Source organism: Oncorhynchus mykiss, chromosome 23 (assembly GCF_057628025.1).
Source record: "Oncorhynchus mykiss isolate SJ-2025 chromosome 23, ASM5762802v1, whole genome shotgun sequence".
NCBI lineage: Eukaryota > Metazoa > Chordata > Actinopteri > Salmoniformes > Salmonidae > Oncorhynchus > Oncorhynchus mykiss.
The window spans coordinates 47976912-48121090 of NC_143044.1; the positions used below are offsets into that span (position 1 = coordinate 47976912).

At 44.4% G+C, this 144179-nt stretch overlaps 2 protein-coding genes across 3 annotated transcripts in view; both read right to left on the reverse strand.

The window, feature by feature from the left end:
- LOC110503039 (integrin alpha-9) overlaps positions 1-4773 on the reverse strand; it is a 160169-nt gene extending 155396 nt beyond the window's left edge. The window contains exons 1-2 of the mRNA XM_036960871.2: positions 3675-4773; positions 1355-1482 (exon numbers count right to left, since the gene is read on the reverse strand). Coding sequence (XP_036816766.2) covers positions 1355-1482; positions 3675-3862 — 316 coding nt within the window. The 5' untranslated portion in view covers positions 3863-4773. The remainder of the gene's footprint in view (positions 1-1354; positions 1483-3674) is intronic.
- A 2681-nt stretch (positions 4774-7454) lies between these two features.
- Positions 7455-53449, reverse strand: LOC110503007 (golgin subfamily A member 4). 2 transcript variants are annotated; one of them, XM_036960868.2, is made up of 22 exons: positions 53090-53449; positions 49566-49625; positions 48839-49189; positions 47734-47781; positions 47539-47595; positions 44120-44218; positions 43454-43577; positions 42922-43100; positions 40821-40883; positions 39725-39872; positions 39452-39630; positions 37007-37105; positions 35369-35524; positions 31223-35211; positions 30895-31016; positions 26237-26367; positions 24520-24609; positions 22970-23059; positions 20449-20524; positions 15666-15763; positions 11401-11487; positions 7455-8268 (listed from the first exon to the last, which is right to left on the reverse strand). In XM_036960868.2, the coding sequence occupies exons 1-22, from the start codon at positions 53168-53170 to the stop codon at positions 8254-8256; spliced, it is 6342 nt and encodes a 2113-aa protein (XP_036816763.2). In that variant the 5' UTR covers positions 53171-53449; the 3' UTR covers positions 7455-8253. The 2 variants fall into 2 exon arrangements, with proteins under 2 accessions (XP_036816763.2, XP_036816764.2); XM_036960869.2 differs by having other exon boundaries at positions 42922-43097; positions 53090-53386.
- Between the last annotated feature and the right edge of the window lie 90730 nt (positions 53450-144179).

Below are 144179 nucleotides of genomic sequence, written 5' to 3' on the forward strand. Positions count from 1 at the left end.
TGAGTATAATGTGTGGTTGTTCAGTGGTTCTCCGTAAGGCTCTGGTCCTAGGGTGAGTATAATGTGTGGTTGTTCAGTGGTTCTCCGTAAGGCTCTGGTCCTAGGGTGAGTATAATGTGTGGTTGTTCAGTGGTTCTCCGTAAGGCTCTGGTCCTAGGGTGAGTATAATGTGTGGTTGTTCAGTGGTTCTCCGTAAGGCTCTGGTCCTAGGGTGAGTATAATGTGTGATTGTTCAGTGGTTCTCCGTAAGGCTCTGGTCCTAGGGTGAGTATTATGTGTGATTGTTCAGTGGTTCTCCGTAAGGCTCTGGTCCTAGGGTGAGTATAATGTGTGGTTGTTCAGTGGTTCTCCGTAAGGCTCTGGTCCTAGGGTGAGTATAATGTGTGGTTGTTCAGTGGTTCTCCGTAAGGCTCTGGTCCTAGGGTGAGTATAATGTGTGATTGTTCAGTGGTTCTCCGTAAGGCTCTGGTCCTAGGGTGAGTATAATGTGTGATTGTTCAGTGGTTCTCCGTAAGGCTCTGGTCCTAGGGTGAGTATTATGTGTCGTTGTTCAGTGGTTCTCCGTAAGGCTCTGGTCCTAGGGTGAGTATAATGTGTGGTTGTTCAGTGGTTCTCCGTAAGGCTCTGGTCCTAGGGTGAGTATAATGTGTGGTTGTTCAGTGGTTCTCCGTAAGGCTCTGGTCCTAGGGTGAGTATAATGTGTGATTGTTCAGTGGTTCTCCGTAAGGCTCTGGTCCTAGGGTGAGTATAATGTGTGGTTGTTCAGTGGTTCTCCGTAAGGCTCTGGTCCTAGGGTGAGTATAATGTGTGGTTGTTCAGTGGTTCTCCGTAAGGCTCTGGTCCTAGGGTGAGTATAATGTGTGGTTGTTCAGTGGTTCTCCGTAAGGCTCTGGTCCTAGGGTGAGTATAATGTGTGATTGTTCAGTGGTTCTCCGTAAGGCTCTGGTCCTAGGGTGAGTATAATGTGTGGTTGTTCAGTGGTTCTCCGTAAGGCTCTGGTCCTAGGGTGAGTATAATGTGTGGTTGTTCAGTGGTTCTCCGTAAGGCTCTGGTCTTAGGGTGAGTATAATGTGTGATTGTTCAGTGGTTCTCCGTAAGGCTCTGGTCCTAGGGTGAGTATAATGTGTGGTTGTTCAGTGGTTCTCCGTAAGGCTCTGGTCCTAGGGTGAGTATAATGTGTGGTTGTTCAGTGGTTCTCCGTAAGGCTCTGGTCTTAGGGTGAGTATTATGTGTCGTTGTTCAGTGGTTCTCCGTAAGGCTCTGGTCCTAGGGTGAGTATAATGTGTGGTTGTTCAGTGGTTCTCCGTAAGGCTCTGGTCCCTGGTGACTGTGTGTTTCATGGTTGAGTACGGACCTCGGCCCAGGTTCATCTCCGTGCAGCGTCTCTCTGGGTTGCTGTGGACACGGCACTTGAACACGGCTCCCGGGGTGTGAAGTGAGCTGCTGTAGGAAGAGTTGGCCTTGGGAGCCCCTACCAGAACCCTGTAGACAGAAAGAAACATAGTGTAAACTTTACACATCCGGTCACAGCAGTCAGTCACATAATTAAGAAGAAGAAGAGTTGGCCTTGGGCCCCTACCAACACCCCGTAGACAGAGACAACGGGCCCCTACCAACACCCCGTAGACAGAGACAACGGGCCCCTACCAACACCCCGTAGACAGAGACAACGGGCCCCTACCAACACCCCGTAGACAGAGACAACGGGCCCCTACCAACACCCCATAGACAGAGACAACGGGCCCCTACCAACACCCCGTAGACAGAGACAACGGGCCCCTACCAACACCCCGTAGACAGAGACAACGGGCCCCTACCAACACCCCGTAGACACAGACAACGGGCCCCTACCAGCACCCGTAGACAGAGACAACGGGCGCCCACCAGCACCCCGTAGATACAGACAACGGGCCCCTACCAGCACCCCGTAGACAGAGACAACGGGCCCCTACCAGCACCCCGTAGACAGAGACAATGGGCCCCTACCAGCACCTCGTAGACAGAGACAATGGGCCCCTACCAGCACCTCGTAGACAGAGACAAGGGCCCCTACCAGCACCCCGTAGACAGAGACAATGGGCCCCTACCAGCACCTCGTAGACAGAGACAATGGAAGGGACACAGTTATTATTAAAGAACACCACAGTGTCAAACAGTCATGATGTCACACAGTGAAGAAGGAAAAGCATTTCGCTACACCCGCAATAACATCTGCTAAATATGTGTATGTGACCAATAACATCTGCTAAATATGTGTATGTGACCAATAACATCTGCTAAATATGTGTATGTGACCAATAACATTTGCTTTGATGAGAAGAGCAAGTGAAAACCACCTTGAAGGATGGGAGTCACCCGGCATCAAGGATAAGTGTCAACAACACACATCCTGCCTCAATGAAGTGGCATAATGGCATCTCATAATCGTCTTCATCAGGCCCACTGTAGCACAGAGTAATTCCCACATGTTCAATACAAGTATGGTAGCCTATATTCAGGCTGGAACCGGGGTAGAACACAATTCACAATTCCACCCCTGGATGGACACTGAGTGTACAAAACATTAGGAACACCTCTTTCCATGACATAGACTGACCAGGTGAATCCAGGTGAAAACTATGATCCCTTATTGATATCACCTGTTAAATCCACTTCAACTCAATATTAGGAAGGTGTTCCTAATGTTTGGTACACTCAGTGCATAAGGCATCAGCAGACTGACTCATGACAATGAAGACAATGGTGGGTGTTGTGACATCTATGGGACATGATCACTTAACCTTAGGCTGCTACATGCTGGAATCTGGGACAGGTCAGCTAGGCTGCTACATGCTGGAACCTGGGACAGGTCAGCTAGGCTGCTACATGTTGGAATATGGGACAGGTCAACTAGGCTGCTGCATGCTGGAATCTGGGACAGGTCAACTAGGCTGCTACATGCTGGAATCTGGGACAAGTCAACTAGGCTGCTGCATGCTGGAATCTGGGACAGGTCAACTAGGCTGCTGCATGCTGGAATCTGGGACAGGTCAACTAGGCTGCTGCATGCTGGAATCTGGGACAGGTCAACTAGGCTGCTGCATGCTGGAATCTGGGACAGGTCAGCTAGGCTGCTACATGCTGGAATCTGAGACAGGTCAGCTAGGCTGCTACAGGCTGGAATCGGGGACAGGTCAGCTAGGCTGCTACATGCTGGAATATGGGACAGGTCAGCTAGGCTGCTACATGCTGGAATCTGGGACAGGTCAGCTAGGCTGCTACAGAACAACGGTCCAAAAGAAACCAAACAACACTGCACATCAATTGAACAGTTGACATATTTAAGACAATATTGTCGCCGTCATATAAATCAACTGTTTTTCTAAAGAAGAGAAAGGCGTTTACGCACAGTCAAATGAGACAGTCTATTGATTTCGAATATTTTACTTATTTACTTTGTGATTTTGTAGGCGATAGCTCACATCAGTTGGCTATTCTTCAACATTTGCAAGCAGGTTACACAGGGTGCCCAAAAGTGAATAGCCGAAATACACTCCATAAGAATTGCGCAACAACCAAACCCTGCCATTAATGGTCAAGCAAGGGAGGATACATAAGTGCATAAACAGTCGGGACTGTAATTGCTATAAGATAATTAATAGCCTTGATAGGCCTCTTGATAGCTTGAGACTCACCAGCGCGTATTGTCGTGATAGTGCTCCAGAACAGAGTATCCAAAGAAACTCGAGTCAGGTCCACGGAACACAACAGCATGTTTTAAGTCAATGTTGTAGGAGTGAACTACAGAAACAGACAAATACACGCAGAGAACATCCAAAAGGCTCCTCTTCTGATTCAGAACATGACCCATCCTTTGGCGCATCCTTGAGAGGAACAACACTATGGGAGAAGTATATAAAACAAAACAAAGCCCTTCAAGGTTTCAGTGCTACAGAAAAAGTTACAAAAACCAACAGTTCTGAGTACTTTCTGAAGTCTAGCACTATGAACACGGGAAAACGACAGGGGTAGTGGATCGAGAATAAAAAATAACGGTCCGTTGAAAAGTGACGATCTCGTCAGCTGCTCTGCAGACTGTGAATCTGAAGAACTGGTGTCTGTCTCCAGCACGGAGTTGCTTGCGGTAGTGATACGTGCGGTCATGGCAGAAGGCGAATTTATCAATGGGTTCGCGGCTCAAGCGTCACATTTCACAAAATAACCCGCCTCGCGCTTCCAACTTTTACGAACGACGATGCCCTCTGTCGTTTGGTATGGGGAGCGAGTCAAGGGCCAAAGACGAATGGCCTGTTGATGGCCAATCCAATTTGTTATTGGCTGTTGACGTTTGATATGTGTCTTCATTACTTGTTCAAATGTTTTGGAAACGCTTCCTTGTAAATTGAAATCTGCAATAAAATACTAATGCTTGGTTCAGTTTCCCTGGCCATTCCCTGCTAAAACGTTAGCATTTGGGAAACCATGGTTTGCTGTCACACCTTGTCCATAAAATGCTTATCGGGTAAGGAAACCAATATGTATTGTAACGACCCTGGGTTTATACGCGCGGATATCGACTCTGCCGCTCGAGCATGCTTTTGCGGCACAGTCGATAGCGCACTCGACTTCGGGCTAGAAGGTCGAGGGTTCGAGACCTGCTCCCTGCCTGTTTCATTACATTGGTGTCAGAAGTGATCGGACCTTGCATCCACGAAAGTGCGTGTGCTTGTCTGGTGAGCGCATTCCAATAAGACGCGGAGTCGCTAGCTAGCGCGAGGATGCGCTCTTTGAAAGGAGGGAGTAGTGTAACGACCCTGGCTTTATAAACGAGGATATCGACTCTGCTGCTGGAGCATGCTTTTGCTGCACAGTTGATAGCGCGCTGGAGTTCGGGCTAGAAGGTCGAGGGTTCGAGATCTGCTCCCTGCTGTTTCATTACAGTATTTTGTACTTTGGGTAAATCTATCCCTTTAACAATGACCTAATTCCTTGAGTTAAATTAAATGTAACATTCAACATAGATTACTGCTATTGTGGCTGCCAAAGTAATTACTGAGTAAAAAGGCTCTTATTAAATCTTACCCATTTCTAATACAGATGTTACTCATTTCCAAACCTGAAAATGTGTTATGAAACAGATTTCCCTCATTTCCTCTGTCAGTTTGCAAAACAGTTCTATTAATACTTATATGCTTCCTGAAGTGAAATGTCCTGTTTTGATTAGAGCTGGTGTTATTCTGTTCCCTCCATACAGTTAGAAAACAACCAGGTGATCACTTCATCATCCTCAGAAGCTTTCATCTTGTCATACAGATCAAAAAGGTGGAAACACCTCTTTCTGAAACACCCCAATAGGTGACCACCCAGGACAAATTTACAAAATGTCCTACCGAAATACAGCATCTCTTACTGAAATATATCTGGTCATACAAAATTATGAAAGTCATACTTGAATATAGCACATGTACATACTGTAAACAGCATACATACGGTATATTCACTGAGTGGAAAAAACATTAAGAACACCTTCCTAATCATATGGAGTCCACCCCCTTTTGCCCTCAGAAAAGCCTCAATTCGTCAGGGCATGGACTCAACAAGGTGTCGAAAGCGTTCCACATGCTAGTCCATGTTGACTCCAATGCTTCCCAGTTGTGTCAAGTTGGCTGGATGTCCTTTGGGAGGATCATTCTTGATACACATGGGAAAATGTTGAGCGTTAAAAACCCAGCAGCATTGCAGTTCTTGACACAAAGCGGTGAGCCTGGCTCCTACTACCATACCACGTTCAAAGGCAGTTAAGTATTTTATCTTGCCCATTCACCCTCTAAATGGGAACACATACACAATCCATGTCTCAATTGTCTCAAGGTGTAAAAAATATTTCTTAACCGGTCTCCTCCCCTTCCTCGTCTCTATGGCAGTCTCTATGGAGATCTGAGGGGGTGCCACAGGGTTCAATTCTTGAGCCGACTCTCTTCTCTGTAAACATCAATGATGTCGCTCTTGCTGCTGGTGAGTCTCTGATCCACATCTACACAGATTACACCATTCTGTATACTTCTGGCCCTTCTTTGGACACGGTGTTAACAACCCTCCAGACAAGTTTCAATGCCATACAACTCTCTTTCCGTGTCCTCCAACTGCTCTTAAATGCAAGTAAAAAATAAATGCATGTAACAGTCAACCGATCACTGCCTGCACCTGCCCGCCCGTCCAGCATCACTACTCTGGACGGTTCTGACTTATAATATGTGGACAACTACAAATACCTAGGTGTCTGGTAAAACTGTAAACTCTCCTTCCAGACTCACATCAAACATCTCCAATCCAAAGTTAAATCTAAAATTGGCTTCCTATTTCGCAACAAAGCATCCTTCACTCATACTGCCAAACATACCCTCGTAAAACTGACCATCCTACCGATCCTTGACTTTGGCGATGTCATCTACAAAATAGCCTCCAATACCCTACTCAATAAATTGGATGCAGTCTATCACAGTGCCAGCCGTTTTTGTCACCAAAGCCCCATATACCCACACTGCGACCTGTACGCTCTCGTTGGCTGGCCCTCGCTTCATACTTGTCGCCAAACCCACTGGCTCCAGGTCATCTACAAGCCCCTGCTAGGTAAAGCCCCCCCCTTATCTCAGCTCGCTGGTCACCATAGCAGCACCCACCTGTAGCACGCGCTCCAGCAGGTATATATCGCTGGTCACCCCCAATACCAATTCCTCCTTTGGCCGGGTCTCCTTCCAGTTCTCTGCTGCCAATGACTGGAACGAACTACAAAAAATCTCTGAAACTGGAAACACATCTCCCTCACTAGCTTTAAGCACCAGCTGTCAGAGCAGCTCACACATTACTGCACCTGTACATAGCCCACCTATAATTTAGCCCAAACAACTACCTCTTTCCCTACTGTATTTAATTTATTTATTTTGCTCCTTTGCACCCCATTATTTTTATTTCTACTTTGCACATTCTTCCACTGCAAATCTACCATTCCAGTGTTTTACTTGCTATATTGTATTTATTTCACCACCATGGCCTTTTTTTTGCCTTTACCTCCTTTATCCCACCTCATTTGCTCACATTGTATATATACTTATTTTTCTACTGTATTATTGACTGTACGTTTGTTTTACTCCATGTGTAACTCTGTGTTGTTGTTTGTGTCGAACTGCTTTGCTTTATCTTGGCCAGATCGCAATATTTTGTAAATGAAAACTTGTTCTCAACTTGCCTACCTGGTTAAATAAAGGGGCAATAAAACATGTCAAAAAATAAATATACGCTGATTGAAGTGGATTTAACAAGTGACATCAATAAGGGATCATAGCTTTCACCTGGACACACCTGGTCAGTCTGTCATGGAAAGATCAGGTGATCCTAATGTTATATACATTCAGTTTACACCATTTACAATATTCACATTTCAACAAAGTGAATAATGAGCAGAGGAAGACAGAACATCTGAGTAAATAAAATTGTATTAGCTCGTCTCAAAATGTATTAGCATTGTGCCCTATAGTACAGATTCACTTTGTGTATTTACACTTTACATTATGCTGAGTTTTTATTTTGTCTTCACAAAATATAAAGTAGAAAAGCTGTGGGAAACTAACAAGCCAGGGTGTCTAAGTGGTACAGTTCAGGGACAGGAAGAGACAGTTCAGGGACAGGAAGGTACAGTCAAAGGGTCATCTCATTCATATAAATAGAAAGTAGATTCATATTTAGAATCCCTAGAAATAGTCTACATATTCTATTTCTACGATTCCATCACACAGTCATAAGGAGGAAGTGACCCACAGTAGAAATACAACCAAAACTCTACTGATACAAACAACCTAAAACCATAGATCAACTGAAAAAAAACACAACCAAAGAATCAACTCGAAATCACAATCAACCCAATGATCAACAAAAACTTATTGCACAAGCCATCCGTAAAATAGATATTTAATTAACCCTGGAAAAAAAATAAATATTGTATAATTCATGATTTAAAATTCGTAATTTCATTGTGTGAAATTAGATTGGAAGAAATAGCAACTAGGATGATCCTTACATGGTCTATTTTCTACTTCCCTCGTACCATATCCACACGCACACACACACACACACACACACACACGAGAAGCAAAAGAAAGGACAGAAAAGTAGAAGGGCTAGATCTGGTCCACAGTGATGCAGCAGTCTGCAGTCCTTCAGCAGCAGTTAAGTCTATCTCCATCCTTAAAGTACCAGCATCATCCTGATACCTGACCCTCATCGTAGCCAGGGCTGAAACAACAGGGAGAAGAAAGATACATGATTACATTAACTGCACAAACAGTAATATAAACTCAGTAAAAAAAGAAAACGGTCCTCTTTCAGGACCCTGTCTTTTAAAGATATGTAAAAATCCAAATAACTTCACAGATCTTCATTGTAAAGGGTTTAAACACTGTTTCCCATGCTTGTTCAATAAACCATAAACAATTAATGAACATATACCTGTGGAACGGTCATTAAGACACTAACAGCTTACAGACGGTAGGCAATTAAGGTCACAGTTATGAAAACTTAGGACACTAAAGAGGCCTTTCTACTGACTCTGAAAAACACCAAAAGAAAGCTGCCCAGGGTCCCTGCTCATCTGCGTGAACGTGCCTTAGGCATGCTGCAAGGAGGCATGAGGACTGCAGATGTGGTTTTGTCTCACCAGGGGTGATGGTTGGATTTGCGTTTATCGTCGAAGGAATGAGCGTTACAGAGGCCTGTACTCTGGAGCGGGATCGATTTGGAGGTGGAGGGTCCATCATGGTCTGGGGCGGTGTGTCACAGCATCATCGGACTGAGCTTATTGTTATTGCAGGCAATCTCAACGCTGTGCGTTACAGGGAAGACATCTTCCTCCCGCATGTGTTACCCTTCCTGCAGGCTCATCCTGACATGACCCTCCAGCATGACAATGCCACCAGCAATACTGCTCATTCTGTGTGTGACTTCCTGCAAGACAGGAACGTCAGTATTCTGCCTTGGCCAGCGAAGAGCCTGGATCTCAATCCCATTGAGTACATCTGGGACCTGTTGGATTGGAGGGTGAGGGCTAGGGCCATTCTCCCCCATAAATGTCCAGGAACTTGCAGGTGCCTTGGTGGAAGAGTGGGGTAACATCTCACAGCAATAACTGGCAAATCTGGTGCAGTCCATGAGGAGGAGATGCACTGCAGTACTTAATGCAGCTAGTGGCCACATCAGATACTGACTGTTACTTTTGATTTTGAACCCCATTTCTTCAGGGACACATTATTCCATTTCTGTTAGTCACATGTCTGTGGAACTTCTTCAGTTTATGTATCTTATGTTCATAAACATATTTACACATTAAGGTTGCTGAAAATAAACTCAGTTGACAGTGAGAGGACGTTTCATTTTTTGATGAGTTTACTACTTTGACTGGTAAGTTGCTTAAAGAACAGAAGAACAAATATCAACCCCCATCTGACCTAAAACACCGTTTTGACTCCACTAAAGCCAGATCTAATATATTGTATGCTTGTACACAGTGCTTACCAATATACCTCAATACTGTAACAGACAAGAGATAAGACATGTCTTCCCCCTCCACGTTCCCATTGCTGTAACTGATACTGTAGTCAGAACAAAGTGCTCTACATGGTTATTGTTTTTTAAGATGCTGATGATCTGGAAGAGATGATCAATATACAGTGCATTCGGAAAGTATTCAGACCCCTTCCCTTTTCCACATTTTGTTACATTACAGCGTTATTCTAAAAGTGATGAAATCAATTTTTTTCCTCATCAATCTACAAACAATACCCCATAATGACAAAAGCAAAACCAAAAAAACAGATACCTTATGTAAGTATTCAGACCCTTTACTATGAGACTCAAAATTGAACTCAGGTGCATCCTGTTTCCATTGATCATCCTTGAGATGTTTCTACAACTTGATTGGAGTCTACCTGTGGTAAATTCAATTGATTGGACATGATCTGGAAAGACACACACCTGTCTATATAAGGTCCCACAGTTGACAGTGCATGTCAGGGCAAAAACCAAGCCATGAGGCCGAAGGAATTGTCCGTAGAGCTCAACGACAGGACTGTGTCGAGTAACAGATCTGGGGAAAGGTACCAAAACATTTCTGCAGCATTGAAGGTCCTCAAGAACACAGCAGCATTCATCCTTCTTAAATGGAAGAAGTTAGTAACCAACAAGTCTCTTCCTAGAGCTGGATGCCTGACCAAACTGAGCAATCGGGGGAGAAGGGCCTTGGTCAGGGAGGTGACCAAGAACCCAATGGACACTCTGACAGAGCTCCAAAGTTCCTCTGTGGAGATGGGAGAACATTCCAGAAGGACAACCATCTCTGCAGCACTCCACCAATCAGGACATTCTAGTAGTGGCCAGACAGAAGCCACTCCTCAGTGAAAGGCACATGACAGCCTGTTGGAGTTTGCCAAAAAGCACCTAAAGACTCTCAGACCATAAGAAAAGATTCTCTGGTCTGATGAAAGCAAGATTGAACTCTATGGCCTGAATGACAAGCGTCTGGAGGAAACCTGGCACCATCCCTATGGTGAAGCATGGTGATGGCAGCATCATGCTGTGGGGATAATTTTCAGTGGCAGGGACTGGGAGACTAGTTAGGATCGAGGGAAAGATGAACGGAGCATTGTACAGAGAGATCCTTCATGAAAACCTGCTCCAGAGTGCTCAGGACTAAATTCAAAGAGTTCAATCTTGCTTTTCAATGTAAATACATTTAAACTGGGTCAAAGGTTCACCTACTAACAGGACAACAACCTTAAGCACACAGCCAAGACAAGGAGTGGTTTTGGGACAAGTCTCTGAGTGTCCCAGCTAGAGCCCAGACTTGAACCCAATCTAACATTTCTGGAGAGACCTGAAAATAGTTGTGCAGGTACACTCCCCATCCAACCTGACAGAGCTTGAGAGGATCTGCAGAGAAAAATTTAAGAAAATCCTCACATACAGGTGTGCCAAGCTTGTAGCGTCATACCCAAGAAGACTCCACGCTGTAATCGCTGACAAAGGTGCTTCAACAAAGTTCTGAGTACAGGGTCTGAAAACTTATGTAAATTTGATATCAGTTTATTTTTATAAAATGTAAAAAATTCTACAAACTGTTTTTGCTTTGTCATTATGGGGTATTGTGTGTAAATTGATGAGGAATGAAAACAATTTAAATACATTTTATAATAAGGCTGAAACATAACAAAATGTGGAAAAAGTTAAGGGGTCTGAATACTTTCCGAATGCACTATAGGCCAAGGTAATGTCTGTAAGCAATTGCTGACAAAGCACGGACTGTGTGTGAGACTGTGTGTGGTTACATATGGCTCATCGTTAGTAGCTTTACAACAAGGAAGAACAGTTGCTTACAATTGCTTTTGTATCCTCTTTCTCCAGAACCTGCTGAGCTTGGTCTGGTGGGAACTTGAGCATGGAGGTTATGACTTTAGCCATCGTCTGTGGGAAGGAAGAGAAAACACAGAAATTACTTAGCCATATGACAAAGAAAAGTAGGATACATTCAAATAGGCTGTTTTTTTAAAACCTTTTTTTCATTTGAAAAAACCTTAAACTTCAACTTTAAGGTGGGGCTGTGGATGTTAATGATATATGTTGGGAAACTGATGACAGTTTCACAACTTCATTTTTGGAGGCAGTGCTCTCAATGGCATGGTGCTACGTTCACCAGTTTGTGTTGTTGTGTGGGTTTGTACGCATATTTCAAGAAGTGGCTTCCTGGATTCCTAAAGCACCCGATTGTTCGGCCCCATCACTGATTGGAGCTATGACCCCTCCCTCTCGTCAGGGGATACAGCTGTCTCTTCAATTACAAACTCCTTCTCCAGCTTGATAAAAGCCAGTGTTCCTTTGTCAGAAGAGAGCTTCTTTTTATGTCCTGTGTTGGTCAGTGAAAGTTTTGTTGATATTATTATTTTGTAGCCGCTCCTTCAGAGGTATGTGTATGACAATAGGACGTTAATTTTTCACTTATTCTGTTTCATTGGTTCCCATGGTGGAAGGGGAACACACCTTGGGAATGTTTAAGCAAGAGGTCTGCAGGCATACATAACCCGTAGTATTTAATCTGTCTATGCACACTAGGTAAGACCTGGGGGGACCAACCCCTGTATTTTGGTTAGCGCGCCAGGCGGTGCAAAAGGTATAGGTAATTAGTGGGAAGGCAGGTAAGGTAGGAGAGGGGATTCCTTAACTAACTTTCTTTGATTTGGTTCTGTCCAGCGCCTTTTCCCCACAATACCGTGTTAAGGAATAATACATTCCCTGTAAACTGTATTTGTGGTCCATCCCCGCACCTACGATCACACAACTTTTTCACTCCACGGGGAGTTGGGGGGTTGCGTTCCCTCCTCCGAGAGGCGTATGTAACACATGGGTATCCCGCCACATGGTTCCAATGTTTTTCAGTGTCAATTCTTGGCATCCGGGTTTGGATCATGGCAGTGAACCTAGTACTAAATATCCTGGTTTGTCCAGCCATTCTCCCAGCCCAGATCCAACATTGATGCTCAGTGAACCACTGTCTAGCCATTCACGAACGTCAGATCCCCGACTGCAACCCACAACAATCCAACATTGACACTCAGTTAACCCTTAACCAGCCATTCACCCAGCACAGATTGTCCACAACACCCCATACTGAACCAACTTGGGAGTCTAACTCTGTGACCCTCATCACGATCATATCCAAAATGGAAGTTCAGTGAACCCAAGTCCAGCCATTCACCACCTCAGATCCCTCACTGCAGCGCATAAGACTCTGGGAACCCCTGCCCTCAACACCACCATCAGCTACCCAATCAAATAAGCCTGCTCACAGAGCAATTAACCCATTATCTTCATTCTAATCAACTCCAGGTCTATATGCCAGAGTTAGCAGCATGCGTTAGCTATCCCATAAATACTGGGTCTAATCATAAACAGTGCTGTTGTTTGAGGAAAGCAGGGCAACAACCACCGAAAGATCTCTTTGTGTGCTAGAGGAGCTAAACAAGGCCAGCAAGTCTTTAAAATGGCAGCGTGCATCACGTGAATAGTATATGTCTCGGGCCAGGCCTCCTTCAGGACATCCTTCCATTCACAGGGAGGCCATAATGATATGGCTATGACATACAGCTTACTGAGGACCTAGAGGGTAACCCTACTAGCTTTATGTGAGTGTCTGATACCCCGCTGACTTTAGGACCGGGTCAACTAGCACTGTTAATTCCCATGCAGAATCATTCATTAGGCCCTGTGCTAAACGAAAACAGAAACACATAATTACTTTTGTATAGGTCTAACTGGGTGATTGCTCTATGTGGGAACGGTGACATTTATTGGCCTCTCTCCATCCAGCCTCCTTTCCCTCCATTTTCTATCGCCTCCTTCTCATCCCTCCTTTCTCTCCATTTTGTATCGCCTCCTTCTCATCCCACCTTTCCCTCCATTTTCTACCGCCTCCTTATCCTCTCACCTTTTCACTGAGGGTAAGAAACTAGATACATGGCAACGTATCCTGAGCTGAAAAAAAGGGAAGTGTGATACCGGTTGTTATATTTCAAGAAACTGGGATTATGACCCATTTCAGGAAACTAGGCATGTGTTGCTGATCACTACTTCACACAAGAGCTATTTGAATGTAATCTTTTTTCGAATTATCAAAATGCATTTGGGAACATGCAAACTTTCATGTGCCTTAATAACAAACTTGTATGCCAACTAAATATTAATAAAATTGTTAAAATTACGAGCCTAGTTGGTTTAGCCACAGAAAAAGACAACAACCTTCCCGCTAGCCATGATTGGCTGAGATAATGAGTGGGCTGGACATGCCGAGAGAGGAGTTGGTTTTGGTCTGCCATGTAGCACGCTTCTGGCTATTTAAGCTGGTCAGTAGGTAATCCTGTCTTTATTTTTATATATGTTGCTTAGTAGAACTGCATAACTGTTGCTCTCCACTTTCTGGAGGACCAAGTTTTGAATTCAGTGGAATTAGAGTACGATAGCTAAGGAGGTGGAGAAAACACCTGTCTCCGGGTTACATCTTCAAACTAAGATCAACCATGTCATCCGTGACAGGGAGAAACATCCAACAATGATGTATATGGGTAAGACAGCTAGCTACATTTTCAGATATTACACGTTTCTAAATTTGACAGTCGTTTTCATTTCAAGTTAAAGTGTAATGTTAGCTAGCTAATGTTAGCTGGGTGGCTCACTAGCTTATAGGTTACATGTATGATCTTATTTGTATCTCAGAGCCATTTGCTTGGATAGTTAGCTAGCTAACATTGAACCTTGCAGAATCATGCACGGTAGTAACATCATGAGTTGGGATTATGGTTAATTATTTACCTAGCTAGCTAGCTACATGTTTCAACAAAAGACTCCATTAAGCAAATAACCATTTTGGGTGCATTCGTAAATTAAACTCGATTTCAGAGCGCAGAATAACTGATGAATTTATGAATGCTCAACACCTGTTGAATATGGCCGGTGTCAATAAACATCTGCAAAAAAACGTAATCAAATTGCTGTCAACAGCACAGTTAGTCACCAATGCTCTGGATAACACGAAAACAGCCTAACCAGCTCTGCTAGGCTGAGTAAAATGAGTGGGGTGTGTAACAAGCTAGCCAATTACTTCCCTGTTGTTCATCAACTGTAGTGTATGATATCATTTTGTAGCTCGGTCTCTGCTTTTATCCAATGTAAAGAACATAATAAAAATGTTGCTACATAAGACTGAATCAAGGCGGTGGGTCACATACGTGCACTGTCAATGTTCCCTTATCAGAAAAGGTTACTTTAATCCCCTAAAGTTGATTGACACGCCGGTGCATGAAATCTAATTGGCATAATAATAAAACATCTGTCAGTTTCAACAAGAGATGTTTTTTTTGCATTTGGATGCATCTCAATCCACCCCATTCTGCATCTGTGGTGAAAGGTGACGGAGCGGTGTTTGTCAGACCATGAGACATCCCAAAATCAATATTCTCAAACGACTGTAGCGCCCGAACAGTTTGACCTACTAACTATTATGACCACTTTATGGAAAGGGGAGACTCCATCCTGGATGGTGCAACAGTCAAAAGCACTGCACCACAGTGCTGAGGCGCCACTACAATGTGACCGTCTGTTTGTAGCGTCCGAACCATTTGGGCTACAAATGTGACCCCACTGTGGAAAGGGGAGACTAAGACGCCCACCAATGTCACAGGACTCATCTGAAAGAAACCAGGACCAGTTTTAAAAAATGAATGGAAGTAATTTTGTGCATATCCAAAAAAGGGTTTAATATGTGTAAAAAAAAATATTTACTGAGCTTTCTTATATCGCATAGATATAGGACAAACACTTCAAAACCTTGTTTCTTAGCAGTTATTTTTTGACCGTCTTTTTTCACATTTAGGAATGTGTTTCTCTGAGCTAATGTGTTTCTCTAATCTATATTTTAACAAATCATTGTTATAAATGTTTTTGGAACCCTAAGGGGTTCTAAAACTCTAAATGAAATTGCTAAATGATCTTAAAACAATTCAATATGTCAGCTTAGGACCCCCCCCCCCCCCCCACCCTAATGGCTTAGACTTTTAAGAATGAATGCTAAAGGTGCATATTGATTAAATGACCTTGGTTTCCCGCCCCATCATGTACTCAAACAGGACCTTCCTCAGGTACTCAAACTCTGTGAGTTCTGAGAAGGACTCAGCACTGTAATGGCCAGGATCTGGAACACACAAAACAAAGGTCAGGTTAATGTAGGATAACATAACACATCAACTAATAGACACTGACATTTGACAATGTGACTAATTCACATCTATGATGGAGAAGTATTGAATGCTCATTTCTCAACTTCAAGAGCTCATTAATAACCTTTTCTATTCATACACACACACCATTCCATTACACACACACCATTATAAATATATACACACACACAATCTAATGTGTGTATATATAAATAAATAAATAAATAAATAAATAGCGTGTGTGTCTATATAATGGTGTGTGTGTCTATATAATGGTGTGTGTGTGTTTCATGGTGTGTCTGTTGAAGTTGAAGTCGGAAGTTTACATACACCAAATACATTTAAACTCAGTTTTTCACAATTCCTGACATTTAATCAGAGTAAAAATCTTAGGTCAGTTAGGATCACCACTTTATTTTATGAATGTAAAAATGTAGAATAATAGTAGAGAATTATTTTTTTCAGATTGTGTTTCTTTCATCACATTCCCAGTGGGTCAGAAGCTTACATACACTCAATTAGTATTTGGTAGCGTTGCCTTTAAATTGGGTCAAACGTAGCCTTCCACAAGCTGCCCACAATAAGTTGGTTGAATTTTGGCCCATTCCTCCTGACAGAGCTGGTGTAACTAGCTCAGGTTTGTAAGGCCTCCTTGCTCGCACACGCTTTTTCAGTTCTGCCCACCAATTTTCTATGGGATTGAGGTCAGGGCTTTCAAATCAAATAAAATCAAATGTATTTATATAGCCCTTCTTACATCAGCTGATATCTCAAAGTTCTGTACAGAAACCCAGCCTAAAACCCCAAACAGCAAACAATGCAGGTGTAGAAGCACGGTGGCTAGGAAAAACTCCCTAGAAAGGCCAAACCCTAGGAAGAAACCTAGAGAGGAACCAGGCTATGAGGGGTGGCCAGTCCTCTTCTGGCTGTGCCGGGTGGAGATTATAATGTGATGGCCACTCCAATACCTTGACTTTGTTGTCCTTAAGCTATTTTGCCACAACTTTGGAAGTATGCTTGGGGTCACTGTCCATTTGAAAGACCCATTTGCGACCAAGCATTAACTGATGTCTTGAGATGTTGCTTTCATATATCCACATAATTTTCCTTCCTCATGAGGCCATCTATTTTGTGAAGTGCACCCGTCCCTCCTGCAGCAAAGCACCTCCACAACATGATGCTGCCACCTCAGTGCTTCCCAGTTGGGATGGTCTTCTTCTGCTTGCAAGCCTCCCCCTTTTCCTCCAAACATAATAATGGTCATTAAGGCCAAACAGTTCTATTTTTGTTTCATCAGACCAGAGGATATTTCTCCAAAAAGTACGATCTTTGTCCCCATGTGCAGTTGCAAACCGTATTCTGGATCTTTTATGGCAGTTTTGGAGCAGTGGCTTCTTCCTTGCTGAGCGGCCTTTCAGGTTATGTCCATATAGGACTTGATTTACTGTGGACTTTTGTACCGGTTTCCTCCAGCATCTTCACAAGGTCCTTTATTGTTGTTCTGGGATTGATTTGTACTTTTCGCACAAAAGTATGTTCAACTCTAGGAGACAGAACGCATCTCCTTCCTGAGCGGTATGATGGCTGCGTGGTCCCATGGTGTTTATACTTGTGTACTATTGTTTGTACAGATGAACGTGGTACGTTCAGGAGTTTGTAAATTGCTCCCAAGGATGAACCAGACTTGTGGTCTACAATTTCTTTTCCCAAGGTCTTGGCTGATTTCTTTTGATTTTCCCATGATGTCAAGCAAAGAGGCACTGAGTTTGAAGGTAGGTCTTGAAATACATCCCCATGTACACCTCCAATTGACTCAAATGATGTCATTTAGCCTATCAGAAGCTTTTAAAGTCATGACATCATTTTCTGCAACAACGTCGCTGGACCAGACAGGACTGGCAAATCCCATTGAGCACGTCTGGGACCTGTTGGACCGGAGGGTGAGGGCGAGAGCCATTCCACCCAGAAATTTCCAGGAACTTGCAGGTGCCTTGGTGGAAGAGTGGGGTAACATCTCACAGCAAGAACTGGCAAATCTGGTGCAGTCCATTAGGAGGAGATGCACTGCAGTGCTTAATGCAGCTGGTGGCCACACCAGATACTGACTGTTGCTTTTGATTATTATTCAATTTCTGTGAGTCACATGTCTGTGGAACTTGTTCAGTTTATGTCAGTTGTTGAATCTTGTTACATTCATGTAAATATTTACACATGTTAAGTTTGCTGAAAATAAACGCAGTTGACAGTGAGAGGATGTTTCTTTTTTTTGCGTAGTTTACTTTGTATCCCTCATTTACTCAAGTGTTTCCTTTATGTTGGCAGTTACGTGTAGTTCTCAGTTCTAAACGTGTATTCCATTATTCATCGGCTCTATGTAAACGCCACTTCTAAATTTGGCACGGAGTCATCTAATGTTCCACCCTGATTCTGTCGGCCATACTGTTTAGCTGACATGACATTATGATTCAATTAGCAACAGTTCTGAACATAGAAACCCTGACAGCAGTGAACAAGGGTAGGTTCAAACCACCAAAACTAGAAAGAATGGCACATGGCCCTACATGAGCACTTGTACACTACAATTCCAACCAGGCCTGTTCAGATGCATTGCTCCATCATCCCTGTACCTAGGGAGACAGAGTTATGTCTCAATTACCACGGTGTGAAATCCCAACCGGTCACACTTCAAAATAGCAATCATGTTAGTTCTTCTCCATCCTCTTCAAGGGAAACACTGTCAGGTGTGACGTGGGTGAAGGATTAACTCCACATAGTCTATAACTTATTGCTTTTCTATTTCATTTAGGTCTGCTATTTTCTGACTTGTGAGTTTAATTCTTAGTAGTTTGTTTCTTGTTGTGATTCTATGCGACTTGTTCTTATTTTGTATGTAACTTGGAGCTGTGGAAAGAAGTTCCTCTGATTTGTTTTGATGATTACATTTCTTGTACTTCCAAAGTCCATTCCATGGAGATGTTTAGGCCAGTGAAGGGGTTGCAACTTAAAAACACCCTCCCATTTCTCTGGAATAGCCATTTACATTTTAGTCATTTAACAGATGCTCTTATCCAGGGCGACTGACATTAGTGCATTCATCAGATACACGATGACACTGTAGGCCCCTGGCTGTGCCAGCAGAGAAGAGCAGCTTGATGTTGAAAGGAAAAGGGTTAGGAAAGCTGGGAAGATGAAGGGGTGATGAAGAGAAAGAGAAGAGGTAGAGGCCAAACTAGTCTTTGATCATCAGGCGTGGAGAAATGGCCTGGCTAATAAATGCTTTCAGCTTTATGTCCTCCTGACCTCCAGGCCCCGTACCCCAGGAAGAGTAGCCCAGATGAACCCACAGTAGAGTAACACTCACACTGGGGCATGAGGACCCACACTACACAACACAGCAGAAAGCACCTCTACCTGGAACCACTACTCATTGGCCTCTTGACCAGGAGCCATTACAGTGGTTTAAACACCATCTGTGCTGGCTTGGAAATGTTTTCACATTGTCCTTTCCAACCACTATGTTGGAGCACAGCTCAGCTCAGCAGTGTTATTAGAGGTCCACAGTGGTCAAGACAGCAGAAGCCACATTGAGATGGTGTTAATATATACTGAGGCTGTCAACAGTGGTGTGAGTCAGATCACTGGGCCAGCAGGCTTCTCTTCAGCTGGAGTAGACAAGCTATGGAGTACAGCTGGGTGATATGGACCAAAGTCCATGTCACAATCAATTAACAGAATTATCACCATAACGATCAATTGAACGATACGTTGATAACAATGTGCACCAGTTACTTTTTATTGTGCTGCTGCTGCTAATGTTGTAGCTATCAATTGTCCCGTTAGCAATAGTCCATATTAGCAGACTTAAATTTTAAACTTCACATTCCTCTAGTAAAGGCAATTTATTGTTATTATCAGTAAAATGTCCTCGATATATGGTCAGTTTGGTCGGTATCGATCATGTTCAGTTTATCGTTCCAGCTCTAATATGAAGTAATGGGGTATGCATAAGGGGGAAAGGTTAGGATGTGACCTGGCTGAGAGGGTTGTTCAGACACCCAGAGGGTTGTTCAGACACCTAGGCAAAAAACAGCAGACTACTAAAGTCTTGGGTTGGAGAGAGTGTTAGAAATTGAGTGGTGTAACTTCAGGCCAGGGGGGCAGTGAGCTGTGCTGCATTAGAGGTTTTCACAAGGGAAACAAGACTGCAGCCTGCAAAAGTCATTATGTCCTGGGATGAATTTTCACCCCTACCTCCTCACCCCCCTTTCCCATCCGACAGACGATTCTCTTTATTACGCCAGCAGGGAAAGTCCATAAGAGGTTAGAATTTAGTTTGACAGTCCTCCCCCTCTACCCTGTCCTCCATGCAGAGAAGATATAATTTATAATAGGGTTGAGGTTGATATGATTGAGACACTACTGTGGGGGCTTCATCTTAGTGATGTTGAACTAACAGCAGCAATGTCCTATCACACTAAATGGCTGACTGAATATCCTTACTCATTTTCCATGAGGTCCTTTTGAGCTAAGAAGATGATTGAAAAGTTTATATTTTTCAGAAAACATCTTACAGGGGAAGTTAACATTACTTTTTGAATGTATGTTTATATTTAAAGTAGTATAGATGTTTAATATAGATGAATATAGAGGTTTACATTACCTTTGAACGTGGTACCCAGATGAGTCACCACTGAGTTTTTGTGGAATAATTTCATCTTGTCCTCCAGTGAGTGGATCTAAGAGAGAGAGAGAGTGCAGTAGAAAAACATATGACTCCCAATGAATGGATCAAGGAGCGAGAGAGAGAACACCACTACTACTGAACCAACCTGATAACACCACTACTACTGAACCAAGCTGTACTAGACTAACCTGATAACACCACCACTACTACTGAACCAACCTGATAACACCACCACTACTGAACCGAGCTGTACTGCACTAACCTGATAACACCACCACTACTGAACCAACCTGATAACACCACCACTACTGAAATGAGCTGTACTGCACTAACCTGATAACACCACCACTACTGAACCAACCTGATAACACCACCACTACTACTGAACCAACCTGATAACACCACCACTACTACTGAACCAACCTGATAACACTCCCACTACTGAACCAAGCTGTACTGGACTTACCTGATAACACCCCCACTACTGAAACAAGCTGTACTGGACTTACCTGATAACACCCCAACTACTGAACCAAGCTGTACTGGACTTACCTGATAACACCCCCATTACTGAACCAAGCTGTACTGGACTAACCTGATAACACCAACACCACTGAACCAAGCTGTACTGGACTTACCTGATAACACCCCCACTACTGAACCAAGCTGTACTGGACTTACCTGATAACACTACCACTACTGAACCAAGCTGTACTGGACTAACCTAATAACACCACCACTATTGAACCAAGCCGTACTGGACTAACCTGATAACACCACCACTACTGAACCAACCTGATAACACCACCACTACTGAACCAAGCTGTACTGGACTAACCTGATAACAACAGCACCACTACTGAACCAAGCTGTACTGGACTAACCTGATAACAACACCACCACTATTGAACCAAGCTGTACTGGACTAACCTGATAACACCACCACCACTATTGAACCAACCTGATAACAACACCACCACTACTGAACCAAGCTGTACTGGACTAACCTGATAACAACACCACCATTACTGAACCAAGCCGTACTGGACTAACCTGATAACACCACCACTACTGAACCAACCTGATAACAACACCACCACTACTGAACCAAGCTGTACTGGACTAACCTGATAACAACACCACTACTGAACCAAGCTGTACTGGACTAACCTGATAACAACACCACCACTATTGAACCAAGCTGTACTGGACTAACCTGATAACACCACCATTACTGAACCAAGCTGTACTGGACTAACCTGATAACACCACCACTACTGAACCAACCTGATAACAACACCACCACTACTGAACCAAGCTGTACTGGACTAACCTGATAACAACAACACCACTACTGAACCAAGCTGTACTGGACTAACCTGATAACAACACCACCACTATTGAACCAAGCTGTACTGGACTAACCTGATAACACCACCATTACTGAACCAAGCTGTACTGGACTAACCTGATAACACCACCACTACTGAACCAACCTGTACTGCACTAACCTGATAACACCACCACTACTGAACCAACCTGATAACACCACCACTACTACTGAACCAAGCTGATAACACCACCACTACTGAACCAAGCTGCACTGGACTAACCTGATAAGTAGGTTAGACTACTGCAATGCTCTACTTTCCGGCTACTCGGATAAAGCACTAAATAAACTTCAGTTAGTGCTAAATACGGCTGCTAGAATCCTGACTAGAACCAAAAAATTTGATCATATTACTCCAGTGCTAGCCTCTCTACACTGGCTTCCTGTCAAAGCAAGGGCTGATTTCAAGGTTTTACTGCTAACCTACAAAGCATTACATGGGCTTGCTCCTACCTATCTCTCTGATTTGGTCCTGCCGTACATACCTACACGTACGCTACGGTCACAAGACGCAGGCCTCCTAATTGTCCCTAGAATTTCTAACCAAACAGCTGGAGGCAGGGCTTTCTCCTATAGAGCTCCATTTTTATGGAACGGTCTGCCTACCCATGTCAGAGACGCAAACTCGGTCTCAACCTTCAAGTCTCTACTGAAGACTCATCTCTTCAGTGGGTCATATGATTGAGTGTAGTCTGGCCCAGGAGTGGGAAGGTGAACGGAAAGGCTCTGGAGCAACGAACCGCCCTTGCTGTCTCTGCCTGGCCGGTTCCCCTCTTTCCACTGGGATTCTCTGCCTCTAACCCTATTACAGGGGCTGAGTCACTGGCTTACTGGGGCTCTCTCATGCCGTCCCTGGAGGGGGTGCGTCACCTGAGTGGATTGATTCACTGATGTGGTCATCCTGTCTGGGTTGGCGCCCCTGGGTTGGCGATTTTGATTTGATTTGATAACACCACCACTACTGAACCAAGCTGTACTGGACTAACCTGATAACACCACCACAATTGCTGGAACCACAATGGAAAGGTCAATGTGAAAAGAACACGTCCAAGCCAGCAGAGTATGGTTCGGCTTGGTACCGTACTGTGATCACCGCTTAACACTCACCCTGTCGACAAAGTGCTGTTCCTTCAGCCTGGCTTCACTCAGCAGGGTGGTCTTCTCAGCTAGCTGGGCCTGCAGCTCCTCCACATCCATCTGAAACAACACAATCATCAATAACAGACATGAGTAACAAATCATTGCAGACATTTAGGTCTGGTTTTAGACCTTCCTCCTAAACGAATGGGGAAATGTTTTTTAATCGTTTCAGAGCTCCCTTGAAAATATATTCCAATCTCAAATGGGTTTCACCCGGACAATGTATCAATAAAGTACATGTGACTTGACTAGGAGAATTGTGTGAGTAAATCATGGATATATAGTGCAATACTTATTGGAAACAGACGCACGCACACACAGACGCACGCGCACACACAGGCGCACACACAAACAGACGCACGCACGCACACACACACACAGACGGGCGTCCACACACACACACAGACGGGCGCACACACACACAGACGGGCGCACACACACATACGGGCGCACACACACACAGACGGGCGCACACACACACACAGACAGGCGCACACACACACACAGACGGGCGCACTTCACAGACAGGCGCACACGCACACACAGACAGGCGCACACGCACACACAGACAGGCGCACATGCACACACAGACAGGCGCACACACAGACACTGACACAGGCGCAAAGACAGACGCACACCCACAGACAGCCACACACAGACACCCCCACACAGAGACAGACAGAGACACACACAGTAGAAGATTGGTGAAACAAACTGTTCATCTCTGTTAGAACTGGAACTTATAAAGGACCTGAGAGTAGGCCTATGTCGACTGGCTTAACTTTCCACACTGAATCGGTAATCTTTCCTCCGTCAGACACATGGGTGTTTCAAATAAAGGTCCACAGAGAGGTTGGGTCAACACAGTTGCAGTTGGTGTGGAGGTGTGTCTGTCTGTCAGTGTGTGCGTCCTTTGTGAGGGGGGCGAGCAGGAAACTGTATTACTGTATTGCTTCAACAGAAACCCATTGTAAATGTCAGCTATCCAATCCAAGCCGACTAAAAAACACTGTATTGAAACACAGGGTCCAGTCTATATAGAGAAAATGGTGCCATGTGGGACTCGTACCATTAGTTTCTAGCATCTGCGCAGTCGGTGTGCGTGTCCCAAATACCATCCTATTCCCTTTATAGTGCACTACTTTTGGCCAGAGATCTATGGGTTCTGGTCCAAAGTAGTGCACTAAATAGGGAATAGGGAGTCATTTGGGACACACAGTCGGTGGGAAAATACCACAGATATGGCATCCTCTTGACATCCTGTCTGCGGGGGTAAATTAAATACAGTCTGTGTAAACCGGTATAACCTGTAGTGATGGGGGTGGCGATATCCTCAAAGTTAAAATAGGCAGGCCAATAACCAGAGGGTTGCCGGTTTGAATCTGGCAGGAGTGAGCCAAGCAACCAGTGGGCGGTGGTAGTTAACCCTCAAACTGCTCTGCGGCTAATGCTACTGTATTTTGCTAGCTGTGCTGCTAGCTTCACCCTGTAAACATGGATGAACTGAGATACTGTACCTCTCCACTGGCGCTGTGGGTCCTTGCCTGCAGGTCCCCCAGCCTTTTCTGTACCTGACACACTCTGTTCCCCATCTCCTCCTCTCGACTCTTGACGGGAAGAAAAAGGAAAATCACAGCTAGTCATTTCCTACAGTGTTTCATCTCTTACAAAATACTCAAAACGGCATTAGTTTCCAAAAACGTCCCCTTTCTCTTCTTTTTGTCAATATTTTTTTATAAAGTTCTTTGTCTGCACATTTTATTTGTTGTTTATTTTGTCACAAATAATTCAGCTAAAAGCCTGTCAGTGTGGATCAGTATAGTCTGATATCACAGTATTGTCAGTCCGTGTTACTCTACTTCAGGCCTCCCTACTTTAATTATGTCTGGTGATGAGTGGGAGAAGGCAGCTTTTACTTTAGTTTACTTAGCTGAGCAAAGCCAATGCTCAACAACCTATTTTTCCTGATGAAATCTATGTGGAAAAAAACTACTATTACAAATTACTTTTAGTTGACGGAAATGTGAGGAGCTGAGAATTCCACGTGACTAATGGACATTTGATTTGCCATGGAGCTCCTTTTCATCTGTTTTGTCCAATCAGAAGCATGCAGAATATTTCAAGCAATCCTCTCACTGGCAGAATGGACATCTTTCAGTGGTGCGGTCTGACTGAGCTGCCCGGCTCTCCCACACAGCTCCCAGGCGGTCTCTTCAGTCACTCGTCAATCTTTTGAACTGATGTGAAGCCAGGACATTGGACTTGTAGCTAACCTCAACTAGAAACAATGTTTCTGCTCTCTTCATTTCATTTAGGGTATTTTTGCCTTGATTACATCAGAAGCTCTACTTCCCCATGTGTGCAGTTATTCATTCATCTGTGTTGCCACTACCATGCCGTGGTCTGCAAATGAAAGACAAATGCTATTTGTTGAACATTAGGACTACAGTAAAATATTTTTGTAAAGCTCAAACTCTCTGCTTTTTAAGGAAACCACTTATTTACCCACCTTGACAGTTAAGATGGGGAGAAAATCAGAGCTGTAAATTGTTTAACCTGTAGCCAAGTCTTTATAACCTTTATGGTTAATTATGGCTGGCATTGGTAACAATATCAATGTTGCCAGCTTTACGAGGGCATAGCTGGACAAGGCCATGTGAATGACTTAAAACTAGGCTAAAATTATCCAGTTTTAGTCGACTGATAATAACTAAAACTAACAAAGGATGACATTATTGATGACAGATGACAGTATTTAAGGCTAAATCTAAAATAGCTGCCAAAATGAAGACTGCTAGAGACTGACAGGAGGGAGGTGGTTCCATGTCAGTAATAGTTTCATGAGGATGGGTGGAGTACATGTACTTTTCCTTTAAAGTTCAAAGCTGAAAAATATGTCAGGAACTGATAGGAGTTTCCATATGATAGTGCGGACTAGTGTTTTCACGATACTTGTATCACAATACTCTGAGAATCATGGCATGGAAACAAAACAGGAAGCGAACAAATTATTCTGAGGAAAACCGTCCTAATGTTGGGCCAGTAACTCCTACTTGTAATCTACTTCCTAAAAGCAAACCAGTTAGTCTGTGTATAATGATTAATGTCAATAGTCTAATCTAACCATATACGTTAAATTGCAACGGTCTACGTAGCTACACAGTAATAGCTGTAGTAATAAAGTTACATAGGAACTACAATATAATTACATTGTGTTATTGATTTGTACTGTACCTGGAGGACCTGCTCATATCGTTGGACCGTTCTGTTTAAGTCATCATCTTTCTGGGCGATCACCTTCTGGAGCTGATTGGTCTCCTCCCGATGGCTGTCCATAAGCTCCACCTCCACACTCTGGGCCTTCCCTGGTTGGTGGAGAAGAGAGGAGGAGTGAGGAAAGAGGAGGAGTATGAGGAGGAGTGCTGATATAGGATCAGTTTGGCCTTTTAGATTAGATGAAATTGTATTAGTTACATGTGCCGAATACAACAGGTTTGATCATTTGATCTAACCTTACAGTGAAACGCTTACTTACAAGCCCCTAAAAGTCAGTGCAGTTAAAAAAAAATACAGATAAGAATAAGCGATAAAAGTAACAAGTAATTATAGAGAAGCAGTAAAAAAAAAAAAACAATATATATACAGTTGGGAGAACAAGTATTTGATAACCTGCAAAATCGTCAGTGTTTCCTACTTACAAAGCATGTAGATATGGAGATCTGTAACTGTTATCATACGTACACTTCAACTGTGAGAGAGAATCTAAAACAAAAATCCAGAAAATCACATTGTATGATTTTTAAGTAATTAATTAGCATTTTATTGCATGACATAAGTATTTGATCACCTACCAACCAGTAAGAATTCCGACTCTCACAGACCTGTTAGTTTTTCTTTAAGAAGCCCTCCTGCTCTCCACTGTATTAACTGCACCTGTTTGAACTCGTTACCTGTATAAAAAGACACCTGTCCACACACTCAATCAAGACTCCAACCTCTCCACAATGGCCAAGAACAGAGAGCTGTGTAAGGACATCACGGATAAAATTGTAGACCTGCACAAGGCTGGGATGGGCTACAGGACAATAGGCAAGCAGCTTGGTGAGAAGGCAACAACTGTTAGCGCAATTATTAGAAAAAGGAAGAAGTTCAAGATGACGGTCAATCACCCTCAGTCTGGGGCTCCATGCAAGATCTCACCTCATGGGGCATCAAGGTGAGGGATCAGCCCAAAACTACACGGCAGGACCTGGTCAATGACCTGAAGAGAGCTGGGACCACAGTCTCAAAGAAAACCATTAGTAACACACTACGCCGTCATGGATTAAAATCCTGCAGTGCACGCAAGGTCCCCCTGCTCATGCCAGCGCATGTCCAGGCCCTTCTAAAGTTTGCCAATGGCCATCTGGATGATCCAGAGGAGGAATGGGAGAAGGTCATGTGGTCTGATGAGACAAAAATAGAGCTTTTTGGTCTAAACTCCACTCGCCGTGTTTGGAGGAAGAAGAAGGATGAGTACAACCCCAAGAACACCATCCCAACCGTGAAGCATGGAGGTGGAAACATAGTTCTTTGGGGATGCTTTTCTGCAAAGGGGACAGGACATCTGCACCGTATTGAGGGGAGGATGGATGGGGCCATGTATCGCAAGATCTTGGCCAACAACCTCCTTCCCTCAGTAAGAGCATTGAAGATGGGTCGTGGCTGGGTCTTCCAGCATGACAACGACCCGAAACACACAGCCAGGGTAACTAAGGAGTGGCTCCGTAAGAAGCATCTCAAGGTCCTGGAGTGGCCTAGCCAGTCTCCAGACCTGAACCCAATAGAAAATCTTTGGATGGAGCTGAAAGTCCGTTTTGCCCAGCGACAGCCCCGAAACCTGAAGGATCTGAAGAAGGTCTGTATGGAGGAGTGGGCCAAAATCCCTGCTGCAGTGTGTGCAAACCTGGTCAAGATCTACAGGAAACGTATGATCTCTGTAATTGCAAACAAAGGTTTCTGTACCAAATATTAAGTTCTGCTTTACTGATGTATCAAATACTTATGTCATGCAATAAAATGCAAATTAATTACTTAAAAATCATAATGTGATTTTCTGGATTTTTGTTTTAGATTCTGTCTCTCATAGTTGAAGTGTACCTCTACATGCTTTATAAGTAGGGAAACTTGCAAAATCGGCAGTGTATCAAATACTTGTTCTCCCCACTGTATATATACACAGGGGGGTGCCGGTACAGAGTCAATGTGCGGGGGAACCGGTTAGTTAAGGTTGTATGTACATGTAGGGAGAGTTAATTAAAGTGACTATGCATAGATGACAACAGAGAGTGGCAGTGGGCAATGCAAAGTCTGGGTAGCCATTTGATTAGATGTTCAGGAGTCTTATGGCTTGGGGGATAGAATAAGCTGTTTAGAAGCCTCTTGGACCGAGACTTGGCGTTCCAGTACCGCTTGCCGTGTGGTAGCAGGGAGAACAGTCGATGACTAGGGTGGCTGGAGTGTGACAATCTTTAGGGCCTTCCTCTGACACCGCCTGGTATAGAAGTCCTGGATGACAGGAAGCTTGGCCCCAGTGAAGTACTGGGCCGTTCGCACTACCCTCTGTAGTACCTTGCGGTCGGAGGCCGAGCAGTTGCCAGACCAGGCAGTGATGCAACAAGTCAGGATGCTCTCGATGGTGCAGCTGTAAAACCTTTTGAGGATCTGAGGACCCATGCCAAATCCTTTCAGTCTCCTGAGGGGGAATAGGTTTTGTCGTGCCCTCTTCACGACTGTCTTGGTGTGCTTGGACCAAGACAGTCGTGTAGACCATGTTAGTTTGTTGGACACCAAGGAACTTGAAGCTCTCAACCTGCTCCACTGCAGCCCCGTCAATGAGAAGGTGCTCAATCCTCTCGGTCCTCTTTTTCCTGTAATCCACAATCATCTCCTTTGTCTTGATCACGTTGAGGGAGAGGTTGTTGTCCTGGAACCACACGGCCAGGTCTCTGACCTCATCCCGGTCTCATTGTTGTCGATGATCAGGCCTACCGCTGTTGTGTCAACAGCAAATTTAATGATGGTGTGGTAGTCGTGCCTGGCCGTGCAGTCGTGGGTGAACAGGGAGTACAGGAGGGGGCTGAGCATGCACCCCTGAGTGGCTCCTGTGTTGAGGATCAGCGTGGCGGATGTGTTGTTACCTACCCATACCACCTGGGGGCAGCCCGTCAGGAGGTCCAGTTGCAGACGGAGGTGTTTAGTCCCAGGATCCTTAGCTTATTGATGAGCTTTGAGGGCACTATGATGTTGAATGCTGAGCTGTAGTAAATGAGTAGCATTCTCACGTAGGTGTTCCTTTTGTCCAGGTGGGAAAGAGCAGTGTGGAGTGCAATAGAGACTGCATCATCTGTGGATCTGTTGGGGCGGAATGCAAATTGGCATGGGTTTCGGTTTTCTAGGAGTCATTTAGGCAGGTTACCTTAGTGTTCTTGGGCACAGGCACTATGGTGGTCTGCTTAAAGCATGTTGGTATTACAGACACGGACAGGGAGAAGTTGAAAATGTCAGTGAAGACACTTGCTAGTTGGTTAGCGCATACTCGCAGTACACGTCCTGGTAATCCTTCTGGCCCTGCGGCCTTGTGAATTACTCACATCGGCTGTGGAGAGCGTGATCACGCAGTCTTCCGGTACAGCTGGTGTTCTCATGCCCGCTTAAGTGTTATTTGCCTCGAAGTGAGCACAGAAGTAGTTTAGCTCGTCCGGTAGGCTCATGTCACTGGGTAGCTCTCGGCTGTGCTTCCCTTTGTCGTCTAATGGTTTGCAGGCCATGCCATATCCGATGACCGTCAGAGCCGGTGTTGTACTATTCGATCTTAGTCCTGTATTGATGCTTGCCTGTTTGATGGTTTGTCGGAGGGCATAGCAGATTTCTTATAAGCTTCCGGGTTAGAGTCCTGCTCCTTGAAAGCGGCAGCTCTAGCCTTTAGCTTAGTGTGGATACTGCCTGTTATCCATGGCTCCTGGTTGGGGTATGTACGTACTGTCTGAGTGGGGATGACGTCATCGGTGCAGTTTTTGATGAAGCCAATGACAGATGAGGTGTACTCCTTAATGCCACTGGAGGAATCCCGGAACATATTCCAGCCTGTGCCTGCAAAATAGTCCTGTAGCTTAGCATCTGCTTCATCTGACCACATTTTTTGATCATACTGAAAAGGATGAAATGGACAAGAGGGACCTGATGCGCAATCAGATTTAACACTCCTGCTCTGATGCGGTTTTTGAATATGGGCCCAGAATCTAAGCACGAAGTAGACCTTGAAATTCACATATTCCTAACCAGTCACTCACTTCCGCTATTGGAATGCAGTGTGAATGACTGGACTACAGTGAAAACATATGGTGATTCATTCAGAAAGAGAATGTTTCTTAACCTCTATTTCCCCCCTACCGTTCTGTCTGAAAAGTCACTCATCTTTCTAATTAATTTAATCTAGAAAAAAAATATTCAAATGAATCCTACAAGGACACCAACACCAATTACACTTTCATGTATGTGGATTTGACTAAATTCCACACATTCATGACAAATGATAAAACAATTAAGAATTTGTATTGGTGAAGTTTGAGAGTACTGTTAGACTATAAACTAACAACTTAAAGCCATTTGTTACACAAAACAAATGTACTTTTGAAACAATGATTGAATATTGTATATTCATTTCTAAGTGTTTTGGGCAGTGACAGTCAATGGTAATATTAACATAAGTAGCTAGAAGCATAAACCCCCCAAAACTTGCTGAGGCGCTGACTAATAGAAAGTGAACTGTAGAAAAAGAAAGCTATGACTTTATTAATCTGAAGTTTCAATGGGAATTCAGTGTCTCATCATTCAACGGCATTCCCTCTCACCAATGGTCTCCTTCACTGCAGCAGTCAGCTCCTGTTCTTTCAAAGCCATCTGTGTGTTGAACTCCCTCATCAGCTGCTTCAGGGACGAGTTGTGCTTCATCTCCAGATCTTCAACCTCAAGCCTGTTCAATGGGGAGAATAACATAAAATACAGTATGGATGGAGAGAAAACACAGAGGAAGTATCACAAAGACCGAATTTGAAAGTAAAAACAGGAATAATGGAAAGGGAAATAAACATAATTATTTTCTGAACTCAACTGACAAAGGGCTTTCTCAACAATTGTATTTGTTTGTTTGACTAAGGCAGAACATTAGGTCAAACTTACATGAGTTTCTTCTCGTTCTCTTGGGTCAACTCTTTCTTCACATACTCCAGGTCTTGCTGGTGTTCCTTCTTCAGGGTTCGCAGGTATTTCTGTAGATTCTGCTTCTCCTGCACCGCCTCCGTAAGCTTATTCTGCATGGACAACAGAGATTCAGCATCCCCATCTTCCTGCGTCAGAGAGTGGTTCTCCCTCTCTTTGTCTGCTGTAAGACTCTTGGTTTGCTCTGCAGTGCAATGCGCCACAACCTCCACTGCATTCTGACCCTGTGTTTCTAAGCGGACTAATTCTGTATTTTGCTGTTCAATCAGTGCAGTCTTCTCAAGCAGATCTTCCTTGAGGCGGCTGATTTCAGCCAGAAGGTTGACCTTCTCCTCCTCCACTTCCTTGAGCTTCATCTCAAACTCAAGCCTTGAGACGGTCTCGTCTGCTTTGGTCTCCTCCTGGTTCAAAACATCTCTCCGATACGACAATAACTTTTCCTCGTACATGTTCTTTGAGCTCTCTTTCGCAAGTCTCTTGTCATTCCGAAGCTGCTCAAGGTGCTTTTCTTGTTCTTCCTTACACTTGGCTAGGGCTTTCTCCTGGTTTAAAATGTCTCTCTGGAGCAACAATAGCTTTTCCTCATACATGTCCTTCAAACTCTGTAAAGAGCTCTCTTTTTCCAATCTCTCATCATTATGAATTTGCTCAATGTGTTTCTCCTGTTCTTCCTTCATCTTGGCCATGGCTTCCTCAAGGGATTTTCCTTTCTCCTCCAGGGTTTCCACCCCCTGCTTTTTTGTTGCTTTGTCTACCTTGGCCTCCTCCAACTGTGTCCGAAGGGCTTTGACAGTCTTTTCCTTCTCCTCGAGTTGTGAGGTCAACCGTTTCTGAATCTGGCTTATTTTCTGCTCAGCTTTCTTCTTCAGCTCAGCCACTTTCCCAGCAATGTCTTTTGACAACTTCTCTTCAGCCACCTTCAGACTCTCATCTTTGGTCTCGAGAATCTCAGCCTTCGTCTTGTCAAAGACTTCCCTCTGCCGTTCCAGCTCTTTTTTCAAAGTTTGGTTCTCTCTCTCTATGGACTGCAATTTCTCCTCTGTTGCCTGGACTAGATTTCCATTCGGGATTCTGAACTGCGCCTGAGTCTGTTGTAGATGCTCTGTGAGCTCTCGTTTCTCATGCTCCCTGATACTGTGCTGCTGCTTCAGGTCAGCAGTTAGCTGCTCGCTCTCCTTTGTCTTGAGGACCAACTGCTCCTCCAGCTCACTGAGCCGGCTGTTACAGCTCTCCACTTCCAAAGAAAGGGCACTGACTTTCTGCTCCTTTTCACTCAAGACTTGGTCCATCTCTGACTTGCTAATGGACTGATTGTCAATGCTGGCTATCAGCCTCTGTAAGGCCTCGTCCTTCTCAGAGATCTGTTTCTCCATATCATCAAGTCTGGCCTGCAGAGACTTGACAGTATTGTGGTTCTGAGAGAACTTGGACACTGCTTTCCTCTTGAACTCTGTGAGGTTGTTCTTGAAGGCGTTGGCTTGCTCCACTGCAAATTTCTTCTCTTTCTCTAGTCTGTCAATGGTCTCCGCCATTTGGCAAACAAGCCTCTCTCTCTCCTCCTTGTGCTGCTGATCAAGCAGTGATATCGCTTCATCCTTCCCCGTAAGGCTACCTGCGAACTGGGTCTTCAAGTCATTTATGATACTCTCCAAGTTGCTGATATACACCAAATGTGTTTTGACATTCTCTGAGATTGTTTGGTTTTCCTCACTGAGCTGTTCGATGCAAATGACTTTTTCTGAGAGAGCTTCAGAGTGATTTTCAGCCTCCCTCTGTAGAGACTCCCTCTCAGCAGTTAAGGCTTTGATATCATCTTTGTGTAGATTTATTTGAACAGTCATCTGCTCTAGTGAACTGCATAGGTTCTTCTTCCCCTCTGTACTCTGCTGGAGTTGTTTCTCCAAAGTGCGTATCCTGTCAACCTTTGTAAGGATAACGTTTTTAAGATGTGCTATCTTCTTCTGATTACCCAGAACTCGGTCTTTCAGCTCGCTCACTCTGCTCTCGACCCGTTCAGAGAGCTCCTTTGTACCATCTTCGATGCTGGCCTCAATGTCACGGCAGTAACGCATTAATTCCTTGCTGATCCCAGCGAACTGCTTCTGCATTTCGTTTTCCTTGACTTCTAGTTGAAGAGAATGTTGTTCAAGTCTCCTCTGAACTGCCTCCCCTTCCTTACCCTTAGATGCCTCAAGAGCTTGAAGCTGCTTCTCAGTGTCTACAAACCTCTCAGACAGAGACTTGAGCTTCTCTCTTGCCTTATTCTCAGTCTTGTTCAGCTGATCATGGAAGGCGTTCCTCTCATTAAGAGCAGTGTTCAGATTCCTCTCGACCGCCTCCATTTGCTTTTTGAACATTGCCTCAGCTTGAGATAAACTCTCCAGCTTGACTGCGGCTTCCTTCAGTTCGGCCTGCAGTTTCTGCACAGTGGTCTGTCTCATCACCAACTCTTCCTTCAAGTCCTTCACAACTTGCTCTTTTTCTTCCATGGTGGTTCCAAGCTGCTGGTTGACCTCCTCCACTTCCTGTATCTTCTCCTGTAGTATTTGTTTGTGTTTCTCCTGCATTTCTTCTTCCTGTTGTCCCATCTTTTCCTGCCAATGATTCTCAAGCTTTTCCTTCTCTTGCTTATGGACTTCACACATCTTCTCTAGTTCTTCCTTGTGATTGGACTCAAGCTGGTACATAGCACTGCTCAGGCCTTCTGAACTTGTCTGAGACTCTAGGATGTTTTCTTTAAGTTTTTGTTCTTTCTGCTGTAGCTCTGATTCCTTCTTTGACAGTTGCTTTTTCAAAGATTCATCTTGCTCCTGAAGCTTCTTCTTAAATTTATCCTGCATCTCTTTGGTCTTAGTTTTACAATTCTCCATCTTTGTCTCCTGTGATTTCCACTTGGCCGCCATGTCTTTCTTAATGTTGTCCACCTTCTTCTCATGAGCAGCCTTCTGGTCTTCCAGGTGTTTCTTTAATCGTTTTTCTTCCTCTTGCTTAGAGTTCAGTTCGTCAGTGTAAGATTTATCCTGTTCAGAGAGCACCTTCTTAGCCTGCTGCAACTGCTTCTCTAGCACTTCAAGCTCCTGTACCTTTTGTTGAAGAGCGTCCTCTTTCTGCTGGCAGTCACTTTGAGTTGTTTCCAGTTTATGCACAAAATCTTTTAATTGACTCCTGCACTCTGAGAGCTCATCTCTAATCTTACTGAGTTGGGCATTAGATTTCTCAAGGCCATTCTTTTCTGATTGGGCCTGCTTTAAACTCTTTCTAAGCTCCTCCAATTCCTTAACCTTCGCATTCCTGTCTTGAAGAACCATCTTGGACTCTTCTTTCAGGCTTTTCTCACAGACAAGTTGAGCCTCAAGCTCTTTCTCTTTCTCCTTCAGCACTATCGTCAACTTGTTGAGTTCGTCTTTTAGCATCTTCTCCATTCCTCCCAGGGACTGTTCATGCTGCAGCTTGATCTCCTCAATATCTGTACTGTGCTTGGTCAGCACCTCCTGTAGCCTCTGCTCCAACTCCTGCCTGGCTGACCCATCAGCGTTTTCAACTGCATCCAGTCTCTCCTCGAGAACCTGTTTGATCCTCAACAACTCCTGGAGCTCAAAGGAAAGGGCTTCCAGCTGAGTCTGTTTCACATCCAGCTTCTCCACTGTCTTCTGGTTCCTGTCCTCGTCATGGGCTTGTAACTGGACCGCTTTCTCCTTCAAGATGGTCTCCACTTCAGCTCTGTGTTTTGCCCTGAGCTCCTCCATAGCAGCATTGTGTTGGGCTAAGGCCTCCTGATGCAGCTCTAGCTTGTGCTTCTCCATCTCCTCGCAGTGCTTCTCCTCTAGTGCAGTCACCTCGTCCTTGTGTTTCATCCTTAGCTCCTCCATCAGAGTAGAGAGATCATCTGTTGATGGAACTGATCCAGGTTGGGAGTACTTTTCCAGAGAGCTCTCGAGTTCTAGTATTCTCTGTAATGAGATGTGCAGTATTTATTGTATGTTTGCCATAGAATCAACCAACAATGTAAAGCTTGTAGATACAGTAGAGTATATAATTAGCTGTAGAATCAACAATGTGTAGCATTTTTGGAGATAGAGTAGCTAAACGTTCAAGAGGAGAACTCACAGTTCTGGCAGTCTCCAGCTCCAGCCCTATCTCATTAGCCTTGGTCTCCGACTCGGTCTCTATGGCAGCCTTCTGCAGCTCTGGGTCTTCCAGGGCCAGAGCTGACTGCTGCTCCTTATCCTTGGCAGCCTGGGTCAATTCCTCTTTGCACTGCTCCTACACAAAACACACACAATTGAAGTTTAAAGTTTAATTTGCCATATGTAATAAATACATTGGAAATCTTACTCAGAACTCTCACAATAAAACAGAACTAGAAACAACAAGTAGAAATATGCACAAAATATAGAATAACTGTTTCAACTGGTGCTACTAACTTTTTCAGTTGATGGCACCAGCACATGATTTGGTCAGACCAATTTTTCGCGGTTGCGCACCGATAGTGACAATCAGTTTGAATGAGCTTTTTACCAATCTAACTACATAACAACACAATGGTACTAATTTATTTGAATGGTAAATCTCTATTAATAAACTGGGTAAATCAAGATGTAGCCTAGGCCTATTCACAATACAGGTGAAAAACAATACATTTCCCTTCCAATTGGGACATATTTTATTGTACTGATCAACAACATTTGCATAAAAGAAGAAGTCTCTTGTTTCATAAAAGTGCATGCTGTCTCTAAGACCTACTGACTTCATTCACACACAGTGAGAAAGACAGAAGAGACGTGAGACCAGGGAGACGAAGTGAATGAATCAAGTTGTCTTTTGGAATAACTATGGTTTTTGGTTGCAATCAGCATATTTTGCATTATGGGTAGTGCATTGCTGTAAGCTAGCAAGGAAAGTTACCCTACAAAGCTGGAAGCTACCGGTATTTTCTTGCAGTGTTCTAGCCTGTAATGGACATCGTTTTGCAAACAGTAAAAACAAGACCAGGACAATACCAGTATCGCAATGCTTTTTCCAAGGCAGAAATGAAAACACAAAGCAGATCAAACTCTTTGGTGCTTTAAAAACCTGCATTATGTCAAATAGTGTGTGATATAGCTTGGAAAATAAATACATGTGACTCTGGATGACAGCATAATGATATTTGTTTCCAACATTAGGGCTGCATTCCTAAACAAGTTAAAAATCCGCTTTGTGTTTTGTTCGCTTTCAACTATACTAATGAATAATGAGAACTTGTTCTCAACTAGCCTACCTGGTTAAATAAAGGTGAAATAAAAAATATTGCGATACTGGTATTGTTCCTACCCTAGTAATTAACAGTTGCAACATTTCTACCTGTCGTGTTGCATTATTCAAGTGTGTTAACTTATACGCAGCATGAGTGGGGCTCTAACATGATGCAGCCTAGACGCCCAGTGAGTGCAGTGGTTCCTCAAGACAGGCTATAGCCAGCAGTGAGTGAGTGGAGCAGGCACGGAACTCTCGTGCTATAAGGATTGCGGTTGCGCTGATAGACATTATCCTCTCTCAATGACAGAAGTACCGAAAGTACCTCAAATTTGAGTACAATTGGTGTGGCTCGGTCATGTCAAAGGGTCACAAATAAGGATGTTCTGGACGCAGACTCGAACTCTGATTTAAACGTACAGCTCAAACACTTTGTGCAATAGTAGAACTGAGTTTGTTTTGCTGTATATATGTTACAACTTGAAAGTGGAGAGGGCGATATGAACTTACCACAGCCTGGTTGATTTGAGCGCTGAGCTCCTGTTCTTTACTTGCCAGTGCTTCACTATGTGCCTTGTCCATCTCTGCTATCTTCTCCTCTGAGGATTTCTACAACACACAATGTAGCACAACAGTAGTCCTTCATATGACTGCAATGTAAGAGTCATAGAGGTAGGTAGTCGGTAAGAGCATCGCTCTAGCAACATCATGGGTCCCCAAAAACACTCCCAAAGGGATCCTCTGAATATCATGCTGATATGTAGTAGTAAATCAGATCAGTATTTATCATTTGTTTGAAAAAATGTTGCTAAAGTGTTTGTGCTGAAGAGATTATATGCCTTCATGCCTTAGGAACCCCTTCGTTGACACGGCATTATACTGATCTGCTTTGGGTGCTACTTGGCCCATGCTAACTCTACAGGGAAACACTAGTCTTTGTTTGAGTAGGGGCTAGGGAATCCCATGGCATGAGCAGAAACAGTTCTTTGTGTGCAGAAAATGTAACTTTACCTGGAGAATATCCAGAATGCATGAGAACGTTAATGTCCTTGTCAAATGTGTGTTCGGTCATTTTTGATTTATGGTTACCGCAATGTGTATGAATCATATTGTTATCCACAGAGGTGAATCTATTCAATCTAAATGTGTATGAATCATATTGTTATCCACAGAGGTGAATCTATTCAATCTAAATGTGTATGAATCATATTGTTATCCACAGAGGTGAATCTATTCAATCTAAATGTGTATGAATCATATTGTTATCCACAGAGGTGAATCTATTCAATCTAAATGTGTATGAATCATATTGTTATCCACAGAGGTGAATCTATTCAATCTAAATGTGTATGAATCATATTGTTATCCACAGAGGTGAATCTATTCAATCTAAATGTGTATGAATCATATTGTTATCCACAGAGGTGAATCTATTCAATCTAAATGTGTATGAATCATATTGTTATCCACAGAGGTGAATCTATTCAATCTAAATGTGTATGAATCATATTGTTATCCACAGAGGTGAATCTATTCAATCTAAATGTGTATGAATCATATTGTTATCCACAGAGGTGAATCTATTCAATCTAAATGTGTATGAATCATATTGTTATCCACAGAGGTGAATCTATTCAATCTAAATGTGTATGAATCATATTGTTATCCACAGAGGTGAATCTATTCAATCTAAATGTGTATGAATCATATTGTTATCCACAGAGGTGAATCTATTCAATCTAAATGTGTATGAATCATATTGTTATCCACAGAGGTGAATCTATTCAATCTAAATGTGTATGAATCATATTGTTATCCACAGAGGTGAATCTATTCAATCTAAATGTGTATGAATCATATTGTTATCCACAGAGGTGAATCTATTCAATCTAAATGTGTATGAATCATATTGTTATCCACAGAGGTGAATCTATTCAATCTAAATGTGTATGAATCATATTGTTATCCACAGAGGTGAATCTATTCAATCTAAATGTGTATGAATCATATTGTTATCCACAGAGGTGAATCTATTCAATCTAAATGTGTATGAATCATATTGTTATCCACAGAGGTGAATCTATTCAATCTAAATGTGTATGAATCATATTGTTATCCACAGAGGTGAATCTATTCAATCTAAATGTGCGGTGATGCATGATGATACATACAGTGGGACAACCAAGAACATGGCAATCTGTATCCTGATACCTGACAAAAAGCCAGAGGAATGAGAAAATCTGGGGAAATAATTGTTCTTCCACATTGAAGTTTAGGAGCAGAGTTGATTCAGGAAAAGTTGTTGTCAGAGAGGGAGTTACAAAAACCGGTCAAAATGGAAACTAAAACGCTTTGTGCACACTATGGTAATTAAAATGATTTAAGTCCAAATACCCAAGTAAAAAAGAAGCTGTATGTGGTTTCTGTACTTTAAGTCTTGAAGGTGAAATGGAGTGTAACAGGACAAGTGTAACAGGACAAGTGTAACAGGACAAATGTAACAGGACAAGTGTAACAGGACAAGTGTAACAGGACAACATAACAAACCAGAGCAGTAAATGGTTATAAAAGAGGCAAACCTGAAATAAATCATCAACATTTAAATAAACTAGCTAACAGGCAATATGAAACAAACTGGCGCGATACAATTTATGCAGAGGTGGTTTTTATTGTTTGATTACAATATAACTCATTGAATAATGGTTTTCCTCTGTTCTAAAGAGCTCTTGGTCAGGGTTGTGGTCAATTCCATTTAGTTCAGGAAGTACACTGAAATTCCAAATCTATTCTATGCTTTTAATAAGGACATTGGGAATTAGTTAACTTTGTGAATTGACTACTGAAATGGAATTGACACAACCCTGCTCTTGGTACTGGGTGAGTAGTGATCGTTTACTCCATAAGTTCTGAAGGAGTATTCCATTAGTATTTAGATGTACAGTAGATGTACCTCACCTTCAAAATGGTGACCACCTCCTGCTTGACCCTGGTGAGCTCCTGCTGTAGACCCCTCCTCTCCTCCTCCCCAGCCCTCTCCACCTCCTTCACCCGCTCCTGTAGCTGGAGCTGCAGCAGCCTCCGCGCCTCCTCAGCCCTCCGGCCCACGGCCAGAGCCTTCTCCAGCTCCTCAAACGCTGGGGGAAGGAGGTGCAAACACACATCCTCAGTTAGATACTGGACATGCACACTGTTATAGAGGAAGAGGAGACGAGGAGGAGATCCACTGACCAGCTTTCTCAGACTTCTCCTTCTGCTCCTGCAGTTCTGCTGTCTGGGTGGCGGCCATCTTGCTTCTGGAGCGGAGCTGGGCGATCTCCTCCTCCTTCATCTCCAGAGTCTCATGCATCTGACGCTTCGTCTCTGCAATCACCATACCCTGAAGGTAGAGCCAGGATTAGATTGAATTTCGGTGTTATAATAATAGGTGCTGTATATCAACCAGATGTGATCTCAGAGGATAGCATATTCATGAAAACACTTATTTCCAAAGTGGAAGCATTCATTCAGTTTTGATCTGTTATGATTGTGTGCTTCCAATCAGACAGGTATAATTTGTAACCAAGACAAGGAAGCAGACAGGACACAAAGGACTTTTTGGGATGTGCGTCAAACACTCTCCTTACATTGTTGGCATGAATGTATCTAAATAACTTAAGATGTCTGCCAGTAATCCACTGATTGCTGTTGTCTCCTACGTACTGTGTCTTAATCAAACCCCAGGCCCCTAAATTGTTCTGACTGTTACGCTGTGCCTCTAACTCTAACCCACATTCCTCAGTGACCTCACGAACAACTGTCTCTACTCCAGCAGAGGTGGGGGTCAAACACACACACATCTCTCCTGCAGAGTTAGAGGTTAAGGGTCATGCGCAATAAACGTGAATGGAGTGTCCCTGACGTCTCTGCGCTCAGTGGCAGAGCACAAGCATGTCTACATTTCACAGATTCACACTAAGCATCACTGCAGGAGTGAGAAGGACATTTCAGGGGCAGACAAAGTTAGGAGCAGAGCAGTCGAGGCTGGTAGAGGGAGGATGGGGTGATTGTAATGGTTTCCATGTGTTATAACATTCCACTACAATGTGTCTGTCCTCCAATTTAAAGTGCCACTAGCTTCCAACTGACTCAGACGCTTAAAAAAAAAAAAACTTCAATCAAGATATATGACCAACTGTATAAAATGAACAGTTCACTTTTATTCAAATATTTTTTTAAAGTTTGATAGCTGGCTTAGCTTTATCCAGAATCTCTTGACTAGCATTTTCAACACCCTGGGACAAGGTAGGTCGATCGATCCCTTTAAGAACTTCTCTTCTTCCCTCACCTTGTCCTGCTCCAGCTGTTCTAGAAGGTTCTCAGCACCACGCAGCCGAGTGGTGTGCAGCTCCTGTAGGGTAGACAAACAAAAAGAGATCCATCAAAAATAGTTTCATGTGCAAGGTATCAAAGCAACCATAAGGACTGAGACGGAAGGAGAGAGCTGTTAATAAATGTTAACGGGAGAGAACGATGGGAAGCAGCATAGATTGTAGGTGCTCTTTGGGTAAGGATTAATGGACATATTTGACAGTTAAAGAACAGGAGAACCACTGTAGTTAAAGAACAGGAGAACCACTGTAGTTAAGGAACAGGAGAACCACTGTAGCTAAGGAACAGGAGAACCACTGTAGTTAAGGAACAGGATCACCACTGTAGTTAAGGAACAGGAGAACCACTGTAGTTAAGGAACAGGAGAACCACTGTAGTTAAGGAACAGGAGAACCACTGTAGTTAAGGAACAGGAGAACCACTGTAGTTAAGGAACAGGAGAACCACTGTAGTTAAGGAACAGGAGAACCACTGTAGTTAAGGTCAGGGCACTGTACTGAATAACACTGCCCTGAATTTAGACAACCAACTACCCCTCATAACCATTAAGCAGGGGTACAAGCATCAGATATCAGACAAATGGATGAACCCTTCGTACAACATTTTGTTTAAAGCATCAGGACCGTGTGCAGGTTTTGCACAGGTTACCCTTGCAAGAGGTTATGAACCCCAAGGCTCTTTCCTGGTAGCCTGGTCCAATATGACTGTGTTGTATAGCCAACTCTTATGGTCATTGGCCCTACTGCATGAACAGCTCTGGGACCAGGCTACTTTCCTGGTTAGATAAAGGTTAAATAAAATCAAGGAAGGACCAAGATAGGTTCCAAAGTGTTTGCGCATGGCAGGCAGGCAGGCAGAGAGCTCATCAGACACCAATGCAGCACCACGCCGCTCCCTAGTCTCCCTTCACCACCCATGAGGCCCGGCCACCACAGCCACAAGGCGGTCGCTAACAGGGGCTGCATACGAGGCCAACTACCACACAGACCTAAATTACAGACAAGGTTAGGTTGGTTTAGCAGCAGTGGCGTGTAGCTCTCTGACATTACCGTGTGAGAACATACAATAAGACAAATAGGAAACAGACATCAGCACCATAGTAATACCAGATCCCGAAGGTCAAAGAGAGATATGTAGTGATCCCACAGACCAGGCACATCATCACTAAACCATGAAGACTCCTATGGATGATGTGGAACAGTGCACATGGTGTTACAACAGTGTTGGATTCTGGGTATCAGACACTCAGTAGACCATCTCATCTTCAGACCCATGTATTAAAGTACCTTCATAACTACAGCGCACTAAAGTACAGACGGGTAAATTCTGTGGTGGCTATATGTGGAATGGTCTTCTAAAATTGGGGGAAGCATAGACTATCTTTCCAGAAAAAGTTGATCAGAAGATGGATGTGATGGTTAAACCTAGTGGCTCACTGTAATGGCTGGAACGCAGGTTAAACCTAGTGGCTCACTGTAATGGCTGGAACGCAGGTTAAACCTAGTGGCTCACTGTAATGGCTGGAACGCAGGTTAAACCTAGTGGCTCACTGTAATGGCTGGAACGCAGGTTAAACCTAGTGGCTCACTGTAATGGCTGGAACGCAGGTTAAACCTAGTGGCTCACTGTAATGGCTGGAACGCAGGTTAAACCTAGTGGCTCACTGTAATGGCTGGAACGCAGGTTAAACCTAGTGGCTCACTGTAATGGCTGGAACGCAGGTTAAACCTAGTGGCTCACTGTAATGGCTGGAACGCAGGTTAAACCTAGTGGCTCACTGTAATGGCTGGAACGCAGGTTAAACCTAGTGGCTCACTGTAATGGCTGGAACGCAGGTTAAACCTAGTGGCTCACTGTAATGGCTGGAACGCAGGTTAAACCTAGTGGCTCACTGTAATGGCTGGAACGCAGGTTAAACCTAGTGGCTCACTGTAATGGCTGGAACGCAATAATGCTAATTTATGATCGCACAACTTTCATTTTCATGTTTCATTTCATGAAGTACTATCATAGTACATCCTCTCCATTTCTCCCTCCACTGACATTGGTTAACACACCTTGTTTTTCTCCAGCTCCTGTAGTCTCTCTTGCAAAGTGTCGTTCTCGCTGGTCAACTGGGTGTTGCGCTCCTTGTATGTCCTCAGCAGCTCCTTACACTTCTGGAGCAGATTCTCCTGGTATGTCACCCTCTTCTGCAGTACCTCAATGCTTTTAGATGGGTCAGCGCTGCCCCCTGCTGTTTAGAGAAGGTAAAGCGGGCCAGTCAGAAAAGGGAGGACTAACTATGACAGAGGCGCTAACGATTGGTGTTGTTGTTGTTGTAGTTTTATAAACTCGATAAATGACAAATGGCTCTGTGACAAACATTTCAACAATACATTACATTACTCGGACCTGGGTCCAAATAGTATTTGAAATCCAAAAACGTTGAGTGTTTGGTTGAGCCTGCCAATAGTACCAGATGGGCAGGGTTGGCTCCTTGGGAACTAATCGATTGGTTCCATTGCAGCAGACATTATTAGAACCCAGGTCTGCTACTGTCCATCATTATAATCATCATTAGGACTATGGTTCTGTACTATATAGCACCTGTGTCTGTGGAGGGGCTCTGTGGGGCAGACCCGGAGTCATCTTCAGTCTGGAGAGGGTGTTCAACCTCAGGGGCCACAGCTCCACCAGGAACCCCCTTCAGATGCTTCTTCATCAGGGCCACCTGGCAGAGGAGGGGGGGCAGTTGAAACACAGAGCAACCCAGGCTAGTGACCACACATTATTCAACAGTCAACATTATACTGACAGTGTTTAACATAACATTTTTGTGTTTCAATGTGTGTATTTTATTTCATATCAACTGTAGAAATGAGATGAGCTCCAAAAGTATTGGGACAGTGACATGTTTTGTTTGTTTTGGCTCTGTACTCCAGCACTTTGAAATAATACAATGAGGTTATTTAAGGGTATTTTCATCCATATCGTGTGAACCGTTTAGAAATTACAGCACTTTCTGTACATGCTTTTTTCCCCTAAAATGGAGAGAGTATTGGGATAAATTCACATGTGTATTAAAGTATTCAAAAGTTTAGTAGGTCTCAGTTGTCTCGATCCTTCAAAATCCTCCTCCCCTTCATCTACACTGACAAATGGATTTAACAAATTACACCAATAAGGGTTTCACCTGGATTCACCTGGTCAGTCTGTGATGGAAGGAGCAGTTGTTGTTCATGTTTGGTAGAGTTTGTGTATATGAACACCCACCTGTGTCTGAAGCACAGTAATCATCTGGTCCTTCTCCTCCAGGGCAGCATCAAACTCCTCCTGAATGTGCTTTTTAGTCTGCTGGTCCACCTGCAGCTCCTGGGGAGGAACAAGTCATACTCAAGGTTCACAGCACTCAGAGAATCGTGTTTCTATACTTTCTACATACTGTATAGGGAACAGTGCTTCTAGTGAGATATTTTGTGATTGACTGAATGGCCGTCGTACTGCTCACTGAATCACTGATCTACAATAACACCTTACATCCCAAATAACTACTCATTATGTGATCAAGATAAGTAGTTATGTGCATTACCTTGCTCACACTGATGGCCTTGTCAAACACTATCACGGTTCAGAGCCAGAGATGACTAGTGTTGCTTATCAAACACTATCACGGTTCAGAGCCAGAGATGACTAGTGTTGCTTATCAAACACTATCACGGTTCAGAGCCAGAGAAGACTATTGTTACTTATCAAACACCATCAAGGAGCCAGAGAAGACTAGTGTTGCTTATCAAACACTATCATGGTTCAGATAAGACTAGTGTTGCTTATCAAACACTATCATGGAGCCAGAGAAGACTAGTGTTGCTTATCAAACACTATCATGGTTCAGAGAAGACTAGTTTTGCTTATCAAACACCATAATGGAGCCAGAGAAGACGGGTGTTGCTTATCAAACACTATCATGGTTCAGAGAAGACTAGTGTTGCTTATCAAACACTATCATGGTCCAGAGAAGACTAGTGTTGCTTATCAAACACTATCATGGTTCAGAGAAGACTAGTTTTGCTTATCAAACACCATCAAGGAGCCAAAGAAGAGTAGTGTTGCTTATCAAACACTATCATGGTTCAGAGAAGACTAGTGTTGCTTATCAAACACTATCATGGTTCAGATAAGACTAGTGTTGCTTATCAAACACTATCATAGTTCAGAGAAGACTAGTGTTGCTTATCAAACACTATCATGGTTCAGAGAAGACTAGTGTTGCTTATCAAACACTATCATGGTTCAGAGAAGACTAGTGTTGCTTATCAAACACTATCATGGTTCAGATAAGACTAGTGTTGCTTATCAAACACTATCATGGTCCAGAGAAGACTAGTGTTGCTTATCAAACACCATCATGGTTCAGAGAAGACTAGTGTTGCTTATCAAACACTATCATGGTTCAGAGAAGACTAGTGTTGCTTATCAAACACCATAATGGAGCCAGAGAAGACTAGTGTTGCTTATCAAACACCATCATGGTTCAGAACCAGAGAGGACTAGTGTTGCTTATCAAATACCATCATGGTTTAGAGCCAGAGAAGACTAGTGTTGCTAAACTTCCTACATGTAGGACACACTACACCATTTCAACCAGGGCAGGGTTTATTTTCTACAAATGCAGGTTTGAGTCTCAGTAAATTACATCCTGACCACATCACACAAGTCACCTTCAATGCCTTATCTTGTTCTGATAATGAAAGTATGCCGTTAGCTGACCTCCTGCTCCATCCTCTTTCCTTGTCTTAGCTGACCTCCTCCATGTTATCTTTCCTTGTCTTAGCTGACCTCCTTCTCCATATTCTCTTTCCGTGTCTTAGCTGACCTCCTTCTCCATATTATTTCCTTGACTTAGCTGACCTCCTGCTCCATATTCTCTTTCCTTGACTTAGCTGACCTCCTGCTCCATATTCTTTCCTTGACTTAGCTGACCTCCTGCTCCATATTCTTTCCTTGACTTAGCTGACCTCCTGCTCCATATTATCTTTCCTTGTCTTAGCTGACCTCCTCCATATTCTCTTTCCTTGACTTAGCTGACCTCCTGCTCCATCCTCTTTCCTTGACTTAGCTGACCTCCTGCTCCATATTCTCTTTCCTTGTCTTAGCTGACCTCCTGCTCCATATTCTCTTTCCTTGACTTAGCTGACCTCCTGCTCCATATTCTCTTTCCTTGACTTAGCTGACCTCCTGCTCCATATTCTTTCCTTGACTTAGCTGACCTCCTGCTCCATATTCTTTCCTTGACTTAGCTGACCTCCTGCTCCATATTCTCTTTCCTTGTCTTAGCTGACCTCATCCATATTCTCTTTCCTTGACTTAGCTGACCTCCTGCTCCATCCTCTTTCCTTGACTTAGCTGACCTCCTTCTCCATATTATTTCCTTGACTTAGCTGACCTCCTGCTCCATATTCTCTTTCCTTGACTTAGCTGACCTCCTGCTCCATATTCTTTCCTTGACTTAGCTGACCTCCTGCTCCATATTCTCTTTCCTTGTCTTAGCTGACCTCCTGCTCCATATTCTCTTTCCTTGACTTAGCTGACCTCCTCCATGTTATCTTTCCTTGACTTAGCTGACCTCCTGCTCCATATTCTCTTTCCTTGACTTAGCTGACCTCCTGCTCCATATTCTCTTTCCTTGTCGTAGCTGACCTCCTCCATATTCTCTTTCCTTGTCTTAGCTGACCTCCTCCATATTCTCTTTCCTTGACTTAGCTGACCTCCTGCTCCATCCTCTTTCCTTGACTTAGCTGACCTCCTGCTCCATATTCTCTTTCCTTGTTTTAGCTGACCTCCTCCATATTCTCTTTCCTTGACTTAGCTGACCTCCTGCTCCATCCTCTTTCCTTGAATTAGCTGACCTCCTGCTCCATCCTCTTTCCTTGACTTAGCTGACCTCCTGCTCCATATTCTCTTTCCTTGTTTTAGCTGACCTCCTCCATATTCTCTTTCCTTGACTTAGCTGACCTCCTGCTCCATCCTCTTTCCTTGAATTAGCTGACCTCCTGCTCCATCCTCTTTCCTGGACTTAGCTGACCTCCTGCTCCATCCTCTTTCCTTGACTTAGCTGACCTCCTGCTCCATCCTCTTTCCTTGACTTAGCTGACCTCCTTCTCCATATTATTTCCTTGACTTAGCTGACCTCCTGCTCCATATTCTCTTTCCTTGTCTTAGCTGACCTCCTGCTCCATATTCTCTTTCCTTGTCTTAGCTGACCTCCTCCATATTATCTTTCCTTGACTTAGCTGACCTCCTGCTCCATCCTCTTTCCTTGAATTAGCTGACCTCCTGCTCCATATTCTCTTTCCTTGACTTAGCTGACCTCCTGCTCCATATTCTCTTTCCTTGACTTAGCTGACCTCCTGCTCCATATTCTCTTTCCTTGACTTAGCTGACCTCCTGCTCCGGTCTTCCTTTAGCTCATCCTGCTTTTTTTTGTCATGACCGATAAAGAATTCAGGAGTTCCAACTCTACTGCTGTGACTCAGGGGTGGTCTGCGTCGTAAAAGCTTTTGAGTTCAATCAGAGAGAGTAACGGGTAATAAGAGTGCTTTTGGACTAAAATAAGACCCCATAAACAGTACTTTGATAGAGTTCAACATTTTACAGGTTTTTATCAGAGAGAGAGATGCTGGTCCTACTCGTACCTCTCTCAACTCCCCTATCCTACGGAGGGCTTTGTCTTGACTCTGGCTTAGAATGGTCTGAGGAAAAAAAAAGCAGAACATCAGTGTAGTTAATGAGAAGCATTTAGTGAGTGTGGATAGAAGTGTTTTCCATCCTCCAATAGTACACAGCATATCTATATGTAATCTGGTATTGAGGCAGTTTAGGAAAATTACCTGGCTTTTCTCTTTCTCTCTCTGTACCGTTCTGTAGGTAGTGACCAACTGGGCGGGGGAGTGAACACAGAGAAAGACAGAGAGACAAACAGAAAAAGAGAAATCGATGGAATGATAAAGACAATGGTTAGAAAGGTAAATCAAACATGGACATGTATGCATAGCAGGCCAAGTCCCTACTCATCTGTATTAGAGACCGACTGGATGAGAGAGAGGACTGATCATAGTGACTGGTACATCAGAGGTGTATTATAGACATACAGCATCCTAACTTCCTGCTCTAGATCATAGTCACTCATTACTTGCTGAAACAGTAATCACCTATTGATTGCATAGTTATTACACTTTGATTTCTTTTGAGACTAATTTCTACAAGCCACCTCAGCGCATTTGACCCCCACCTCAGAGCATTTGAACCCCCACCTCAGAGCATTTGAACCCCCACCTCAGCGCATTTGAACCCCCACCTCAGCGCATTTGAACCCCCACCTCAGCGCATTTGAACCCCCACCTCAGCGCATTTGAACCCCCACCTCAGCGCATTTGAAACCCCACCTCAGAGCATTTGAAACCCCACCTCAGAGCATTTGAAACCCCACCTCAGAGCATTTGAAACCCCACCTCAGAGCATTTGAAACCCCACCTCAGAGCATTTGAACCCCCACCTCAGAGCATTTGAACCCCCACCTCAGAGCATTTGAACCCCCACCTCAGAGCATTTGAACCCCCACCTCAGAGCATTTGAAACCCCACCTCAGAGCATTTGAAACCCCACCTCAGAGCATTTGAAACCCCACCTCAGAGCATTTGAAACCCCACCTCAGAGCATTTGAAACCCCACCTCAGAGCATTTGAAACCCCACCTCAGAGCATTTGAAACCCCACCTCAGAGCATTTGAAACCCCACCTCAGAGCATTTGAAACCCCACCTCAGAGCATTTGAAACCCCACCTCAGAGCATTTGAAACCCCACCTCAGAGCATTTGAAACCCCACCTCAGAGCATTTGAAACCCCACCTCAGAGCATTTGAAACCCCACCTCAGAGCATTTGAACCCCCACCTCAGAGCATTTGAACCCCCACCTCAGAGCATTTGAACCCCCACCTCAGAGTATTTCCCTCTGTAGTTCCCCAGGCTCTTCTCCACCCTGTGTAGCCGATGGATCAGCTGTTCTCTAGACAGGGCAGACAGGACCTCAGGGCTACCATATGACTCCTCTGCCTCGCTCTCAATGTCTGATGGAGGGTCGTAGGCTGGGGTGGGAGGGTTGGCAGAGGGGGAGGCCAGGGCCTCATTCTCCCCCATGGGGGTGAGGGAGTTGAGAGAGGGGCTGCGGTTCAAGCCCTCTTTGGGCGGGGAACGGAAGAGGCCCTCGGCCCGGCTGGCACCGCGGAGGAGGAGAGACTCCACAGAGGGGACACGGAGCTTCTGGGTAAACGACTGGGACTCCTCTCTCTGTGTGGAGAAGGACAGGACAGTGGAGTGTATTACTTCATTCATTTCCATGATAGCCAACTGCACTGAACTGAAATGCATGTACATAGCCTTTGCTAGAGACTAGAGGTCGACCTCTACTAGAGACATGGGATAAGAATGAGGGTTAAAGAACAAAGCCACTCCTTCTGTTAAACTATCTACATCCAGATGTTTATCAGAATGCATCTTCTATTACCCCTGCAGATGATTCACTGTCATAGCAACTTCATAACAACCTTCATTCTTAGTGGCTTTACCTGTTCTGAAATTAGGACATAACAGCCACATTTAAAGGATAAGGTAAAAAGGATGAACAAGCTAGAGGAAGATGTTAGGAGGATGGGTATGAACTTGCCTGAGGAGAAGCCCTCCCATCTCCATTGAGGCTTCCTCTGGGGGATCCTGCGGTGCCTCTCTATGGCAGGAGAGAAAGAGGTTAGAACAAACGTAACCAGGGGTTAGTCAGGGGTGTCTCTGAAATGGCACTCTATAACATAGATAGTGAACTACTTGGACCAGGCCCAAACAGCCTATTCCCTATAAAGTGCACTACTTTTGAATATGGACCCTGTTGAAAGAGTAGTGCACTATATAGGGGTACCTGGACCTGTTAGTCTTCCATATGTCCCACACCCAGCCAGCCCTGTTACCTGGACCTGTTAGTCTTCCATATGTCCCACACCCAGCCAGCCCTGGTACCTGGACCTGTTAGTCTTCCATATGTCCCACACCCAGCCAGCCCTGGTACCTGGACCTGTTAGTCTTCCATATGTCCCACACCCAGCCAGCCCTGGTACCTGGACCTGTTAGTCTTCCATATGTCCCACACCCAGCCAGCACTGTACTGCTACGCCCTGATGACTGTGTATAGGGTCAAGCAATATTAGCCCTGATGACTCTGTATAGGGTCAAGCAATATTAGCCCTGATGACTCTGTACAGGGTCAAGCAATATTAGCCCTGATGACTCTGTACAGGGTCAAGCAATATTAGCCCTGATGACTCTGTACAGGGTCAAGCAATATTAGCCCTGATGACTCTGTATAGGGTCAAGCAATATTAGCAGGGCCATCTAATATACATGGCTCTGAACATCAGTATTGCTAGGACAGGAGCAATGCAAGGCACTGTAGTTGGGTACCCTCATGGAAACTTGGGAGAAAACAGAGGGGTTAAACTACAACATAGAAGGCATCTCTCTACTGTAGTTTACAGGTATAGTAACAGAACAGAGAGGGGTTCAAATAGAACTACAAGTGATAGCCATTAGAAACTACAATGGGTAGCCATTTTTCTGCTCAGCAGCCATAACAAACAAACAAACAAACAGTCAAACTCAATTAGGAGCCAGCAGCTGAAGATGAAGGCCAAAGGCTTGGCATTGCTGTACATGTGTGTCACTGCAGCAGGATGCTATCGTAGGCTAGCTGGAGCGTAGTATTGTGACCGTTATCTGGGTGGGCTGGATGGTTCAGACCATTTGTTAACTGGTTAACACTTTCCTCCTCCTGTTCACTCTCCTCCTTCCCATTGGTCTTTTGGAAACAGACATATTGCACAGTCAGAAGTAATCTCACACACCTATCTAAGCATGTCTGATATTGATCATACTAGATAAAAATTAAAAATAAAGTATTTTAAAGGTCAAATTACAGTATCTATGGAACCAAGAAAATGAAATAGTCTACTTTATATAACGCTTCATAGAATAACCTGAAAATATTGAATCACTACACAGCAGCAACCCCAGTTCACAAAGTGGTAACCTATATATGGGAGGCAGCTTTTTGTGACACAGATGAGAAAGGACACACTTCACAATGTGTTTGGTCTGCTGTAAGGCTACAAAGCTGGGTCTGCTTTGACTACAATAAACAGGCATTTGCCTTTGGGCCAGAGTTCAGGCCTAGTGTGTTTTGTAGGTCATACCACTGACCCTGCCTCACAGGCACACAACGAAAATACAGAGTGGTGGAACACAGGCTAGCCCTGAATCAGTTATGTATGGCCTAACGTCCTGCTGTACTGGTGTCATTCTACAACACATCCCCATTGCCACAACATCTACAACCACAGCCAGTCATTCCACGATCCTGTCTAGGATCCTAGCTAGGTTAGGTCATGTGTGCTAGACAAGGCACAGTCCGATGCAGGAAGTGAGCTGTGGATCATTCTGGGAAGATGTTCCCTTCACTCAGTCCTCTTTTCCAGGTCTGACAGGACATGTGAAGGCAGTAATGGAGGAAACTAGGTGGAGCTGTTGCTTAGCCTACAACTAACCGATTGTCTCAGATCTAAGAAGGGACGTAAACAAGGGCAAGATAACATCTTCCTGGAATGAAACAGATAGAATCACTATGGTAAATAGTACTGGACCTCTGGTTGTGAAGACTGAAGGATGCAGTCTCGTACAGTCTGTCATGGTGTGTAAGCGACAGCAATCAGCCATTCGTCCAGTTTGCTCCCTACTCCTTCCCCATCAATAATGGAAGATCTGAGGGGGTTGGATAGGTAAAAGCAGGGTAGTGGTGGAGCTCTGTAGTGGTATAAGCAGGGTAGTGGTGGAGCAGGATGTGGTCTCTGTAGTGGTATAAGCAGGGTAGTGGTGGAGCAGGATGTCGTCTCTGTAGTGGTATAAGCAGGGTAGTGGTGGAGCAGGATGTGGTGTCTGTAGTGGTATAAGCAGGGTAGTGGTGGAGCAGGATGTGGTGTCTGTAGTGGTATAAGCAGGGTAGTGGTGGAGCAGGATGTGGTGTCTGTAGTGGTATAAGCAGGGTAGAGGTGGAGCTCTGTAGTGGTATAAACAGGGTAGTGGTGGAGCAGGATGTGCTGTCTGTAGTGGTATTAGCAGGGTAGTGGTGGAGCAGGATGTGGTGTCTGTGGTGGTATAAGCAGGGTAGAGGTGGCGCAGGATGTGGTGTCTGTAGTAGTACACAGTCTCAGGCCAGAGCGGATAAGTAAGGGCTATCTCTAGCAGATTACTACGAGTACTGGTCTAGTGGTACTGTGTCAACAGCTAACTATCCAGCCTAACTTGGCTTCCAAACCCCAGGTGATGGAATGTCAAGGACATATGCAGTCAAACACAATAAGAAACTTGGTTAATAGGATGGCTGCTAGCCTAGAGGGCTCCAAGAGGGCTAACATGGACAGGTTAGTATGCCACTATTGTGTTACACTGAACAGCTCTTTGCAGTGTGAGAAACAAATACATTTATAAAAAGGTACATTTACTTCCAGTTAAGGGTTTTATCAACACAGTCACAAACAGGTTATATTTATGGGCTAATATTAGGAAATAATTCATAGTATCTCTACTTGCACATTCATCTTCTGCACATCTATCACTCCAGTGTTAAATTGCTAAATTGTAAATATTTCGCCACTATGGCCCATTTACTGCCTGTATTTAGACTTTTTCTATAGTATTATTGACTGTATGTTTGTTTATTCCATGTGTAACTCTGTGTTGTTGTATGTGTCGAACTGCTTTGCTTTATCCTAGCCAGGTCGCAGTTGTAAATGAGAACAAGTTCACATTCACAACTAGCCTACCAGGTTAAATAAAGGTTAAATGAATAAAACTAACGTGAGACTTTAGTTCTGAGCTGCTCAGACTATCGATTATAAGCAGTAACTAAATAGACATTAGTTTCGTTTTACAGAATAGTACTAGTAGCAGGGAGATACTAGCTAGACATGAGTGCGTGTTTAACCGAAAACAATAAGGTAGCAAGCAAGCCTAGACTTAGGTTCTAGTTATCTAGCTAGCTTCGCAAATCAAAATAATGTATCCTGTGCTAACTAACGTTAGCTAGCATGCTAACGCTGTAGCTCGACCAGCTGAGCCTGACAACTAGCAAACGTTAGCTGAACCAACCTGCTGGGCCTGTTGCGGTGACTGCGCATTCCTTTGCGCCGATTGCTCCTCGTTCATCTTTTGCTTTAGTTTCATAAACATATTATCACCCAGATTCTGTACTTCCAAATGAAATATATTGTTTTAAAATGTAATTCCTGCATCCAGCATTCTTACTGGTCGCTAGTCTTTCATCTCTTGCAGGTGACTAGAGCGCATGTGCAGCCGGCGTGGAGCAAAATTAGCAACCAAGTGGCCATCACAGATAAATTCATTATTATTTTAATTGTTAATATTGTAAATGTATCACTTAATAATCTCCAAAGTACGCTTTTGGCAATATGTAAATTGTTACATCATGCCGTTAAAGCAAATTTTATTGAATTGATAGAACAACATGCCAGATATTTCCCCGGATGTATAAATGTGAAGCATCCGGTTTGCTTTCCACCCACTACTCACTACCAAATAAGGCGATGAAAGGAAACCCAGGGTTTCTCCCAGCTTCAGTGGGAGAAAGATTGAGCTAGATTGAGTTTGGCCAACATTTGACTCTAGCAATTCTGTTTTCAGTTTAATAGATACTGTTAAAATGTAAGGAACTAACTTTTAAATCAACTTCCAATGTGTATCTTTGGTGTGAAGATGCAGTGTAGGTTAAGAACAGAAGGCACTGTAAACCACTAGATCCATTATGGGTTGACAACTACAGTAACATGTCCATGTACCCTCACATCATTTTAAAATGCTACAATTTAGCCCCATTACAAATCCAAGTCTAATCTGAGTCTTGTGAGAAAATACAACAATAATTATTGTCATCAACTATATCCCAATCAAAATATTTCTTCTTACTGATAAAAGTAGCCTGAAGATGATTAGATACATGGGGAATGTTCCACAGGTCAATAATATCAAAATAAGAAAGGCGGCAAGTATATTTAAAATACAGGCTGAACATTTTTTTTAGACGCTAACCAAGCGTTAGCACATTGAAGAACACCTTTCTAAGTAGTTTCTAATTTGAGTTATTTTGTTGTTACAGCTTGCCTTGTGTTACTTTGTTTACTGTCCTGTATTGTAGTATACCATTACCTGGTTACTGTCCTGTATTGGAGTCTACCATTACCTGTTTACTGTCCTGTATTGTAGTCTACCATTACCTGTTTACCGTCCTGTATTGTAGTCTACCATTACCTGTTTACTGTCCTGTATTGTAGTCTACCATTACATGGTTACTGTCCTGTATTGTAGTCTACCATTACATGGTTACTGTCCTGTATTGTAGTCTACCATTACCTGTATACTGTCCTGTATTGTAGTCTACCATTACCTGGTTACTGTCCTGTATTGTAGTCTACCATTACATGGTTACTGTCCTGTATTGTAGTCTACCATTACCTGTTTACTGTCCTGTATTGTAGTCTACCATTACCTGTTTACTGTCCTGTATTGTAGTCTACCATTACATGGTTACTGTCCTGTATTGTAGTCTACCATTACCTGGTTACTGTCCTGTATTGTAGTCTACCATTACATGGTTACTGTCCTGTATTGTAGTCTACCATTACCTGTTTACTGTCCTGTATTGTAGTCTACCATTACATGGTTACTGTCCTGTATTGTAGTCTACCATTACATGGTTACTGTCCTGTATTGTAGTCTACCATTACCTGGTTACTGTCCTGTATTGTAGTCTACCATTACCTGTTTACTGTCCTGTATTGTAGTCTACCATTACCTGTATACTGTCCTGTATTGTAGTCTACCATTACCTGTTTACTGTCCTGTATTGTAGTCTACCATTACCTGTTTACTGTCCTGTATTGTAGTCTACCATTACCTGTATACTGTCCTGTATTGTAGTCTACCATTACCTGTATACTGTCCTGTATTGTAGTCTACCATTACCTGTTTGAACACCCTGCAGTTCAACTCACCTTTCTTGTACTAAACATACTTACTATGACTGTGAGATGTGGTTGTCATACCTAGGTAGTTAAAGATTAATGTACTAACTGTAAAATGCTTTGAATGAGAGCATCTGCTAAATAACTGAATTATAATGTAAGTGCTGTTAACTGCAAGGAGTTGGGTCCTGATATTGGACATTACAGTCTTGTTGAAACACATGTAGAATAACTATAATGTTGTCTCTCCACAGTTGGATTTTGAGACATGTTCATCCTCGGTCGGTAGGACCCATCAAATTATATGTCATTTCACTACAGAGTAGTAAGAATGGCTGCCCAGGTGACATCTTTGGCCAGACTCCCAGAACCTGTTCCAATGAGATGGTCTCCTGGGGTAATATTCTTCTGTCCTACTACTACAACACATGCATGAGCACACACACCATACACACTCCCCTGACATCCATTAGTGTTTGTTCAGCAAGGTAGTGCTGTTTCTGTTTTGTGTTGTTGTGACAGTTTCCGTCTCTCCTTTGGCTGCTTTTATTTTATTGTGACAAAATATCCATCTCTCTGTTGTGCTGTTATTTTATTGTGACAGGTTCCATCTCTCCTTTGTGCTGGTGTTATTTTATTGTGACAGGTTCCATCTCTCCTTTGTGCTGGTGTTATTTTATTGTGACAGGTTCCATCTCTCCTTTGTGCTGGTGTTATTTTATTGTGACAAAATATCCATCTCTCTGTTGTGCTGTTATTTTATTGTGACAGGTTCCATTTCTCCTTTGTGCTGGTGTTATTTTATTGTGACAGGTTCCATCTCTCCTTTGTGTTGTTGCTGTTTTATTGTGACAGGTTCCATCTCTCCTTTGTGCTGGTGTTATTTTATTGTGACAGGTTCCATTTCTCCTTTGTGCTGTTGTTACTTTGTGACAGGTTCCATCTCTCCTTTGTGCTGTTGTTACTTTGTGACAGGTTCCATCTCTCCTTTGTGCTGGTGTTATTTTGTGACAGGTTCCATCTCTCCTTTGTGCTGTTGTTACTTTGTGACAGGTTCCATCTCTCCTTTGTGCTGGTGTTATTTTGTGACAGGTTCCATCTCTCCTTTGTGCCGTTGCTGTTTTATTGTGACAGGTTCCATCTCTCCTTTGTGCCGGTGTTATTTTATTGTGACAGGTTCCACCTCTCCTTTGTGCTGTTGCTGTTTTATTGTGACAGGTTCCATCTCTCCTTTGTGCCGGTGTTATTTTATTGTGACAGGTTCCATCTCTCCTTTGTGCTGTTGCTGTTTTATTGTGACAGGTTCCATCTCTCCTTTGTGCTGTTGCTGTTTTATTGTGACAGGTTCCATCTCTCCTTTGTGCTGTTGCTGTTTTATTGTGACAGGTTCCATCTCTCCTTTGTGTTGTTGCTGTTTTATTGTGACAGGTTCCATCTCTCCTTTGTGCTGTTGCTGTTTTATTGTGACAGGTTCCATTTCTCCTTTGTGCTGGTGTTATTTTATTGTGACAGGTTCCATTTCTCCTTTGTGCTGGTGTTATTTTATTGTGACAGGTTCCATTTCTCCTTTGTGCTGGTGTTATTTTATTGTGACAGGTTCCATTTCTCCTTTGTGCTGGTGTTATTTTATTGTGACAGGTTCCATTTCTCCTTTGTGCTGGTGTTATTTTATTGTGACAGGTTCCATCTCTCCTTTGTGCTGGTGTTATTTTATTGTGACAGGTTCCATTTCTCCTTTGTGCTGGTGTTATTTTATTGTGACAGGTTCCATCTCTCCTTTGTGCTGGTGTTATTTTATTGTGACAGGTTCCATCTCTCCTTTGTGCTGTTGCTGTTTTATTTCCTCACCTACATCAGTCAGCAGCAAGCTACTCAGGTACTGGCTGAAAGTGTTTCTTAGCATGGCAGCATACCAAAACAACTAAAAGTTGGGTTCCCATGAAAAAATAACTTGAGTGACAGTCATGGAGTTAGTGGATTCCCTGTTAGCTGATGCCTAGTCTTCCTGGGGTCAAACTGTAAAGCTCTCCTCAAAGTTGGCTATGAAAGGCCTTTGTTACTGGTGTCCTCCTCCCCGTTAACAGGGAACGTTGTTAGTCAGTTGGTGATGCTTATGACACACACACACAGACAGAGGAGGTAAAACTCCTGTAGTCCCAACCCATCCACTTTCACTCTGCTGATTGACTCAGGGCATGCAGGCTCTTCCACAGCCGCTGTGTGTAGTGGGTGAACCTGGCAAAGTGCCGACGGGCAAATGGGGGTCTCCATCATACTGGCATTACCCACCCATCGCTCTTCTCATCCTCAACCCCAGGCTCTCTTTCACACACTCCTGTAGCATTACCCAGCCATCTCTCTTCCCATCCTCCTCTCCTTCACCCACAGCCCACGCACACCTAGCCCAGGCGCGAAGCCCTAGACGAGTTGTGAGAGGCATTAGAGGGTGAAATGGGGGAAAATGTAAATTATAGTTGTGATATTTTCTTTCCACTGGGGATTGAGCTACAGGGTGTCTTCTTTCTCGCTCCCTCTCTGCCACCCCATCACTCTCCCTCTCTGTTACTCCCTGTATCTTTCCATCTTTGCCCCACACCTCTCTACATCTCCCTCCCTCTCCCAGCCTCTCTCTCTCTGTCACAACAGTGCTGAGCCTGTCAATAATTCTTCCCAGAATCCTATTTGTGTGTCTGCAGCATTTTGGTCTATTTCCACTGGGACAGAGATTCAGGAGACATAGCCATCTTTCTCACCCCACCCTTCTTTCCCCCTCCATATAAAAAGTGAGTTTTCATAACACTTCTATAGATCAGCAACTAACAGTGAGTCTATTTTCAGACAGTGGAAACACTGCGTCAGCCTTTAATCAAATTGAAGGAAGATAAAACGGTGAAGAGAAAAGAAAGCAAAGAGTTTAGTGCTGAGAGATGAGGCTGTAGGTTATTCACTTCCTCCTCTTCAAGACCATATAGGGGTTGCAGTTTCATCACCTACCAACCACTCTAGGTGCCATTTTGGAAGACCAGAGTCAGTCTGGTGGAAGACCTACAATCGTCAACATGGCTGGCTGCATTTTACTAACACCGGAAATATCATTATTTTCCAACAAAAACATTATTTCATTTTTTAAGGACCCAGAAAACGGAGGCAGGGAGAACCTATTCAACTAAGTAAATATATTTTGAAAATTATGATAACTATACACTGTGAGCTCCAAAAGTATTAGGACAATGAAATGGTTGTTTTGGCTCTGTACTCCAGCACTTTGACATAATACAATGTTAAAGTGCAGACTGTCAGATATTTTGAGGGTATTTTCATCTATATTAGGTGGACCGTTTAGAAGTTACAACGCTTTTTGTACATAGTCCTCCAATTTTAGTGGATTGGGACAAATTCACTTGTGTATTAAACTAGTCAAACGTTGAATATTTGGTCCCATATTCCTAGCACACAATGATTATATGACACTTGTCTACTAACTTGTTGGATGCGTTAGCTGTTTGTTTTGGTTGTGTTTCAGATTATTTTGTGCTCAATAGAAACAAATGCTAAATAATGTATTGCATCAACTAGAATATGTTTCTAAAAATGTATACATTCATGTGGATGCTATCACGATTACGAATAGTCCTGAATGTATCGTGAATAATGAGTGGAAAGTTACAGACACAAAGATCATATGCCCAAGACATGCTAACCTCTCAGCAATACAATTGTATTTTTATTTTTTTATTGAACCTTTATTTAACTAGGCAAGTCAGTTAAGAACAAATTCTTATTTACAATGATGGCCTAGGAGCAGTGGGTTAACTGCCTTGTTCCGGGGCAGAACAACAGATTTGGACCTTGCCAGTGTCAAGACTTCTGCCGAAGTCGGTCCCTCTCCTTGTTCGGGCGGAATTCGGTGGTCGACGTCACCGGCCTTCTAGCCATCATCGTTCCACTTTTATTTTCCATTTGTTTTGTCTTTGTCTACACACCTGGTTTCAATCCCCCAATTACTTGTTCGTTATGTAACCCTCTGTTCCCCCATGTTTGTTTGTGAGTAATTGTTTATTGTATTGTGGTCCGTATTTTGTGGCCTTGTATTTATACAACGTGTATTGTGATATTATTGAGTAAAATTGCTTTCATTACTGCTGTCCTGCACCTGACTCATCTCACAAGCTACACACAGGCACTTTACAGCCAGCTCTAGGATTCGATCCACCAACCTTTCGGTTACTGGCCCAATGCTCTAACCACTAGGCTAAAACACAAACTAGAAAACACAATTTAAAGGTAATTATGATGCAACTATGATGGTGATATGATATGGATTACAATTATGAATATTAAGGCTATACGCACTACATGTTACACACATAGACACTCAAACATGCAAATTGGCAGAGTTAATATTTATTTGGACATCACACATTATAGTCTTACTCTTATACAGACATCATACACACTCATATCATATCCAATATCATACACATCAACATATTCAGATTTATTACACACATAATTTGTCTCAATTTTCTAACATCTGTGGCATTGGCTCACAGGCAAACAGGCAAGGGAATAAAACAAATATTGCTAGAACCTATTTCTTGAATTCTAAATATCAGACATTTGAAAGCTCTAGTTTTGACCTTCATAATACCTCTGATGGCAGTAACTTTACAAGCACTGATTATGGTTAATTTAGCCTGAGAATAGTATCTAGTTATGGTAAGGGATGAAATAAGTATAGCTAGTTATAATTGTAACGGTTTGGCAGATGATAAAAAAAGAAGATCAGTCTTTACATGGCTAAAAGAAAAGGAATATAACATATACTGTTTGCAGGAAACTCACTCTACATCCTTAGATGACGTTGTGTGGAAAAAGGAATGGGGTGGTGAAATAATTCTGTCATGGACAAAGGAACTCAAAGAGTGTGATGATATTAATTAACAAACATTTCAATCTGAATGTGCAAATAATCAGGAATGATTCGCAAGGAAGGTGGATCCTTTTGAATATGAAAGTGGACAAAAAAGAGATTTATCTCATTAATCTATATGGTCCAAATCAGGATGATCCATGCTTCTTCAAAAACATTTATACCAATTTATTGAACTTACAGGCAACAAATGATCTAATCATTATGGTAGGAGACTATAACACAGTGTTAAGTACCTCAATGGACCATAAAGAAAATCACTCTACAAACTATCATCACCGTGCCCTTAAGGAAATCACAAATATTATGGACACATTAGAAATAGTGGATATTTAGAGACTAAAAAACCCAGACCTAGTTAGATATACATGGAGAATTAATCAAGCTAGTCGTTTTGACTACTTTGTCTCTTTCTCTCTTGCATCAAAGGTTAAAAAAGTTTTAATAGGAGACAAAATGTGATCGGATCATCATCTAATTGGCATTCACATAACTCTCATAGATTTTCCATGTGGACAGGGATTTTGGAAATTTAATCAAAGTTCACTGGAGGACAACTTATTTTGAACTAAGACAAAATAATTTATAACTGATTTTTTTCAGTACAATATAGGCATCAGCAAATCCCCTTATTGTTTGGGATACCTTTAAATGTACCTTCAGGGGTCATTCAATTCAATATTCATCAATAATAAAAAAGCAATTTCTGGCTAAAGAAACAAGACTAACAAGGGAAATCCATGAACTAATAGTACAGGTAGATAGCAATAAAAACAATACTACAGAGATACAAAATAAGTTAGAGGAAAAACAAAAAGAACCTGAGGAACTTATTCAAGAACGATCTAATGTAATCTACAAAAATAAAGCAAACTGGATGGAATATGAAGAAAAATGCACAAAATTCTTCTGAATCTCCAATACAGGAACGCTAACAAAAAGAATTTGCAGAAAATCGTTACTGAAGACGGAGTCATCAATGATTCTCCGAAAGATATTTTAAAAGAGGAAGCTAATTATTTTAGGCAGATGTTCTCTTTTCCGTCTCATCCTCTCCCACTGAATGAAGATTGCGGTAAGGAATTCTTTCCAAATAATATAAAAAATGGGAAATTAACAAAATGGACAGAAAGATCCGTGTGAAGGCCAAATTACAGAGGAATAACTTTGAGGCAATTAAATCCTTTCAGGCTGGAAAAAAAACCAGGGCTTGATGGCATACTGGTAGACGTATATCAAGTATTTTTTGATATACTAAAAGCTCCATTGTTAGATTGTTTTAACTACTCCTATAGACATAGTACTCAGCAGGAAGGTCTGATTTCTCTATTATTAAAACAAGACCCAGATGGCAAATATAAAGACCCAGTCTATCTAAAAAATTGGAGGCCCCTTACACTTCAATGTCGTGATGCAAAAATACTAGCAAAATGCATAGCGCTCAGAATAAAAAGGGTTTTACCAGGTATTGTTCGTCCTGATCAGACAGGTTTTTTACATGGACGATACATTGGAGATAATATACGACAACTACTAGAAATTAGCGGATTTTGAAAAGGCATTTGATAAAGTAATTTATTTTAAATTAATTTTTTTATTTCACCTTTATTTAACCAGGAAGGCTAGTTGAGAACAAGTTCTCATTTGCAACTGCGACCTGGCCAAGATAAAGCATACCAGAGTGAACAGACAACAACACAGAGTTACACATGGAGTAAACAATAAACAAGTCAATAACATAGTAGAAAAAAAAGAATCTATATACATTGTGTGCAAAAGGCATGAGGAGGTAGGCAATAAATAGGCCATAGGAGAGAATAATTACAATTTAACACTGGAGTGATAAATGATCAGATGAACATGTGCAGGTAAAGATACTGGTGTGCAAAATAGCAGAAAAGTAAATCAAATAAAAACAGTATGGGGATGAGGTAAATTGGGTGGGCTATATACCGATGGACTATGTACAGCTGCAGCGATCGGTTAGCTGCTCAGATAGCAGATGTTTAAAGTTGGTGAGGGAGATAAAAGTCTCCAACTTCAGAGATTTTTGCAATTCGTTCCAGTCGCAGGCAGCAGAGAACTGGAAGGAAAGGCGGCCAAATGAGGTTTTGGCTTTAGGGATGATCAGTGAGATGCACCTGCTGGAGCGCTACGGGTGGGTATTGCCATCGTGACCAGTGAACTGAGATAAGGCGGAGCTTTACCTAGCATAGACTTGTAGATGACCAGTGGGTCTGGCGACGAACATGTAGCGAGGGCCAGCCGACTAGAGCATACAGGTCGCAGTGGTGGGTGGTATAAGGTGCTTTAGTAACAAAACGGATGGCACTGTGATAAACTGCATCCAGTTTGCTGAGTAGAGTATTGGAAGCTATTTTGTAGATGACATTGCCGAAGTCGAGGATCGGTAGGATAGTCAGTTTTACTAGGGTATGTTTTGCGGCGTGGTTGAAGAAGGCTTTGTTGCGAAATAGAAAGCAATGGTATGGCAACTGCTCTGCATCTGACCATAAGGCGCTACATAGGGTAGTGCGAACTGCCCAGTACATCACTGGGGCCAAGCTTCCTGCCATCCAGGACCTATATAATAGGCGATGTCAGAGGAAAGCCCATAAAATTGTCAGAGACTCCAGTCAGACTGGCTTCTCTGCTACCGCAAGGCAAGTGGTACCAGAGCGTCAAGTCTAGGACCAAAAGGCTCCTCAACAGCTTCTATCCCCAAGCCATAAGACTGCTGAACAATTAGTAAAATCGCCACCTGGACAATTTACATTGACCCTTGTCAGATCCAACAGAAGATCTCTTTGTTTCTTGGGACCCAGAATATCATCTCTGTTTTGTCTGAGTTCAAAAGTAAAATATTTGCAGTCATCCACTTCTTTATGTCTGAAACACAGGCTAACAACCATGCAAGAGGGTGAAAGATTCAGCACTTCCAGCTGTCAGATAAGGGAGAGTGTATGCTACTCTTGATAGGGCAGGTACATTTGTGGGAGGACAGGAAAATATTCTACAGTTTCAGTCCCTAGAGGGGAAAACTGAGGACAGAGAACTATATCAACAGAATATTCAGTGCTGTCTAATGTGAGTATTATGCAGCTGGTTTCTTTGTTTTCTGTCCTCAGATAGAAAGAGCTGTGAAACCCTGTCCGCAGATGAAGAGGTCCCAATGAATGTCCCAACAGAACAAGGGATTACATGTGTACCTATGTTAGCACATTTTGTGAAAAAAAAATACAATTTAAAAGTCACACAATGTATAAACCTGTAACAGCTGGAGCAGGCCAACCCTGCTGGGTGTGCAGGCTTCTGTTCCAGCCCAGCACTAAGACAACTGATTCAATAAATCAAACATAATTAGTTAATAATCAAGTGTGCTATTGCTGGGCTGGAACAGAAGTCTGCTCACCCAGTAGAGGTATTGACACTTTTTTTTGTTTACCTGAAATTATGCTTGGCTAAGATTAAGATGGCTAACCTTTACATATGAGTTAGCTTACACTTTGAAATTATATGCAATAAAGTGTTTATTATTTGAAATGAAGTGTTTAAACTTGTTTGAATTGTTAAATTAAAATGTATTCAAGAAGAGGGAATCTCTAAGGAGAGGGAATCTCTAATGTGTCTGTGTTCCTGTGCTGTATTCTCAAATGAGCATGGCCTTTTTGTTCAGTTGTAAGCTTCCAATTAGGTTTATTTGATTGTCACTATTTCTCAGAATATCAGCCATCAGCCATGTGAGCCATGTGTAAGAAATTAACAGCTGTGGGGTTACAGTAAATCATTTTTGGGTGTTGTTTTAACACTGTATGGTGTAAAACCTAATTTGCATATTTCCCATGGTATCTATTCTTTTGAGTATATTGTAGTGGTAAACTTACAAAGGCATAAATATCACCCCCCCCAAAAAAAATTACAACAAAAAAAACAAAAGAAATGACAGCAAATGCATCCAACACATGTGTAGAGTCACAAGCTTGATGTAATCATAGAGTGCTTGGAATATGGGACCAAATACTCAACTTTTGGTACACATGAGTTTTGGTCTCCCAAAACGGAGGGACTATGTTAAAAAAGTGCTTCTTGTTACGGTGCGTGAATGAGGACCCAAAAGCGAATTAACGTAAACAGAGCTTCTTTAATAACAAAACAAAACGTAGGCTCAGATGGACCGGCAGGTTCCGACAGGACAGGACAAGGTTGCAGCAAACATGATGATAGTCTGGTTCAGGCATGAACAACACAAACAAGAATCCGACAAGGACAGGAGCAGGAACAGAGAGAGATATAGAGACCTAATCAGAGGGAAAAAGGGAACAGGTGGGAAAAGGGGTGACGAGGTAGTTAGGAGGAGACAAGGCACAGCTGGGGAAAAGAGGGGGAGAAAAGGTAACCTAACAACGACCAGCAGAGGGAGACAGGGTGAAGGGAAAGGACAGAAACAAGACACAACATGACAGTACATGACAGTACCCCCCCACTCACCGAGCGCCTCCTGGCGCACTCGAGGAGGAAACCTGGCGGCAACGGAGGAAATCATCGATCAGCGCACGGTCCAGCACGTCCCGAGAGGGAACCCAACTCCTCTCCTCAGGACCGTACCCCTCCCAATCTACTAGGTACTGATGACCACGGCCCCGAGGACGCATGTCCAAAATCCTACGGACCCTGTAGATGGGTGCGCCCTCGACAAGGATGGGGGGGGGGGGGGGAAGACGAGCGGGGGCGCGAAGAACGGGCTTGATACAGGAGACATGGAAGACCGGGTGGACGCGACGAAGGTATCGCGGAAGAAGAAGTCGAACTGCGACAGGATTAATGACCTGAGAAATACGGAACGGACCAATGAACCGCGGGGTCAACTTGCGAGAAGTGGTCTTAAGGGGAAGGTTCTGAGTGGAGAGCCAAACTCTCTGACCGCGACAATATCTAGGACTCTTAGTTCTACGCTTATTAGCAGCCCTCACAGTCTGCGCCCTATAACGGCAAAGTGCAGACCTGACCCTCTTCCAGGTGTGCTCGCAACGTTGGACAAAAGCCTGAGCGGAGGGGACGCTGGACTCGGCGAACTGAGATGAGAACAGCGGAGGCTGGTACCCGAGGCTACTCTGAAAAGGAGATAGCCCGGTCGCAGACGAAGGAAGCGAGTTGTGGGCGTATTCTGCCCAGGGGAGCTGTTCTGACCAAGACGCAGGGTTGCGAAAAGAAAGACTGCGTAAGATGCGACCAATAGTCTGATTGGCCCGTTCTGCTTGACCGTTAGACTGGGGGTGAAAGCCGGAAGAGAGACTGACGGAAGCCCCAATCAAACGGCAAAACTCCCTCCAAAATTGAGACGTGAATTGCGGACCTCTGTCCGAAACGACGTCTGACGGAAGGCCATGAATTCTGAAAACATTCTCGATGATGATTTGTGCCGTCTCTTTAGCAGAAGGAAGCTTAGCAAGGGGAATAAAATGAGCCGCCTTAGAGAACCTGTCGACAACCGTAAGAATAACAGTCTTCCCCGCTGACGAAGGCAGTCCGGTGACAAAATCTAAGGCGATGTGAGACCACGGTCGAGAGGGAATGGGAAGCGGCCTGAGACGGCCGGCAGGAGGAGAGTTATCGGACTTAGTCTGCGCGCAGACCGAACAAGCAGCCACGAAGCGTGTCATGCTCCCGGGTGGGCCACCAAAAGCGCTGGCGAATGGAAGCAAGCGTACCCCGAACGCCAGGGTGGCCGGCTAACTTGGCAGAGTGAGCCCACTGAAGAACGGCCAGACGAGTAGGAACGGGAACGAAAAGAAGGTTCCTGGGACAAGCGCGCGGCGACGGAGTTTGAGTGAGTGCTTGCTTTACCTGCCTCTCAATTCCCCAGACAGTCAACCCGACAACACGCCCCTCAGGGAGAATCCCCTCGGGGTCAGTGGAGGCTACTGAAGAACTGAAGAGACGAGATAAAGCATCAGGCTTGGTGTTCTTAGAGCCCGGACGATAAGAAATCACAAACTCGAAACGAGCGAAAAACAGCGCCCAGCGCGCCTGACGCGCATTAAGTCGTTTGGCAGAACGGATGTACTCAAGGTTCCTATGGTCAGTCCAAACGACAAAAGGAACGGTCGCCCCCTCCAACCACTGTCGCCATTCGCCTAGGGCTAAGCGGATGGCGAGCAGTTTGCGGTTTCCCACATCATAGTTACGTTCCGACGGCGACAGGCGATGAGAAAAATACGCGCAAGGGTGGACCTTGTCGTCAGAGAAGGAGCGCTGAGAAAGAATGGCTCCCACGCCCACCTCTGACGCGTCAACCTCGACAATGAACTGTCTAGAGACGTCAGGTGTAACAAGGATAGGTGCGGATGTAAAACGATTCTTGAGGAGATCAAAAGCTCCCTGGGCGGAAACGGACCACTTAAAGCACGTCTTGACAGAAGTAAGGGCTGTGAGAGGAGCTGCCACCTGACCGAAATTACGGATGAAACGACGATAGAAGTTCGCAAAGCCGAGAAAGCGCTGCAGCTCGACGCGTGACTTAGGGACGGGCCAATCAATGACAGCTTGGACCTTAGCGGGATCCATCTTAATGCCTTCAGCGGAAATAACAGAACCGAGAAATGTGACGGAGGAGGCATGAAAAGAGCACTTCTCAGCCTTCACAAAAAGACAATTCTCTAAAAGGCGCTGGAGGACACGTCGAACGTGCTGAACATGAATCTGGAGTGACGGTGAAAAAAATCAGGATATCGTCAAGGTAAACGAAAACAAAGATGTTCAGCATGTCTCTCAGGACATCATTGACTAATGCCTGAAAGACAGCTGGAGCGTTAGCGAGGCCGAAAGGAAGAACCCGGTATTCAAAGTGCCCTAACGGAGTGTTAAACGCCGTCTTCCACTCGTCCCCCTCCCTGATGCGCACGAGATGGTAAGCGTTACGAAGGTCCAACTTAGTGAAAAACCTGGCTCCCTGCAGGATCTCGAAGGCTGAAGACATAAGAGGAAGCGGATAACGATTCTTCACTGTTATGTCATTCAGCCCTCGATAATCTATGCAGGGGCGCAGGGACCCGTCCTTCTTCTTAACAAAAAAAACCCCCGCTCCGGCGGGAGAGGAGGAGGGGACTATGGTACCGGCGGCAAGAGCTACAGACAAATAATCTTCGAGAGCCTTACGTTCGGGAGCCGACAGAGAGTATAGTCTACCCCGGGGGGGAGTGGTTCCCGGAAGGAGATCAATACTACAATCATACAACCGGTGTGGAGGAAGAGAGGTGGCCCTGGACCGACTGAACACCGTGCGCAGATCGTGATATTCCTCCGGCACCCCTGTCAAATCACCAGGCTCCTCCTGTGAAGAAGAGACAGAGGAAACAGGAGGGATAGCAGACATTAAACATTTCACATGACAAGAGACGTTCCAGGAGAGGATAGAATTACTAGACCAATTAATGGAAGGATTATGACAAACTAGCCAGGGATGGCCCAAAACAACAGGTGTAAAAGGTGAACGAAAAATTAAAAAAGAAATGGTTTCGCTATGATTACCAGAAACAGTGAGGGTTAAAGGTAGCGTCTCACGCTGAATCCTGGGGAGAGGACTACCATCCAGGGCGAACAAGGCCGTGGACTCCCTTAACTGTCTGAGAGGAATGTCATGTTCCCGAGCCCAGGTCTCGTCCATAAAACAGCCCTCCGCCCCAGAGTCTATTAAGGCACTGCAGGAAGCTGACGAACCGGTCCAGCGTAGATGGACCGACAAGGTAGTGCAGGATCTTGAAGGAGAGACAGGAGTAGTAGCGCTCACCAGTAGCCCTCCGCTTACTGATGAGCTCTGGCTTTTACTGGACATGAAGTGACAAAATGACCAGCAGAACCGCAATAGAGACAGAGGCGGTTGGTGATTCTCCGTTCCCTCTCCTTAGTCGAGATGCGGATACCTCCCAGCTGCATAGGCTCAGCACCCGAGCCGGCAGAGGAAGATGGTAGTGATGCGGAGAGGGGGGCAACGGAGAACGCGAGCTCCTTTCCACGAGCTCGGTGACGAAGATCAACCCGTCGCTCAATGCGAATAGCGAGTTCAATCAAGGAATCCACGCTGGAAGGAACCTCCCGGGAGAGAATCTCATCCTTTACCTCTGCGCGGAGACCCTCCAGAAAACGAGCGAGCAAAGCCGGCTCGTTCCAGCCACTGGAGGCAGCAAGAGTGCGAAACTCAATAGAGTAGTCTGTTATGGATCGATTACCCTGACATAGGGAAGACAGGGCCCTGGAAGCCTCCTCCCCAAAAACAGATCGATCAAAAACCCGTATCATCTCCTCCTTAAAGTCCTGATACTGGTTAGTACACTCAGCCCTTGCCTCCCAGATTGCCGTGCCCCACTCACGAGCCCGTCCAGTAAGGAGAGATATGACGTAGGCGACACGAGCAGTGCTCCTGGAGTAAGTGTTGGGCTGGAGAGAAAACACAATATCACACTGGGTGAGGAACGAGCGGCATTCAGTGGGCTCCCCAGAGTAACACGGCGGGTTATTGATTCTGGGCTCCGGAGATTCGAAAGCCCTGGAAGTGGCCGGTGGATCGAGGCGGAGATGGTGAACCTGTTCTGTGAGGTTGGAGACTTGGGTGGCCAGGGTCTCAACGGCATGCCGAGCAGCAGACAATTCCTGCTTGTGTCTGCCTAGCATCGCTCCCTGGATCTCGACGGCTGAGTGGAGAGGATCCGAAGTCGCTGGGTCCATTCTTGGTCGGATTCTTCTGTTACGGTGCGTGAATGAGGACCCAAAAGCGAATTAACGTAAACAGAGCTTCTTTAATAACAAAACAAAACGTAGGCTCAGATGGACCGGCAGGTTCCGACAGGACAGGACAAGGTTGCAGCAAATATGACGATAGTCTGGTTCAGGCATGAACAACACAAACAAGAATCCGACAAGGACAGGAGCAGGAACAGAGAGAGATATAGAGACCTAATCAGAGGGAAAAAGGGAACAGGTGGGAAAAGGGGTGACGAGGTAGTTAGGAGGAGACAAGGCACAGCTGGGGAAAAGAGGGGGAGAAAAGGTAACCTAACAACGACCAGCAGAGGGAGACAGGGTGAAGGGAAAGGACAGAAACAAGACACAACATGACAGTACATGACACTTCTAAATTTCTAAAGGTTTCACCCGATATGGATCAAAAAATCCACACTTCATCGTATCATTTCATATCCAAAGTGCAGGAGTACAGAGCTAAAATAACACAAAAAAGGGTCACTGTCCCAATACTTTTGGAGCTCACTGTACATAGACATTGAACTGCATGTTTTATGTAGTCATTGTGTGCTAGGTATATAGGAGAGGGACAGCGTTTTGTTCGTTTTTTTCTACTGCTGATTGCTGCTTTAACTCCTGAATCAATACTAGAAACGTTACACTTAAAAATCAACACAGGCCAATTTGCTGTGAAAGTTATCAAATCCCCTTGTTATGACAAGGATTACTGACAGGGAAAGGGGAAACCAGAGTCAGAGATTGAAGGGGGGATGGGAGGGGAGGGGAGAAAGAGGGGGAGAGGGGAGAGAGAGGGAAAGAGAGAAAGAGAAAGAGGGAGGGCAGAGAAAGAGGGAGATAGATAGAGGGAGAGAAAGGAAGGCCAAGTCAGGGGGAGAAAGAGAGAGCGGGAGTGATGGGGAGAGAGGGAAAGAGAGAGAGTGGAGAAAGCAAGAGAGATTGAGAGAGAGTGCGAAATCCGGAGGGGAGGAATAATGGATGGACAACGGCACAATCATTATCTTGCATCGGTTTTGGTACGGCGGAAACATTGAGCCCATAGTTCTGGTCTTTTGTCACTGCCAGTGAGAGTGCTGCTTACATAATGAATGACATTATAAATTGAATATGACGAGAAACAACCAGAGACAGGCTGGTAGTGATAGCAGTATAGCAGCAGCACATTCACAACAGGAACATGAACATTGGTGGCTGCAGTTTAAAAATCAACACGTAGAAGAGAGCAGCACGCTGTTTAGCTGCTAAGATATTGATGATGTTCAGGGTATAGTTGGGAGCCTGTAGTCACAGAGTCCTACTGTAGGACTGCTGATCTAGGATCAGTTTAGCATTTTAGGTCATAATGAGTAAATGTTTATGAATAGGGGGACCTGATCCTAGATCAGCACTCCTAATCTGGGATGCTTTGTGAATACGGGCCCACAAGCAATTGTGCACCTCTATCAATACATTAACCATACATGCACACACTTACTGTATATGTGAACCCTGCAGGAATGAACCCATGACCTTGTCGTTACTGGTACCATGTTGTTTCCAATTGGACTACACAGGACACAACAGGACCACAAAGGACCACACAGGACCACAAAGGACCACACAGGACCACATAGCACAGCAAGAGGAGCATGATAATCAACAATGGTCGCATGTCACAAGCCGTGGAAGCCAGCGGCCTTCCAGAAAGCAGTCTACACTCCCAACAAGAGGCTGGTTACAAACAGCGAATAGTTTCGCCGCCCTGGAGCCTGATCTTCCTGCACCTTCGTCGCTGGGGGTGCCTGTGTCTGTGGCCGCAGTGCCTACAACTACGAAGTCGACATTGACAACCTTCCGTCCCTGCTCTGGATCGAGTGGGGCTTCTCCATCTGTTGGAGGCCTGCACCAGGCGCCGGGAGCAACGGGCTCAAGTTATCCTGCCTATCGCTCAGCCATAAAGGGTTCTCTGAATCCTGAGAAGAGTGGGAGTGGGCGGATTTCCTCGTCCTTCTCGCCAGCCGTGATTTTGGTGCAAAAACAATGTCCTATCCCTGAACTAGCATTACTAAGCTGCTCCCGAATTTACTAAGTCAGGACATGGAGATCGATTCTATTGTAGTCCATGTGGCTTTTAATGACATTATGAAGGGCAGCTCTAAACAGTTGAAACTGGATTTTAAAGAGCTGATTGACTCTCTGCTAAACACTAATAAAATACCCATCATATCTGGCCCTGTGCCCTCTCTGAATCGTGGCATTGAAAGGTTTAGCAAGAGTTTTTTCTTCACAACTGGCTACTATTATTGCAGCTCAATGGGAGAAACTTTGGTTGACAATTTCAATACCTTTTGGGAAACAAAACACATTTTATATGGAGGATGGGATCCAACCAAATCATTTGGGTTCCTGTATCCTTTCACAGCATTATAAGGCTGCATTGAGACAATGACTTATCAATGACCCAAGCCCAGCTCAGTTAATCCCTACCATCGTGACACTGAGTTGTCATAATGCTTCAGCAAATGTACATTACACCAGGGGTGTCAGTAGACACAATATAAGTAACCTAATTTATGTCCCTTTAACTGCCCTGAATGCCTCTGCTGATCCTACAGCTATTTTATGCAATAATCATGTGCCTATGAAACAGAATTATGCTGTTAGCACTAAGCCGGTGTGCCCCAGTAGGAAGTCCACTATGACTAACATAAATAGCATGAGCATAGCTAAGCATCCCAGTAAAGCAATGAAAACAAGTAAGCATCCCGGAAGAAAAGTGCTCAAAATAGCCCATGTTAACATACAGTTGAAGTCGGAAGTTTCCATACACCTTAGCCAAATACATTTAAACTCAGTTTTTCACAATTCCTGACATTTAATTCAAGTAGAAATTTCCCTGTTTTAGGTCAGATAGGATCACCACTTTATTTTAAGAATGTGAAATGTCAGAATAATAGCAGAGAGAAAGATTTATTTCAGCTTTTATTTCTTTCATCACATTCCCAGTGGGTCAGCAGTTTACATACACTCAATTAGTATTTGGTAGCATTGCCTTTAAATTGTTTAACTTGGGTCAAACGTAGCCTTCCACAAGCTTCCCACAATAAGTTGGGTGAATTTTAGCCCATTCCTCCTGACAGAGCTGGTGTAACTGAGTCAGGTTTGTAGGCCTCCTTGCGCGCACACGCATTTTCAGTTCTGCCCACACATTTTCTATGGGATTGAGGTCAGGGCTTTGTGATGGTGACTCCAATACCTTGACTTTGTTGTCCTTAAGCCATTTTGCCACAACTTTGGAAGTATGCTTGGGGTCATTGTCCATTTGGAAGACCCATTTGCGACCAAGCTTTAACTTCCTGACTAATGTCTTGAGATGTTGCTTCAATATATCCATATAATTGTCCTCCCTCATGATGTCATCTATTTTGTAAAGTGCCCCAATCCCTCTTGCAGCAAAGCACCCCCACAACATGATGCTGCCACCCCCGCGCTTCACGGTTGGGATGGTGTTCTTCGGCTTGCAAGACTCCCCCTTTCTCCTCCAAACATAACAATGGTCAATATGGCCAAACAGTTCAATTTTTGTTTCATCAGACCAGAGGATATTTCTCCAAAAAGTATGATCTTTGTCCCCATGTGAAGTTGCAAACTGTAGTTACTGTAGTTTTTTATGGCGGTTTTGGAGCAGTGGCTTCTTCCTTGCTGAGTGGACTTTTAGGTTGTCAATATAGGACTTGTTTTACTGTGGATATAGATATTTTTATACCTGTTTCCTCCATTATCTTCATAAGGTCCTTTGCTGTTGTTCTGGGATGGATTTGCACTTTTCACACCAAAGTACGTTAATCTCTAGGAGACGGAACGCGTCTCCTTCCTGAGCGGTATGATGGCTGCGTGGTCCCATGGTGTTTATACTTGCGTACTATTGTTTGTACAGATGAACGTGGTACCTTCAGGCGTTTGTAAATGGCTCCCAAGGATGAACCAGACTTGTGGTCTACAATTGTTTTTCTCAGGTCTTGGCTGATTTCTTTTGATTTTCCCAGAGTTTGAAGGTAGGACTTGAAATGCATCCACAGGTACACCTCCAATTGACTCAAATTATGTCAATTAGCAGAAGCTTCTAAAGCCATGATATCATTTTCTGGAATTTTGCAAGCTGTTTAAAGGCACAGTCAACTTGGTGTATGTAAACTTCTGACACACTGGAATTGTGATACAGTCAATTATATGTGAAATAATCTGTCTGTAAACAATTGATGGAAAAATGTGTTGTTTCATGCACAAAGTCCTAACCGAGTTGCTAAACAAGAAATTTGTGGAGTGGTTTAAAAACAAGTTTTAATGACTCCAACCTAAGTGTATGTAAACGTCCGACTTCAACTGTACGTAGCTTAAGAAACTAAGTTCATTAAATAAATAATTTGCTAGTAACAGATGACATTAATTTTCTCTGAAACTCACTTAGTGAATACCTTTATGATACAGTGGTAGAAATACAAAGTTATAACATTTACAAAAATGGCGCTAATGGTGGAGGTGTTGCTGTTTATATTCAGAAACACATTCCTGTAATGCTTAGAGAGGATCTCATGTTAAATACTGTTGAAGTAATATTGCTACAGGTTCATCTGCCTTACCCAACGCCCATTCTTGTGGGAAGCTGCCATAGACCACTAAGTGCTAACAGTCAGTATCTGGATAACATGTGTGAAATGCTTGATAATGTATGTGATATCAACAGAGAGGTGTATTTAATGGGTGATTTGAATATTGACTGGCTTTCATCAAGCTACCCACTCAGGGTAGCCTTGTGGTTAGAGTGTTGGACTAGTAACCGAAAGGTTGCAAGTTGTAAATTCCCAACCTGACAAGGTACAAAACTGTTGTTCTGCCCCTGAAGAGGCAGTTAACCCACTGTTCCTAGGCCATCATTGAAAATAATAATTTGTTCTTAACTGACTTGCCTAGTTAAATAAAGGTAAACATTTTTTTTTTGAAAGCTTCAAACTGTAACCAGTGCTTGCAACCTGGTTCAGGTGATCAGTCAACCTACCAGGGTAGTTGAAACAGGAATTAAATCAACATGTAATTATTAAATATTTACTTGATCAAATATTTACTAATGCTGCAGAAATTTGCTTGAAAGCAGTATCCAGATTCATCGCATGTTGTGATCACAATATAGTAGCCATATCTAGAAAAAATAAAGTCCAAAGGCTGGGCCTAATATATAAGAGGTCATACAATACGTTTTGTAGTGATTCTTACGTTGATGTAAAGATCATTTGTTGGTTCGTGGTGTGTGATGGGGAGCACTTGACACATTTATGAAATTGCTTATTCCAGTTACCAATAGGCATGCACCCATTAAGAAAATGACTGTCAATCATGGTCTGCTGCTGGAAAAAAACATGTGTTATGGCTTTACAACCCCTGCTATATTGTGGATAAAGAGTTACCTCTCTAACAGAGGGTGTTCTTTAATGGAAGCCTCTCCAACATAATCCAGGTAGAATCAGGAATTCCCCAGGGCAGCTGCCTAGGCACCTTACTTTTTTCAAACTTTATTAATGACATGCCACTGGCTTTGAGTAAAGCTAGTGTGTCTATGTATGTGGATGACTCAACACTACACAAATCAGCTACTGCAGTGACTGAAATAACTGCAACACTTAACAAAGAGCTGCAGTAAGTTTCAGAGTGGGCCACAAGCAATAAGTTAGTCCTAAATATTTCTACAACTATAAGTATTGTATTTGGGACATATCATTCACCAACCCTAAACCACAACTATATCTTGTAATAAATCATGTGTAAATTGAGCATGTTGAGGTGACTAAACTGCTTTGAGTAACCCTGGATTGTATACTGTGTCATGACTCTCCTGTGAGAATCCAAAGATCAGGTTACAATGGGTCAACATCTACCAGACCCCTCTCACCCGCAGAGGGAAGGAGGGATTGATGTGGGGGTTTTATGACAGCTCATGCCAATCGTAAATTGTATGCAGCAGGGGACTCTTTTTGGTCTTCAGTAGTGGTGATTGTAATCTTTGTTACAGAGAGGTTTATCCACCCAAAAGTGAACATTGGGACAATATTTTTAACATCTGAATGTTGGGAATGATGAGAGATGGAATATGGGAAATTAATATCTATTTTGCGACATAAAAAACATGAGCTGGTGCACACCCATAATAATAGTTTGTGTGGAGGAGCTGACTAACAGCAAATATACTATAAGCTATCAAAATAAAGAAAGTTGCACACCCATGTGTAATTGGGTAAATACTCTGTCTATTTTGTGATGTCATATTTTTTAAATAAAAGTGATATAACTAAAATATTGTAATGTGAAGAGCTTTCACAGTATGTATGTCAGGTTTACATCCTTTACGTTGTGTAGGATCAAGGATGAAGAAAATATTTGTGTTAACTAAAATCACATTCCTATCTTTTCTTAAGAGATCATAGTTTTAATGATACTTTGCCCAGTAAGTAGCCACGCCCGAGGGAGCTCAGAGAGCGTATCAACATGACGGAAACGTGTATAATGATCAGAATGATGAGAATTAACATACAGTATCAGACCATTCAATGTGATGACGTTGAATCAATGTGGAAAACTGATTGGAATTGAAAAAAGTCAAACTTGAACCTAAATCCAATGATGTGGCAACCTTTTTCTGTTGATTTCACGTTAGCTGACAACCAAATGTAAATCATAACTCGACGTTGATCTGATGTCTGTGCCCAGTGGGCACTGCCACGTAGGTACATGCATGCACGTTCGCAGACAGACAGACAGACAGACAGACAGAGGCATGTGCATGCATTGAGCGTATCTGCATGAATCACAAAGCCATAGCACAGGTGATTGAAATATTATACATATACTGTGTGTCCAAAGCAGCATGTCATCATACACTGAGTGTACAAAACATTATGAATACCTTAATAATATTGAGTTGAACCCCTTTTGTCCTCAGAACAACCTCAATTTGTCAAGGAATGGACTCTACAAGGTGTCGAAAGCTTTCCACAGGGGTGCTAGCCCATCTTGACTCCAATGTCAAGTTGGCTGGATGTCTTTTGGGTGGACCATTCTTGATACACATCGTTAACTGTTGAGCATGAAAAATGCCGCAGCATTGCAGCTCTTGACACAAACCAGTGTGATTGGCACCTACTACCATACCCCGTTCAAAGGCACTTAAATCTTCACCCTCTGAAAAGCACATACACAATCCAATCCATGTCAATCCATGTCACAATCCACATACACAATCCAAATCCAAGGCTTAAAAATCCTTCTTTAACCTGTCTCATCCCCTTAATCTACACTAACTGAAGTGGATTCAATAAGGGATCATAGCTTTCACCTGGATTCACCTGGTCGGTCTATGTCATGGAAAGAGCATTCTTCTTGTTCTTAATGTTTTGTTTTGTCCACTCGGTGTAAATGCAAAGGTCCACCATTATAGTAAACTGTAGACATTTAAATCATTATCAATGCTTATGATTGACTTTTGAACATAATTCTAATCCCCTCATTGTTTGTCAAATTCAGGTAGAGATTTGGAGAAGTGCTACTACAGGTAAGAGGAGATCACTGTAGTTTGTGGCTTTTAAGTTTATCTTGCATTTTCATCATAGTCAGTTACTCACATAGAGTTGCTCTTTAGGTGGTCCTTTACAACAACGCACCAACATGAAAACAGAGTCAATAACACCTGAGGAAAGAACCAAGGGGAGTGACAGATAAAGGGAAGATAATCAAGGAGGCGATGGAGTCCAGGTGAGTGTTATGAGGCGCAGGTGAGCGAGAAGATGGTGACAGGTGTGTGGGATAATCAGCAGAGGCCGGACAGGGAGTATACGTGACAATTTTATCGATTACAAGCAAGTAGTTTAATGACCAGAAAAAAATATATCAAGTTTACTCATCCAGAGCTAAGCTTTAGCAATGTTGCTAATTATCCATAGGATATCGTGTTTTTGTCATTTTAGGAAACTATCGCTTTAACTGCCACCACCTTGTTTTACCGTAGAGATGGTGCCAGAATTCCTCCAGACGTGAAGCTTGGCATTCAGGCCAAAGATTTCAATCTTGATTTCATCAGACCAGAGAATCATGTTTCTCATGGTCTGAGAGTCTTTAGGTGCCTTTTGGCAAACTCCAAGCGGGCTGTCTCGTGCCTTTTACTGAGGATTGGCTTCAGTCTGGCCACTCTACCATAAAGGCCTGATTGGTGGAGTGCTGCAGAGATGGGAGAATCTTCCAGAAGGACAACCATCTCCACAGAGGAACTCTGGAGCTCTGTCAGAGTGACCATCTGGTTCTTGGTCACCTCTCTGACCAAGGCCCTTCTCCCCAGATTGCTTAGTTTAGCCTGGCGGCTAGCTTCAAGAAGAGTCTCGGTGGTTCCAAACTTCTTCCATTTAAGAATGATGGAGGTCACTGTGTTCTTGGGGACCTGCAATGCTGCAGACATTTTTTTAGATACGTTTTTGAGCTAACTACAGTATATACGTTAAGTAGACACTACATACTTTTGGTTAAGTAGTTATCAGTTTTGAGCAGTTTGATTAAGTGATAGTTAATTGTATTTGGTTCTGCTGTACATGTACGCTGCGGTCACAAGACACAGGCCCACTTATTGTCCCTAGAATTTCTAAGCAAACAGCTGGACGCAGGGTTTTCTCCAATTGTGCTCCATTTTTTTGGAATGGTCTGCCTATCGATGTGAGAGATGCAGACTCGGTCTCAACCTTTTAAGTCTTCATTGAAGACTCATCTTTTCAGTAGGTCCTATGATTGAGTGTAGTCTTGCCCAGGGGTGCGAAGGTGAACAGCAAGGCACTGGAGTGACCTGTTTTGCATGTTATTTGGACATTAATACGTGTGACATATCAGTTTGCAAACAATGTAAAGAAATATTAATAAATCATTGAGTTAATAAAGCCGCATACAAACTTGGTCTCTTTCTTCCTTTTTTGAGTAAGGAAGCCTAGCTCAGTGCTTTCTGTGGTCGTGGGGCAGCCAGCAGAAATTACGGTCCAGATGTTCTCTAGTGAACATTACCAGTGGCTCAGAGTTCTGTCACTCATCACCACAAAATCTATGGGTAGAGCTAAAAAAAAATGTCTATCCCCTTGGGTGCTGCAATAGATTTACATTACAATTGCCCATCCAAGAAGGCTCAAAATCATTGGCCACAGATAAAATTGTGTCAAATCGCGGTATAGCTACAGTAACTTTGATTGGACTGATCATGTCAACATTATACTTTCAAAATCTTAGCTAGCAAGCTAGCAGTTATCATCATGAATCAAGTCGACAATATACTGGCAAATCCTTTTCAAACCTTGTGATATGAAGAGAAATAATGGAGAGAAATTATAGATAAAACGTATCGGTGCTCATCGCCGATTGAACACAAACATTACACAACAAGTTGAAAATCGCAAATTCAACAATGAGTAGTTTGGAAGGAATCAGTGGCTAACTGCATGCATTGCAAAACAATCCTACCCTGCTATTCAGTGGAGTGGGTGTGTGATCCAAGTCTGGGTTTAAGGGTCTCTTTTCCAAGTTTAAAAGGATAAACATTCAACATTGGTCATGCTGTCAATCCAGCATGACTTCTGCCTCGCTCAAATCAACTGGAAACTCGGAACTGGGAAATCTCAACCTTGTTTTTTCCAAGTTCCCAGTTGTCTTGAAAGCACCATAAATCCAATGTAAATGGTCCAGATGACAATTTGATTACTTGTTCAGCAGTCTTATGACTTGGGGGTAGAAGCTGTTAAGGAGCCTTTGGACCTAGACTTGGCATTCCGGCATTGCTTGCCGTGCTAGGAGTCTTTGACAATTTGTGGGGCATTCCTCTGAAACCGCCTAGTATATAGGTCCTGGATGACAGGAAGGCCCCATTGATGTACTGAGTCGTACGCACTACCCTAGCGCCTTATGGTCAGATGCCGAGCAGTTACCATACCAGGCGGTGATGCAACTGATTAGGATGCTCTCAATGGTGCAGCTGTAGAACCTTTTGAGGATCTGGGGACCCATGCCAAATCTTCTCAGTCTCCTGAGAGGGAAAAGTCATTGTTGTGCCCTTTTCACGACTGTCTTGTTGTGTTTGGACCATGATAGTTGGTGGTCTAGAGTGTTTTTCATCTGGTTGCACATGTGACATGCTGGTAGACATTAAGTAAAGTGGATTTAAGTTTGCCGGTCTTTATATTACAGTAGCATAGGCTATGCTGCAGCAAACATAGGCCTACCTGTCACAAGACAAAAAGTTCCCATGATGAGATGATATGTAGGTCTACATACATGGTGAACTGCGTCCCATACTTAGATGGGCTGTATGTGCCCACGCTGACGGTAGATTCATCCTCCAGAGGCCGTAGAAAAGCATATCATATCATATCACTTAACAGGTCCATTTCACGCCATGCTGTTCATATAATGTATTATAATTGACCGGTTTCTTGCAGTTATTTATCCTGGGAAAAGGGAGTGGTTTTGGCCGGTAAATCCCGGTATATCTCAATATCCCACCATTGAACCCTAGTTCCTGCCTTTCTAGGAATTTTGCCTAGCTACATATGCATTGCTTGCTGTCTGGGGTTGTAGACTTAGTTTCTGTATAAGCACTTTGTGACATCTGCTGTTTTGATTTGATATTATTAACAAGTGACATGAAAATCCTATCAAAAGTAAAGTGGATTTAATTTTTTGGGTGGGGTTGTGATGGTGTGGTCTTGCATTGTAATTGTGTTTGTTGTAGCTATAAAGTATTCACCCACCTTGGCATTTTTCTTATTTTGTTGCCTTAGAACCTGGAATTAAAATAGATTTTTTGGGGGAGGTTGTAATCATGTCATTTTCACAACATGCCTACCACTTAGATATAAAATATTTTTTGTTGTGAAACAAACAAGAAATAAGACAAAAAAAAAACAGAAAAATTGAGCGTGCATAACCATTCACCCCCCAAAGTCAATACTTTGTAGAGCCACCTTTTGCAGCAATTACAGCTGCAAGTCTCTTGGGGTATGTCTCTATAAGCTTGGCACATCTAGCCACTGCGACTTTTCCCCATTCTTCAAGGCAAAACTGCTCCATCTCCGTCAAGATGGATGGGTTCTGCTGGTGTACAGCAATCTTTAAGTCATACCACAGATTCTGAATTGGATTGAGGTCTGCGCTTTGACTAGGCCATTCCAAGACATTTAAATGTTTCCCCTTACCACTCAAGGGTTGCTTTAGCATTATGCTGAGGTTCATTGTCCTGCTGGAAGGTGAACCTCCGTCCCAGTGTCAAATCTCTGGAAGACTGAAACAGGTTTCCCTTAAGAATTTCCCTGTATTTAGCGCCATCCATCATTCCTTCAATTCTGACCAGTTTCCCAGTCCCTACCGATGAAAAACATCCTCACAGCATGATGCTGCCGCCACCATGCTTCACTGTGGGGATGTTGTTCTTGGGATGATGAGAGGTGTTGTGTTTGTGCCAGACATAGCATTTTCCTTGATGGCCAAAAAGCTCAATTTTAGTCTCATCTGGCCAGAGTACCTTCTTCCATATGTTTGGGGTATCTCCCACATGCCTTTTGGCAAACACCAAACATGTTTTCTTATTTATTTCTTCAAGCAATGTTTTTTTTTCTGGCCACTCTTCTGTAATGCCCAGCTCTGTGGAATGTATGGCTTAAAGTGGTCCTATGGACAGATGCTCCAATCTCCGCTGTCGAGCTTTGCAGCTCCTTCAGGGTTATCTTTGGTCTCTTTGTTGCCTTTTTGATTAATACCCGACTTGCCTGGCCCTTGTGTTTTGGTGGTGGTGCTCTCTTGGCAGGTGTGTTGTGGTGCCATATTTTTTCTATTTTTTTAATAATGGATTTAATGGCTGTTCAAAGTTTCTGATATATTTTTAGAACCCAACCCTGATCTGTACTTCTCCACAACCTTATCCCATAATTGTTTAGAGAGCTCTTTGGTATTCATGGTGTCTCTTGCTTGGTGGTGCCTCTTGCTTAGTGGTGTTGCAGACTCTGGGGCCTTTCAGAGCAGGTGTATATATACTGAGATCATGTGACACTTAAATAATGTCCACCTGTGTGCAATCTAACTAATAATGTGTCTTCTGATGGTAATTGTTTGCACCAGACTGTCGTGTCTTTGGCTATGCCGGATTAATTGATATGACATGCTATTCTATAATTTTTCTTTATCTGTAATTAATATTACCTGATTGAACTAATCATGTAAATGTAACTAACTAGAAAGTCGGGGCACCACAAAATAATGTTTATAGAGCTGTTATCTTCCGAATAAACTCTTAAAGACCTGGTAATCTTTTACCTCAATAGCAGTCAATATTTAATCATAACCTTATTCAGTCTCATCTGAAAGTTAACTAACAAGTAGAATCAGCAATATAAAATTTGGTTTAATTATTTATTCACTAAATATCTAAATAATCACACAGAATTACATCTACACAGAATGGATCATACATGGATTACAAATGGCGTCGTAAAGGAAAACGCCCCTAGTGGACGGAACAGATATGATGGCTGGTTACACAAAGAAAGGGGGTTGGGTTTTGAATGAAAGAGTGGGAAGACTGAGGAACCAAAATATGTTGTGGCTCTATCGGGCCATAGGCATCTATGCTATCGTAAATACAGTATCTTATGCATTCTAAATAACCGCCCATTTGAAAAAGAAAAATGCAATAAATATTTAGATTGGTCGTATATAGAAGGCCGGGTTGTCCAGCTTGGATCTCTTGTCCTCAGAAGAATGTCTAGTGCTGAACTGGATCATGGTAGATGGATACTCTGTCCGTCTTCTCCTAGCCCACGTTTACAGTTGCTGCGGCTAACTCAATCGGCTAGGAGGTATCACTTCTTTAGTGAAAAAGAGTTCAAAGTTCCTACCAAGTTGCCATACTTTCAGCTCATGCTATATTCTGGCTGGTATAGTCGAAACTCATCCTTTCGGAGTGTTGATCGTCATCTTCATGTTGAAATTCGATGCTAATTTCGTTAGGTTCTTGTCGTTCAACCAGAACTCACGCTGAGGTTGGCTTAGGTGATCTTGTTCTTTTAATGCAAGGACCGCAAGTCCTCACGTCCTTGGAACAGAAAGTTTAATTTTCGTCAACAGGTTTATATTGTGGTGAAAGAAGGGCGTGTTTCATAGTTACAACCAATGTCTGTTCACTTGGGCGGGGCCTCTGAGTGAGCAGAGTTTACTCTATGACAACCAATTCTCTCATTTAGAAGCTAAAAGTACATTTAATATTTTCACAGATAGTTTCATATTTAAACATTTAAATTGCACAACAATTCCATGTGAATCTGATAACTATAATGTGTAGACTTTCCAAGATACAGGTTATGTCATACTATCATTAGTAATACAACTGGTTGGATTACTGAAATATGGTTCCGTTTCCCACCTTTTGATGTTACCAGACGCTCTATGTTACAAAGGCTTTACAAGTGTCAACTCTATAAAGTAGAGAGAGAGAAAAGGGGAAAGGTATTCATGGGGGTCTTAGCCCTCCCCCAACAGGGGAGGTTTAGATTTTTTTTAGAATTTTTAAAAACAAGTAACAAGTAACAAACAAGTTTCATTTCACTTCACCAATGTTGACTATTTTGTGTATGTCCATTACATGAAATCCAAATAAAAATCTATTTAAATTACAGGTTGTAATTCAACAAAATAGGAAAAATGCCAAGGGGATGAATTGCAAGGCTCTGTATGTGTAGCTAAACAATAATTCAGCTGCTCACTTAACACCCTGTATGCACTCCTGCATATGTGTGTGTGTGTATTTGTGTGTGTGTGTGTGTGTGTGTGTGTGTTGTACCTGTCATAGCGAAGATTAAAGATGCTGTGTCAGTACATGTAGCTGGAAAATAATTCAGCTGCTGATTAAACTCTGCTGTACGGTGATCTCTTGATTTACAGAGATGCAATGTCAGTCAGTTTGTTGGGAGACAGACCAGAACCCTATATTTGGATCTCATTTGAAGTGTGAGACAGACAAGCTGATGTACTGACGTGTTTTCCCCCACCACAATAACGATCCCTGTAGACATGATAGCAAAACTATTGAGAACACAAATGAATGTTTCCTCCCTTCTCTCTAAGACACGTCTGTCTGACAGTCACAGATACTTTAAGATGAAGAGTCACCAAGGGAAATTAACTCTGATGATGCTGGATGACAGATTATTGCTGGAGTTGAATTAGGAAGAGGGAGGAAGAGGCACACGGGATGAAAGAAAAACATCAGGGTATTCTGTCGATGTTTACATTAAAAACACGCAAATCAATCAACAGTGGCAATATTGACTGAGCTGGCAGACATATTGAGTCAAGATAATATTGAGCATCCAAAGTTGCCCTCCACGAAAAAAACATTATCTTTGTCTTCGATTGAGGCCTAGCCCGGTCACTTGTAAAATATGATTCCAGAAATATAATGTTGACTAAACTGTCACATACAGTACTCCACTACTACACAACCCTCCAATACACTACAACACTACCCTCCACAACACCACTACCCTCCACAACACCACAACCCTCCACTGCTCCACAACCCTCCACTACCCTCCACTACCACTGCTATCTTTACACCACTACCCTCCACCACTACCCTCCACTACCACTGCTATCTTTATACCACTACCATCCACCACTACCCTCCACTACCACTGCAATCATTACACCACAACCCTCCACCACTACCCTCCACTACCACTGCAATCATTACACCACTACCCTCCACTACACCACTACCCTCTACCACACCACTACACCACTACCCTCCACCACTACCCTCCACTACCACTGCAATCATTACACCACTACCCTCCACCACTACCCTCCACTACCACTGCTATCTTTACACCACAACCCTCCACTACCCTCCACTACCACTGCAATCATTACACCACTACCCTCCACTACGCCACTACCCTCCACTACACCACTACCCTCCACTACACCACTACCCTCCACTATACCATTACCCTCCACTACACCACTACCCTCCACTACACCACTACCCTCCACTACACCATTACCCTCCACTATACCATTACCCTCCACTACAACACCACCCTCCACTACACCACTACCCTCCACTACACCACTACCCTCCACTACACCACTACCCTCCACGGCACCATTACCCTCCACGGCACCATTACCCTCCACTACACCACTACCCTCCACTACACCACTACCCTCCACTACACCACTACCCTCCACGGCACCATTACCCTCCACTACACCAATACTCCACTACCCTCCACTACACCATTACCCTCCACTACACCACTACCATCCACTACCCTCCACTACACCATTACCCTCCACTACACCATTACCCTCCACTACACTCCTACTCTACTACCCTCCACTACCCTCCACTACACCTTTACCCTCCAATACACTCCAACTCTACTACCCTCCACTACCCTCCACTACACCATTACCCTCCACTACACCACCACCCTCCACTACACCACTACCCTCCACTACACAACTACCCTCCACACTTCTACCCTCCACCACACCATTACCCTCCATTTCTACCCTCCACACTTCTACCCTCCACTACACCACTACCTTCCACTACCCTACACACCTCCACCACAACACCACCTTCCACTACACCACTACCCTCCACTACACCACTACCCTCCACTACACCACAACCCTCCATATTTCTACATTCCACTACGTCACTACCCTCCACTACACCATTACCCTCCACTACACCACTACCATCCATTACCCTCCACTACACCATTACCCTCCACTACACCATTACCCTCCACTACACTCCTACTCTACTACCCTCCACTACCCTCCACTACACCATTACCCTCCACGGCACCATTACCCTCCACTTCACCACCACCCTCCACTACACCAATACTCCACTACCCTCCACTACACCACTACCATCCACTACCCTTCACTACACCATTACCCTCCACTACACCAATACCCTCCACTACACTCCTACTCTACTACCCTCCACTACACCATTACCCTCCACTCCACCACTACCCTCCATTACACCACTACCCACCACAACCCTCGGCTACCCTCCACTACACCATTACCCTCCACTACACTCCTACTCTACTACCCTCCACTACACCACCACCCTCCACTACACCACTACCCTCCACTACACCACTACCCTCCACACTTCTACCCTCCACCACACCATTACCCTCCACTTCTACCCTCCACACTTCTACCCTCCACTACCTTCCACTACCCTACACACCTCCACCACAACACCACCTTCAACTACACCACTACCGTCCACTACACCACTACCCTCCACTACACCACAACCCTCCATATTTCCTCATTCCACTACGTCACTACCCTCCACTACAACACCACCCTCCACTACTCCACTAGCCTCCACCACCCCACTATCCTCCACCACCCTCCACCACTCCACTATCCTCCACTACTCTCCACTACACCACTAGCCTCCACTACACCACTACCCTAAACTACTCCACTACCCCCCACTACTACCTTCCACTACACCACTACCCTCCACTACACCACTACCCTAAACTACTCCACTACCCTCCACTACACCACAACCCTCCATATTTCTACATTCCACTACGTCACTACCCTCCACTACACCACTACCCTCCACTACAACACCACCCTCCACTACAACACTACCCTCCACTACAACATCACCCTCCACAACACCACCACCCTCCACTACACCACCACCCTCCACTACACCACCCTCCACTACAACACTACCCTCCACTACTCCACTAGCCTCCACCACCCCACTATCCTCCACCACCCTCCACCACTCCACTATCCTCCACTACTCTCCACTACACCACTAGCCTCCACTCCACCACTACCCTAAACTACTCCACTACCCTCCACTACTACCTTCCACTACACCACTACCCTCCACTACACCACTACCCTAAACTACTCCACTACCCTCCACTACACCACAACCCTCCATATTTCTACATTCCACTACGTCACTACCCTCCACTACACCACTACCCTCCACTACAACACCACCCTCCACTACAACACTACCCTCCACTACAACATCACCCTCCACAACACCACCACCCTCCACTACACCACCACCCTCCACTACACCACCCTCCACTACACCACTACCCTCCACTACTCCACTACCCTCCACCACCCCACTATCCTCCAACACGCTCCACCACTCCACTATCCTCCACTACTCTCCACTACACCACTAGCCTCCACTACACCACCACCCTAAACTACTCCACTACCCTCCACTACTACCTTCCACTACACCACTACCCTCCACTACACCACTACCCTAAACTACTCCACTACACCAATACCCTCCACTATACCAATTTCCTTCACTTCACCAATACCCTCCACTACACCACTGCCCTCCAATACCCTCCACTGCACCAATACCCTCCACTACACAACTACCCTCCAATACCCTCCACTACACCACTACACCACTGCCCTCCAATACCCTCCACTACACAACTACCCTGCAATACCCTCCACTACACAACTACCCTCCAATACCCTCCACTACACAACTACCCTCCAATACCCTCCACTACACCATTACACCAGTACCCTCCACTACACCACTACCCTCCACTACACCACTACCCTCCAATATCCTCCACCACACCACTACACCACTACCCTCCTATACCCTCCACTACACAACTACCCTCCAATACCCTCCACTACACAACTACCCTCCAATACCCTCCACTACACAACTACCCTCCAATACCCTCCACTACACCACTACCCTCCAATACCCTCCACCACACCACTACACCACTAATACCCTCCACTACACCACTACCCTCCACTACTCCACTACCCTCCACCACCCCACTATCCTCCAACACGCTCCACCACTCCACTATCCTCCACTACTCTCCACTACACCACTAGCCTCCACTACACCACCACCCTAAACTACTCCACTACCCTCCACTACTACCTTTCACTACACCACTACCCTCCACTACACCACTACCCTAAACTACTCCACTACACCAATACCCTCCACTATACCAATTTCCTTCACTTCACCAATACCCTCCACTACACCACTGCCCTCCAATACCCTCCACTGCACCAATACCCTCCACTACACAACTACCCTCCAATACCCTCCACTACACCACTACACCACTGCCCTCCAATACCCTCCACTACACAACTACCCTGCAATACCCTCCACTACACAACTACCCTCCAATACCCTCCACTACACAACTACCCTCCAATACCCTCCACTACACCATTACACCAGTACCCTCCACTACACCACTACCCTCCACTACACCACTACCCTCCAATATCCTCCACCACACCACTACACCACTACCCTCCTATACCCTCCACTACACAACTACCCTCCAATACCCTCCACTACACAACTACCCTCCAATACCCTCCACTACACAACTACCCTCCAATACCCTCCACTACACCACTACCCTCCAATACCCTCCACCACACCACTACAACACTAATACCCTCCACTACACCACTACCCTCCACTACACCACTACCCTCCAATACCCTCCACCACACCACTACCCTCCACTACACCACTAATACCCTCCACTACACCACTACCCTCTACTACCCTCCACCACTCCACTACCCTCCATCAATCCACTACACCACTACCCTCCACTACACCACTACCCTCCACTACACCTCCACTGCACAACTACCCTCCTCTACCCTCCACCACCACAGCCCTCCATTAAACCACAGCCCTCCACCACACCACTACCCTAAGCTACTCCACTACACCTCTACCGTCCACTACACCTCTACCCTCCACCACTCCACTACCCTGCTACCCTCCTCTACACCACAACCCACCACTCCCCAACCACAACCATTCGCTACCCTCCACTACACCGCTACCCTCCACCACACCACTACCCTGCTACCCTCCTCTACACCACAACCCACCACTCCCCAACCACAACCATTCGCTACCCTCCACTACACCACTACCCTCCAATACCCTCCACCACACCACTACCCTCCACTACACCACTAATACCCTCCACTACACCACTACCCTCTACTACCCTCCACCACTCCACTACCCTCCATCAATCCACTACACCACTACTACACCACTACCCTCCACTACACCACTACCCTCCACTACACCTCCACTGCACAACTACCCTCCTCTACCCTCCACCACCACAGCCCTCCATTAAAGCACAGCCCTCCACCACACCACTACCCTAAGCTACTCCACTACACCTCTACCGTCCACTACACCTCTAACCTCCACCACTCCACTACCCTGCTACCCTCCTCTACACCACAACCCACCACTCCCCAACCACAACCATTCGCTACCCTCCACTACACCGCTACCCTCCACCACACCACTACCCTGCTACCCTCCTCTACACCACAACCCACCACTCCCCAACCACAACCATTCGCTACCCTCCACTACACCGCTACCCTCCACCACAACTACACCACTTCCCTCTACAACCCTCCACCACTCCACTACCCTCCACAACTCCACTCCCCTCCACTGCACAACTCCCCTCCTCTATCCTCCACCACTCCACTACCCTTCACCACTCCACTCCCCTCCACAACTCCCCTCCACCACTCCACTACCCTCCTCTACACCACAGCCCTCCACCACTACCCTAAAATATACCACTACACCTCTACCCTCCACCACCCTGCTACCCTCCTCTACACCACTACCCTCCACTACAACAACCACCCTCCAACACTCCACTACCCTCCACTAGGCATAATGTGCCTTTTAAAAAGGCACCTCTCAGATATTCATGGGAATCGCATTCACGCTGTGTATTTCGGCCTCAATGATAAAGTGCTGAATACCGGCTCTGTCTGGGATGCTGGAAATGGAAGGACTTTCTGTGTGTGTGTGTGTGTGTGTGTGTGTGTGTGCGTGCGTGCGTGCGTGTGTGCGTGCGTGCGTGCGTGCCTAGTGCTGACCAGCAACACACAGGGATAGACAGTGGGGAGGAGTGGTTACAGAGACTAGTGATATTACAGAGACTAGTGATATTACAGAGACTAGTGAAATTACAGAGAGTAGGGCTACCGACGTTAAAGCTAATCTGAAGATGGTGCTAGCTAAGGCTAAAACTGGCAAGTGTAGAGAGTATAGGGATATTGTTATCCATGTCAGCACCAACGATGTTAGGATTAAACAGTCAGAGGTCACCAAGCGCAACAGCTTCAGCGTGTAAATCAGCTAGAAAGATGTCGGCATTGAGTAATTTTCTCTGGCCACGTCCCAGTTAGGGGGAGTGATGAGCTCTACAGCAAAGTATCAAAACTCAATCGCTGGTTGAAAACTGTTTTCTGCCACTCCCAAAAGATAGAATTTGTAGATAATTGACCCTCTTTCTGGGACTCACCCACAAACAGGACCAAGCCTGGCCTGCTGAGGAGTGACGGACTCCATCCTAGCTGGAGGCGTGCTCTCATCTACGAACATAGACCAAATCAAATCGAATCAAATCAAATTTATTTATATAGCCCTTCGTACATCAGCTGATATCTCAAAGTGCTGTACTTTGCCAAGCATAGCATAAAACCCCAAACAGCAAGCAATGCAGGTGTAGAAGCACGGTGGCTGGGAAAAACTACCTAGAAAGGCCAAAACTTAGGAAGAAACCTAGAGAGGAACAAGGCTATGTAGGGTGGCCAGTCCTCTTCTGGCTGTGCCGGGTGGAGATTATAACAGAACATAGACAGGGCTCTAACTCCCCTAGTTCCACATTGAGATTGGGTGCAGGCCGGGAATCAGGCTGTTAGCCAGCCTGCCAGCTTAGTGGAGTCTATCACTAGCACAGTCAGTGTAGTCAGCTCAGCTATCCCCATTGAGACTGTGTCTGTGCCTCGGTCTAGGTTGGGCAAAACTTTACATGGCTGTGTTCACCTTAGCAAAAACACACATAAACACACATATCACCCATGTCACACCCTGACCTAACCAAAATAAGAAATAAAACAAAGAATACTAAGGTCAGGGTGTGACAGTAGCCCCCCCCCCCCCCCCCACAAAGGTGCAGACTCCGGCCGCAAAACCTAATCTAAAGGGGAGGGTCCGGGTGGGCCTCTTTCACGGCGGCGGCTCGGGTGCTGGACGTGGACCCCACTCCACCATAGTCTTAGTCCGCTTTTGTGGCCTCCTAGGAACGGCGACCCTCGCCGGCAACCCTACTAAAGGGCCCCACTGGACTGAGGGGCAGCTCAGGACTGAAGGGCAGCTCAGGACTGAGGGGCAGCTCAGGACTGAGGGGAAGCTCAGGACTGAGGGGAAGCTTAGGACTGAGGGGAAGCTCAGGACTGAGGGGAAGCTCAGGACTGAAGGGTAGCTCCTGGCTGGCTGACGGCTCCTGGCTGGCTGACGACAGACTCTGGCGGCTCCTGGCTGGCTGACGGCAGACTCTGGTGGCTCCTGGCTGGCTGATGGCAGACTCTGGCGGCTCAGGACAGACTGGCGACTCTGGCGGCTCAGGACAGACGGGCGACTCTGGCGGCTCAGGACAGACGGGAGACTCTGGCGGCTCAGGACAGACGGGAGACTCTGGCGGCTCAGGACAGACGGGAGACTCTGGCGGCTCAGGACAGACGGGAGACTCTGGCGGCTCAGGACAGATGGGAGACTCTGGCGGCTCAGGACAGACGGGAGACTCTGGCGGCTCAGGACAGACGGGAGACTCTGGCGGCTCAGGACAGACGGGAGACTCTGGCGGCTCAGGACAGATGGGAGACTCTGGCGGCTCAGGACAGACGGGAGACACTGGCGGCTCAGGACAGACGAGGTGCACTGTAGGCCTGGTGCGTGGTGCCGGCACTGGTGGTACTGGGCCGAGGACACGCACCTCAGGGCAAGTGCGGGGAGGAGGAACAGGGAGAACTGGGCTCTGGCGACGCACATGAAGCACGGTGCGGGGGGCTGCCACCGGAGGGCTGGTGCGTGGAGATGGCACCAGATAGACCGGACAGAGAAGGCGCACTGGAGATCTGGAGCACCGAGCCTGCCCAACCTTACCTGGTTGAATGCTCCCCGTAGCCAGGCCAGTGCGGCGAGGTGGAATAGTCTGTACTGGGCTGTGCAGGCGAACCGGGGACACCATGCGTAAGGCTGGTGCCATGTATGCCGGCCCGAGGAGACGCACTGGAGACCAGATGCGTAGAGCCGGCTTCATGGCACCTGGCTCGATGCCCACTCTAGCCCGGCCGATACGAGGAGCTGGAATGTACCGCACCGGGCTATGCCCACGCACCGGGGACACCGTGCGCTCCACCGCATAACACGGTGCCTGCCCGGTACAACGCCCTCTCTCTCCACGGTAAGCACGGGGAGCTGGCGCAGGTCTCCTACCTGACTTCACCACACTCCCATGTGCCCTCCCCCAAGAAATGTTTGGGGCTGCCACTCGGGCTTTCAGCCGCGCCGCCGTGCTGCCTCCTCATACCGATGCTTCTCTGCTTTCGCTGCCTCCAGCTCTGCTTTGGGACGGCGATAGTCCCCTGGCTGTGCCTAGGGTCCTTTGCAGTCCAGAATCTCCTCCCAAGTCCAGAAGTCCTCTGATTGCTGCTGCTGTCCATTACCACGCTGCTTGGTCCATTGTTGGTGGGTTATTCTGTCACGATCGTCGTATGGAGTAGACCAATGCGCAGCGTGGTTAGAATACATTCTTCTTTATTAATGAAGAACACGAAGAACACTTAAACAAAAACAACAAAATGAATAAGACGAACGTGACCGCTATATAAACAATGTGCTAACGTGCAACATAACATAGACAATAACCCACGAAATACCCCAAAAAAGATGGCTGCCTAAATATGGTTCACAATCAGAGACAACGATAAACACCTGCCTCTAATTGAGAACCAATCTAGGCAACCATAGACCAACAACCACCTAGATGAAAACAACCCCATAAATCTACAAAAACCCCTAGACACTACAAACACCCTAGAATAAGACAAAAACAAACATATCACCCATGTTACACCCTGACCTAACCAAAATAATAAAGAAAACAAAGAATATTAAGGTCAGGGCATGACAGGCTCATCTTAGGTGTCAAATCATAGCCTATTCATCTCTGCTCAAAAAAGTATGTATACAATAACAAGAGAAGATTGAGAGATACATCTCCCAATTGAAGGAAAGACATAAGAAACAAGGGAATGGGGACACTAATTGTTATGGTGAGTGAATGAGGACCCAAAAGCGAACTAACTTAAACAGAGCTTCTTTAATAACCAAACATAGGTAGGCTCAGATAGACCGGCAGATTCCGACAGGACAGGACAAGGTTACAGCAAACATGACGATAGTCTGGCTCAGGCATGAAACACAAACAAGAATCCGACAAGGACAGGAACAGAAACAGAGAGAGATATAGGGACCTAATCAGAGGGAAAAAGGGAACAGGTGGGAAACGGGGTGAATGGGTAGTTAGAGGAGACAAGGAACAGCTGGGAGAAAGCGGGGGAGAAAAGGTAACCTAACAACGACCAGCAGAGGGAGACAGGGTGAAGGGAAAGGACAGAGACAAGACACAACATGACAGTACCCCCCCACTCACCGAGCGCCTCCTGGCGCACTCGAGGAGGAAACCTGGCGGCAACGGAGGAAATCCTCGATCAGCGCACGGTCCAGCACGTCCCGAGAGGGAACCCAACTCCTCTCCTCAGGACCGTACCCCTCCCAATCGACAAGGTACTGGTGACCACGGCCCCGAGGACGCATGTCCAAAATCCTGCGGACCCTGTAGATGGGTGCGCCCTCGACAAGGATGGGGGGGGGGGGGGGAAGACGAGCGGGGGCGCGAAGAACGGGCTTAATACAGGAGACATGGAAGACCGGGTGGACGCGACGAAGGTATCGCGGAAGAAGAAGTCGAACTGCGACAGGATTAATGACCCGAGAAATACGGAACGGACCAATGAACCGCGGGGTCAACTTGCGAGAAGCCGTCTTAAGGGGAAGGTTCTGAGTGGAGAGCCAAACTCTCTGACCGCGACAATATCTAGGACTCTTAGTTCTACGCTTATTAGCAGCCCTCACAGTCTGCGCCCTATAACGGCAAAGTGCAGACCTGACCCTCTTCCAGGTGCGCTCGCAACGTTGGACAAAAGCCTGAGCGGAGGGGACGCTGGACTCGGCGAACTGAGATGAGAACAGCGGAGGCTGGTACCCGAGGCTACTCTGAAAAGGAGATAGCCCGGTCGCAGACGAAGGAAGCGAGTTGTGGGCGTATTCTGCCCAGGGGAGCTGTTCTGACCAAGACGCAGGGTTGCGAAAAGAAAGACTGCGTAAGATGCGACCAATAGTCTGATTGGCCCGTTCTGCTTGACCGTTAGACTGGGGGTGAAAGCCGGAAGAGAGACTGACGGAAGCCCCAATCAAACGGCAAAACTCCCTCCAAAATTGAGACGTGAATTGCGGACCTCTGTCCGAAACGACGTCTGACGGAAGGCCATGAATTCTGAAAACATTCTCGATGATGATTTGTGCCGTCTCTTTAGCAGAAGGAAGCTTAGCAAGGGGAATGAAATGAGCCGCCTTAGAGAACCTATCGACAACCGTAAGAATAACAGTCTTCCCCGCTGACGAAGGCAGTCCGGTGACAAAATCTAAGGCGATGTGAGACCACGGTCGAGAGGGAATAGGAAGCGGCCTGAGACGGCCGGCAGGAGGAGAGTTACCGGACTTAGTCTGCGCGCAGACCGAACAAGCAGCCACGAAACGACGCGTGTCATGCTCCCGGGTGGGCCACCAAATACGCTGGCGAATGGAAGCAAGCGTACCCCGAACGCCAGGGTGGCCGGCTAACTTGGCAGAGTGAGCCCACTGAAGAACGGCCAGACGAGTAGGAACGGGAACGAAAAGAAGGTTCCTAGGACAAGCGCGCGGCGACGGAGTGTGAGTGAGCGCTTGTTTTACCTGCCTCTCAATTCCCCAGACAGTCAACCCGACAACACGCCCCTCAGGGAGAATCCCCTCGGGGTCAGTGGAGGCTACTGAAGAACTGAAGAGACGAGACAAAGCATCAGGCTTGGTGTTCTTAGAGCCCGGACGATAAGAAATCACGAACTCGAAACGAGCGAAAAACAGCGCCCAACGCGCCTGACGCGCATTAAGTCGTTTGGCAGAACGGATGTACTCAAGGTTCCTATGGTCAGTCCAAACGACAAAAGGAACGGTCGCCCCCTCCAACCACTGTCGCCATTCGCCTAGGGCTAACCGGATGGCGAGCAGTTCGCGGTTACCCACATCATAGTTACGTTCCGACGGCGACAGGCGATGAGAAAAATACGCGCATGGGTGGACCTTGTCGTCAGAGAGGGAGCGCTGAGAAAGAATGGCTCCCACGCCCACCTCTGACGCGTCAACCTCGACAACGAACTGTCTAGAGACGTCAGGTGTAACAAGGATAGGAGCGGATGTAAAACGATTCTTGAGGAGATCAAAAGCTCCCTGGGCGGAAACGGACCACTTAAAGCACGTCTTGACAGATGTAAGGGCTGTGAGAGGAGCGGCCACCTGACCGAAATTACGGATGAAACGACGATAGAAGTTCGCGAAGCCGAGAAAGCGCTGCAGCTCGACGCGTGACTTAGGGACGGGCCAATCAATGACAGCTTGGACTTTAGCGGGATCCATCTTAATGCCTTCAGCGGAAATAACAGAACCGAGAAATGTGACGGAGGAGGCATGAAAAGTGCACTTCTCAGCCTTCACAAAAAGACAATTCTCTAAAAGGCGCTGGAGGACACGTCGAACGTGCTGAACATGAATCTGGAGTGACGGTGAAAAAATCAGGATATCGTCAAGGTAAACGAAAACAAAGATGTTCAGCATGTCTCTCAGGACATCATTGACTAATGCCTGAAAGACAGCTGGAGCGTTAGCGAGGCCGAAAGGAAGAACCCGGTATTCAAAGTGCCCTAACGGAGTGTTAAACGCCGTCTTCCACTCGTCCCCCTCCCTGATGCGCACGAGATGGTAAGCGTTACGAAGGTCCAACTTAGTGAAAAACCTGGCTCCCTGCAGGATCTCGAAGGCTGAAGACATAAGAGGAAGCGGATAACGATTCTTAACTGTTATGTCATTCAGCCCTCGATAATCTATGCAGGGGCGCAGAGACCCGTCCTTCTTCTTGACAAAAAAAAACCCCGCTCCGGCGGGAGAGGAGGAGGGGACTATGGTACCGGCGTCAAGAGCTACAGACAAATAATCCTCGAGAGCCTTACGTTCGGGAGCCGACAGAGAGTATAGTCTACCCCGGGGGGGAGTGGTTCCCGGAAGGAGATCAATACTACAATCATACGACCGGTGTGGAGGAAGAGAGGTGGCCCTGGACCGACTGAACACCGTGCGCAGATCGTGATATTCCTCCGGCACCCCTGTCAAATCACCAGGCTCCTCCTGTGAAGAAGAGACAGAGGAAACAGGAGGGATAGCAGACATTAAACATTTCACATGACAAGAGACGTTCCAGGAGAGGATAGAATTACTAGACCAATTAATGGAAGGATTATGACAAACTAGCCAGGGATGGCCCAAAACAACAGGTGTAAAAGGTGAACGAAAAATCAAAAAAGAAATGGTTTCGCTATGATTACCAGAAACAGTGAGGGTTAAGGGTAGCGTCTCACGCTGAATCCTGGGGAGAGGACTACCATCCAGGGCGAACAAGGCCGTGGACTCCCTTAACTGTCTGAGAGGAATGTCATGTTCCCGAGCCCAGGTCTCGTCCATAAAACAGCCCTCCGCCCCAGAGTCTATTAAGGCACTGCAGGAAGCTGACGAACCGGTCCAGCGTAGATGGACCGACAAGGTAGTGCAGGATCTTGAAGGAGAGACAGGAGTAGTAGCGCTCACCAGTAGCCCTCCGCTTACTGATGAGCTCTGGCTTTTACTGGACATGAAGTGACAAAATGACCAGCAGAACCGCAATAGAGACAGAGGCGGTTGGTGATTCTCCGTTCCCTCTCCTTAGTCGAGATGCGGATACCTCCCAGCTGCATAGGCTCAGCTCCCGAGCCGGCAGAGGAAGATGGTAGTGATGCGGAGAGGGGGGCAACGGAGAACGCGAGCTCCTTTCCACGAGCTCGGTGACGTAGATCAACCCGTCGCTCAATGCGAATAGCGAGTTCAATCAGGGAATCCACGCTGGAAGGGACCTCCCGGGAGAGAATCTCATCCTTTACCTCTGCGCGGAGACCCTCCAGAAAACGAGCGAGCAAAGCCGGCTCGTTCCAGCCACTGGAGGCAGCAAGAGTGCGAAACTCAATAGAGTAGTCTGTTATGGATCGATTACCTTGACATAGGGAAGACAGGGCCCTGGAAGCCTCCCCCCCAAAAACAGATCGATCAAAAACCCGTATCATCTCCTCCTTAAAGTCCTGATACTGGTTAGTACACTCAGCCCTTGCCTCCCAGATTGCCGTGCCCCACTCACGAGCCCGTCCAATAAGGAGAGATATGACGTAGGCGACACGAGCAGTGCTCCTGGAGTAAGTGTTGGGCTGGAGAGAAAACACAATATCACACTGGGTGAGGAACGAGCGGCATTCAGTGGGCTCCCCAGAGTAACACGGCGGGTTATTGATTCTGGGCTCCGGAGATTCGAAAGCCCTGGAAGTGGCCGGTGGATCGAGGCGGAGATGGTGAACCTGTTCTGTGAGGTTGGAGACTTGGGTGGCCAGGGTCTCAACGGCATGTCGAGCAGCAGACACTTCCTGCTCGTGTCTGCCTAGCATCGCTCCCTGGATCCCGACGGCTGAGTGGAGAGGATCCGAAGTCGCTGGGTCCATTCTTGGTCGGATTCTTCTGTTATGGTGAGTGAATGAGGACCCAAAAGCGAACTAACTTAAACAGAGCTTCTTTAATAACCAAACATAGGTAGGCTCAGATAGACCGGCAGATTCCGACAGGACAGGACAAGGTTACAGCAAACATGACGATAGTCTGGCTCAGGCATGAAACACAAACAAGAATCCGACAAGGACAGGAACAGAAACAGAGAGAGATATAGGGACCTAATCAGAGGGAAAAAGGGAACAGGTGGGAAACGGGGTGAATGGGTAGTTAGAGGAGACAAGGAACAGCTGGGAGAAAGCGGGGGAGAAAAGGTAACCTAACAACGACCAGCAGAGGGAGACAGGGTGAAGGGAAAGGACAGAGACAAGACACAACATGACACTAATTCAGTTGACTGCAGAAAAAGGGGGGCTCGATACGCTTCTTTCTTACTTATAAAGCTGGGAAACTTCTTGCATTGCAACTTAAAAAGGATGCAACTGAACGATGTATTCCAAATATCAGATCTGTGCAGGGCAAAGTTACTTCTTGTCCCAAAGAAAGAAATAAAACATTTGCTGGGTACTAAGAGACCCTATTGTCACATCCTGACTATCGAGAGTCCTTATTTTCTATGGTAGAGTTGGTCAGGGCGTGACTGGGGGGTTAATCTAGATTATTATTTCTATGTGGGGTTCTAGTTTTGTTTTTCTATGTTGGTGATTGTGTATGATTCCCAATTAGAGGCAGCTGGTAATCGTTGTCTCTAATTGGGGATCATATTTAAGTAGCTGAGTTTCCCACCTGTGTTTGTGGGTTATTGTTTTGAGTTAGTGCATGTAGAATCTCTGTAGTCACGGTTCGTTGTTAGTTTATAGTTTATTTGTTTTTGTCTTTGCTTAGCTTCACTTTCTATGAAATAATGTGGAACTCAACATCTGCTGCACCTTGGTCCGACATTTATTCTAGCGATCGTGACACCTATATAAGAATCCTAAAGGTGTTTCTTCTCTGGAGGACTTTCTCACACATTTGAAGCTGCCAGAGTCACGTGAAGATAAGGAAATTATAGATACCCTCATTACTGACTCAGAGATAGAAGCAGTCATCAGAAGCATGCAAAATGGCAAGTGTCCGAGTCCCAATGGGTTCCCCTGTGAGTTCTATAAAACTTTCAGTAAAGAATTAATACTGCTGATCTGAGGTGTTCTTCATGAGGTTATGGAGTGCAATAAATACCCAGATACTTGGTGTGAAGCAACCGTCACCCTGTTAAAGAAGCCAAGTAAGGACCCACTAGACTGTGGTTCCCATAGACCAGTAAGTTTATTAAATTGTGACTCTAAAATCCTTTCTAAGACTTAAACAAAACTATTTGAAGAGGTAGTAACAAAATGTATAAGTTCAGATCGAACTGGGTTAATTAAAGGATGTCACTCAACATTGAATATAAGACAAGTTCTGAATATTATCAATTACTCTAAGACCCAACTCAAACAAACAGTTATACTATCTCTCGATGCTGAAAAGGCATTTGACCGCGTCGACTGGGTCTTTCTTGTAGCAACTGTTAGTTTTTACTCTGTTTATTTAGAACCCAACGGACAACTAAGAAAAACTCAAGCCAAGTTTATTCACCCAAAGGGTCAGACAGCTGAACAGACAAAAACATATTTACACAAGCATTCAAACCTTTCTCCTATACTGAGTCTCCTCCTTACACATCTGGACAGCCAATACATCTCTTTTGGTTGACAGAACCTTAGTGATGCCTGTTCTTCTAACTTAATCTGACCTGACCTCAGCCCTAATTCCTCACTCCTCCCCAACTCACGGCTGTCCTGTTGACTTGTCTCCTTTCCATAGGTTACCTGATGTCTAACAATAATATGTTCTTACAGAATGTAAATGTTCTGAATTCTCCCTTAGTGACTTGATTAAAGATATTTCAAGTTTTTAAGTCAGAACCCATCACAACATTAAAGAAGTTTGGTTTTGGGGAGCAGTTTTTGAAATGGATAGAGTTGATATATTCAAATCCAAAATCATCTGTTAGAACGAATGGGAATATGTCGCATTCCTTTTCACTACAACAAGGAAATCGTTCAGGAGGTTGTCTCTCACCACTGTTATTTGCCCTTAGTATAGAACCTCTGGCGGAAGCTATTCGAAGTGCCATAAACATTCATGGTCTGCAAGTGGGGCAAAATGAACACAAGATATCTCTATATGCAGACGATGTCATCCTGTACATAACAGAGGCAGAGACAACGATTCCAAATATATTCAAATGAATAGGTGAACATGGTGCTACATAAGGCTATAAAATTAACGTTGGTTAAACTATTGCAATGATGACATTTGGTGATTCACCCTCAAGTATCAAAGGCAACTAAGCATTAGTGGACTGATACACACGTGCATTACTTGGGTGTTAATATTTTGTCAGACTATGGGAAACTATATGTTTTGACCTACTCCAGTGATTAGTAAAATCACTGAAGAACTAGACCGTTGGATGCCCCTCCCTATATCTCTAGCATTTCTGGTTGCTTCAGTGAAAATGAATGTATTACCAAGACTGCTTTATCTGTTTTCAACGCTTCCTGTTAAAATCCCTGCTAAATCCTTTACTCGTCTAAATGCAGCAATAGACACATTTTTATGGCAAAATAGGACTTGTATTAGTTATAAAAAAGTACATCTGTTCAAAGAATTGGGTGGGCTTCGCATCCCAAACCTTAGTAAATCATATTGCTGGGTGGCGCAACTTAATCACATAGCCTCATGGATTCAACAACAAAGGATTTGGCATGGCTTGAAATTGAGAGTCAATATTGTGATATGCCTTTACATTGTCTTCTCTATATAGCAGACCCTATTTCTAGTGACAGGGTTAAACAAAAACAATCATTACTCTTCCATTGAAGACATGGATGGAGGTTCAACACCAATATAAACTGAGCAATGACATGTCTAGACACTGGCCTATATTCCACAACCCAGCCTTTCTTCCTGCTACTATGTGTGTTACGTCCGTCGTTAGATGAATGAGACCAAAGCGCAGCGTGGAAAGTGTTCATGATTTTTAATACTGAACTCCGACAAACAAAATACAAAACCGAACGTAAAATTCTGCAGGGCTAGACAACAACTATGCAAAAAACAAGATCCCACAATCTAAGGTGGGAAAAAGGGCTGCCTAAGTATGATCCCCAATCAGAGACAACGATAGACAGCTGCCTCTGATTGGGAACCATACACGGCCAACAAAGAAATAGAAAAACTAGAATGCCCTCCCAAATCACACCCCGACCTAACCAAATAGAGAAATAAAAAGGCTCTCTAAGGTCAGGGCGTGACAATGTCCCAATGATTTAGGGAATGGGAAGAGAGAGGGCTTTGGAGAGTCTCTCAACTATTCAAAGGCTACATTTTTTTATAATTTCAAGAAATCCAGGAGGACTTAATTATATCCCAGACACATTTTTATAGGTACCTTCAAGTAAGGCAATTCATGGTTAAAAAAGGGATTGTTACAAACAATGTCTGAGCCAATTACGCCTATTGACAAGATGATTGAATGACTTTATCAAGGGGAAAACATTGGAACCGTTTCCAATTTTTATTTAATATCCTTAACATGCAAATATTGTCTTTAGATAATTTTAAGAACTCATGGCAGGTTGAATTACATGTGCAGATATCAGGGGAGAGTTATAACTCTATATAAAGCCCTTACATGTAACTGAACAAGGGAGTTTCAATTCAAAGTACTACATTGAGCCCTGATAAACATAATAAAATGAAAAAATGAATATCCGCCACGTTGGAGGCAATGTGGTCAAATAGGTACTTTATCACATATACCTTGGCAATGTCTGAATATCCATACTTTTTGGTCTGAAGTTCTCCATGTTAAACAGGACATCACAGCCATTATTATTCAACCAGACCCATGTCATCTCCTCCTAGGTATTGTTCCTGTGGATACACTTCACTCCTCTCCACTTAAATTGATAGATTATCTTTTAGCAGCAGCAAGGAAATGTGTAACTAAATGCTGGAAAATGAACATGTACCCTCAAAAGATATGTGGTTAGGTCTGTTCGGGGAACTTGCTGACATGGGGCGAATTACAGTACAAGTCAAAAGCTACTCATTGCAGTAGGTGTGTCCAAACTGTTGACTGGTACTGTACATCAATCTTGCATTATAGACAGTACAGTTATGAAGGTGTCTGGTCAGAGATCCTGACATATCGTACTGGTCTTATTCTGTAATTTCATTTTTTTTTTCTGTTGTTTTTCTGTGGCTTCATCCAAATTGTATTCTTATTCAGACTCTTGAAATATTTGCACTATACAGCCAAAATGTACCCTTAACATGTGAATGTAGAGACCTACTTTGTAAATACAGCAACAATATGTTGTGTATGAAAGATACATGTTCTTTATGTGCTCTTGAATTAAAAAATAAAATAAAAAACACGTCCTGACCTTAGTTCATTTTTTTATGTCTCTGTTTTAGTTTGGTCAGGACGTGAGTTGGGGTGGGCATTCTATGTTGTGTATTCTAGGTTTTGTATTTCTGTGTTTGGCCTGGTATGGTTCCCAATCAGAGGCAGCTGTCGATTGTTGTCTCTGATTGAGAACCACACTTAGGCAGCCTGTTTTCCAACTATGGGTTGTGGGTAGTTGTTTTCTGTGTCTGTGTTTTACCATACAGAACTGTTTCGGTTTTCATTTATTTCTCTCCTCAGAAGAGGAAAACAGTTACAGCCCGGGCTTGATTTTTTAATTATAGCTCCACTCTCAAATGACAAGAATGACTGGCTACTCTGACAAACTGAGATCAATCTGGATTTGAATTCAAACAAACAGTAGCCCAAGCCAATGAAGCTAGATAAAGCTCCGCCTTATCTCAGCTCACTGGTCACTTTAGCAACACCCACACAGGTATATTTCACTAGTCATCCCCAAAGCCAACTCCTCCTTTGGCCGCCTTTCCTTCCAGTTCTCTCTGGCCAATGACTCAAACGAATTGCAAAAAAGAATCACTGAAGTTGGAGACTTATATCTCCCTCACTAACTTCAAGCATCAGCTGTCAGAGCAGCTTACCGATCACTGCAGCTTTACACAGGCCATCTGTAAATTGCCCATCCAAGTACCTACTTCATCCTCATATTTGTTTTTGTTTTTCTGCTCTTTTGCACTCCAGTATTTCTACTTGCACATCCGCATCTGCACAACTTTCACTCCAGTGTTAATTGCTAAATTGTAATTACTTCGCCACTATGGCCTATTTATTGCCTTACCTCCTTACTTCATTTGCACACACTGTATGCATATTTTTCTATGGTGTTACTGACTGTACGTTTGCTTATCCCTGTGTAACTCTGTTGTTGTTTTTATCACACTGCTTTGCTTTATCTTGGCCAGGTTGCAGTTATAAATGAGAACTTGTTCTCAACTGGTCTACCTGGTTAAATAAAGGTGAAAAAAAGCGACACAGACTGTACAATATTTGGAGGTAATATATATATATACAGTATGTATAATCTCGTAGGCTACATTAGGCTACAAAATACAATTTCCAGTGGCACGAGATGAAGCTATAGGCTACTCACAGTGATGGCCGATGCTCTCGTCATGACAATAATCTCAACATGAGCTACTTTGGAAAACAGTGCTGCTGTTATGGACAAATTGGGAGTTGTTGAGAATATTGTTTTTAGATTGGTTCTACAGACAGATTAGTCTTCTCTTTTCAGCAGTAGGCATTTGGTTTTCAAACTGTATGTTTTTTTCATAATTGTATTTTTAGATCTGCAATAGGCAAACCGACAGCAGCAACCAACCATAGAAATATAATCAATAGATGGCAATTCCAATTCAAGTCAGGACTGGCATCCACTGCTAGTGTACCCACAAGATTAACAGTCAAATTGTCAGGGTAAGAGGTTCCAAAACCCTGCTATATATTACACTGACTTGCCTAGTTAAATATAGGTTAAATTAAAAAAATATATATATATATATACACATACACTACCTTTCAAAAGTTTTGGTCACTTAGAAATGTCCTTGTTTTTGAAAGAAAACCGAAATCTTGTCCCGTAAATAACATCAAATTGATCAGAAATACAGTGTAGACATTGTTAATGTTGTAAATTACTACTGTTGCTGGAAACGGCAGATTTTTAAAGGAATATCTACATAGGCGTAGAGGCCCATTATCAGCAACCATCACTCCTGTGTTCCAATGGCACGTTATGTTAGCTAATACAAGTTTTTCATTTTAAAAGGCTAATTGATCATTAGAAAACTATTTTGTAATTATGTTAGAACAGCTGAAAACTGTTGTTTAATTAAAGAAGCAATAAAACTGTCCTTCTTTAGACTAGTTGAATATCTGGAGCATCAGCATTTGTGGTTTCGATTACAGGTTAAAAATGGCCAGAAACAAAGCACTTTTTTAAATTTTATCTTTACTTAACTAGGCAAGTCAGTTAATTAAGAACAAATTCTTATTTTCAATGACGGCCAAGGAACAGCGGGTTAACTGTCTTGTTCAGGGGCAGAACGACAGATTTGTACCTTGTCAGCTCGAAGATTTGATCTTGCAACCTTTCGGTTACTAGTCCAATGCTCTCACCACTAGGCTACACTGCCGCTCCACTTTCTTCTGAAACTCAGTCTATTCTTGTTCTGAGAAATTAAGGCAAGAAATTGCCCAGAGACTGAAGATCTGGTACAGCGTTGTGTACGCCTATGTAGATATTCCTTTAAAAATAACCCTTCACAGAACAGCGCAAACTGCCCCTAACCAGAATAGAAAGAGTGGGAGGCCCTGGTGCCCAACTGAGCAAGAGGACAAGTACATTAGAGTGTTTAGTTTGAGAAACAGATGCCTCACAAGTCCTCAACTGGCAGCTTCATTAAATAGAACACACAAAACACTGGTCTGAACGTCAACAATGAAGAGACGACTCCAGGATGCTGGCCTTCTAGGCAGAGTTCCTCTGTCCAGTGTCTGTGTTCTTTTGCCCATCTTAATCTATTATTTTTATTGGCCAGTCTGAGATATGGCTTTTTCTTTGCAACTCTGCCTAGAAGGCCACCATCCCGGAGTTGCCTCTTCACTGTTGATGTTGAGAATGGTGTTCTGCAGGTACTATTTAAAGAAGCATCTTGGGTCTGAGATGCAATGTCACAAGAAGGAAGTTACTCTACTTAAATAATTCAAAAGTTACATTTTAACTTAATTCACGAGGAGAGTCTATTTCTTCTGAGCCTAGGCCTATATAAAACAAGTTAACGGCCCTAGGTAGGCTATGAGGCTTAGCAGCATTTTTCACAATACAAAAACATATGGCCTAATAGACGTGGGATTTTTTTTATTAGGCCTACTTACAATTGCAACTGGCCAAAAATGTAGCATCCTACATAAAACAATCATTTAAATAAAAAAAGGCGATGTCGGTGTCTGAGTGTGTGTAGCTTATCCAGAGTCTCAGGCCTGCTCCTGTAATAACAGAACCAACAGAAAATACTGTCAGCTTGAGATCTAAATATCCCTGGATAAGCACTCACAAGAATGTTAGTATATACAGTCATATAGGCCACTAAGTTACTTACTCAATGGGAAAAGTTGCATTTCCCCCCTCAGGCAGTCCCCGATTGACTTATGTGAAATTAGGTTCCTGTCGTGAATCAGACTGTATTTTGTTATTTGTTTTACATGGGGTCTATATGCACACTGCTTCAGACTGTAGAGTGATATAATTGCGCCCGAGGGGATGGCTTCCGTTTTACTCGTGTAACAGTATAACTTTAGACCGTCCCCTCGCCCATACCCGGGCGCGAACCAGGGACCCTTTGCACACATCAACAACATTCACCCACGAAGCATCGTTACCCATCGCTCCTCAAAAGCCGCGGTCCTTGCAGAGCAAGGGGAACTACTACTTCAAGGTCTCAGAGAAGTGACGTCACCGATTGAAACGCTATTTAGCGCGTACCACCGCTAACTAAGCTAGCTGTTTCACATCTGTTACACTCAAATCAAATCAAATCAAATTTTATTTGTCACATACACATGGTTAGCAGATGTTAATGCGAGTGTAGCGAAATGCTTGTGCTTCTAGTTCCGACAATGCAGTAATAACAAGTAATCTAACTAACAATTCCAAAACTACTGTCTTGTACACAGTGTAAGGGGATAAAGAATATGTACATAAGGACATATGAATGAGTGATGGTACAGAGCAGCATAGGCAAGATACAGTAGATGGTATCGGGTACAGTATGTACAAATGAGATGAGTATGTAAACAAAGTGGCATAGTATAGTATAAAGTGGCTAGTGATACATGTATTACATAAGGATACCGTCGATGATATAGAGTACAGTATATACGTATGCATATGAGATGAATAATGTAGGGTAAGTAACATTTATATAAGGTAGCATTGTTTAAAGTGGCTAGTGATATATTTACATCATTTCCCATCAATTCCCATTATTAAAGTGGCTGGAGTTGAGTCAGTGTCAGTGTGTTGGCAGCAGCCACTCAGTGTTAGTGGTGGCTGTTTAACAGTCTGATGGCCTTGAGATAGAAGCTGTTTTTCAGTCTCTCGGTCCCAGCTTTGATGCACCTGTACTGACCTCGCCTTCTGGATGATAGCGGGGTGAACAGGCAGTGGCTCGGGTGGTTGATGTCCTTGATGATCTTTATGGCCTTCCTGTGACATCGGGTGGTGTAGGTGTCCTGGAGGGCAGGTAGTTTGCCCCCGGTGATGCGTTGTGCAGACCTCACTACCCTCTGGAGAGCCTTACGGTTGAGGGCGGTGCAGTTGCCATACCAGGTGGTGATACAGCCCGCCAGGATGCTCTCGATTGTGCATCTGTAGAAGTTTGTGAGTGCTTTTGGTGACAAGCCGAATTTCTTCAGCCTCCTGAGGTTGAAGAGGCGCTGCTGCGCCTTCTTCACGATGCTGTCTGTGTGAGTGGACCAATTCAGTTTGTCTGTGATGTGTATGCCGAGGAACTTAAAACTTGCTACCCTCTCCACTACTGTTCCATCGATGTGGATAGGGGGGTGTTCCCTCTGCTGTTTCCTGAAGTCCACAATCATCTCCTTAGTTTTGTTGACGTTGAGTGTGAGGTTATTTTCCTGACACCACACTCCGAGGGCCCTCACCTCCTCCCTGTAGGCCGTCTCATCGTTGTTGGTAATCAAGCCTACCACTGTTGTGTCGTCCGCAAACTTGATGATTGAGTTGGAGGCGTGCGTGGCCACGCAGTCGTGGGTGAACAGGGAGTACAGGAGAGGGCTCAGAACGCACCCTTGTGGGGCCCCAGTGTTGAGGATCAGCGGGGAGGAGATGTTGTTGCCTACCCTCACCACCTGGGGGCGGCCCGTCAGGAAGTCCAGTACCCAGTTGCACAGGGCGGGGTCGAGACCCAGGGTCTCGAGCTTGATGACGAGCTTGGAGGGTACTATGGTGTTGAATGCCGAGCTGTAGTCGATGAACAGCATTCTCAAATAGGTATTCCTCTTGTCCAGATGGGTTAGGGCAGTGTGCAGTGTGGTTGAGATTGCATCGTCTGTGGACCTATTTGGGCGGTAAGCAAATTGGAGTGGGTCTAGGGTGTCAGGTAGGGTGGAGGTGATATGGTCCTTGACTAGTCTCTCAAAGCACTTCATGATGACGGATGTGAGTGCTACGGGGCGGTAGTCATTTAGCTCAGTTACCTTAGCTTTCTTGGGAACAGGAACAATGGTGGCCCTCTTGAAGCATGTGGGAACAGCAGACTGGTATAGGGATTGATTGAATATGTCCGTAAACACACCGGCCAGCTGGTCTGCGCATGCTCTGAGGGCGCGGCTGGGGATGCCATCTGGGCCTGCAGCCTTGCAAGGGTTAACACGTTTAAATGTCTTACTCACCTCGGCTGCAGTGAAGGAGAGACCGCATGTTTTCGTTGCAGGCCGTGTCAGTGGCACTGTATTGTCCTCAAAGCGGGCAAAAAAGTTATTTAGTCTGCCTGGGAGCAAGACATCCTGGTCCGTGACTGGGCTGGATTTCTTCCTGTAGTCCGTGATTGACTGTAGACCCTGCCACATGCCTCTTGTGTCTGAGCCGTTGAATTGAGATTCTACTTTGTCTCTGTACTGGCGCTTAGCTTGTTTGATAGCCTTGCGGAGGGAATAGCTGCACTGTTTGTATTCGGTCATGTTACCAGACACCTTGCCCTGATTAAAAGCAGTGGTTCGCGCTTTCAGTTTCACACGAATGCTGCCATCAATCCACGGTTTCTGGTTAGGGAATGTTTTAATCGTTGCTATGGGAACGACATCTTCAACGCACGTTCTAATGAACTCGCACACCGAATCAGCGTATTCGTCAATGTTGTTATCTGACGCAATACGAAACATCTCCCAGTCCACGTGATGGAAGCAGTCTTGGAGTGTGGAGTCAGCTTGGTCGGACCAGCGTTGGACAGACCTCAGCGTGGGAGCCTCTTGTTTTAGTTTCTGTCTGTAGGCAGGGATCAACAAAATGGAGTCGTGGTCAGCTTTTCCGAAGCTTTTCCCCCCCTCCTTTTCCGCAGCAACCAGTGATCCGGATCAACAGCATCAATGTAACAGTATAACTTTAGACTGTCCCCTCGCTCATACCCGGGCGCGAACCAGGGACCCTCTGCACACATCAACAACAGTCACCCACGAAGCATCGTTACCCATCCCTCCACAAAAGCCGCGGCCCTTGCAGAGCAAGGGGAACTACTACTTCAAGGTCTCAGAGCAAGTGACGTCACCGATTGAAACGCTATTTAGCGCGTACCACCGCTAACTAAGCTAGCTGTTTCACATCCATTACACAGGCTTTTAACCAACTGTGCTATTTTGTTTGTTTTTTTGCATTTTGTACATAATGTTGCTGCTACCGTCTCTTATGACCGAAAAGAGCTTCTGGATATCAGAACAGCGATTACTTACTTTGAGCTGGATGAAGATTTTTTCTTTAATGAGTCAGGCGCGAAGGATATACTACTTTGTTGAGACCAGGCCTAAAGTCCACATCATCCGTGTGAAGAAAAGATGGAGAAAAAGTGGGAGGCGGGCGGGGTGCCCTGTGAGAATTCACTGGCCAGTAGGTAAACCACCATTACCCTCCATATTATTGGCCAAGACTATCCTACCAACGGGACATTAAAAACTGTAATATCTTATGTTTCTCCGAGACGTGGCTGAACGACGACGTGGATAATAGAGAGTTGGCTGGGTTTTCGGCAGTACAGTACCTTATGATAAGCTATAGACCACACTATCTACCAAAAGAGTTCTCATCTATGATATTCGTAGCCGTCTATTTACCACCACGAACCGATGCTGGCACTGAGACTGCACTCAACGATCTGTATAAGGCCATAAGCAAACAAGAAAATGCTCATCCAGAAGTGCCACTCCTAGAGGCCGGGGACTTAAATCCATTTTACTTAATCTTGATACTACCCATCCCGGGTCCGAGAGCATAATCAGCAACTGACACTAATTAGCATAACGCAACGGACATAAATATTACTAGAAAATATTCCTATTCATGAAATCACAAGTGAAATATATTGAAACACAGGTTAGTCTTTTGTTAATCACCCTGTCATCTCAGATTTTGAAAATATGCTTTACAGCCAAAGCAAGACAAGCATTTGTGTAAGTTTATCGATAGCCTAGCATAGCATTATGACTAGCTAGCAGCAGGCAACCTGGTCACGAAAATCAGAAAAGCAATCAAATTAAATCGTTTACCTTTGATGAGCTTCGGATGTTTTCACACAAGAGACTCCCAGTTAGATAGCAAATGTTCCTTTTTTCCAAAAAGATTATTTTTGTAGGCGAAATAGCTCCGTTTGTTCTTCACGTTTGGCTGAGAAATCGACCGGAAATTGCGGTCACTACAACGCCGAAAAATACTCCAAATTAGTTCCATAATATCGACAGAAACATGGCAAACATTGTTTATAATCAATACTCAAGGTGTTTTTCAAATATCTATTCGATAATATATCAACCGGGACTGGTGGCTTCTTAGTAGGATAGAGAGAAACAATGGCCGCATTTGTCCTTTATGCACAAAACACTCTGAGAGACTTCAGCTGACCACTGATGCAATGTTGACGTTCAGGCTACTTTTTCAATATAAAAGCCTGAAAATACATATTGTGACACTAGACACATTAGGGAAGCCATAGAAAAAGGAATCTGGTTGATATCTCATTCACTGCTCAATAGGGACGCATAGGAACGCAGAGCCTTCTAAATAAGAGTCCCTTCCTGGATTTTTCTCAGGCTTTTGCCTGCAAACTCAGTTCTGTTATACTCACAGACAATATTTGTACAGTTTTGTAAACTTTAGAGTATTTTCTATCCTAAGCTGTCAATTATAACCATATTCTAGCATCTTGTCCTGACAAAATAGCCGTTTACTTTGGGGACGTTATTTTTCCAAAAATGAAAATACTGCCCCCTAGATTCAAGAGGTTATTAACTCCAGCATGTCACGTGCAACCAGAGGGGAAAAAAACTCTACACCACCTTTACCTTTACTCTCGCCCTCACTTTGGAAAATCGGACCATAATTCTATTCTCCCGATTCCTGCTTACAAGCAAAAACTAAAGCAGAAAGTACCAGTGATTCACTCAATACGGAACTGGTCAGACACCGATGCTAAGTTACAGGACTGTTTTGCTAGCAAAGACTGGACATTTTCCGGGATTCATCCAATGGCATTGAGGAGTATACCACCTCAGTCATCGGTTTCATCAATAAGCGCATCGATGACATCGTCCCCACAGTTGACCAGTACCACAGTAGCAGTCAAAAGTTTGGACACACTTACTCATTCCGGGATTGTTCTTTATTTTTAAAATTTTCTACATTTTCTACATTGTAGAATAATAGTTAAGACATCAACACCATGAAATAACACATATGGAATCATGTAGTAACCAAAAAAGTGTTAAACTAGTCAAAATATATTTCTATTTGAGATTATTCAAAGTAACCACCCTTTACCTTGATGACAGCTTTGCACACTCTTGGCATTCTCTCAACCAGCTTCACGAGGTAGTCACATGGAATGCATTTCAATTAACCTGTGTTGATTTGTTAAAAGTTAATTTGTGGAATTTCTTTCCTCCTTATTGCATTTGAGTCAATCAGTTGTGTTGTGACAACGTAAAGGGTATCTACATTTTTGACTGGTACTGCATATTCTTCACTCTTCATGTAATGACCGACGCTCCCATTCCTATCATGAGTCATCTAAGCTGGAGTTGAAAAGAACCAAGTCTTAACAGTACTGTGAGATTCCAAAATTCTAGCTGTAGCTGGGGTATAGTTGAGAATCAACATTTTGTGTGTGTGTGCTTGCTTTGGCGTGATGGGGGTTTGTTGAGCTGAAGTCTCTAGTATCACACATACACACAGGTAGGCTCTAGTACACAACACCGGTGGGTTTACGTGGCATTTGATACACTGTAAAACCCCAAACATTCTAGTAAGTTGAACTCAGTCAATTAAGTCATTTTTACTTGAAATGTTTATTGTGGTACAGACTCAAAACTAAATGAGAAGTCACATCAACTCAAAAAAAACAATTATGATACAAAAATGAACTTTTTTCCCAGCATGCTCTACTGCAGGTTGATATTTTGGAATTGTTTTTAATATCTGTGTTTTTGCATATACATTGAGTGTACATGTAAAAACTCTGGCAGTCATTATGAATGCAGGTTGCGGGTGAATAAATATTGTCAACTGTTGGATATCAACGGTTGGATATCCTAACTCTGGCTGGATTCCAATAGGAATTACACATCACTTTGCAAGCCAGAAAAAATGTGAATTGCAGGTAGGGTTGCAAAATTCTGGTAAATATCCTAGGTTTTCCAGAAATCCTGGTTGGAAGATTCCTGGAAATCCTTCAACCAGGATTTTTTAAATTTTTAAATATGGGAATTTTGGGAAAGTTTCTGAAACCATGAGTTTCAGGCCACTGTGTTAGGGTAACGCTCGGCCTTAAAATAAGGCCTTATTAGAGATGTAATGTAATGTCACAAAGAGTAATTATAATGATAACATTCGCCCTAGGAACTCACTTGGTGAAAGCAACAGAACAGAAAATTGTCGAATTCAAGCACCATGTCTCTGTCACTAAAAAATATGTATTCTCAAACTGAGAGCGTCACTGTAACCCTGTAGGTCAGGGATCATCAGCTAGAATCAGCCGCGGCCGATTTCTTCTTGAGCGGATGGTCAAGGGCTGGAACATACTTACAAGTAATTTGTAGATTGCAAATTGACCACAAGAAGCCCAAACGGGTATAATATTTGACAAAAACATAATTTCAAACCTTGCTTATATTTGTATACGATCACATATCTCTCTATACAGTGGGGCAAAAAAGTATTTAGTCAGCCACCAATTGTGCAAGTTCTCCCACTTAAAAAGATGAGAGAGGCCTGTAACTTTCATCATAGGTACACTTCAACTATGACAGACAAAATGAGAGAAAAAAACTCCAGAAAATCACATTGTAGGATTTTTAATGAATTTATTTGCAAATTATGGTGGAAAATAAGTCTGTACATAATCAAAGCTTTCCTTAAGTTTGGGTCAGTCACAGTGGTCAGGTATTCTGCCACTGGGTACTCTCTATTAAGGGACAAATACCATTCTAGTTTGCTCTGTTGTTTTGTGAATTCTTTCCAATGTGTCAAGTAATTATGTTTTTGTTTTCTCATGATTTGGTTTGGTCTAATTGTGTTGCTGTCTTGGGGCTCTGTGGGGTCTGTTTGTGTTTGTGAAATGAGCCCCAGGACCAGCTTGCTTAGGGGACTCTTCTCCAGGCTCATCTCTCTGTAGGTGATGGCTTTGTTAAGGAAGGTTTGGGAATTGTTTCCTTTGATGTGGTTCTAGAATTTAACATCTATTTTCTGGATTTTGATCATTAGCGGGTATCGGCCTAATTCTGCTCTGTGTGCATTATTTGGTGTTTTACCTTGTACACAGAGGATATTTTTGCAGAATTCTGCATGCAGAGTCTCAATTTGGTGATTGTCCCATTTTGTGAATTCATGATTGGTGAGCGGAACCATAAAGAGCAATGCCGATCATTGACTTCGGGGATCTCATTTACAAAATAGCCTCCAACACTCTACTCAGCAAATTGTCTGCATTCTATCACAGCGCCATCCGTTTTGTCACCAAAGCCCCATATACTACCCAACATTGCGACCTGTAGGCTCTCGTTGGCTGGTCCTCGCTACATATTCGTCATCAAATACATTGGCTCCAGGTTATCTGTAAGTCTTTGCTAGGTAAAGCTCTGCCTTAACTCAGCTCACTGGTCACCATAGCAACACCCACCCGTAGCACGCGCTCCAGCAGGTATATTTCACTGGTCATCCCCAAAGCTAACACCTGCTTTGGCCGCCTTTCCTTCCAGTTCTCTGCAGCCAATGACTGGAACAAATTTAAAAAATCACTGAAGTTGGAGACTCATATCTTCCTCACTAACTTCAAGCATCGGCTGTCAGAGCAGCTTACCGATCACTGCACCTGTACACAGCCCATCTGTAAATAGCCCATCCAACCATCGTCCCCATATTTGTTTTTGTCTTTTTCTGCTCTTTTGCACTCCAGTATTTCTACTTGAACATCCTCATCTGAACATCTATCACTCCAGTGTTAATTGCTAAATTGTCATTATTCTGCCACTATGGCCTTTTATTGCCTTACCTCCTTAATTAATTTGCACATACTGTATACAGATTTTCTATTGCGTTACTGACTGTACGTTTCTTTATCCCATGTGTAACTCTGTGTGTTGTGTGTTTTGCATTATCTTTGCCAGGTCGCAGTTGTAAATGAGAACTTGTTCTCAACTGGCCTTCCTGGTTAAATAAAGGTGAAATATATATATTTTAAATGGGTTTTATAACTGATTGAAATATTTTTAGCCAGATCCAAATTGGTATGTCAAATGTTATGTTCCTTTTGATGGCATAGAAAGCCCTTCATGCCTTGTCTCTCAGATCGTTGACAGCTTTGTGGTAGTTACCTGTGGCGTTGACGTTTAGATGGAATTTGTATTTGTGGTCCTGGTGACTGGACCTTTCTTGGAAAAACATTATTTTGGTCCCAGGTCTGGAAGAATCTGTGCAGAAGATCTAGGTGCTGCTGTAGGCCCACCTTGGTTGGGGACAGAATCACCAGATCAGATCACCAGACACTTTCCATCGATCATCAGCAAACAGTAGACATTTGACTTCAGCTTCTTCTGCTGCAGACTGTTATAGTTTTTGGAAAGCAGCTGCGGTCATCCCCCTCCATGTGTAACTCTGTGTTGTTGTATGAGTCGAACTGCTTTGCTTTATCTTGGCCAGGTCGCAATTGTAAATGAGAACTTTTTCTCAACTGGCCTACCTGGTTAAATACAGGTGATTTTTTAAATTTTTTATTATTTAAAAAATAGTGCCCTTGCCAATTCGTTGATATATATATATATGTTGAAGAGGCTGGTGCTTAAGCTGCTTCCCTGTCTCATCCCACGGTCCTATGTGAAAAAACGTTTGTTTTTACCTATTTTAACCGCACACTTTTTATTTGTGTACATGGATTAAATAATGTCATATGTTTTTCCCCCAACATCACTTTCCATCAATTTGTATAGCAGACCCTCATGCCAAATTGAGTCGAAGGCTTTTTTTAAATCAACAAAGCATGAGAACACCTTGCATTTGTTTTGGTTTGTTTGTTTGTCAATTAGGGAGTGCAGGGTGAATACTTGGTATGTCGTACAATAATTTGGTAAAAAAAACAATTAAGACTTTTGCTCAGTACATTGTTTTCTCTGAGGAAATATACAGTGCCTTGCGAAAGTATTCGGCCCCCTTGAACTTTGCGACCTTTTGCCACATTTCAGGCTTCAAACATAAAGATATAAATCTGTATTTTTTTGTGAAGAACCAACAACAAGTGGGACACAATCATGAAGTAGAACGACATTTATTGGATATTTCAAACTTTTTTAACAAATCAAAAACTGAAAAATTGGGCGTGCAAAATTATTCAGCCCCTTTAAGTTAATACTTTGTAGCGCCACCTTTTGCTGCGATTACAGCTGTAAGTCGCTTGGGGTATGTCTCTATCAGTTTTGCACATCGAGAGACTGACTTTTTTTCCCCATTCCTCCTTGCAAAACAGCTTGATCTCAGTGAGGTTGGATGGAGAGCATTTGTGAACAGCAGTTTTCAGTTCTTTCCACAGATTCTTGATTGGATTCAGGTCTGGACTTTGACTTGGCCATTCTAACACCTGGATATGTTTATTTTTGAACCATTCCATTGTAGATTTTGCTTTATGTTTTTGATCATTTTCTTGTTGGAAGACAAATCTCCGTCCCAGTCTCAGGTCTTTTGCAGACTCCATCAGGTTTTCTTCCAGAATGGTCCTGTATTTGGCTCCATCCATCTTCCCATCAATTTTAACCATCTTCCCTGTCCCTGCTGAAGAAAAGCAGGCCCAAACCATGATGCTGCCACCACCATGTTTGACAGTGGGGATGGTGTGTTCAGCTGTGTTGCTTTTACGCCAAACATAACGTTTTGCATTGTTGCCAAAAAGTTCAATTTTGGTTTCATCTGACCAGAGCACCTTCTTCCACATGTTTGGTGTGTCTCCCAGGTGGCTTGTGGCAAACTTTAAACAACACTTTTTATGGATATCTTTAAGAAATGGCTTTCTTCTTGCCACTCTTCCATAAAGGCCAGATTTGTGCAATATACGACTGATTGTTGTCCTATGGACAGAGTCTCCCACCTCAGCTGTAGATCTCTGCAGTTCATCCAGAGTGATCATGGGCCTCTTGGCTGCATCTCTGATCAGTCTTCTACTTGTATGAGTTGAAAGTTTAGAGGGACGGCCAGGTCTTGGTAGATTTGCAGTGGTCTGATACTCCTTCCATTTCAATATTATCGCTTGCACAGTGCTCCTTGGGATGTTTAAAGCTTGGGAAATCTTTTTGTATCCAAATCCGGCTTTAAACTTCTTCATTGTTCTTCATGATGCTCTCTGCGCTTTTAACGGACCTCTGAGACTATCACAGTGCAAATGCATTTATACGGAGACTTGATTACACACAGGTGGATTGTATTTATCATCATTAGTCATTTAGGTCAACATTGGATCATTCAGATATCCTCACTGAACTTCTGGAGAGAGTTTGCTGCACTGAAAGTAAAGGGGCTGAATAATTTTGCACGCCCAATTTTTCAGTTTTTGATTTGTTAAAAAAGTTTGAAATATCCAATAAATGTTGTTCCACTTCATGATTGTGTCCCACTTGTTGTTGATTCTTCACAAAAAAAATACAGTTTTATATCTTTATGTTTGAAGCCTGAAATGTGGCAAAAGGGTCGCAAAGTTCAAGGGGGCCGAATACTTTCGCAAGGCACTGTATATGAGTCTGCTGTTAATGATAATGCAGAGGATTTTCCCAAGGTTGCTGGGGAAAATCCCACGGTAGTTATTGGGGTCAAATTTGCCTCCACTTTTGTGAATATGGGTGATCAGTCCTTGGTTCCAAATATTGGGGAAGATGCCAGAGCTAAGGATAATGTTAAAGAGTTTTAGTATTGCCAATTGGAACATATTGTCTGTATATTTTATCATTTCATGTAGGAAACCATCAACACCACAGGCCTTTTTGGGTTGGCGGGTTTTTATTTTGTCCTATAGTTCATTCAAGGTCATTTGAGAATCCAGTGGGATCTGGTAGTCTTTAATGGTTGATTGTAAGATTTTTATTTGATCATGTATATGTTTTTGCTTTTTGTTCTTTGTTATAGAGCCAAAAATATTAGAGAAGTGGTTTACTCCTACATCTCCATTTTGGATAGGAAGTTGTCTCGAAGGGATTGAATTTGATGTTGCCTAATAGTTTTTTGGTAGGTTTCCACACTATATTCCTTCCATCTATAGCATTTCTTAATATTACTCAGTTCCTTTGGCTTTGATGCCTCATGATTGAGTATTGCTCTGTTCAAGTAGACTGTGATTTTGCTGTGGTCTGATAGGGGTGTCAGTGGGCTGACTGTGAACGTTCTAAGAGACTCTGGATTGAGGTCAGTGATAAAGTAGTCTACAGTACTACTGCCAAGAGATGAGCTATAGGTGTACCTACCATAGGAGTCCCCTCGAAGCCTATCATTGACAATGTACATATCCAGCGTGTGACAGAGCTGCAGGAGTTGTGATCCGTTTTCGTTGGTTATATTGTCACAGTTGTGCCTATTGGGGCATATGGGGGAGGAAATGCTGTCACCTCCAGGCAGGTGTTTGTCCCCCTGTGTGCTGAGGGTTCTTGTGCGGTTCTGGCATTTAAGTCGCCACAGGCTAGAACATGTCCCTGGGCCTGGAAATAATTGATTTACCCCTCCAGGATGGAGAAGCTGTCTTCATTAAAGTATGGGGATTCTAGTGGGGGGATATAGGGAGCACACAGGAGGACATTTTTCTCTGTTAAATAATTTCCTTTTGAATTTCTAGCCAAATGTAAAATGTTCCTGTTTTTAATAATTTAAGGGAGTGAGTTAGGTCTGCTCTATACCCAATTAGCATACCCCCTGAGTCCCTTCCCTGTTTCACACCTGGTAGTTTGGTGGATGGGACTACCAGCTCTCTGTAACCTAGAGGGCAACCAGTGGGTCCGTCTCCACAATACCATGTTTCTTGTAGGATGACAATGTCTGTATTTACAATTTATTTGATGAAGTCCAGGTTCCTGCTCTTTAGGCCAAAGGCCATCTGCCTGGGATATTCCAGGATGAGATAGTTAAGGCTTTGTGTTCCATAAAGTGTCCAATGTTGTTGATTGTGTGGTTTGGCACGAGGCCAGTAAGTGTGAGCAGAGCCCACTGAGCATGCCATTGGCTTGCGCTAGAAAGAGTGAGGGTTGGGCCTGTTTGCATGCTCACGGCCTGGGCGTATGTGTGACTTCCATGTTGAGGCCTCTTTGTGGGGGGTGGGGGTGGGGTGCATGGGGTGGGCAGGAGGGGCATAGGTCTGATCTGAGGGGGCCTAAATGGGGTGTGGGCATGGTTGACTTGGAGGAGTGTTGATTGGTTGGGGTGGGGCTGGGGATGTTGCTGGTGGTGTTGTGGTCTAGATGTAGGTCCTCTCTGCCTGGGTCCTCTATGTGTAGGTCCGGGGGGGGGGGGGGGGGGGGGGGGCTCGCAGGTCATAAAGGCTGTTCAAGTCCAGAGTGGAGTGGTGGGCCAGGTAAACATTTCATTTTGAGGCACAGTCACGTGAAATACTTGTGTTTACCCATTGTATGGTAGCAGGGTGGAAGTATTTTTGTGGTAGCAGGGTGGACATAACCACGTGCGCATTGGGGAAAGTAGAAGAAGCATTTTCAGTCACTCCCTTGATTGCTGTGGCCACCCTTTCCTGCTGTGCTCTCAGGTTGTTTGTGCCTGTTTGTATTATTATGTGACTGGGTGAATCTAGTTGGTCCTCAGACGGAAGGTCTAGGGCACGTTGGGTGTTTGGACACCATTGTTTAGACACATTATGTTTGTGAAAAAGTAAATTTTCTTTAATATTTTTCCTATTTGAGTCCATAAGGAGCACAATCTGTGTCTTGTGTATGTCCTCAGTGGGTGTGGGGGGGGGGGGGGTTGTCAGGCGGGCTATCAGGGTGACAGACAGGGGGGGGCTCAGAGCGAGTGAGATCCCCTGGGCTTGGGGTTCTTCACTTGTCTGTCCCGCTGTGATGTCGAAGCGGTCAGGGTCTGGGGTGGACTGTTCTGCTGTGGTGTCGAGACTTTTGTAGGGAGCTGAGGTGGGCTGTTCTGCTGGCTTCTTTCTCTGTGGGGGTGGCCACCTCTCTAGTGGGTTGTTCTCTGTCACACGCCCACCCCCTCACCCTCTCCTCCAGCAATCTGATCCTCTCCTCTAGTGCTCTTCTTCTCATGCTTCTGCTTTTTCTCCTGTTGAAGTTGTCTCACCACAGTCCAGAGTGCAGATATGTCTCTCTCCACCTCCAGCTCTCCAGGTCTGGTTAAGGGGGTGTTGTAGTGCTGGACCGTTGTCTGAGTCTGTGCTGATTGGAGTGTAATCACCTGCTGTTCCAGCTCCACCTGCCTTACCTCCGGCTGGGTAAATATATCCTTCATTTCAATGAGGGAGTAGTACTCTGTGCTGGGAGGTTGACTTTCTGCTTGGGGTTGCTCGTCTGTAGGGTAATATAATGAAGAGGTCTGATCTGACCCGCTCGGGGTGGGGGTATCTTTCTCAAGTGAGAGCTTCTCCTGCTGAGCTAATTCTTTGATTAGGTGAAAGTCCAGCTGAAACTGTTTGGGGTTGCCCTGTCCCAATACTGTTCCAGACTTACAGAGATGTATATTAGCTGACTCCTCGTTGTTTAGTATCCACCCCTCATTAACACCCCCCACCCTCTTAACAAATCACTGTGCCATGCCAGGGGCATGGTCTGTGTGGTAGATGAGGTTGCTGATGTTCCCATTTTTTAATAGTCAGCAAAAAAGTGTCTCTATATTTTCCATAAGGAGCTTAATTTTGTGCTATTTTCGTGTCTTATCATTCTTTATATACACAGGGTGCTGTATTTTAATTACCTCTGAACAGCGGGAGGCAGCTTCTAAGGCCTCTCCATTTGGTTGGAGTAGACAGTGCAGCACTCCTGCCAATGTTGGGCTAAAGGGCTTTGACACTTCACACTTGACACGTCAGCGCATATTTTTTATTTCACCTTTATTTAACCAGGTAGACTAGTTGAGAACAAGTTCTCATTTACAACTGCAACCTGGCCAAGATAAAGAAAAGCAGTGCGACACAAACAACACAGAGTTACACATGGGATAAAGAATTTAGCTTTGACACCTCTCACTTGACACGTCAGCGCATATTTAGCTTTGACACCTCTCACTTGACACGTCAGCGCATATTTAGCTTTGACACCTCTCACTTGACACGTCAGCGCATATTTAGCTTTGACACCTCTCACTTGACACGTCAGCGCATATTTAGCACCTCCATAGAGACTGCCAGAGGTCCGGACAACAGGCCGTCCGATTTGACACACTGAACTCTATCTGAGAAGTAGTTGGTGAACCTGGCAAGGCAATCATTTGAGAAACCAAGGCTGTTGAGACTGCCGATAAGAATGTGGTGATTGACAGAGTAGAAAGCCTTGGCAGGGTCGATGAATACAGCAGCACAGCATTGTCTTTTATCGATGGCGGTTATGATATATAGGACCTTGAGCGTGGCTGAGGTGCACCCATGACCAGCTCGAAAACCAGATTGCATAGCGGAGAAGGTACGATGGGATTCGAAATGGTCGGTGATCTGTTTGTTAACTGGGCTTTCGAAGACCTTAGAAAGACAGGGTAGGATTGATATAGGTCTGTAGCAGTTTGGGTCTAGAGTGTCACCCCAGTTTTCCAATCGTTTGGGATCTCAGACGATACGAAAGAGAGGTTGAACAGGCTAGTAATAGGGGTTGCAACAATTTCGGCGGATAATTTTAGAGAGGGTCCAGATCGTCTAGCCCGTCTGATTCGTAGGGGTCCAGATTTTGCAGCTCTTTCAGAACATCCGCAATCTGTATTTGGGTGAAGGAGAAATGGGGGAGGTTTAGGTAAGTTGCTGTGGGAGGTGCAGGGCTGTTGACCGGGGTAGGTGTAGCCAGGTGGAAAGCATGGCCAGCCATACAAAAATGTTTATTAAAATTCTCAATTGTCGTGGATTTATCGGTGGTGACAGTGTTTCCTAGCCTCAGTGCAGTGGGCAGCTGGGAGGAGGTGCTCTTATTCTCCATGGAATTTACAGTGTCCCAGAACTTTTTGAGTTTGTGCTACTGGATGCAATTTTCTGTTTGAAAAAGCTAGCCTTTGCTTTCCTAACTGCCTGTGTATATTGATTCCTAACTTCCCTGAAAAGTTGCATATCGTGGGGGCTATTCGATGCTAATGCAGTACGACACAGGACGTTTTTGTGCTGGTCAAGGGCAGTCAAGTCTGGAGTGAACCAAGGGATATATCTGTTCCTGGTTCTAAACTTTTTGAATGGGGCGTGCTTATTTAAGATGGTGAGGTAAGCACTTTTAAAGAGTAACCAGGCATCCTCTACTGACGGAATGAGTCAATATCCTTCCAGGATACCCGGGCCAGGTCTATTAGAAAGGACTGTTCGCTGAAGTGTTTTGGGGAGTGTTTGACAGTGATGAGGGGTGGTCGTTTGACGGCAGATACATTACGGACGCAGGCAATGAGGCAGTGATCGCTGAGATCCTGGTTGAAGACAGCAGAGGTGTATTTGGAGGGCAGGTTGGTTAGGATGATGTCTATGAGGGTGCACGTGTTTACGAATTTGGCGTTCTACGTGGTCAGTTCATTGATAATTTGTGTGAGATTGAGGGCACCAAGCTTAGATTGTAGGATGGCTGGGGTGTTACGCATGTCCCAGTTTAGGTCACCTAACAGCATGAGCTCTGAAGATAGATGGGGGGCAATCAATTCACATATGGTGTGCAGGGCACAGCTGGGGGCAGAAAGTGGTATATAGCAAGAGGCAACGATGAGAGACTTGTTTCTGGAAAGGTGGATTTTTAAAAGTTAGAAGCTTGAATTGTTTGGACACAGACCTGGATAGTAAGATGGAACTCTGCAGGCTATCTCTGCAGTAGATTGCAACTCCGCCCCCTTTGGCAGTTCTATCTAATTAAAGTTGGATCAAGCTTGGCAGCCTTAATTTAGCATTCAGTCATTATAAAGTAATGTCAGAAAATATAGCTTCAGACTAAACAATACTCACTCAGTTCTAGGTTGGATGGTGTTTTCATGTTTCTGTTGTTTTCCAGAGCATTTGCTGTATGGCTTTGGAATAATAATCTTTGGTGGTGTAAACATTCCAGATGGTTCCGTAATTCCGCCTAAAATCAGGTTATAGGTTTTGAGTTTAGATTTGCCGTCTCTCTCTCTCTCTCTCGCCTGCAGTCTCTCTCTCTCTATAGCCAGGCAATCTCTCTCTCTATCTATAGCCAGCCATCTCTCTCTCTCTGTCTCTCTGTCTCTCTCTCACTTTCTCTCTCTAGCCAGCCATCTCCCACTCTCTCTCTGGCTATCTCTCTCTCTCTCTCTCTAGCCAGCCATCTCTCTCTCTCTCTCTCTCTCTCTCTCTCTCTCTCTAGCCAGCTCTCTCTCTCTCTGGCCGTCCCTCTCTCTCTCTAGACATCTCTCTCTCTCTAGCCATCTCTCTCTCTCTAGTCATCTCTCTCTAGCCATCTCTCTCCATAGCCATCTCTCTCTCACTTTCTCTCTCTCTAGCCATCTCTCTCTAGCCATCTCTCTATCTCTCTAACCATCTCTCTCTCTCTCTTTAGCCATCTCTCTCTCTAGCCATCTCTCTATCCATCTCTCTCTCTTTAGCCATCTCTCTCTCTCTAGCCATCTCTCTCTCTCTTTAGCCATTTCTCTCTCTCTAGCCATCTCTCTATCCATCTCTCTCTCTTTAGCCATCTCTCTCTCTCTAGCCATCTCTCTCTCTCTTTAGCCATTTCTCTCTCTCTAGCCATCTCTCTCTCTCTTTAGCCATTTCTATCTCTCTAGCCATCTCTCTCTCTCTCTAGCCATCTTTCTCCCTCTCTCTAGACAGCCATCTCTCTCTCTCTCTCTCTCTCTCAATTCAGTTCAAGGGGCTTTATTGGCATGGGAAACACATGTTAACATTGCCAAAGCAAGTGAAGGTGATGATATACAAAAGTGAAATAACAATAAAAACAATAAACAATAAAAATGAACAGTAAACATTACTCACAGAAGTTCCAAAAGAATAAAGACATTACAAATGTCATGTTATGTATATATACAGTGTTGTAACGATGTTCAAATGGTTACAGTACAAAAGGGAAATAAATAAACATAAATATGGGTTGTATTTACAAGGGTGTTTGTTCTTCACTGGTTGCCCTTTTCTTGTGGAAACAGGTCACAAATCTTGCTGCTGTGATGGCAGACTGTGGTATTTCACCCAGCAGATATGGGAGTTTATCAAAATTGGGTTTGTTTTCGAATTCTTTGTGGATCTGTGTAATCTGAGGGAAATATGTGTCTCTAATATGTTCATACATTAGGCAGGAGGTTAGGAAGTGCAGCTCAGTTTCCACCTCATTTTGTGGGCATTGTGCACATAGCCTGTCTTCTCTTCAGAGCCATGTCTGCCTACTGTGGCCTTTCTCAATAGCAAGGCTATGCTCACTGAGTCTGTACATAATCAAAGCTTTCCTTAAGTTTGGGTCAGTCAGAGTGGTCAGGTATTCTGCCACTGTGTACTCTCTGTTTAGGGCCATCTCTCTCTCTGTTTAGGGCCATCTCTCTCTCTGTTTAGGACCATCTCTCTCTCTGTTTAGGACCATCTCTCTCTCTGTTTAGGGCCATCTCTCTCTCTGTTTGGGGCCATCTCTCTCTCTGTTTAGGACCATCTCTCTCTCTGTTTAGGGTCATCTCTCTCTCTGTTTAGGGCCATCTCTCTCTCTGTTTAGGGTCATCTCTCTCTCTGTTTAGGGCCATCTCTCTCTCTGTTTAGGGCCATCTCTCTCTCTGTTTAGGGCCATCTCTCTCTCTGTTTAGGGCCATCTCTCTCCCTGTTTAGGTCCATCTCTCTCTCTGTTTAGGGCCATCTCTCTCTCTGTTTAGGGCCATCTCTCTCTCTGTTTATGGCCATCTCTCTCTCGCTCTCTCCTCACGCTTTAACTGAGTGCACCCTTTTTACTGTCCAAAACCTCTGTTCGTTTTTTGGAGGACATTAGGTAGTGTTGTATATTTTCCTGGGTTTGACTTGATTAAATATTTGAGATGATTAAGAATGGAGTAGTCCTATACTCCTGACTTTGTCAGCATCCCAAATGGCACCCTGTTCCATGTATAGTGCTCAACTTTTCCCCCCCAAAAGTACTATTTTGGAGGCACCCTATCTGTTTTTTGTTTGTCTTTTCCTTTGTAGATTCTCCTAATTATAATAACTGTCAATTATTGTAATTCTGACAGGCAAGCTGATGTTGCAATTTCAGATGAGCAGGCAAGGGTTAGACATCATTTCCAAGTCATTTCAAGCCATTTCCCAAAGCACAAAATAAAGGAATCTTGCATCTTAAGATGAAACTCTTATGTTAAAAATATAAATATTTATATCTGAGCTGTTTTACTGCTTGCCTAAACAACAACCAAAATAGGACACCTTGATCTCATCGTGAAAAATGACATAATTACTGAAAACCGGTTGATTACATTCTTAGTAAATGACTTTTTCTGAACCAGAAAAACTGTTTAAAACCAAAGAACAATGTCATTAGGACATCCTGTGCCAAATGTTTCCTACAGGGCCTCATCTTTGGCAAACAGACCGTTAGGCCTCAGGGTACACACACACACTGGCAGTCACCCCCACTGCCTCTCCCACTGCCTCTCCCTCTCCCACTGCCTCTCTCACTGCCTCTCCTACTGCCTCTCCCACTGCCTCTCCCTCTCCACTGCCTCTCCCACTGCCTTTCCCTCTCCCACTGCCTCTCCCACTGCCTCTCCCACTCCCTCTCCCTCTCCCACTGCCTCTCCCACTGCCTCTCCCTCTCCCACTGCATCTCCCACTCCCTCTCCCTCTCCAACTCCCTCTCCCACTCCCACTGCATCTCCCACTGCTTCTCCCTCTCCCACTGCCTCTCCCACTGCCTCTCCCACTCCCACTGCCTCTCCCACTGCATCTCCCACTGCCTCTCCCACTCCCACTGCCTCTCCCACTGCATCTCCCACTGCCTCTCCCTCTCCCACTGCCTCTCCCACTGCCGCTCCCACTGCCTCTCCCCCTCCCTCTCCCACTGCCTCTCCCACTCCCTCTCCCACTGCCCCCACTCTCCCACTGCCTCTCCCTCTCCCACTGCCTCTCTCACTCCCTCTCCCACTGCCTCTCCCACTGCCTCTCCCACTGCCTCTCCCTCTCCCACTGCCTCTCCCACTGCATCTCCAACTGCCTCTCCCTCTCCCACTGCCTCTCCCACTGCCTCTCCCTCTCCCTCTCCCACTGCCTCTCCCACTGCCTCTCCTTCTCCCACTGCCTCTCCCTCTCCCACTGCCTCTCCCACTGCATCTCCCACTGCCTCTCCATCTCCCACTGCCTTTCCCTCTCCCACTGCCTCTCCCACTGCATCTCCCACTGCCTCTCCCTCTCCCACTGCCTCTCCCTCTCCCACTGCCTATCCCACTCCCTCTCCCACTGCCTCTCCCACTGCCTCTCCAACTGCCTCTCCCTCTCCCACTGCCTCTCCCTCTCCCACTGCCTCTCCCACTGCATCTCCCACTGCCTCTCCCTCTCCCACTCCCTCTCCCACTGCCTCTCCCACTCCCTCTCCCACTGCCTCTCCCTCTCCCCTTACTTACATCCCTCATCCCTTAATTTCGTGATTGTTTGATCAGGAGAGAGTGAGACTTAAAAGAACTGGCACTATTTCAACATAAACACCCATGAGATGTGTACAGCCTGATGGTATGTATGTCCTGTGGATAGCATTTGGCTTATCTGGAGAAATAAATGCTTTGTGTGTTTATAATTCCTTTCATTTATATGTACAGTATATTCCAATCCCTTTGCTTTTTCCACATGTTGTTACATTACAGCCTTCTCATCAATCTCCACACAATACCCCATAATGAGAAAGCGAAAACACGGGGTCTCCTGGCACTGGTCTGAGCTACACTGGGTCCCCTGGGACTGGGCTGGGCCACACAGGGTTCCTTGGGACTGGGCTGAGCCACATGGGTCTCCTGAGACTGGGCTGAGCCACACAGGGTTCCCTGAGACTGGGCTGGGCCACACGGGTCCCCTGGGACTGGGCTGAGCCACACAGGGTTCCCTGAGACTGGGCTGGGCCACACGGGTCCCCTGGGACTGGGCTGAGCCACACGGGTTCCCTGGGACTGGACTGAGCCACACAGGGTTCCCTGAGACTGGGCTGGGCCACACGGGTCCCCTGGGACTGGGCTGAGCCACACAGGGTTCCCTGAGACTGGGCTGGGCCATACGGGTCCCCTGGGACTGGGCTGAGCCACACGGGGTCCCCTGGGACTGGGCTGGGGAGTTTTGAAGTAGGAAAGTAAATCTGGCAGGTACGCTAGGCGTGTGTGTGTGTGTGTGTGTGTGTGTGTGTGTGTGTGTGTGTGTGTGTGTGTGTGTGTGTGTGTGTGTGTGTGCGTGTGTGTGTGTGTGTGTGTGTGTGTGTGTGTGTGTGTGTGTGTGTGTGTGTGTGTGTGTGTGTGTGTGTGTGTGTGTGTGTGCCTGCGTTAGTGTGTAATGTGTGTAGCTAGACTGTAAATCACCAAACATTAACTGCAATAAACCAGCCACCTTGGAGAGTTCATTAGTCTGGACCTCTGACATGATGCCAAGTTATGATTGGACTTTTTTCAGAACTGCTCCATGGCGAGAAATGTGCTGAGGGTCAAAAAGTATTGCACTATATGGGGAATAGGGTGCCATTTGAGACGCAGACAATGTAATCAGTTGCTGGGATGAATTCCATGAGTTCCAGTTCCACTAGCTGTCTGTTGAGTTGTTGTCAGGCCAGTAAGTGAGTTGTTGTCAGGCCAGTAAGTGAGTTGTCAGGCAAGTAAGTGAGTTGTTGTCAGGCCAGTAAGTGAGTTGTCAGGCAAGTAAGTGAGCTGTTGTCAGGCCAGTAAGTGAGTTGTCAGGTAAGTAAGTGAGCTGTTGTCAGGCCAGTAAGTGAGTTGTCAGGCAAGTAAGTGAGTTGTTGTCAGGCCAGTATGTGAGTTGTTGTCAGGCAAGGAAGTGGCCATGTTTCAAGCTGAACTCAGACTGTTGCAGACTCTTTCTAGATCTCACAAGGCCTGGATAGGAGTTAACATATTAGCTAACCATATCATACAATAAGCAATCTGATGCTCAACTGTGCAGTGGATGATGTGGCCATTAGTTACCAATGTAGTCTAATTTCATTTCTCATTTTCATTTTCCCAGTGGACCAAATAAATGAATCCCGCCGCTTAAGATGAAAGTATTATGTTAAAATATAAATATTTACGTATCTGAACAAAGTTACACTGTGTACATTACCACCTATTCATATTTTTATTGTATTACACAGTACCCAGAGTCATGATCTATATATTTCAGAAAGTATATGTATTTTTGACAGGATAGGCTGAATATAGGCCTACAAGATAATAATTGACCTTTCGATTTTTTGCTTCGCCTTTCTACACACTCGCACATACAGTTAACGGTAGAAACTTTGGATGAGGCTCCAGGAAATGGCCAAGCATGGGGATGCTAGGGGACGCCCTAACGAGCTTACAAATCTAATTGACTTCTTGGAGGGTAAATCCCTTTCCTTTCTGTGGAAGAAAAAAAAAAAGCTTTTTGCCAACCCAAATAAATCGGTTATAATCGGTTATAATCGGTTATAATCGGTTACAGCACCATGGACCGTGTGCGATGGCAAACAACCCCCTTTCCACTGTCACTGCACTTCGTTCGATGGAAAAATACAGTGCCTTGCGAAAGTATTCGGCCCCCTTGAACTTTGCGACCTTTTGCCACATTTCAGGCTTCAAACATAAAGATATAAAACTGTATTTTTTTGTGAAGAATCAACAACAAGTGGGACACAATCATGAAGTGGAACAACATTTATTGGATATTTCAAACTTTTTTAACAAATCAAAAACTGAAAAATTGGGCGTGCAAAATTATTCAGCCCCTTTACTTTCAGTGCAGCAAACTCTCTCCAGAAGTTCAGTGAGGATCTCTGAATGATCCAATGTTGACCTAAATGACTAATGATGATAAATACAATCCACCTGTGTGTAATCAAGTCTCCGTATAAATGCACCTGCACTGTGATAGTCTCAGAGGTCCGTTAAAAGCGCAGAGAGCATCATGAAGAACAATGAAGAAGTTTAAAGCCGGATTTGGATACAAAAAGATTTCCCAAGCTTTAAACATCCCAAGGAGCACTGTGAAAGCGATAATATTGAAATGGAAGGAGTATCAGACCACTGCAAATCTACCAAGACCTGGCCGTCCCTCTAAACTTTCAGCTCATACAAGGAGAAGACTGATCAGAGATGCAGCCAAGAGGCCCATGATCTCTCTGGATGAACTGCAGAGATCTACAGCTGAGGTGGGAGACTCTGTCCATAGGACAACAATCAGTCGTATATTGCACAAATCTGGCCTTTATGGAAGAGTGGCAAGAAGAAAGCCATTTCTTAAAGATATCCATGAAAAGTGTCGTTTAAAGTTTGCCACAAGCCACCTGGGAGACACACCAAACATGTGGAAGAAGGTGCTCTGGTCAGATGAAACCAAAATTGAACTTTTTAGTCAACAATGCAAAACGTTATGTTTGGCGTAAAAGCAACACAGCTCATCACCCTGAACACACCATCCCCACTGTCAAACATGGTGGTGGCAGCATCATGGTTTGGGCCTGCTTTTCTTCAGCAGGGACAGGGAAGATGGTTAAAATTGATGGGAAGATGGATGGAGCCAAATACAGGACCATTCTGGAAGAAAACCTGATGGAGTCTGCAAAAGACCTGAGACTGGGACGGAGATTTGTCTTCCAACAAGACAATGATCCAAAACATAAAGCAAAATCTACAATGGAATGGTTCAAAAATAAACATATCCAGGTGTTAGAATGGCCAAGTCAAAGTCCAGACCTGAATCCAATCGAGAATCTGTGGAAAGAACTGAAAACTGCTGTTCACAAATGCTCTCCATCCAACCTCACTGAGCTCGAGCTGTTTTGCAAGGAGGAATGGGAAAAAATGTCAGTCTCTCGATGTGCAAAACTGATAGAGACATACCCCAAGCGACTTACAGCTGTAATCGCAGCAAAAGGTGGCTGAGTATTAAAGTATTAACTGAAGGGGGCTGAATAATTTTGCACGCCCAATTTTTCAGTTTTTGATTTGTTAAAAAAGTTTGAAATATCCAATAAATGTCGTTCCACTTCATGATTGTGTCCCACTTGTTGTTGATTCTTCACAAAAAAATACAGTTTTATATCTTTATGTTTGAAGCCTGAAATGTGGCAAAAGTTCGCAAAGTTCAAGGGGGCCGAATACTTTCGCAAGGCACTGTACATGACCCGACTTGACTGTAAAGATAAAAGACACGGTAAAGAACGGAACCTGTAAGAAGGATACTTTTTCAGTAGACTACGTAATACTCTTCCATTTGTATTCTGGACGAGATATTTAAAACATGGATTATTGATGAGAACCTTTCAACATAGATGATCCACGGTTTGATGTTATAGAATATGAATAACATGTTGCGTCGTTTCAGTTTAAACTGGTGGGAATACTACTTTAAACTAAAACTAAATGGGATCAAGATGTCGTTATTACTGGTAATATTTGTAACACCTTGATCTCACGTGTTAAACAGATTCCGTAGTTATACTAGGTATAGGAAGAGGGAAGAAAGAGAGAGAAGGGCAAAATGCTACATTTTTTCGAAAGGTTATGAATGAATTTAATTAGGCACAGTTTACTAACGTTTATGAATTCAGATAATTAGGCAAATTTTTTTGGTTTTCACAGTGGCTGAACAGACTATTATTGACACACATTTTACTGAATCTACCCTTGACCCTGATGTTTGAATGTTGCCTTTCCACATAATTGGCTCTCAGAGCACCAGAATGACAAATGAGATTCCAGATTATCTCCATGGGCCATTTTCCACACCATCATTCTAATCAAATTAGATCATGATGAATATTCCTATCCTAGCCTCATACCACCCTCCCACGCTTCGCCAGTCATTATAACCTGACTGATGTGCTCCAGGGCAAGACTTGGGACAGGCTTTGTATTGAAATTTGGAATGTAAATGCCCAATTAAAGTTATTATGAAAGTGACATAATATGAGACGATGATTGATGTCACCATATGTTCTCACACTGGATGACAAACTATCTCAGCAACAGTCCCCATCATCAAATCAAATTGTATTAGTCACATGCGCCGTATACAACAGGACCTTACAGTGAAATGCTTACTTACGAGCCCCTAACCAACAATGCAGTTTACAAATAAATATGGATAAGAATAAAGAGACAAAAGTAACAAGTAATTAATGATCAGCAGTAAAATAACAATAGTGAGACTATATAGAAGGGGGTACCGATACAGAGTCAACGTGCGGGGGCACCGGTTAGTTGAGGTAGTATGTACATGTAGGTAGAGTTATTAAAGTGGCTATGCAAAGATGACAACAGAGAGTAGCAGTGGTGTAAAGAGGGTTTGGGGGTCGAATTCAAATAGTCCGGGTAGGCATTTGACTAGATGTTCAGGAGTCTTAAGGCTTGGGGGTCGAAGCTGTTTAGACCTTGGACCTAGACTTGGCACTCTGGCACCGCTTGCCGTGTGACAGCATAGAGAAAAGTCTATGACTAGGGTGGCTGGAGTCTGACAATGTTTAGGGCCTTCCTCTGGCACCGCCTGGTATAGAGGTTCTGGATGACAGGAAGCTTGGTCCCGGTGATGTACTGGGCCATTCGCACTACCTTCTGTAGTGTCTTGCAGTCGGAGGCCGAGCAGTTGCCATACCAGGCAGTGATGCAACCATGCTTTCGATGGTGCAGCTGTAGAACCTTTTGAGGATCTGAGGACACAAGCCAATTATTTTCAGTCTCCTGAGGGGGAATAGGTTTTGTCATGCCCTCTTCACAACTGTCTTGGTGTGCTTGGATCATGTTAGTTTGTTGGTGATGTGGACACCAAGGAATTTGAAGCTCTCAACCTTCTCCACTGCAGCCCCTTCGATGAGAATGGGGGAATACTCTGTCCTCTTTTTCCTGTAGTCCACAATCATCTCCTTTCTCTTGATCACTTTGAGGGAGTGGTTGTTGTCCTGGCATCACACGGCCAGGTCTCTGACCTCCTCCTTATAGCCTGTCTCGTCGTTGTCGGTGATCAGGCCTACCACTGTTGTGTAATTGGCAAATGTAATGATGGTGTTGGAGTTGTGCCTGGCCATGCAGTCACGAGTGAACAGGGAGTACAGGAGGGGACTGAGCACGCACCCCTGAGGGTCCCCTGTGTTGAGGATCAGTGTGGCGGATGTGCTGTTACCTACCCTTACCACCTCAACAAATAGCATTCTCACCTATGTATTCCTTTTGTCCAGGAGGGAAAGGGCAGTGTGGAGTACAATATAGATTGCATCATCTGTGGATCTGTTGGGAGGTATGCAAATTGGAGTGGGTCTAGGTTTTCCGGGATGATGGTGTTGATGTGAGCCATGACCAGCCTTTCAAAGCACTTCATGGCTACAGTCGTGAGTGCTACGGGTCGGTAGTCATTTAGGCAGGTTACCTTAGTGTTGTTGGGCACAGGCACTATGGTGGTCTACTTAAAACATGTTGGTATTACAGACTCAGACAGGGAGAGGATGAAAATGTCAGTGAAGACACTTGCCAGTTGGTCAGAACATGCTCGCAGTACACATCCTGGTAATCCTTCTGGCCCTGCAACCTTGTGAATGTTGACCTGTCTAAAGGTCTTACTCACGTCGGCTGAGCAGAGTGTGATCACACAGTCCTCCGGAACAGCTGGTGATCTCATGAATGTTTCAATGTTGTTTGCCTCGAAGCGAGCATAGAAGTAGTTTAGCTCTTTTGGTGGTCTTGTGTCACTGGGCAGCTCTCGGCTGTGCTTGCCTTTGTAGTCTGTAATGGTTGGCAAGCCCTGCCAGATCCGACAAGCGTCAGAGCCGGTGTAGTACGATTCGATCTTAGTCCTGTGTTGATGCTTTGCCTGTTTGATTGTTCGTCGGAGGGCATAGCGGGATTTCTTATAAGCTTCCGGGTTAGAGTTCCGCTCCTTGAAAGCGGCAGCTCTAGCCTTTAGCTCAGTGCGAATGCTGCCTCTAATCCATGGCTTCTGGTTGGGGTATGTACGTACGATCACTGTGGGGATGATGTCATCGATGCACTTATTGATGAAGTCAAAGACTGACGTGGTGTACTCCTCAATGCCATCGGCAGAATCCCGGAACATATTCCAGTCTGTGCAAGCAAAACAGTCCTGTAGCTTAGCATTTGCTTCATCTGACCACTTTTTTATTGATCTAGTCACTGGTGCTTCCTGCTTTAATTTTTGCATGTGAGCAGGAATCAGGAGGATAGAATTATGGTCAGATTTGCCAAATGGAGGGTGAGGGAGAGCTTGTACGCGTCTCTGTGTGTGGAGTAAAGGTGGTCTAGAGTTTTTTTCCCCCTCTGGTTGCACATTTAACAGAAATGTTGGTAAAAATGGATTTAAGTTTCCCAGCATTAAAGTCCCTGACTACTAGGAGCGCCACCTCTGGGTGAACGTTTTCTTGTTTGCTTATGGCGGAATACAGCTCATTCAATGCTGTTGTAGTGCCAGCCTCTGACTGTGGTGGTATGTAAACAGCTATGAAGAATACAGATGAAAACTCTCTCGGTAGGTTATGTGGTCCTCAGCTTATCAGGAGATACTCTACCTCAGGCGAGCAATAGCTCGAGACTTCCTTAGATATCGTGCAACAGCTGTTATTTACAAAAATACATAGTCCACCGCCCCTTGTCTTACCAGACACCGCTGTTCTATCCTTCCGATACAGTGTATAACCAGCCAGCTGTATGCTGATATGGTCGTCATTCAGCCACGACTGCGTGAAGCATAAGATGTTTCAGTTTTGAATGTCACGTTGGTAGTTTAATCTTCCGTGTAACTCTACGATTTTATTCTCCAAAGATTGCACGTTTGCTAGCTGAATGGAGGGAAGTGGGGATTTATTAGATCGCCTCGCCTACGATTTCTCAGAAGACAGTCCGCCCTTCGGCCCCTCTTTCTCCACCTCCTCTTCGCGCAGATCAAGGGGATCTGGGCCAGTTCCCAAAGAAGCAGTATATCCTTCACGTCAGGTTCGTTAGAGTCGTGAAAGGAAAAAAAGGATTCTGTTTGTTCATGGTGAGTAATCACACTCCTAATGTCTAGAAGTTATTTTCGGTCATAAGAGACGGTTGCGGCAACATCATGTACAAAATAAGTTAAAAAATAAGTTAGAAACAACGCAAATAAACACAATCGGCTGGGGGCACGGACAACAACTACCTTCTTCTCTGAAACCATCTTCTTCATTCTCTCCCCTGCCTCCCTTTCTCCCTGTCTTGTAATGTGTGTGCTCCTCTCTTTCCTCTCTTCTCCTCTCTTTCCTCGCATCTCCTCTACCTCCCCTCCCCTCCCCTCCAATCCTCTCTTTCCTCTCCCTTCCTCTCCTCACATTTCCTTCCCCTCCCTTCCTCTCCTCTCCTTCCACTCTCCTCTCACCTCTCCTTCCTGTGTACAGGTTCCTCCACCCTCCTTGCAGGACAGGCAGGGCAGACCGGTGACAGAGTGACAGTGAGTCAGAGTTGCATCCCAAATGGCACCCTATTCCCTATATAGTGCATTACTTTAGACCAGAGCCCTATAGACCGTGGTAAAAAGTAGTGCACTATTTAAAGAATAGGGTGCCATTAAAGGTGCAGACAGTGAGTCAGGGTAAGGTATATGGCCCTTTCACCTTAGCACACTCTCACAGCACTTACAGTAATGACAGCACTGCAGCACATGATCTCACTATTTAACATCTCTCATCTCGTTCTTCCTCTTCCTCATCACCATCATAATTCTTCTTCTTGTTCTCCCTCCTCCTCCTCTTCATCACTATTCTCCTTCTCATTCTCCCTCCTCCTCCTCATAATCATCATCATTCTCCTTCACATTCTCCCTCCTCTTCATCACCATCATTCTCCTCCTCCCCTTTCTCCTCCTCGTCATTATTATTGTGTGTGTCTGTGCATGAGTGAGTGATAATTAAGTTTCTGTTTACTTTGATTAGTTAAGCTAATGGTGCAGGGCTTAGTAGCCGGGGATCCCCTGAACCAGAATCTGGGCTTTCAGGAGACGTTGAATATGGCAATTCTCCTTTAAGCCCAGGAAGCAGCCATTCGACTTGCCATTCACCATATTTTCAAGCTTAAGAATAAAAAATACATTTGGTTCTTCACAAAGAACGAAGTTTCGCTGAGCAGCTATCCTCATTACTGGTGTGTACTTCCAAAAAAGTTTGAATTAAAAAGTTACCTGCAACCGTAAAAATGCCTAGAAAGAATTTAAGTATTATTTTTAATCAAGTGCATAGGCGCAAATCCACCTCTTCTGCACCTCCAATAAAATCCATCATTACTGCCATGCACAGGTTGGCTGATCCAGCAGCAGGAAAGGTCATTGATTTTCTCACCTACAACAGTGTATGGACGTCATTTCAATCTGTGGTTTCACCCGCGCTAAACAGAATGTAATAATATTTTATGTCAGTAGATTTAGTAGACACAATAGGGTATGTTTTTACAGTATATTTCTAGATAGGCTTTATTTGTGTATTTTAATTCCAAGAGGCAGATTTGGCGCATGCGCTGAGGGGACAGTGTGAGGGTGGAGGAGACGCCTGCACACAGGAAGGAGAGATGAGAGGAGAGAAGATAAGAGAGGTAGGACTCAGACTCAGAGTAATTGGTTAGTTTGATTTGTAGTTAAAGGAAAGGCACTGATATGGACAGGCGGCCCCTTTAAGGGAAAGCAAGGGGGTTGCAACCCCCCCCAACCCAAGTGTTGTACACTCAGTGTATATATCTGTTATGTGAGGCTTACTTTTCATCCCTCACCTCCCTCATCCCTTCTTCCTGTATCACACGGATGTCTCCTTCCTCCTGTGTCAGAGACAGCATCCTGAGAAGAACAACATAGAGCTATTCAGGGAGCTTAGATAACTGGATAATTGGTCTCAAGTTTTTTGCTCTGCATTCTATCTCAATCTTTATTCCCTAATTGGATTAGAGATAGTATCATTCATATTCCTTATTATTATGCAACCTACAGGGGTGAATGAGCTCCAGTCCAGTATAACTGGAGTCACTGTGCTAGCTCATCATATAACGTTGCCTCCCTATATAGGGCTGTCCTCTACCTCAAGAACACACGTGATTTCCCGCTTGACAACATGCAAACTAATTGAGCTATAGAAAAGGATCTCAGTCGATAGATCCATTGATGACATTTCAAGCTAGCACATTCTCAACTCTGTTACACCAGGAAACAAGTAACTTTAAATGCAGACCTATAAGATCAATAAGAGGGCTGAAGTCGCTCTAGATCAGAGATTCTGCTCAATGACCTAAAGGTAAATGTAATGTCAGTCCTTTAAAAGACATCTATAGGGATTGCCCGCTGCAGGAGATGAAAATGTTTATCCACATTAGGCAACTTGGCCTATTGGATATAGAACGATTCATACCATCAAATACAACTGTGGGAAACATTGGGAGTCAACATGAGCCAGCATCCCTGTGGAACGCTTTCCACACCTTGTACAGTCCATGCCCTGACAAATTGAGCCTGTTCTGAGGGCAAAAGGCAGGGTGCAACTGAATATTAGGACGGTATTCTTACTGTTTGGTATATTCAATGTATAACCCAATACCACATAATAATGTCATAATATACTACAGTTGAACATAGTTGGAACAGAATAATATTGGATTGGAATATAATGATGTTCCAATCCGCACATGACATGACTCTACGATGACGCGCGCAGTGAGGTTGTTTGGAGCTGGAGCTTATTGGATGCATCTCCCCGCATACTTTCTTTTTTGAGCATTCGGGAACGCGACAGGGTGTATCTGATTTGGTGTTTCATGGAGCCTATATGATCGGACGTTATTTTCATTTTTAATTGATAGTCGATATTACAGTATATGTTTTTCTTGAACGATTGCTGATATTTATCTGTGTCAAAGACTTTCGAAAGACACAGTAGCCTACTTTAAAAGTGTCGCTCGTCGCAGAGTGCTGGCTAATTGTTGCTAGTGGGGATTCATGCGTTAAGCACCGGGAACTCTCCAGTGTCGCTCTCCATAGACACATGTACTGAAGATGCATTGAAGAGAAAGACCACTGAGAGTTTCTATGAATCATGTCCCGGGACCCTATGTATCCATGGGATTTAGTGAAACTATAGTCAAGAAAAAAAGATAAACCTAAAGTTGGTTTGTGCTCATAGGGCCATAGACTAAACTATAAAGGACGTATCCGTTCAACTGCCATCAACTAAACCGCCCACGAATGTCTCATAACAGAATATCACCTCAAGTTTGACTGCTGATGTTTCGTCAGTGAATATTATTTTTCAACTGTGGTGTCCTCTTCAGGCTCTCCTCTCATCGGCTGTATCCTACGTGGACGCTGCTGCTAGCTATGCTGCATGGGACACTATATTCTCCAGGATAGCATAGTACAGCATGATCTCAGCACTGGTCCACAGATCCGATGCGATGTGCTGCCAGTGTCTGTTCTCGACTATCACTGGCTCATTAGGGCTGCAGCTCCACGTTAGACCAGCATCAGATAGCCTGTCATGGGAAGATAGATTGAGGAGCTGAGTAGGGTAAGGGAAAGAGGGGGAGGGAGATGAAGGAGATGCGCCCGCAGACTTCTTTCTATGTGTAGTAATTCGACCATGTCAAATGGTAGTGACAGAAAGTGATATAATAGCCCACCGCGATGAGCGGTTTGGTGCAGCTACCCAGCGGAGGACTCACATATCCGCTCCTATAGATTCCACAATGGACAAGGGGGACAGGAATAGCCGTACGGATGATTAGATTGGTTTTGTTGCATTACCACTACGTAATGTAAAGATAATTCGATTGTTTTTGGATTGGGGGTTGATGAGTAGCCTATTGCACTGGCGTGGTATGCTCTGGATACCGCCCAAAAAGTCGTCGGTCCCAAACGAAGAAATAATAATAAGGTTCTAGCTAAGTGGGTTGGTTCTTCTCAGTTGTCCAGGTTAGCCTATATAATTAATAAGAAGGGAGATTGACTTGTGTAAATGTCCTAGAACGTTTTTGGAATGAGCTCTGAGCCCGTGGCAATATCAGTTGAGATTTTCTAAAGATTCTAAAGTAGGACCATAAAGTGATTGGATGCCCTGTCTGTCGCGGGGCGGGTTGCTGTCCGACGGGGAGGGGGTCGCCATCCGACACGGAGTGGGTCGCTGTCCGTTGAGCTAGTGGTGCTGAAGTCTGGATGATGCCTGTTCGGCGACTGCAAGGCTGCCGCTCCCTCCACTTAAACGAAGACAACGGCCGCTTCTTGCTACTAGCCATCCTGATCGTTCTGTATCTGCTGTGCGGTGCCGTGGTGTTTTCTGCTATAGAGCGTCCTTCGGAGGTGCAGGCGCACGGCAAATGGAACATAACACTTTTCAACTTCAGCGAGACGTTCAATATCAGTTTGGAGGATCTGAACTCTTTCCTACGGGAGTATGAGACTGCTATTGCCGCGGGGATCCGAGCTGATGCTCTCAGGCCGCGATGGGATTTTACAGGTGCTTTTTATTTTGTTGGGACTGTGGTGTCAACTATTGGTGAGTATAAGAAGCAATCTTATCAGTGATGTAATGCATTCCTGTCATTCAGACACAAAGTGATGGCACGAGGAACATGAGGAACAAACAAACATATGCGAGCGTCAGTCTAAATTAATTAATGAATACGCTAAAACTGTAGACATGATCCTGCTTTGCTCTCAAGAGAGTGTGTACAATATCACACTACTCTTCGGGAATTTGCTGTACTGACTATGGCAACATATTCTTCCAGTCTTTAGATATTCAATGATTGATGTACATTTTATTTACGGTTTAATGTAATGCAACATCTAATGTTGCTATTAGCTATGCATGGACAGTGTCCACAGATGTTCTCCAAATCGTTATGTTTTGTTTACAGTACAGTTAGCCACCATATTGCATTAATGCATTGCTTTAAGTTTCAGTGTTTAAGATTTCACTGACTTTGTAGGAACCATCTTCATATCTCCATAAACAATGTATGTGTGCTGAATAGTGAGATGTGTGAGAGTGCTTCAGCATTGCATGTGTCCGTTAAACATAGAGAGATGATGACGTCTAAAATGGCAAGGGTGGCAGTAAGGGATGAACCATGGAGGGTTGTCCTCACCCAGAAAGGGGTGACATCATATTGCCATAGAACTCTTATAACACAGATTTAAACGGCTGTTATCTTGTCCAAAAAGACAAAAACTCAATATGTAGAGACAGAAGCCCTCATGATAGCTTCAGACTCCGATTGTTCATCTGGCTTTCCTTAGGACGTTGTCATAATAGACCAACTCTATAATTATATCATCATTTATTAGACCTACTGTAAAAAGGGATGTATCAACACTGATCCTGCACCACCTCAGCCTCAGAATGCTTTCTCCAGATATTATTGCTAGACCCTCAATGATACTCCTCCTTACACAGTAAAATGACTGCATCATCACAATCTGGCTCAGAATCCTGTTTTTCCATTGGCTTGTAGCCTGAACATTGTCATAGGCCTACTACAACTATACTATAATATACTATATATAAATTCACCATATCATCAGCCTCATATTGTCATGCCAGACTTCACCTTCTGTACATCTGGCATGCAGGCTGGTACACACACACACACACACACACACACACACACACACACACACACACACACACACACACACACACACACACACACACACACACACACAAATCTGGAAACCAGGCTGGTAAAGTATAATATGATTCACAACTCCTCCTCCATGTAAAATGGCTGCGTCATCATCTTCCTTCAACCTCACAATCCTATTTTTTCCACTGGCTTTCACCCAGAACACCAGATTAGCAATTTTTCCATTCATGTGTTACATCTTAGCTGTGGAGGAGTCTTTGGCACGCAGGCGACATCCTATTTCTCTGCCATTTGGCTTGGCTCAGCTAGCTCTGCTCTCCATTTTCCATTCTGAGAGGCAAAGCACGTAAATCTGTATAGGACAGGACTCTCGGGTGCGTTTCAGGAACATTTTGAGCAATAGGAAAAAGAATGTTAATGAGAATCCCCCTCTGCTCCCCCTCATTTAACATTTCCTCCTGATAGGTCACTAAAGAGCAACTGTCCCCCCAGTACAGCCTGAGGGTTAGTGACGGCTGTGTGGCATAGCTGATGGTGACTGAGGTCTGATGTGTGTGTGTGTGTGTGTGTGTGTGTGTGTGTGTGTGTGTGTGTGTGTGTGTGTGTGTGTGTGTGTGTGTGTGTGTGTGTGTGTGTGTGTGTGTGTGTGTGTGTGTGCGTGCGTGTGCGCGTGTGTGTGTACCCTGAGGCCTAACAGTCTGTGTGTCAAAGATGAGGTCCAGTGGGAAACATGTGGCACAGGATGTCCTAATGACATTCTTCTCTGGTTTTTAAACAGTTTTTCTGGTTCAGAAAAAGTCATTTATTAAGAATGTAATCAACCGGTTTTCAGAAATTATGCCATTTTTCACGATGAGATCATGACATCATATTTTGGTTGTTATCTGGTCAGGTAATGTATTTTTCTGGTTGCTCAAAAAGATGTTAACAACACTTCTTCATACAACCTGTCCAATCCCAATTCATACCGTCCTTGTTCTGCTCCAGTGCACATTATTGGGTTCTTCATGAGTGTGTGTGTGTGTGTGTGTGTGTGATAAATACTTATTTTCTGTGTATTTGATTATTTTCAAATAATGGTGTCTGAATCAACAACTTCTATTGGAAGTATTTTAAAATCATTTCCAAATACATAGCTTACTTTTTTTAAGTATTTATTTTAAATACCAGCCCTTGTTCAAATGCATGGGAGTATTTGAATATTTGTATAAATACTGTGTAATTTAATATTTTTGTAACGCTCGTCTGAAGAAGAGGACCGAAGCGCAGCGTGGTACGTGTTCAAGATCATTTATTCAAACTGAACACTGACACAAAGTGGAACAAAACGAAACAGTTCTGTCTGGTGGAGACACAAAACAGAAAACAACTACCCACAAAACACAGGTGGGAAAAGGCTACCTAAGTATGGTTCCCAATCAGAGACAACGATAGACAGCTGTCCCTGATTGAGAACCATACCCTTCCAAAACAAAGAAATACAAAACCTAGACAAATGAACATAGAATGCCCACCCAAATCACCCCCTGACCAAACCAAAATAAGAGAGCGAAGAGAGTGGAGAGCGAGAGAAGAAGAGAGAGAGCGGAGAGCGAGAGAGGAAGATAGAGAGCGGAGAGCGAGAGAGGAAGAGAGAGAGCAGAGAGCGAGAGAGGAAGAGAGAGAGTGGAGCAAAAGTGAAAGATAGAGAGGAGTGATAGAAAGAGAGAGATCAAGAGAGAGAGAGAAACAGACAGAAAGTGGGAGAGAGCGAGAGAGACAGAGAAATAGAAGAGAGTGGAGAGAGAGAAAGAGAGAGAGAGAGAGACAGAAAGTGGAAGAGAGTGGAGAGAGAGAGAGGAAGAGAGAGAGAGAAGCGATAGAGAAAGAGAGAGAGGGAGAGAAAAAGAGAGTAAAGAGTGCGAGAGAGAAAGGCGCAATAGAGAAAGAGAGAGAAAGAGCGAAAGAGAGAGAGAGAGAGCGAAGAGAGATAGAGAGGAATAATAGAGAGAGAGAGAAAGAGAGTGAGAGAGAGCGAGAGAGAGAGTGAGAAAGCGAGAGCGAGAGAGAGAGACAAGCCAAGAGAGTGAGCTCTCCAAGGTTCTGACTCTAAAGAAGCTGGTGTTCTCAGGCCCCACAGGAGCTCAGTGTGTGTGAAAGCATTTTCTGTATGTCTATATCTTTACCCAGCGCTATGAGAGAGCCATGACATATCCCATTAATTGGTTTAGAGGAGGAGGTGGCATTTCTCTCTCACACACATACAGACTCAGTCTGTCTCAGTAGAGAGCATAAAGTCAGAAGTTCTGCACTGAGCTCTATGTCTGTACTGCTCACATCATGGGAGAGAAGGTTGGTGATCAAGGGGGTTTCTGGGTTTCCCCAAACACCCTGCTGCTTGAGACACCCCTGTAAAAGAGCTCTCTAAGATTCTACATAGATACACAGTGAGATAGATACAGAGACTGACATTTATAGTAACACTCAGTCAAGAACCAAAACTAATCTCCCACCTGTTTAACCTACCCCTTTGAAAACTCTCAAGTACTCTCTCTCTGTCTCAAGTACTCTCTCTGTCTCAAGTACTCTCTCAGTGTCTCAAGTACTCTCTCAGTGTCTCAAGTACTCTCTCAGTGTCTCAAGTACTCTCTCTCTGTCTCAAGTACTCTCTCAGTGTCTCAAGTACTCTCTCTCTGTCTCAAGTACTCTCACAGTGTCTCAAGAACTATCTCAGTGTCTCAAGTACTCTCTCAGTGTCTCAAGTACTCTCTCTCTGTCTCAAGTACTCTCACAGTGTCTCAATAACTTTCTTGCCAGGTCTCCCAGGCCTCTTTCGGAAAAGAGGTTTTCAACCCCAATAGATTTTTCCTGCCTAAAGCTCAGATGGGGTAGGTTTGGCCATTCCAAGAATAGTCTTTAGCAGTGTTGGGTCAGTTCCATTTCACTTCCATTTCACTTCAGTCATTTCAGTTTACTTACTGAATTGAAATGGAATCAGGAGGAATCTTCTGGAAAGTCATGGAGTCAGTGCACTCAAACATTAATTTTAGGAGTTAACAGAGCAGACCAGACCAGACAGACCAGACAGTCACACACACACTGATGCTTGAGACACCCCTGTAGAAGAGCCTCTAAGCTCTCTGGTTGGCCCATTTCCAAGGTGACTTGGTTTGCAAACAGACTGACTAAGTCGCTAATAATATAACTGTAGTTTATGGCCAACAGAGCCGTAAATAATTAACCACAGTGTGTGTGTGTGTGTGTGTGTGTGTGTGTGTGTGTGTGTGTGTGTGTGTGTGTGTGTGTGTGTGTGTGTGTGTGTGTGTGTCCGTCAATAGAGCCCACATTGGTTGATTGTTAACTACAGGTAATTGGGACAATTTTTCTGAGTCTGTTCACTGACCGTCAGTCCATCACTAAATAGTTGGTTGTCTTGTTGTAAGTGCCATTAAGTTGCAGTGCAGCAGTACTGTGTGCATGCATGCATGTGTGTGTTTGTATGTGTGTGTGTGTGTGCATGCATGCATGCATGCATGCATGTGTGTGTTTGTATGTGTGTGTGTGCCATTAAGTTGCAGTGGTGCGGTGCTGTGGTGGCAGGCAAGTAATGACGGGAAAATATTGACATTGGCATAAACAAACTCACAGGGACTCAAATGGACCATAAAGTGTGTTTACTGGAGGTTTGAGTAAGGGCCTTTGGACTGAGCACAGTTAAGACCTATAGTTAGAAAGGAAAAAATCATTGCCCATATGTCACCTTCCTCCAAGGTGCATGACCAAATAATCAAACTGGAGATAAGGACAATATTCAGCAATTTTTGGAGCACAGTGGAAGTTCATTTGAATATACATTAGTATTCGTAAAATCAACACGTGCAGTGGATTAAAGTGCCAACCCACTGGGCACAGACGTCAGTTCAATGTCTAGTTTTGATTGAGTTGTCAACTAACGTTAACTCAAAGTGAAATCAACACAAATTTGAACCATCATTAGATTTAGGTCAAAGTTTGGAAAAGGAAAATACATCAACTCTCGGCGCTGATTCATGTAATCAGAAGGAATAAGTCTTTGTGTTACTGTCGACAATAAAAAGTCCTCAGAAACATGCGTCTTCTCGCTTATGACAACGATAACACACCTGAGTGGGCGGGTGTAGTGTCCAGATGCACATTTCCAAGCACTCTGATTGGTTGGGAATGGCAGGGCTATGGTGGGTGATGGGTAGGTAGGCTGAGCAGCCAAACTAAGGAACTTCTGCTAGCCTTGCACATTTACAACCATGCTTGTTTCTCCAGGCAGAGTCAATGTCAATCAAGGTAAATGGTGGAGTTTAGATGAGGGCGGACTAAGAATGGAAAAGGGAAGGAAAGCTAGCTTGTCTTCCCCTTAACCCCAGGTTTATGGAGGCGTTATGGAGCACCTTAACCTCAGGTTTATGGAGGCATTATGGAGCCCCTTAACCTCAGGTTTATGGAGGCGTTATGGAGCCCCTTAACCCCAGGTTTATGGAGGCGTTATGGAGCACCTTAACCTCAGGTTTATGGAGGCATTATGAAACCCCTTAACCCCAGGTTTATGGAGGCGTTATGGAGCACCTTAACCTCAGGTTTATGGAGGCATTATGGAGCCCCTTAACCCCAGGTTTATGGAGGCATTATGGAGCCCCTTAACCCCAGGTTTATGGAGGCATTATGGAGCCCCTTAACCCCAGGTTTATGGAGGCATTATGGAGCCCCTTAATCCCAGGTTTATGGAGGCATTATGGAGTCCCTTAACCCCAGGTTTATGGAGGTGTTATGGAGCCCCTTAACCCCAGGTTTATGGAGCTGTGGAATGGGTTGGGATGATAGAGCTCCCTGATTCCTCTCCTGTCCTCTCTTAGTAAGCATTAATGCAATACAGCCCCTCTTTCCTCCCTCCTCTCCTCTCCTCTCCTCTCCTCTCCTCTCCTCTCCTCTCCTCTCCTCTCCTCTCCTCTCCTCTCCTCTCCTCTCCTCTCCTCTCCTCTCCTCTCCTCTCCTCTCCTCTCCTCTCCTCTCCTCTCCTCTCCTCTCCTCTCCTCTCCTCTCCTCTCTTCTCTTCTCTTCTCTTCTCTTCTCTTCTCTTCTCTTCTCTTCTCTTCTCTTCTCTTCTCTTCTCTTCTCTTCTCTTCTCTTCTCCTCTCCTCTCCTCTCCTCTCCTCCATTAGTAAGCAGTAGTGATATAGAGCCCCTCCCCTCTCCTCTCCCCTCTTGTCCTCTCCACCCGTCCCCTTTCCTCACCTCTCCTCCATTAGTAAACAGTAGTGATATAGAGCCCCTCTCCTCTCCTCTCCCCTCTTGTCCTCTCCACCTGTCCCCTTTCCTCTCCTCTCCTCCATTAGTAAGCAGTAGTTATATGGAGCCCCTCCCCTCTCCCCTCTTTCCCTCTCAAATCTCCTCCATTCCTGACTCCACTATTGTCCTCTCCACTCCACTCCACCCCTCTCCAATCTCTTCCCCTATTGTCCTCTCCACTCCACTCCTCTCGACTCCACTCCACCCCTCTCCAATCTCATCCCCTCCCCTCTTGTCCAGTCACCACTCCCCTCCCATCTCCTCTCCTTCCCCAGTTAGTTGCAGCAGCAACAGTACAAACTGAGGCCCTATAGAGCTTGCCAGCATGTAGTCCTACAAAACAGGAATGAATTACCTCTGGTTCGCTCAGACATTCCTATGGGAAATAACAGGGTTTTATGGGGGAACGCCAAAAATAAGGAGATCTAATACATTTTGTTCTCTGAGATAATATCAGTCAGTTAACATGACCTTCATTATTATGAAGCCTTTATGTGCATGTATAAATTCCATAAATACCTAGGGTTAGGCTTAAACTCAAAAAGAGACGTTAGCTTATGAAGAATATCTCATGGAACAAAACGTATAAGATCTCCTAAGCCTGTGATTATCATAGACCAGTGTAGATCAGTGTTTATCCCAAAACCCTACAGAAACTCTGTTCATTTCTCTATAGAATTTGGCCAAAAAACCATGGTCGAGTTAGTGCCTATAAAAAGACTCCATTACTATTGCATATTAGATTGGCTCTGTGTACTGGGCGTGTGTGTGTTGTGCGTGCATGTGTGTGTGTGTACTGGCCACTGCTGGGCGGCAACAAGTAATCCAGGAGTCTATGAGGCTTTACAAGACTGAAAAATGTCAGATGTCAACTTCTCAACCTGGCAGATATTGAACCTCTGGATTTTGGAATTTATTTCTGTCTACGTTCCGTGTTGTAAAAGTCACATGAAGCCTGTCAAATCTGTGACATTCACTGCCAGAGGGTATACTGTATTTTGATGTATTATTTGGCTGTTCTGCTGTGCTGCTCCGAGGTGTTTGATAAAGTGATAGCCTGCTGTGCTGCTCCGAGGTGTTTGATAAAGTGATAGCCTGCTGTGCTGCTCCGAGGTGTTTGATAAAGTGATAGCCTGCTGTGCTGCTCCGAGGTGTTTGATAAAGTGATAGCCTGCTGTGCTGCTCCGAGGTGTTTGATAAAGTGATAGCCTGCTGTGCTGCTCCGAGGTGTTTGACAAAGTGATAGCCTGCTGTGCTGCTCCGAGGTGTTTGATAAAGTGATAGCCTGCTGTGCTGCTCCGAGGTGTTTGACAAAGTGCTATTCTGCTGTGCTGCTCCGAGGTGTTTGATAAAGTGATAGCCTGCTGTGCTGCTCCGAGGTGTTTGATAAAGTGATAGCCTGCTGTGCTGCTCCGAGGTGTTTGATAAAGTGATAGCCTGCTGTGCTGCTCCGAGGTGTTTGATAAAGTGATAGCCTGCTGTGCTGCTCCGAGGTGTTTGATAAAGTGATAGCCTGCTGCGCTGGGTCAAACCATCCGTGTTGTTGTAATTGTTGCTGAGATAG

Coding starts and splice junctions, on each gene's coding strand:
- LOC110503007 (XM_036960868.2), bottom strand. CDS start 53,170: ATGTTTATGAAACTAAAGCAAAAGATGAACGAGGAGCAATCGGCGCAA. Junction 39,631..39,724: donor GGAGAAGTCTGAGAAAGCTG/GTCAGTGGATCT, acceptor TCCTTCCCCCAG/CGTTTGAGGAGCTGGAGAAG. Junction 35,212..35,368: donor AGCTGGAGACTGCCAGAACT/GTGAGTTCTCCT, acceptor ATCTCATTACAG/AGAATACTAGAACTCGAGAG.